We start from the raw sequence: 144,179 nt of genomic DNA, 5'->3' as shown, positions 1-144,179 counted from the left end.
TGATTTCACATTCCAGGATGTTTGGCGATTGGTCAGTGATCACACCATTGTGATTATCTGGGTTGTGAAGATCTTTTTTGTACAGTTCTTCTGTGTATTCTTGCCACCTCTTCTTAATATCTTCTACCTCTGTTAGGGCCATACCATTTCTGTCCTTTATCGAGCCCATCTTTGCATGAAATATTCATTTGGTGTCTCTAATTTTCTTGAAGAGATCTCTAGTCTTTCCCATTCTTTTTTTTTACTCCATTTCTTTGCATTGATTGCTGAGGAAGGCTTTCTTATCTCTTCTTGCTATTCTTTGGAACTCTGCATTCAGATGCTTATATCTTTCCTTTTCTCCTTTGCTTTTGGCTTCTCTTCTTTTCACAGCTATTTGTAAGGCCTCCCCAGACAGCCATTTTGCTTTTTTTGCATTTTTTTTCCATGGGGATGGTCTTGATCCCTGTCTCCTGTACAATATCATGAACCTCCGTCCATAGTTCATCAGGCACTCTATCTATCAGATCTAGTCCCTTAAATCTAATTCTCACTTCCACTGTATAATCATAAGGGATTTGATTTAGGTAATACCTGAATGGTCTAGTTTTCCCTACTTTCTTCAATTTAAGTCTCAATTTGGCAATAAGGAGTTCATGATCTGAGCTACAGTCAGCTCCCAGTCTCGTTTTTGCTGACTGTATAGAGCTTCTCCATCTTTGGCTGCAAAGAATATAATCAATCTGATTTCGGTGTTGACCAGATGGTGATGTACATGTGTAGAGTCTTCTCTTGTGTTGCTGGAAGAGGGTGTTTGTTATGACCAGTGTGTTCTCTTGGCAAAACTCTATTAGTCTTTGCCTTGCTTCATTCCATATTCCTGGTAACAGGCCAAATTTGCCTGTTACCCCAGGTTTCTTGACTTCTTACTTTTGCATTCCAGTCCCCTATAATGAAAAGGACATCTTTTTTGGGTGTTAGTTCTAAAAGGTCTTGTAGGTCTTCATACATCCGTTCAACTTCAGCTTCTTCAGTGTTACTGGTTGGGGCATAGACTTGGATTACTGTGATATAGAATGGTTTGCCTTGGAAACGAACAGAGATCATTCTGTTATTTTTGAGACTGCATCCAAGTACTGCATTTTGGACTCTTTTGTTGACCATGATGGCTACTCCATTTCTTCTAAAGGATTCCTGCCCTCAGTAGTAGATATAATGGTCATCTGAGTTAAATTACCCATTCCAGTCCATTTTAGTTTGCTGATTGCTGGAATGTCAATGTTAACTCTTGCCATGTCTTGTTTGACCACTTCCAATTTGCCTTGATTCATGGACCTGACATTCCAGGTTCCTATGCAATATTGTTCTTTACAGCATCGAACCTCGCTTCTATCACCAGTCACATCCACAACTGGGTATTGTTTTTGCTTTGGCTCCATCCTTTCATTCTTTCTGAAGTTATTTCTCCACTGATCTCCAGTAACATGTTGGGTACCTACTGACCTGGGGAGTTCCTCTTTCAGTATTCTATCATTTTACCTTTTCATACTGTTCATGGGGTTCTCAAGGCAAGAATACTGAAGTGGTTTGCCATTCCCTTCTCCAGTGGACCACATTCTGTCAGACCTCTCCACCATGACCTGACCGTCTTGGGTGGCCCCACAGAGCATGGCTTAGTTTCATTGAGTTAGACCAGGCTGTGGTCCGTGTGATTAGATTGTTTAGTTTTCTTTGATTATGGTTTCAGTTTGTCTGCCCTCTGATGCCCTCTCACAACACTTACCATCTTAGTTGGGTTTCTCTTACCTTGGATGTTGGGTGTGTCTTCATGGCTGCTCCAGCAAAGCGTAGTGGCTGCTCCTTACCTTGGACGAGGGGTATCTCCTCACCATCACCCCTCCTGACCTTGAACGTGGAGTAGCTCCTCTTGGTCCTCCTGCACCCAGGCAGCCATTGCTCCTTGGACGTGAGGTTGCTTTAGGTGGCTCCAATTTTAAATACAAGATATAAAGTTTAACTCACTGCAGGTTTTCAGTAAAGGTAAACAAAAAGGAGAATATAAAATTTAGAGAAAACCTAAGTCTAGAAATACCAGTTTTATTTTACATGCAAGTGCACCCTGAAATGGGCTTCCCTGGTTGTTCAGTGGTAAAGAACCGCCTGCCAATGCAAGAGATAGGGTTCCATCACTGCATGGGGAAGACCCATATAGAAGGGAATGACAACCCAGTCCAGTATTCTAGCTTGGGAAAATCCCATGGACAGAGGAGCCTGGTGGTCCATTGCTGGGGTCCAGCCCCAGCTGGATCCAGGGGTACCCTCAGGATGACAGTGTCAGCGATAAGGAAAGTAAAAGGGGAGAGAAAGAGGCTTGATCTTCCTTGGTTTACACAGAAAGCCAATAAAGCTCCTGTGTTCCAAGGAGTCATCCTGAAAGAAGAACAGAGAGAGAAAGAAAGAAAAGGAAAGAAAGAATAATGACACGGGGAGACCAAGCTTTGGTGAACAAGGCCCATAACTTTATTTTCAAAAGGAACTTTCATACCTTGACTTGTACATAGAGGGAAATGAAAGATGCAAAGTCATGCAGAGTCAGCCCAAACATTACATCTTTTTTGTCTTTATGGAAACCAGGATTTTTTCTGCATACCTTTCCCATAAACAATGTTGTATACATTATCTTCTGGCCTTGGAGGCCTATGGACACTTTATGACCCTTTTTTGATAAAGGCTGCTCAATCAGAAAACTTATTTTCCCTTGAAGTGTTTTTTTTTTTTTTTTGTATTTCTAATCTATGTCAGCCTCAGAAAGTGCTAAGCAGAGTTACATTCTCACAGAGCAAAGGTGCAGTGAGTTACAACAAAGAAAGAACCAATTAGCTCAAAGGTCTGATGTGGTTAATTCCAAGGCTATTACTTGTTTTTCTTACATTCCAACTATGTTAACCAATGCACTCCCAGGTGCACAATGGATAAGGGATATGGGAACTTGGCAGCAAGCATTGGCTCAACACCAGCACTACTCTAATAGTTTTTAACTTTTCGAAAGGCTCTATAGTTTTAGAATGTTTTAGGCTTCCATGTCTCTCACGGTTGGGAGGCTGTGAACAATCACATGCATAGCTGCAAGAGTCTGGATAAACCTGTCAGGCAAGCTAGAAAGCCATCAGAGGGGTTTGAATTGAAACATTCCTATCATGCCCAGGAGACTTATTACCTAAAGCTCTAAGTTGACTCTTTTCAGAGAAAGGTGGTCAGGGATAGCCCCCTGTTAGTCAGAAGAGCTGTGAAAGGCACAAAATACTAAGACAGACAGATTCTGGTTTTAGGGTAAATGCTCGAGCAGATCCAGGGAATCCCTCGAGTCCTGATCCGCCTTTGCCTGTCAGGTCCTCTCCGCATGACCTTTGTCAAGGGTGGGACTTCCCGTGGTGGCTCCCGGCAGTCCATGAGGTAGCAAAGAGCCCCTTGCAACTTAACTGAGAAGGAGCACCTGAAATAACTACATCTTTCCAGTTTGCCTGAATGCTAAAGTGAGAGATGGGTTCTCCTGTAATCCCTGCCCCTCTGCCAGCAAAGCTCGTTAAGAAGTGACCGCAAACCCTTTTACCTGCGAGTCAACCTGACCCGGGTCCCCAGCTCTGTGCAGAGGGAGCGCCAGCCCAAGATCCCAGAAGAGCCCCATCTGGCAGGACCCGGCCTGCAGGACAGAAATGCGGTGGTGGGCAAGCGGCCCTGGGGTGAGCCCAGGCGGAACACTCTAGCCAACAGAGCCTCCTTCCCCGGGCCACAGCCTCAGTCTTCAAAGCCGGCTCCCTCCAGGTTCCTGGAAACTTCAGGAACTACCTGAGGATGCAGCATGAGGCATTGCCGGCCTCAAACCTCTGTTAGCAGGGGCCCAGCCCCACTCACCGCCAGGTCAGATATCCCCTCTGAACCGGGAGGCTGGGCCTGGGGTCTGATTTCATCCCCCGAGGACCAGGAAAGGGGCGGGGCGGGTAAAGGGAGAAGGAAGAGGAGGATGTTAAAATTCAAATTAAAGTAGAGATGGTGAGTGAGGGGCGCTGGTCTGGGGGCATAGTCCCACAGACAAGGACCCTCCTGGGGCACCCTCCCCTCTCGCGCCATCCAGTTCTGGGCGCTCCGCCGCCTCCGCGGTCAGCGGTCTCTGGAGGTGCAGCCACCACTTGGAGCCAGTTTACAAGCGAAAAACACAGGAGACAGGAAAACAAGGAAAAACAAAGTGTCACCGTCACTACTCTTACGTGAGGTGAAGAAAATTATAAGAGCGAGCCGACGGTTGCCTGTAATCCGAGAGACACTTTCTAGAGCCTGTGAGGCAGGACTTCCTGACAGAGGTTACAGACTCCAGGAAGGAAAAGAAGCGCTGTTAATTTGCACCTGTCGTTCCCCCCCAGACTGTTGGTTTGCACAGTTGGTCTTGGCGATGCCGTGCTGGCTGAAAATGGAGGTTCAGGGCTCAAGGCATTTGTTTTCCTTTCCACAGGGTCAGAGGAGGCCAGTTTGATGTCGGAAGGAGCGAGGAAGTGGTGTCAGGAAAGAGGGATAGGGGAACAGGGTTGCCTGTGTTTTCTGAGAGAAAAAATGGCATTTGTTAATTACCATTGTGAGGCACAAGTATTGATTTTAAACTACTGAGCTTCAGGTCTGTGGTCCACGGGGGTGGGGGGGGGGACACAGTTCTTTTGTCACTGTTGGGTCAGTAAAGCTGCTGTTGGGTCACTATAGTAAAGCCCATCTACTGACCTAGAGTTGTGGTGAAGGAAAGTAGTTTATTGCAGAATGCCAAGCAAGCAGTCTAGGCAGCTGGTGCTTAAAAGGTCTGAACTCCCTGATGGTCTTTAGGCAAAAGTTATTAACGTCAGAGTGAAGGAGGCAGGGTGTGGGGTGGATAATCTGCTCCTGGACATAGTTCTGATTGTTTGGTGAGGTAATCAGGAGTCAACATCTTCAGCCTTCTGGTTCCAGCCAGTCTGGGCCAGTCTACTTGCTTGCGAGCAGCGTACAGTTGACTTCTTCCACATGCTGGGTTTTTCAATCTCTGCAAAAGAGCTCAAAGGATATAGCTCAGAATATTATCTGTAGCCTTTGAGATCAGGAAACTCAAGGCCTTTGACTTTTTAGGGGCTATCTTTATATATCGTTTGTGTTGTTTGACTGTTTTCCTTTCTGTGTTCCCTCACCTCTCTGATTAAATTTATTATTTGGAACTTGGTGAAGGCCTTGGAGGTAAAGTTTTTCTACAGACAAGAAGAGGCGGAGGAATCTGGGTGAAGGAGGTCTGTTCTGAGAAGACCAGAAGTGGTCCTATTTGGTTACATATTGATGGGAACTGGGAGAACCTAGAGGTCCCTGATCTTATAAGAAATTCAATTCAGTTCAATTCAGTTGCTCAGTCGGGTCCGACTCTTTGCTACCCCATCAATTGCAGCATACCAGGCCTCCCTGTCTATCACCAGCTCCCGGAGTCTACCCAAACCCATGTCCATCGACTCAGTTATGCCATCCAGCCATCTCATTCTCTGTCGTCCCCTTCTCCTCTTGCCCCCAATCCTTCCCAGCATTAGGTCTTTTCCAATGAGTCAACTCTTTGCATGAGGTGGCCAAAGTATTGGAGTTTCAGCTTCAACATCAGTCCTTCCAATGAACACTCAGGACTGATCTCCTTTAGGATGGACTGGTTGGATCTCCTTGGTGTCCAAGGGACTCTCAAGAGTCCAACACCACAGTTCAAAAGCATCAATTCTTCGGCGCTCAGCTTTCTTCACAGTCCAACTTTCACATCCATACATGACCACTGGAAAAACCATAGCTTTGACTAGACTGACCTTTGTTAGCAAAGTAATGTCTCTGCTAATTTTGGCATAGAGTCAGTTTTATTTCATAGGTATTATGAAAATGGAAAATAATGTCTTATACTTACCACATGTATACAATTCCAGGTGTGCTTCATTCTTTCTTGGACATTTGAATTTTACATAGTGCACCTCTCCTTGGGCTAAAAAATTTCCTTTTGAATATCTTAAAGTGCAGATCTGGTGGCAGTAAGTTCTCTTATCTTTTATTAATCTGAGAATATATTTATTTTGCTTTCATTTGAGATTCATCTTACTAAATACTTAATTGTGGATTGGCAGTGTTTTATTACTGTGTTTCCACAAATTTTAAAGACAGCATCCTTTTGATTTCCATTTTTATCTGATGTTGAGTAGGCTATCATTGTTTTAAAGATATATTTATATCTTTGGCTTTCTTACAGTTAGTCTAAAGTATATGGTTTCCTTTGTGTCTTTCCTGCTTGGGGTTCACCTAGCTTCGTGGATATTTCAGTTGATTCCTCCTCTCCCAATTTTAGCCAGTTTTCTTTGAAAATTTTCTGCTCCATTCTTTCCCTTATTTTTAGGAATCCAACTGAAATATATGCCAGAACTCTAGATTTTGTCCCACAGATCACTGAGGCTTTGTTTGTATTTTCATTCTTTATTATTCTCTTTGAACTGGATATTTTCTTTGAATTTCTTTTCAAGCTTTGAGCTCTATTTCAATCTACTGGTAAGCCTCTCCAGTGATTTTTCCACTTCAATGTTACACTTATCATTTCTCTTATTTCTGTTTGGTTCTTTATTGCATCTTCCGTGTCTCAGTTGAGTTTTGCAGTGTATTTCTTCATTATAACCATCTTTTTAAGCTCTTGAACATTTATGAAAACTTTTACAATACTGAGTCATCTTAAGTCTATTTCAATGGATTGTTTTTATTCTTATAACTTAGGATGTATGATTGACTCATTTGTATGATGAAATACTGTTTGGCATTAAAGAAAGTTTATGTATACTATTACAGAACAGTTTTAAGTACCTTCCCTGTTGATGCCAATACCACCTCCCCCTAAAAAAGACAAAAAAAAAAAAAAAAAAGCAGAGAAAAGGAATTGGAAACTTAGTTACATAGATAATTGATCAGTAAACACTTATCTATGCACTGAAACATTATCCAGAACACAGTAGGATAAAACAGGTCATTGACTCTAAAGAAATCACTGGGAATAAAGAGATGCTTTTCACTATATGTCCTTATGTACTTTTTAAACAGCTTTATTTCAATATAATTCATTCATTTAAAGTGAACAATAAAGTTGCTTTTAATACATCTGAAGTGTTGTACAACCATTACTACAATCAATTTTAGAATATTTTATTACCCTCAAAAGAAATTACCCTCTTTAGCTTTCACTCCAACCTTTCCCCGCTTCCTCCATTCCCCTACCCCTGAAAGTGAAGTTGCTCAGTCATGTCTGACTCTTTGCAACCCCATGGACTGTAGCCTTCCAGGCTCCTCAGTCCATGGGATTTTCCAGGCAAGAATACTAGAGTGGGTTCCTGGTTGCTATTTCCTTCTCCAGGGAATCTTCCTGTCCCAGGGATTGAACCCAGGTCTCCCGCATTGTAGGCAGACATTTTACCATCTGAGCTACCAGGGAAGCCCCCCTACCCCTAGGCAACAACTTTCTGTAGGCAAATCTACTTTCTGTCTCTCTAGATTTGCCAAGTCTGAACTTCTTATAAAAATGAGATCAACACAATATGTGGTCCTTTGTGACTAGCTTTTTTCATTTAATATAATTTCAAGGTCATCCATGTTGCACCATTGTATCAGTACTTCATTTCTTTCTATTATCAAATATTCCACTTATGTCTATATCACATTTACTTATCCATTCATAAATTCATGGACTTGAGTTTTTCTACAACTCACATGTATTATCTTTCAAAAAATAATACTGTTGAAACCCAAATAGTGTGATGGCTTTTGCAATTATAAGTCAATAATCAAAGAGTAAATTGCTAATATATGGAAGTTGGAAAGCTTTTAAATATTAAAAGCTGCATGCTGCAATGAATATTTGGATACATATACCTTTTATCAAATATGTGAGTCTAAGTGTAATGGTTACTTTTATGTGTCAACTTAATTGGCAATAAGATGCCCAGATTAAACATTATTTCTGGGTGTGTTTTGTAAGAGTTTCCTTATGAGGTTAGCACTTGAATTGATGGACTCAGCAAAACAAATTGCCCTCTTCAGTGTGGATGTTCATCATCTAATGAGAGCCTGAACAGAACAAAAGGTAGAGAAAGGAAAAATGTGTCCTTTTTTTTTTTTCCTGCCTCACTACTTAAGATAGGACATCTCATCTTGTCCTGCCCTCAAACTGGGATTTATAACATCATCTTCCCTCATTCTCAAGCCTTTGGACTCAGATTAAATTACATTATCACCTTTTCCTGGATCTTCACTTTGCAGACTGCAAATCATGGGACTTCTCAGTCTCCATGATCATATGATTCATAATAAGTCAATCTCAATCTCTCTCTCTTTCATATACTGAGATATACTGTTGGTTCTTTTTCTCTGAAGAACTCTGACTAATAAAATATTTATGGGATTAGTTTCTGATGTATAGGATAAGTTGAATGAAATGCAATTGTATTGACTTATAATTTAATTCATTTCTTTTATTCATTCATATGTCCACATAATGACAACTATATATATCAGAAGTGAGTTTCAGCACCTATTTCTATTAGCTTAAGACAGTTTTATCATTACTTATTCCTCTAGGGGCAGAAATGAAGACAGCCCAGTAAGTTGCCCTGAGCAGGTAAAACTTTGACCCTTCTTCAAAGTAATATGCTTCAAATATTTACCAGCACTTTTAATGGGCTTGGGTAGAAACTGATTTTAAATCATCTCTAATTTTTAGTTGGACCATGGGCAAGATATTGATTCTTTATTCTTAGCTATTATTGGCATAATAGTACCAACCTTCATGTTTCAAAGAATCTTTATGAAGACTAAAACTGAAAAGTCTGAAAGCCCCATGAGGGCAGCTTCTTCAAATTTGTGTCCAGGGAGTAATCCAGTCTGGCCCATTAGGTGATTAATAAGTAGTGCTGAATTTTGCTTTTTGTTTAGTTGCTAAGTTGAGTTTGATAGATTGTGACACCATGAACTGTAGCCTGCCAGGGTCCTCTGTCCATAGGATTTCCCAGGCAAGAATACTGGAGTAGGTTTCCAGGTTCCTTCTCCAGGGAATCTTCCTGATCCAGGGATCAAGCCCATGTCTCCTGTGTTGGCAGCAGATTCTTTACCACTGAGCCACCTGGGAAGTTTCTGAATATGTCACAATCAAATAGTTATTCAGATGAAGGCTTTTTAATGTAACATTGGAAAGAACACTTCTGTTTTGGACCTTTCTAGCTTGCTAGTTACATTACTTCTGTGTCTTACTTGGTTATTATTTCTGATAAGATTTTAGAAGAGTAAACAATTTCTGCAAAATTTTTGGACACAACACTTTTCCTCCAATGGAAGAGTACATTAAAATGTTTCTTGTTTACAAATTTTGGACTTGTTCTAGGCTATTTGAAAACAGTTAATCTGTTCATCTATATGAAGATAAAAGACTTCTTCATTGTCAGTGTTTACTCCCCTAGCTCTTGAAACAATTTAAGAAATATGGGTTTGCAGAAATCCATAAAGTTTCTGAGGCATCAAAAGAGAAATTTCAGTTCTTGGACAATCAGGACTGAGTTAAGGCAGGGGAGTAAAATTAAATTAGTTCTGGGGTATAAAGCATTAGAAGGAAGCAATGAAACAATAACAAAACCACAAAGTTAAGTTGTTTATGCTAAAGAATATTTCAGGAGAAAAGTGGTGCATGTCCACACCGTTGAGTTCCAAACAACTTCAAGAACTGAGAGAACAAATTTCCTTACTTTATGGTACATTCCAGAGAATTTAACTATACTGTAAACAACCAACTAAACAAAATTTACAGCAACCATATTTTTCAAAAGGACTACTAACAGTGATGACTGATTTTGGGGGTATAGCATGTTTGTGGTGAAAGTTGTCAAGTTGTGCAAATGCACAGATGTAGGTCAGAGAAGACCTTGAGGGAGAAAGTACCCTGGTTTCTGTGTTAACATAAGAAAAATGATAAAGCTCATTGAAGAGTGGAGAGGTGGTGGTTTTTTATTGTTTGGGTTAAGAAAATGTTGGATTGACTATACCAATATAGTTATAGTATGACCTAGACACAATCTGAACTATGTGAAGATGCCCTTCCCATATATATTAATAACGATACTCCTTCCTCAGCAGGGAACAAAGAAAGGTATCAAAGCTGGGTGATACAATACTGTTCCTTTATATTTGGATCTAGAGAATTCTGAAACAGGTTAAATAGGAGTCATAAAAATAAGATTCAAAGACATTGGGTCAAAACTGGTTAATCCTCTAATGTACATGTATCAAAAAGTCAGAAGAAAGGCCAGAAGAAAAATGGGAAGGCTTATCAAAGAATGTTAAAGATAAAAATTTGGTGTAAATCTTGAAAGGGAAAAAAAAGATTTCAAACTACTCTGACAAAACCAGTACTTGGAAGATGAACCATCTTTTCAGAACTAAAAAAAGATAAATTTAAAAATAAATTTCTAATATCCATTTTCCTGTAGAATGCATTCTGTAAGACTGTGCATGGTACCCATTCATAGGTCACATAAGCACTGTTGGCATTGGTTTCTGGAGGAAGAAGCCTGAGAAATTCTGTACTGTCTTATACTTGTGGAGAAAGCAGAAGTAACTTGTTGGGGTAAGAGTCTTGAATTCTCTCATCCATGTTGAAATTCCATGGGAATGAATGTTGTGAAGGAAGAAGAATAAAAATTGTTAAAACTGAAAAATATAACTAGACAATGATGATGCAAAAATGGAGGATAAAAGAATAGATTAAAAATTCTATAGATACCAAATGTGTTTAAATAAAGCAATGATAAAGAATCTGCCTGAAACTGCAACAGATGTGAGTTTGATCCCTGGGCAAGGAAGATCCCCTGGAGAAGGAAATGTCAACCCACTCTAGTATCCTTGCCTGAGAAATTCCATGGTCAGAGGAGCCTGGCTGGCCATAGTCCATGGGGTTGCAAAGAGTCAGACTTGACTGAGGACACACACCTATATGTAGGAAGCAAGTACAAGAGAGAAAAAGCAGACCCTAGGAAAGGCATGTGAAAACATTATTAGTCTTGCTGACCAGATGCCTCAAGACATATGACTGTTGGAATAAGTCCAGAGAAAACAGAAAAACATCTTGAAAGCAGGATGTGTGCCTGGAGGTGGAAAGCCATCATCACACTGTTCCGTGAGCTGGCGTCTCTGAGGCAGATGATTTTTTGTGTCTGGAGCTTTGTTTTTTAGACAGAAACATAAGTCATTAGATAAAAGTAAATCTTTATGTTACATGCCTATCTTTAGCAGCCGTATGGCTCCATATGCTTCTGAGAGCATGTTATCTCTGCCTTGCACGTACTCCCCTGCCTGAAAATGTACAATAAAGCTGACTTGATCAGATTGGGCACCTTCACCTCAGAACGGTGTTGGTCCCCTGATCCTCACTTTCAATTCTTGTGTCGTTCTCAATCTTTTGCCGTGCTTTCAGGAAACCATGCCTTGTTGAGCCGGACTCGACCCCTATATAAACACTTTGCTGTGAAAGCATTTGAATCAGATGAAATAGTATATGTGAATATATTTTGGAAATGTATTGAACATAGTTTAAACTTCTCACAGAATAATCTGGAGCTTAATCCTCTTGAGCTGATGAAGACCAAAGAAAATGTTTACTTTCTCATTTTATTCACCTCTTGATTCTTTCTCTCTTAATTTAACATTATCTCTAAGATAATGTGGACAGTGAATTAAAAAAAACCCAGATAAAAATTTAGACTAAAATTAATGTAACACTTTCCCCAACAACTTACTTGCTACTATACTTATGGCCAAGTATAGTAAAAAGGGTTTTTGTTAGGAGTTTGCCATTAACTTACTTTCTGAACTCAAGCAAGATTTTTTATAGAGTGAGGTTTAGCATGTCTTCAGCCTAAAATTCAGACTCCCACTAGACCAAATTCAATTACATAGATTTTTTTATATTCATATAGGACTATAGATCTGTTCTCTCTTTAAAAAAAAAACAACTCCTCAGTTGAAAGAATCACACTATAGGTATAGACAAATTTATTTTTGAACCAACTTATAAAACAGTGCATTCAAGTTGTATATATCTGATGTTTGCTTTGTTATCTTTCTACAGCACTCATAGTGTGTTCTGAGATTTTGGTAGACAAACTACTTTAGCTAAGAGTAGTTTGCTGGGTGTATACTGGAGTATCTTCTAAGCTCCATATGGGAAATACATTTGAGCCTCACATCAGTCTGGAACCATGGTTCACAAACGTGTCTGTACCTTAGTCTGGAGAAATTTATTAAAATCCAGATTCTATGCACAGAGACCCTGACTTAATTATTCTGATATAGAACCCAGAAATTAAGTACTTCTTCCAGCTGTAGTATTTTGGTGAAATTAACAATTCTATCTTCTTGCTCCTTGTCTTTCCTCTGCTGATTTTAAGGAAGAACTTCATCACTTTTGTTATTGTTTATATGTCTCAGACTTAATGTATAATCTTCTCCTACCTTTTTTTGTTGAAACTGATCTTTTCCTACCTTTTCCCCATCATCAAAAATATATTCATGTTTATTTGTCAAAGCTTTTGAAGCTAAAAATTGTCCAGTTAGAAAAAAAAATGTAATCTATTTTGTTTGCTTTTTGCTATCATGGGAGCTTTAGCCCCTATATCTCTGCATTTATCATTTGGGTAATAAGCTTTGTCAAAAGAAAGGAGGGTTTTGTCAGTGTCTCTTCCAAAAATATTGGAAAAGAGCTGCTCATTTTGACCTCAGTTTGGTCTGTGCCAAGTCATAGTAGAAGTCATCATGTCACAGGGAATTAGCACACTCTGCCATGTCCCAACTTCTCAAAACCACTGGATTGTGCTATGACAAACAATGCATACTGGTTAGAAAAAACATAGCCATTTAGAGACAACTTCAGTGCTCTGAACCCTTTCAGGAGCCTGGCATACCTTGACCCATAGGCTTAATTATCATAACCACGTCTCCTGTGTCTCCTGCATTGACTGGCAGATGCTTTATCACTGCACCACTTGGGAAGCCCACAGTTTCTCATAAGATTGTTTAATAGTTTAGATGAGTTAGGGAGTATGGTCAGGAGGTAGCACTGGGCTTGGAGAGTTTTTATACAGTATTTCTCTGGCAACAATCCAATGGCTAATCTGACCTTAGAGCTCCTGTGGGTAGTTTCTGGGAGAAATATTTACATGTATCATTTTTTAATTGAATTTTATTGAGATAATTGTAGAGTCACATGCAGTGGCTTAAAAATAATAAAGAAATCCCTTAAATACTTTACTTAATTCCCCCACCAGTCACATTTTGTAAACTTAGTATAGTATTACATCAAGGATATTGATATTGATATAATTGAATTTATTTAGGTTTCTCCAGATTTATTCTCCACTGGTGTGTGTGTGTGTGTGTGTGTGTGTGTGTACACATATGTGTTGGAGGGGGAGTGAGTTGTATGTAATTTTATTACCGTTGTTGGTTTGTGTATCTAGCACCTTAGTCATGATATGGAACACTCCAAATCATAAGAATCCATCAGGTTGCCCTTGTATGACCATACCCACCTCCCTCTGCTTTCTCCATACATTTTATCTCCTGTGCTAACTCTGGAAACCAGGACTCTGACCTCCACTTCTGAAATGTTGTCATTTAAAAATTGTTGCATAAATGGAATCATACAGTATGTGACCTTTGGGGACTGACATTTTTTACCCAAGGTGAATGTATCAATGATTTGTTCTTATTGCTGAGCAGTATTGCATATTATGAATGTACTACAGTTGAACTATTCATCAACTGACAGACATCTGGACTATTTTCATTTTGGGGCAGTTATGAATAAAGCTGCTATGACTTATGCATGAAAATAAAATTCTATTTCTTTGGGAGAAATGCCTGAGCTGAAAATTTCTGGGTTCTATGATAGTTGCCTGTTTTGTTTTATAAGAAACTGCCAAATATTCCCAGAGGGTCTATTATATCATTTTACATTCCCACCAGCAGTGCATGAGTGATGTGTTTTCCCTGGATTCTTGCCAATGTTTCTCGTGGTAACTATTTTTATTTTAGCCATTCTGATAGGTAGATAGTGGTTTCAATTTACATTTCCCTAATAGCTAATGAGATCACAATAAACTGGAAAATTCTGAAAGAGATGGGAATACCAGACCACCTGACCTGCCTCTTGAGAAACCTATATGCAGGTCAGGAAGCAAGAGTTAGAACTGGACATGGAACAACCGACTGGTTCCAAATAGGAAAAGGAGTACGTCAAGGCTGTATATTGTCACCCTTTTTATTTAACTTATATGCAGAATACATCATGAGAAATGCTGGGCTGGAAGAAGCACAAGCTGGAATCAAGATTGCCGGGAGATATATCAATAACCTCAGATATGCAGATGACACCACCTTTATGACCAAAAGTGAAGAGGAACTCAAAAGCCTCTTGATGAAAGTGAAAGAGGAGAGTGAAAAAGTTGGCTTAAAGCTCAACATTCAGAAAATGAAGATCATGGCATCTGGTCCCATCACTTCATGGGAAATAGATGGGGAAACAGTGGAAACAGTATCAGACTTTATTTTTGGGGGCTCCAAAATCACTGCAGATGGTGACTGCAGCCATGAAATTAAAAGACGCTTACTCCTTGGAAGGAAAGTTATGACCAACCTAGATAGCATGTTCAAAAGCAGAGACATTACTTTGCCAACAAAGGTCTGTCTAGTCAAGGCTATGGTTTTTCCAGTAGTCATGTATGGATGTGAGAGTTGGACTGTGAAGAAAGCTGAGCACTGAAGAACTGATGCTTTTGAACTGTGGTGTTGGAGAAGACTCTTGAGAGTCCCTTGGACTGCAAGGAGATCCAATCAGTCCACTCTAAAGGATATCGGTCCTGGGTGTTCTTTGGAAGGAATGATGCTGAAGCTGAAACTCCAGTATTTTGGCCACCTCATGCGAAGAGTTGACTCATTGGAAAAGACTCTGATGCTGGGAGAGATTGGGGGCAGGAGGAGAAGGGGACGACAGAGGATGAGATGGCTGGATGGCATCACCGACTTGATGGACATGAGTTTGAGTGAACTCTGGGAGTTGGTGATGGACAGGGAGGCCTGGGGTGCTGCGATTAATGGGGTTGCAAAGAGTCGGACACGACTGAGAGACTGAACTGAACTGAACTGAACTGAAGAAAGACAAAAATCAATCAAAAGAGACAGTTTAATGGAGAAGACGTGAAATACTATTTCAGGAATTTAAAGAGTTTGGTTTTCTGCTCAAAGAGATTAGGTTCTCAAAGGAAAATCAGATCAAGCATAGCAAATAAAACATTTGCTTTTTAAAATTACAATGTTTGAATATTGTAATTTTCTATTTACTGCTTAAAGTGCTTTATCCATGTATGTTATTATTTATTTCTTTCAATAAACCACACCAATCATATAATAAGGACTTCCCTGGTGGCTCAGATGATAAAGGAAGGGCCTGTCTACCATGTGGTAGACCCAGGTTCGATCCCTGGGTTGGAAAGATCCCCTGGGGAAGGAAATGGCGATCCACTCCAGGACTATTGCCTGGAAAATCCCATGGACAGAGGAGCCTGGTAGGCTACAGTCCATGGGGTCACAAAGAGTCGGACACGACTGAGCGGCTGAACTGAACTGAACTGAATAGCTAATGATGTTGAACATCTTTTCATAAAGTTATTTGTTGTTTGCATATCTTCTTCTGTGAACTATCTGTTCATGTCTTTTACCATTTTTTATTTTTTATTTTTTTTTTTTTTTTTACTGTTGAGTTTTGAGAGTTCTTTATGTTTTCTGTGGTTTTGGGTTGGATATGTGGTTTGCAAATATTTTCTTTTAGTGGGTAGCTTATCTTTTCATCCTGTTCATTCCTTCTGCTTGCATTGGGCTTGTTTTGCCTCTCTTTATCTAATTTCTTGAGGTAGAAACTTATATTATTAACCTGAGATCTTTCCTCTTTAATATAAAATTTTAACAGGTGGCTCAGTGGTAAAGAATCCGGCTGCCAATGCAGGAGACTCAGGAGATCCAGGTTTGATCTCTGGGTTGGGAAGATCCCTTAGAGGACGAAATGGCAACCCACTTCAGTATTCTTGCCTGGAAAATTCCAGGGACAGAGGACCCTGGCCGGCTGGAGTCCATGCGGTTGCAAAGAGTCAGTAATGACTGCGTGTGTACTGTAAAATTTCCCTCGGCACTGTTTTAGCTGCATCCTACATATTTTAATACATTGCTTCTTTATTTTCATTTGGTTCCATGTATCCTTTTTATGTCTTATTATTTAGAAGTGTGTTATGTTCTAAATTTTCAGAGGTTTTTCTCTTTTCTGTTTATTTCTAGTTGTTTCCATTATAATCAGAAACACATTCAGTAGATTTCAACTCTTTAATTTGTTGCAATTTATTTATGATCAAAAATATGGTCTATCTTGATGAAAGAATGTGTATTATGTTGTTAATTGCTGGAGTGTTCTTTATATGTCAGTTATTCCCTGTTGGTTGTGTTCTTCAGCTCATCTACATCCTTGCAGATTTTCTGCATAGTAATTCTCTCAGTTGCTGAATGAACTGTGTGAAACTCTGGGTCCTATTTAAATATCTTATGTTTAGTAGACACCATGTTTAGATTTATCTAGCTGATTGTGGTCTACTTTGGACAATAGTTCTAATGTCACTTTCCTGGTAGGCCAGCAGGTGAAGGCCAAGGGAAGAGCTGACAGAATAGCAAAAGCACTGGGACTAAAGACACATGGCTTGCTCCATTTCTCTCATTTTCACTTTGTGTTAATTATATTAAGATGAAGATGTTTAAGTTCATTTAAAATGCATTTTGAAGACCCTCTAACACAATGAATGTATTGCTGTTAAACATATCTATGTCAGATGGTGGGGTAATTTCCTTTCCATTGCCACAATAACCATCCAGAGATAAGGTTCCTTTACATTTTCTTCAAGGGGGTGCCAACAAAATAAGAATACTCTTGGATATAAAAAAAATATGAGAAATTTTATTGCATCTACCACAAAATTAGACTGATTTTCTCAGCCATGACCTGACAATATCTAATATATGATATTTATGTTCCTGTTGAATATTTACCTTATTCTGCAAGGTCTGACCAAAACTAAAATAATTTATTTGGATAAACTGAGATGAATGAGTTTCATGCTAGCAAGAAAATAGTGGAGAAGTATTTTAATGCTACAAAACATGTATCTTTAAAAATAATTGTAAATGAAGAACATTTTATAGGTAATTATTTAAAGGAAGTGACTGTGAAGAAGGCTGAGCACCAAAGAATTGATGCTTTTGAACTGTGGTGTTGGAGAAGATTCTTGAGAGTCCCTTGGACAGCAAGGAGATCCAACCAGTCCATTCTGAAGGAGATCAGCCCTGGGATTTCTTTGGAAGGAATGATGCTAAAGCTGAAACTCCAGTACTTTGGCCACCTCATGCGAAGAGTTGACTCATTGGAAAAGACTCTGATGCTGGGAGGGGTTGGGGGCAAGAGGAGAAGGGGACGACAGAGGATGAGATGGCTGGATGGCATCCCTGACTCAATGGAAATGAGTCTGAGTGAACTCCGGGAGTTGGTGATGGACAGGGAGGCCTGGCGTGCTGCGATTCATGGGGTCGCAAAGAGTCGGACATGACTGAGCGACTGATCTGATCTGATTTTGTAATAATCATTATAAATATATGAATTTTCAGGCTATCTCTTTTGTATTTCTCATACTTTGAATACATCAGATTAGAATATAAACTCCTTACTTCAGAAGCCAGAGATGGTTACATCATGATTTTCAGGTCAAGATATATAATCCTTCTCACCCTCTCAGATTTATTAGGCCTATATTTCAGAGTTCTGGCTAGGACAACATCCATGGCTAGGAGATGCTACTGTACTGTCAGTTCTATATATCCAAAAATATGTTGTTAAAAAATTTAGAATGCTATATACACAGTTTTACAACTGAAATATTTGTTTTATGTATATAGTTTATCAGCTAATTTTAGAGAAAATCTCAGAAATACAAAAATTCTACAAAGGCATCCTTGGTTCCCCTGCACAACACCCTGACCTTGTATGATACAGAGCAGGCACAGTTGGGCAACTCTCTCATAACTGGGAAAGAGTTCCTGAGCCACATGCCATTTCAAATACTGTTTGAAAGTGAGGACATGGATTCTAGACCCAGACCACCTAGATTTGAACTCCAGCTTTGCAATTTATGTAGTAGTAAAATGACCTTGAAGAAATCACTAAATTTTCTTTTGCTTTAGTTTCTTTCACTGTAACAAGGGGATGGTATTAGTATCTGTCCTAGAGATTTGTTGTAAGATTAAATATGTTGATGAATGAAAGGTGTTTGTTGGAGGATCTGGTTTAGAGTAATATGTTAGATATTATTCTTAAGAAGTTTACATCACTGATGATTTATTCTGTAATAGGAAGGTTAATTGCCACATCAATTTTGATCACTAGATTTGTGACCTTGGATATTTCACTTCATTCATCTGCCTTTGTGCTTCTCACTAGTAAGATGAGTAATTCTTGCCCTTGTTATCCCCTGTATTCAAAGGCTCAGGGCACAAGAGCACATAGGAGCAAACATCACATAATGTAGGTGGGAATTCACAGACAGTGTCAATAGGAGTGTGTTCTTGTTTTTGCAGTTTTCTAGGGAGATGTGCTTGGACCATGGATGTTGGGAGAGATATTCTGTACCCTTCTGCTTTCTCTTTTTAATGGAGAGAGCATAACAAGTGATCTTACTCAGGAAGTTAAATAATTGAAGTTGTGGTTTCAGTTTTCAATGATGTTATGAAAAGGCTAGTTCTCTAAAACATACCTGGAAACAAAAAAGAAAGTTACAAAACAACCTAGAGAGAGAGAGAGGTCCACAGTCAAGACAACATATGTTTTTCTGCATAAGAATGAAAGCTAAAATATAAGTAAATAATTTATTTTTACATAAAAAAATTAAGGTATAGTTTATATGTAACATTATTTAGTTCGGGGTGTTGTTGTTTAGTTGCTAAGTCATGTCTGACTCTTTGTGATTCCATGACCTTGTAGCCTGTCAGGCTCCTCTGCCCATGGGATTTCCCAGGCAAGAATACTGGACTGGATTGCCATTTCCTTCTTCAGGGGATCTTCCTGACCCAGTGGTCAAAACCACATCTCCTGCATTGATAGGCAGATTCTATACTGCTGAGCCACAAGGGAAGCCCAATTTTAGGTGTACAACATACCAATTTGATATTTATATATATTGCAAAATGATTATCACCATAAGTCTGGGGAACATCAGTCACCATACATTTACAAATTTTTTTTTCTTGTGGTCAGAATTTCTAAGATCTACTCTCAAAAATTTTAAAATATGCAATATATTAATAATATTATTGACTATAGTCACCACTTGGAAGGAAAAACTTGGAAGGAAAGTTATGACCAACCTAGATAGCATACTCAAAAGCAGAGACATTACTTAGGGAGGCCTGGCGTGCTGCGATTCATGGGGTCGCAAAGAGTCGGACACAACTGAGCGACTGATCTGATCTGATCTGATAGTCACCACACTGTACATTACATTCCCATGACTTATTTATTTTATAACTGAAAGTTTGTAACTCTTGACTCCCTTTACCCATTTCTCCCACCCTTCGATCTCTTCTCTGTATCTATTAGTTTAGTTTTTATTTTCTTTTAGATCCCAAAGAAAAATGAAATCAATATTTGTCTTTCTCAGTCTGACTTATTTCACATAGTATAATCCCCTCAAGAACTATCCATATTGTTGTAAATGGCAAGATTTCATTCTTTTTTTATGGCTCAGTAGTATTCTTTTGCATATATGCATATATATATATTTATATAGCTCACATCTTTTTTGTCTGTTCATCTATTGATGGACACTTAGGTTGTTTCTATATTTGGCTAGGGTAAATAACATTGCAGTGAAAATAAGTGTGCCTGTATCTTTTTAAATTAATGTTTTTCTGTGTTTTTTTTTTTTTTTAATACATGCCCAGAAGTGGAATTGCTAGATCATATGGTAGTTCTATTTTTCAGTTTTTAGGAACTTTCTTACGGTTTTCCATAGTGGTTGCATCAATTTACATTCCGACCAACAGTGCACAGAGTTCCCTTTTCTCCATAGCCTTGCAAGTACCTATCATTTCTTGTGCTTTTTTCATAATAGTTATTTTAGCAGGTGTGAAGTCATTTTAGCAGGTGTGAGGTGATATCTCATTGAGTTTTTGATTTATATTTCCCTGATCATAAGTGATGTTAGGCATCTTTTCATGTGTTTATTGACCATCTTCATGCCTTTGAAAAGATATCTATTCAGATCCTCTGTCAATTTTTTAAATGGATTGCTTGTTTTTACTATTGAGTTGTATGAGTTCTTTATATGTTTTGGATATTAGCCCTTTATTGGATATAATATTTGCAAATATTTTCTCCCATTCATTAGGTTGCATTTTCATTTTTTAAAATTTCCTTTGCCATTCCCTGGTGGCTCAATGGTGAAGAATCTGCCTACAATGAGGGAGCTGTAGGAGACATGGGTTCGATCCCTGAGTCAGGAATATCCCCTGGAGGAGAGCATGGCAACCCATGCTCTCTTTACCAGAGAATCCCTGGGACAGAGGAGACTGGAAGGCTACAGTCCGTAGGGTCGCAATGAGTCGGACACGACTGAAGTGACTTAGCATAGCACAGCACAGAAGCCTTTTAGTTTGATGTAGTCCCTTTGGTTTTGTTGCCTTTGCGTTTTGGTGTCAAATACAAAAATCATCATCTGGACTGATGACAGAGAGCTTACTGCTTATGTTTTCTAATAGGAGTTTTACAGTTTCAGGCTTTATATTCCAGTCCATCTTGAGTTAAATTTTGTGTGTGGTTTCAGATAGTAGTCCACTTTCATTCTATTGCATGTGGCTCTCCAGTTTTCCCAACAACAGTTACTGAAAAGACTGTCCTTTCCTTGTCTTCTTTGTAAATTATCGACCATATCTGTTTAAGTTTATTTCTGGTCTCTCTATTCTGTTCTGTTAATTTATGTATTTTTATGCCAAGATGCTAACTGCTTTAGTAAATGATTTTTTTAATTGTTAAATACAATGTAAATTAAATGAATTTGTCTGTGAATATCCCAAAGTAGTGTTGGGGTATTACAGTGGAAATAGTACAACGAAGAATATAATATACAGATTATAATACACATGATATTATGTTCTTAAACCTAAATATATAACTTTTATTTAAATGTCTAAAAATCTTATCTTAAAATGATCTTTATGGTGAATATGTGTGATTGATACCTCACAACTGAGATGAAGGATATCATTAATGGAGAAGGAAATTTTTTAAAAAAAGTAATTAAAGGACTGTGTCAACTTAACATAATTATGTTTACAAAACTAACAAAGCAATGTTATAAAACCACTAATTTACACAGTTTTATAATATATTTGAAAGTGAAAGTCACCCAGTCATGTCTGACTCTTTGCAAACCCATGGACTATACAGTCCATGGAATTCTCCAGGTCAGAATACTGGAGTGGGTAGCCTTTCTCTCCTCCAGGGGATCTTTCCAACCCAGGGATTGAACCCAGGTCTCCTGCATTGCAGGCAGATTCTTTACCAGCAGAGCCACAAGGGATATATATTTAATTATTTGTAAATTCACCAGAAGAAAATTCACATGTGCAAATTCATGTATAGTATTAAGACTTGCAGTGGAAATTTTAATTAACATGGCCACATTTCAGTGAGGAAATGGAAAGTTTCATAACTTTTCCAACATTCAGTTGGTAATATGTGATGGAGGTAGGATTCAGACCCGTTTTGGTATAGTTAAAAGATAATGATTTACATTCTAGACCAAATAAGAAAGATTTAGCTTGCTTCAATGTATACAGTGATACTATCCTCTGGTCAGGGCTGGCTTCATGGACCTTGAAGCTGGGCTTGGATTAATGTGCTGCTATTGGCATCTTGAAAGTTCAGTGGCATTTGAATAAGTGGCACTTCATTTTTATGCAAATTATATAACAGGTCCTGCTTTCGGGAAATATCTCAACAACACTTTTTTTTTCCCCCCTATTTTGCTGTGATGTTAAGCACATTCCTTAACATCTCTGTTTTCATCTCCTTTCTTAAAAATTCAGATTTTGCTGAAATAAACTAGTGTAACCATTTAGGAAACCTTTTCAGACAGGTCAGTTTCACTCATCATAGATTCTTAACAATTTTTATTGGAGTGTAGTTGCTTTACAATGTTGTGTTAGTTTCTGCTGTACAACAAAGTGAATCGTCTATACATATACACATATCCCCTCTTTTTTGGATTTTCTTCCCATTTAGGTCACCACAGGGCATGAGTTGAGTTCCCTGGGTTCTCATTAGTTATCTGTTTTATACATAACAGTGTATATATGTCAATCCCAATCTTTTAATTTCCCCTCCCTCCTTGAGCACCTTGGTATCCACACATTTGTTCTCTACATCTGTGTCTCTATTTCTGCTTTGCAAATACATTCATCTGTACCATTTTTCTAGACTCCACATATATCTTTTTTAAATTTATTTTAATTGGAGGCTAGTTACTTTACAATTTTGTAGTGGTTTTGCCATACATTGACATGAATCAGCCATGGATGTAAATGTGTTCCCCATCCTGAACCCCCCTCCCACCTCCCTCCCCATCCCATCCCTCTGGGTCATCCCAATGCACAGCCCTGAGCACTCTGACTCATGCATCGAACCTGGACTGGCGATCTGTTTCACATGTGATCATATACGTGTTTCAATGCTATTCTGTCAAATCACTCCCCTGCTCACCTTCTCCCACAGAGTCCAAAAGACTGTTCTATACATCTGTGTCTCTTTTGCTGTCTCGCTTATAGGGTTATCATTACCATCTTTCTAAATTCCATATATATGCATTAGTATACTATATTGGTGTTTTTCTTTCTGGCTTATTTCACTCTGTATAATAAGCTCCAGTATCATCCACCTTATTAGAACTGATTCAGATGTATTCTTTTTAATGGCTGAGTAATACTCCATTGTGTATATGTACCACAGCTTTCTTATTCATTTGTCTGCTGACGGATATCTAGGTTGCTTCCATGTCCTGGCTATTATAAACAGTGCTGTGGTGAACACTCGGGTACACGTGTCTCTTTCCCTTCTGGTTTCCTCAGTGTGTATGCCCAGCAGTGGGATTGCTGGGTCATAATGCAGTTCTATTTCCAGTTTTTTAAGGAATCCCCACACTGTTCTCCATAGTGGCTGTATTAGTTTGCATTCCTACCAACAGTGTAAGAGGATTGCCTTTTCTCCACACCCTCTCCAACATTTATTGCTTGTAGACTTTAGGATAGCAGCTATTCTGACTAGCGTGAGATGGTACCTCATCGTGGTTTTGATCTGCATTTCTCTAATAATGAGTGATGTTGAGCATCTTTTCATGTGTTTGTTAGCCATCTGTATGTCTTCTTTGGAGAAACGCCTGTTTAGTTCTTTGGTCCATTTTTTGATTGGGTCGTTTATTTTTCTGGAATTGAGCTACAGGAATTGCTTGTATATTTTTGAGATTAATTCTTTGTCACTTGCTTCATTTGCTATTATTTTCTCCCATTCTGAAGGCTGTCTTTTCACCTTGCTTATATTTCCTTTGTTGCGCGAAAGCTTTTAAGTTTAATTAGGTCCCATTTGTTTGTTTTTGCTTTTATTTCCATTACTCTGAGAGGTGAGTCACAGAGGATCCTGCTGTGATTTATGTCAGAGAGTGTTTTGCCTATGTTTTCCCCTAGAAGTTTTATCGTTTCTGGTCTTTAATTTTAGATCTTTAATCCATTTTGAGTTTATTTTTGTGTATGGCATTAGCAAGTGTTCTAGTTTCAGTCTTTTACAAGTGGTTGACCAGGTTTCCCAGAACCACTTTTTAAAGAAATTGTCTTTTCTCCATTGTATATTCTTGCCTCCTTTGTCAAAGATAAGGTGTCCATACATGTGTGGATTTATCTCTGGGATTTCTATTGTGTTCCATTGATCTATATTTCTGTCTTTGTGCCAGTACCATATTTTCTTTATGACTGTGTCTTTGTAGTAGAGCCTGAAGTCAGGCAGGTTGATTCCTCCAGTTCCATTCTTCTTTCTCAAGATTGCTTTGGCTATTCGAGGTTTTTTGTATTTCCATACAAATTGTGAAATTATTTGTTCTAGTTCTGTGAAAAATGTCGTTGGTAGCTTGATAGGGATTGCATTGAATCTGTAGATTGCTTTGGGTAGTATACTCATTTTCACTATATTGATTCTTCCGATCTATGAACACGATATATTTCTCCATCTATTTGTGTGTTCTTTGATTTCTTTCATCAGTGTTTTATAGTTTTCTATATATAGGTCTTTTGTTTCTTTAGGTAGATATATTCCTAAGTATTTTATTCTTTTTGTTGCAATGGTGAATGGAATTATTTCCTTAATATCTCTTTCTGTTTTCTCATTGTTAGTGTATAGGAATGCAAGGGATTTCTGTGTGTTGATTTTATATCCTGAAACTTTACTATATTCATTGATTAGCTCTAGTAATTTTCTGGTGGAGTCTTTAGGGTTTTCTATGTAGAGGATCATGTCATCTGCAAACAGTGAGAATTTTACTTCTTCTTTTCCAATCTGGATTCCTTTTATTTCTTTTTCTGCTCTGATTGCTGTGGCCAAAACTTCCAAAACTATATTGAATAGTCATGGTGAAAGTGGGCACCCTTGTCTTTTTCCTGACTTTAGGGAAAATGCTTTCAATTTTTCACCATTGAGGATAATGTTTGCTGTGGGTTTGTCATATATAGCTTTTATTATGTTGAAGTATGTTCCTTCTATTCCTGTTTTCTGGAGGGGTTTTATCATAAATCGATGTTCACTTTTTTCAGTGGCTTTCTCTGCATCTATTGAGATAATCATATGGTTTTTATCTTTCAATTTGTTAATGTGGTGTATTACATTGATTGATTTGCAGATATTGAAGAATCCTTGCATCCCTGGGATAAAGCCCACTTGGTCATGATGTGATTTTTTTTTAATATGTTGTTGGATTCTGTTTGCTAGAATTTTGTTAAGGATTTTTGCATCTATGTTCATCAGCGATATTGGCCTGTACTTTTCTCTTTTTTTGTGGCATCTTTGTCTAGTTTTAGTATTAGGGTGATGGTGACCTCATAGAATGAGTTTGGAAATTTATCTTCCTCTTCAATTTTCTGGAAAAGTTTGAGTAGGATAGTTGTTAGCTCTTCTCTAAATTTTTGGTAGAATTCAGCTGTGAAGCCATCTGGTCCTGGGCTTTTGTTTGCTGGAAGATTTCTGATTACAGTTTCAATTTCCATGTTTGTAATGGGTCTGTTAAGATTTTCTATTTCTTCCTGGTTCAGTTTTGGAAAGTTATACTTTTCTAAGAATTTGTCTATTTCTTCCCAGTTTTCAATTTTATTGGCATATAGTTCCTGATAGTAGTCTCTTATGAACCTTTGTATTTCTGTGTTGTCTGTTGTGATTTCTCCATTTTCATTTCTAATTTTGTTGATTTTATTCTTCTCCCTTTGTTTCTTGGAGAGTCTGGCTAATGGTTTGTCAGTTTTATTTATCTTCTCAAAGAACCAGCTTTTAGCTTTGTTGATTTTTGCTATGGTCTCCTTTGTTCCTTCTGCATTTATTTCTGCCCTAATTGTTAAGATTTCTTTCCTTCTACTAACCCTGGAGTTCTTCATTTCTTCCTTTTCTAGTTGCTTTAGGTGTAGAGTTAGGTTATTTATTTGACTTTTTTCTTGTTTCTTGGGGTAAGCCAGTATTGCTGTGAACCTTCCCTTTAGCACTACTTTTACAGTGTCCCATAGGTTTGGGGTTGTTGTGTTTTCATTTTCATTCATTTCTATGCATATTTTAATTTTTAAAAAATGTCTTCTGTGATTTGTTGGTTATTCAGCAGCATGTTGTTCAACCTCCATATGTTGGAATTTTTAATAGTTTTTCTCCTGTAATTTAGATTTAATCTTACTGCACTGTGGTCAGAAAATATGCTTGGAATGATTTCAATTTTTTTGAATTTACCAAGGCTAGATGTATAGCCCAGGATGTGATCCATCCTGGAGAAGGTTCCATGTGCACTTGAGAAAAAAAGGTGAAATTCATTGTTTTGGGATGAATTGTCCTATAGATATCAATTAGGTCTAACTGGTCCATTGTATTATTTAAATTTTGTGTTTCCTTGTTAATTTTTTGTTTAGTTGATCTATCCATAGGCGTGAGTGGGGTATTAAAGTCTCCCACTATTATTGTGTTATTGTTAATTTCCCTTTCATACTTGTTAGCATTGCCTTATATATTGTGGTGCTGTTATGTTGGGTGCATATATATTTATAATTGTTATATGTTCTTCTTGGATTGATCCTTTGATCATTATGTAGTGTCTTTTTTCACAGCCTTTATTTTAATGCCTATTTTATCTGATATGAGTATTGCTACTCCTGCTTTCTTTTGGTCTCTATTTGTGTGGAATATCTCTTTCAGCTCTTCACTTTCAGTCTGTATGTGTCCCTTGTTTTGAGGTAGGTCTCTTGTAGACTACATATATAGAGGTCTTGTTTTTGTATCCATTCAGCCAGTCTTTGTCTTTTGGTTGGGGCATTCAACCCATTTACATTTAAGGTAATGATTGATCAGTATGATCCCATTGCCATTTACTTTGTTGTTTTGGGTTTAAGTTTATACACTTTCTGTGTTTCCTGTCTAGAGATGATCCTTTAGCATTTGTTGAAGAGCTGGTTTGGTGGTGCTGAATTCTCTCAGCTTTTGCTTGTTTGTAAAGCTTTTGATTTCTCCTTCATATTTGAATGAGATACTTGCTGGGTACAGTAATATGGGTTGTAGGATTTTCTCTTTCATCACTTTAAGTATGTCCTGCCATTCCCTTCTGGACTGAAGAATTTCTATTGAAATATCAGCTGTTATCCTTATGGGAATCCCTTTGTGTGTTATTTTATTTATTTATTTTTTTACCTTGCTGCTTTTAATATTTGTTCTTTATGTTTGATCCTTGTTAATTTGATTAATATGTGTTTTGGGGTGTTTCACCTTGGGTTTATCCTGTTTGGGACTCTCTGGGTTTCTTAGACTTGGGTGACTATTTCCTTCCCCATTTAAGGGAAGTTTTCAACTATTATCTCCTCAAGTATTTTCTCATGGCCTTTCTTTTTGTATTCTTCTTCTGCGACTCCTATGATTCAAATGTTGGGGTGTTTAAAATTGTTACAGAGGTCTCTGAGATTGTCCTCATTTCTTTCAATTCTTTTTTCCTTTCTGCTTCATTTATTTCTACCATTCTATCTTCTACCTCACTTATCCTATCTTCTGCCTCCATTATTCTACTGTTGGTTCCCTCCAGAGTGTTTCTGATCATTTATTGCATTATTCATTATTGATTGACTCTTTTTTATTTCTTCTAGGTCCTTGTTAAACATTTCTTGCATCTTCTCAATCTTTGTGTCCAGGCTATTTATTTCTAACTCCATTTTGTTTTCAAGATTTTGAATCATTATTACTATCATTATTCTGAATTCTTTTTCAGGTAGACTCCCTATCTCCTCCTCTTTTGTTTGGTTTGGTGGGCATTTATCATGTTCCTTTACCTGCTGAGTATTTCTCTGCCTTTTCATCTTGTTTAGATTTCAGTGTTTGGGGTGGCCTTTCTGTATTCTAGCAGTTTGTGGTTCCTCTTTATTGTGGAGGTTCCTTGATGTGGGTAGGGTTGGATGGGTGGCTTGTCAAGTTTTCCTGGTTAGGGAAGCTTGTGTCAGTGTTCTGGTGGGTGGAGCTGGATTTCTTCTCTCTGGAGTGCAATATTAGTGAGTCCACTGGTGAGTTTTGAGTAGTCTATGGGTTTGGTGTGACTTTGGGCAGCCTGTATATTGATGCTCAGGGATATGTTCCTGCGTTGTTGGCGACTTTGCGTTGTATGTCTTGCTCTGGAACTTGTTGGCTCTTGGGTGGTGCTTGGTTTCAGTGTAGGTATGGAGGCTTTTGGATGAGCTCTTATCAATTAATATTCCCTGGAGTCAGGAGTTCTATGGTGTTCTCAGGTTTGGGACTTAAGCCTCCTGCCTCTGGTTTTCAGTCTTATTCTTACAGTAACCTCAAGACTTCTCCATCTATACAGCACCAATGATAAAACATCTATGTTAATGATGAAAAGCTTCTCCACAATGAGGGATACCTGGAAAGGTGCACAGAGTTACACGGAGAGAAGAAGAGGGAGATGAGAGATAGATGTGACCAGGACGAGAAGAGGGGGGAATCATAAGGGGAGAGAGCAAGCTAGCCATTAATCAATTCCCTATGTGCTCTCCACAGTCTGGACCCCTCAGAAAGGTTCACAGAGTTACAGAGAAAAGAAGAGGGAGGAAGGAGACAGAGGTGTCCAGGAGAAGAAAAGGGGGAATCAAATGGAGAGAGATAGATCCAGCCAGTAATCAATTCCCTAAGTGTTCTCCACAGAAATGGTATGGACCTAACAAAAGCAGAAAATATTAAGAAGAGGTGGCAAGAATACACAGAAGAACTGTACAAAAAGTTCTTCACGACCCAGATAATCACAATGATGTGACCACTGACCTAGAGCCAGACATCCTGGAATGTGAAGTCAAGTGGGCCTTAGAAAGCATCACTATGAACAAAGCTAGTGGAGGTGATGGAATTCCAGTGGAGCTATTTCAAATCCTGAAAGATGATGCTGTGAAAGTGCTGCACTCAATACGCCAGCAAATTTGGAAAACTCAGCAGTGGCCATAGGACTGGAAAAGGTCAGTTTTCATTGCAATCCCAAAGAAAGGCAATGCCAAAAAATGCTCAAACTACTGCACAATTGCAGTCATCTCACACGCTAGTAAAGCAACGCTCAAAATTCTCCAAGCCAGGCTTCAGCAATACATGAACTGTGAACTTCCTGATGTTCAAGCTGGTTTTAGAAAAGGCAGAAGAACCAGAGATCAAATTGCCAACATCCGCTGGATCATGGACAAAGCAAGAGAGCTCCATAAAAACATCTATTTCTGCTTTATTGACTATGCCAAAGCCTTTGACTGTGTGGATCACAATAAACTGTGGAAAATTCTGAAAGAGATGGGAATACCAGACCACCTGACCTGCCTCTTGAGAAACTTATATGCAGGTCAGGAAGCAACAGTTAGAACTAGACATGGAACAACAGATTGGTTCCAAATAGGAAAAGGAGTACGTCAAGGCTGTATATTGTCACCCTACTTATTTAACTTATATGCAGAATACATCATGAGAAATGCTGGACTGGAAGAAACACAAGCTGGAGTCAAGATTGCCGGGAGAAATATCAATCACCTCAGATATGCAGATGACACCACCCTTATGGCAGAAAGTGAAGAGGAACTAAAAAGCCTCTTGATGAAACTGAAAGTGGAGAGTGAAAAAGTTGGCTTAAAGCTCAACATTCAGAAGACGAAGATCACAGCATCTGTTCCCATCACTTCATGGGAAATAGACAGGGAAACAGTGGAAACAGTGTCAGACTTTATTCTTTTGGGGCTCCAAAATCACTGCAGATGGTGACTGCAGCCATGAAATTAAAAGACGCTTACTCCTTGGAAGGAAAGTTTTGACCAACCTAGATAGCATATTCAAAAGCAGAGACATTGCTTTGCAAATAAAGGTCCGTCTAGTCAAGGCTATGGTTTTTCCTGTGGTCATGTATGGATGTGGGAGTTGGACTGTGAAGAAGGCTGAGCACTGAAGAATTGATGCTTTTGAACTGTGGTGTTGGAGAAGACTCTTGAGAGTCCCTTGGACTGCAAGGAGATCCAACCAGTCCATTCTAAAGGAGATAAGTGCTGGGATTTCTTTGGAAGGAATGATGCTGAAGCTGAAACTCCAGTACTTTGGCCACCTCATGTGAAGAGTTGATTCATTGGAAAAGACTCTGATGCTGGGAGGGATTGGGGGCAGGAGGAGAAGGGCATGACAGAGGATGAGATGGCTGGATGGCATCACTGACTCGATGGACGTGAGTCTGAGTGAACTCTGGGAGTTGGAGATGGACAGGGAGGCCTGGCGTGCTGCGATTCACGGGGTCGCAAAAAGTCGGACACGACTGAGCAACTGAACTGAATTGAACTGAACTGATGGGACTGGATGCCATGATCTTAGTTTCCGAATGTTGAGTTTTAAGTCAGCCTTTTCACTCTCCTCTTTCATTTTCAACAAGAGGCTCTTTAGTTCTTTTTCATTTTCTGCCATCAGGGTGGTGTCATCTGCATATCAGAGGTTATTGATATTTCTCCCGGCAACCTTGATTCCAGCTTGCACTTCATCCAGCAGGATGTTTCTCATGATGTACTCTGCATATAAATTAAATAAACAGGATCACAAAATACAGCCTTGATGTACTCCTTCCCGATTTGGAACCAGTCTGTTGTTCCAAGTCTGGTTGTAACTTTTGCTTCTTGACCTGCATACAGATTTCTCAGGATGCAGGTAAGGTGGTCTTGTATTCCCATCTCTTGAAAAATTTTCCACAGTTTGTTGTGATCCACACTGTCAAAGGCTTTGGTGTAGTCAATAAAGCAGAAGTAGATGTTTTTCTGGAACTCTCTTGCTTTCTCGATGATCCAACAGATGATGGATTTGATCTCTGGTTCCTCTGCCTTTTCTAAATCCACCTTGAGCATCTGAAAGTTCACGATTCACATACTGTTGAAGCCTGGCTCGGAGAGTTAGGAACATTACTTTGCTAGCATGTGAGATGAGTGCAACTGTGCAGTAGTTTGAACATTCTTTGACATTGCCTTTCTTCAGGATTGGAATGAAAACTGAGCTGTTCTGGTCCAGTACTTAATATAAATCTCTTTAATTGCCCTTATCACCTGGTGGAGTTATATTGGGTTTAAATATATTTGTTTAAATATATGTCTCTCCTACTAATCTCCTTAGTCACTAGAATACAGCTGTGTTCATTGTTTTATCTTTGGACCCCTACAGTTTAGTCAAAATTTTGATGGAATGTTTGATGAAGTAAAATGCCAAATTCCTTTTTTACTCAGAATTTGGCAGTTATATATCTCAACAACTATGCATTTTTTTACATGAGTTATGTGAAAACTTCCCCAAACTAAAACTTAGTGAGTCCCCAAAATGTATGCATAAGTGCTTCATTACCGAAAAGCAACATTTCCAGTTAGTTTCTGCCTCTGGGTTTTATTTTCCCAACATGATTTATCTAATGTTTTAGCTAAAGAGAAAGTGAGCCACTGATTAAACTAATGTCTTAACATAAGATAAAGTGAGCCTTTATTTGCGTAAATCTTCCTTCAATACCATTTGACAAACCCACTGGTAATTTTTTAGCTAACTACAGATGTACTTGTCAGCAGAATCACAAGGTTCTTTTTGCTCTTTGCTTCATTTGCTTTTCTTTTTCCTGGAATATGGCACTTACATTTTAAATAATAGGTTTTTTGGAAAGATACAGTACAATTGAAGACTTACTCTTTGTAGAGGAAGAAAATAAAATATCTTGCATTAAGAAAAAGTTATACCTATTTCAGGAGTGATAGGATCAATGTTTAGATTCACTAATTAATGCCACATGAATGTCAACAAAAATTTAAAGAGGAAGTAAAAGTAGTAGACCAGTTCTTTCAGAATGTAAGAACAAATTCCAGCCTCTTTTTTTTTTTTTTTTTTTAGTTCAGAGTAGTGTTATACTGCAGCCAGCTAACAAGGACCTATTGTGAGCATCTATTTCTGAATCTGTATTCAATGACATCACATTGGTAGACTGAAATCAGCTGTAATAGGAGTATGTTCACCAAGGTAAGCATCAATCACTATAAATCAAGGCCTTTTATTTCCCCTGGAAAACCAATGACAACATTTATCAGCATAGCATTGGGTCACATTAACCCTATTTCCAAAACATAACAAGAATATTGTAAGGGGAGAGAATTACAGACTAAAGTCACTCATGAACACAGATATAAATATCTTAACAGACTATCAATTAGTACTCACCAGCAAAAACAGATGAACTAAACATTATTATCAAGTAGGGTATGGAAATATGATTGATATTTTAGGACTAGCTAAAATTTAGCTAAATAGTTCAAAATAAATCAATTTAATTCACCAGCTTGTCAGAATAAGGAGAAAAACCATGTGACCTTATGACTAGATGCATAAAAATTAATTAAATGTAACTTGGAAAAGCTGTGGCTTTTCCAGTAGTCATGTACAGATGTGAGAGTTGAACCATAAAGAAGGTTGAGTGCCAAAGAATTGATTCTTTTGAACTGTGGTGCTAGACAAGACTCTTGAGAGTCCCTTGGACAGCAAGGAGATCAAATAAGTTAATCCTAAAGGAAATCAACCCTGAATATTCATTGGAAGGAGTGATGCTGAAGCTGAAGCTCCAATATTTTGGTCACCTGATGCATAGAGCTGACTCATTGGAAAACACCCTGATACTGAGAAAGATTGAGGGCAGGAGGAGAAGGAAGCAACAGAGGATGAGATGGTTGGATGGCATCACTGACTCAGTGGACATGAGTTTGAGCAGACTCTGGGAGATAGTGAAGAACAGGAAAGCCTGGCATGCTGCAGTCCGTGGGGTCACAAAGAGTCGGATGCTACTGAGCAACTGAACAACAATAACAAAGTTGGTAAAAATCTCAGCAATTTAGGAATAGAATTAAACTTACTTAGATTAAGAGTATCTATCAAAAACCTAGAGCTAACAACAAACATAAAGGTGAACTATCAAAAGGTTTCCCCTTAAAAAAAGTTGGGAAAAAAGAAATCTCCTGCTAATATGTTTATTCACCCTTATACTAGATATTTTATCAAGTTCAAAGAAAGCAAGAGAGAAAAATCCGTAAAATTGGAAAGTGTAAAGTTGCCCTTATTTTTATTTGCATATGATGATTGTGTGCACAAAAAATTCCAAAAGACTCTATAAAGAAACTATGAGAACTAATAAGTGAATTTAGCAAAGTCGTAGTTTGCAAGTCAGTATAAACAAAATCAGTTTATTCCCATAGACTAGAAATAAAAATTTAAAAATATAATTTAATAGATGCCATGTACTTCAGCATAAAAACATCAAATATCAAGTTAAAAGTAATGAAAAATATGTAACACCTCTACTCTGCTAACTACAAAACTTTGATGATAGAAATTAAAAGCCTACATAAAAGAGAAAGGTACTATGGTCTCAGAGTGGATGTTTAATATTGTGAAAATGTCAGTTTTCAAAGATTGATCTGTGGATTCAATGGAATTCCGAATAAAAACCCCAGCAAGTGTGTTTGTTTGTTTTTATGAGAAACTGGATAAAGAGGAGTAGCCAGAGACTTCTAAGTTTTTTTTTTTTTTTTAGTGGTGTTTGGCTTTTTAAACTATTCACACGCTATTCATTAATAAAACAAGTTAAAAAATTCTCGATGTACCTCTGACTTTCTCGCTAAGTTAGATCAGAAAAGAGCCTGGGATGCAAACTTGAAGAACGTCAGCACTTAAGGGATAAGCACAAGGGAAGATCTAATAGAGACTGAAAATGAGTGGGAAAAACTGAGGAATCAACCCCAGAGAACAGCTTCTGTGGAAACCAGTGAACTAGAAAAGTTCAAGAAGTAATTGTCAGCAACACCAAATGCCCTGCTGCTGCTGCTGCTGCTAAGTCGCTTCAGTCGTGTCCGACTCTGTGCGACCCATAGACGGCAGCCCACCAGGCTCCTCTGTCCCCGGGATTCTCCAGGCAAGAACACTGGAGTGGGTTGCCATTTCCTTCTCCAACCAAATGCCCTAGAGAAGTCAAATAAGATAAGGTTTAAAAGAGTCCCTTGGTGAAATAAGGAGGGTATGGTGGATATGGGAGAAAAATCACAGTGATGTGGGTGGTAAATAGGAAGTAGAGAAGGAAAGTAGAGAATAATCAAACTTAGAACTCACCCAGTGGTCCAGTGGCTAAGAATCTATGCTTCCAGTGCAGGGGGCCTAGGTTCTATCCCTGATCAGGGAACTAGATCCCACATGCTGCAAATTAGAGTTTGCATGCCACAACTAAAGATCCCACATGCTGCAACTAAGGCTTGGCACAATCAAATAAATAAAAAATATATTTTAAAAAGAAGAATCAAGCTTAGATATAAAAGAACAACAATAAAAATGTTAAAGCTAGAGGAAGCTATCTGATTGAGGGAAATGTGAGGAAAAATAAGAGAATCATGAGCATGTTTAAATTCTAATAAGAAAAATATTCATGGGAGTGGTTCCCAAATGTCACTACACATGAGGATCACCTGGAGAGCTTTCAAAAATTACAGGGCCTCTTTGTATGTGGGGGTAAAAGGTATATGGAAAATCTCTGTGCTGTGAACCTAAAACTGTTCTTAAAAATTCTACTAAAAGAAATCCAGTGCACAGGCTCTACCTTAGATGAATGAAATCAGTCTCTGGGGATGGGACAAAGCAGCAATAGTTTTTTTAAAGCTCCCAAGTGATTCTGATGTATAGAAAAATCTAGTACTTCTCACACTCTTGTGACAATTAAATTACCTTCATTTTGTTGAAACACAGATTGATGGGTCCCAACTCCAGAGTTTGTGATTAGGTAGGCCTAGGGTGGGGCTCATGAATTGGTCCTTTTAAAAAATTCTCAGATTATGTTTAATTCTGCTAACTCAAAAGAGCAACACTCCACTGTAGGGAGAGAGGTTGGAGATGAAGAGAAAGGAACTAATTGATTGGGGAAGGTGATTTGGGAGGATGAAGGCATATAGAAACCAATGGTTTGGTTGCCTTTTTTAAAATTAATTTATTTTTTAGTGAAGGATAATTGCTTTACAGAATTTTATTGTTCTCTGTCAAACCTCAGTATGAATCAGCCATAGGTATACATATATCCCCTCCCTTTTGAACCTCCCTCCCATCTCCTTCACCATTCCACCCCTCTAGGTTGATACAGAGCCCCTGAGTTTGTTTTCTGAGCCATACAGCAAATTCCCATTGGTGATCTATTTTACATATAGTAATGTAAGCCTTCCTCAGCGATCAATGCAAAGAAATAGAGAAAAACAACATAATGGGAAAAACTAGAGATCTCTTCAAGAAAATTAGAGATACCAAGGGAACATTTCATGCAAAGATGGGCTCAATAAAGGACAGAAATGGTATAGACCTAACAAAAGCAGAGAATATTAAAAAGAGGTGGCAAGAACACACAGAAGAACTGTACAAAAAAGATCTTCACGACCCAGATAATCATGATGGAGTGATCACTCACCTAGAGCCAGACATCCTGGAATGTGAAGTCAAGTGGGCCTTAGGAAGCATCACTATGAACAAAGCTAGTGGATGTGATGGAATTCCAGCTGAGCTGTTTCAAATCCTAAAAGATGATGCTGTGAAAATACTGCACTCAATATTCCAGCAAATTTGGAAAACTCAGAAGTGGCCACAGGACTGGAAAAAGGTCAGTTTTCATTTCAATCCAAAAGAAACACAATGCCAAAGAATGCTCAAACTACCGCACAATTGCACTCATCTCACGTGCTAGTAAAGTAATGCTCAAAATTCTCCAAACGAGGCTTCAACAGTATGTGAATCATGAACTTCCAGATGTTCAAGCTGGTTTTAGAAAAGGCAGAGGAACCAGAGATCAAATTGCCAACATCTGCTGGATCATCAAAAAGCATATGAGTTCCAGTAAAACATCTATTTCTGCTTTATTGACTATGCCAAAGCCTTTGACTGTGTGGATCACAATAAACTGTGGAAAATACTGAAAGAGATGGGAATACCAAACCACTTGACCTGCCTCTTGAGAAACCTATATGCAGATCAGGAAGCAACAGTTAGAACTGGACATGGAACAACAGACTGGTTCCAAATAGGAAAAGGAGTACGTCAAGGCTGTATATTGTCACCCTGCTTATTTAACTTATATGCAGAATACATCATGAGAAATGCTGGACTGGAAGAAACACAAGCTGGAGTCAAGATTGCCGGGAGAAATATCAATCACCTCAGATATGCAGATGACACCACCCTTATGGCAGAAAGTGAAGAGGAACTAAAAAGCCTCTTGATGAAAGTGAAAGTGGAGAGTGAAAAAGTTGGCTTAAAGCTCAACATTCAGAAAATGAAGATCATGGCATCTGGTCCCATCACTTCATGGGAAAACAATGGGGAAACAGTGGAAACAGTGTCAGACTTTATTTTTGGGGGCTCCAAAATCACTGCAGATGGTGACTGCAGCCATGAAATTAAAAGATGCTTATTCCTTGGAAGGAAAGTTATGATCAACCTAGATAGCATATTCAAAAACAGAGACATTACTTTGCCAACAAAGGTGTGTCTAGTCAAGGCTATGGTTTTTCCTGTGGTCATGTATGCATGTGGGAGTTGGACTGTGAAGAAGGCTGAGCGCCGAAGAATTGATGCTTTTGAACTGTGGTGTTGGAGAAAACTCCTGAGAGTCCCTTGGACTGCAAGGAGATCCAACCAGTCCATTCTGAAGGAGATCAGCCCTGGGATTTCTTGGAGGGAATGATGCTGAAGCTGAAACTCCAGTATTTTGGCCACCTCATGCGAAGAGTTGATTCATTGGAAAAGACTCTGATGCTGGGAGGGATTGGGGTTAGGAGGAGAAGGGGACGACAGAGGATGAGATGGCTGGATGGCATCACTGACTCGATGGACGTGAGTCTGAGTGAACTCTGGGAGTTGGTGATGGACAGGGAGTCCTGGCGTACTGCAATTCATGGGGTCTCGAAGAGTCGGACATGACTGAGCGACTGAACTGAACTGAACTGAATGTAAGTTTCCATGTTACTCTTTCCATACATCTTACCCTTTCGTCCCCTCTTCCCATGTACGTAAATCTATTCTTTTTGTCTGTTTCTCTATTGCTGCCCTGTAAATAGATTCTTCAGTACCATTTTTCTAGATTCCATATATATGTGTTAGAATATGATATTTATCTTTCTCTTTCTGACTTACTGCACTCATTATAATAGGTTCTAGGTTCATCCACCTCATTATAACTTACTCAAAGGCGTTCCTTTTTATGGCTGAGTAATATTCCATTGTATATATGTGCCACAGCTTCTTTATCCATTCATCTGTTGATGGACATCTGGTTGCCTTTTTGACGGGAGGAAAGGCAGGTACCTCTTCATTTGTGATAAGGGGGGGAAAAAAAGAAAGTATGAATGTGAATTCAGATAAGTTGGTAGATTAGTAAGAAGCTAAGGAAGGTCTGCTTTGACGACTTCAAGCATTTTAAGCTAGTATTGATGGCGTGAGATGGTCACATGTATCTGACACATACAAAGTCATGAAGAAATAATCTACAACAATTACTCATGTGGTAGCAAAATTAAATTCCAGACAGCTGCATCTCCAGGCTGCATCAATGTCCCAAGATGTGTGTGCAGTTGTAACCATATTGATTCTAACATTTTTTTTTCTCACATAAAAAACAAGAAAGCAGTGCTATTATACCAATGTTCATAATACCTACACAACAGCAAAGGTAACTCTTTTGCTTAGAAGTAGGAATTACCTTTAGATAGTAATTCAGTAGACATTTGGCTTATAAACTGTGGAATTCAAACTAAAATAAACTAATCTAAACCAAAAATTTCTCTAGTCATCTAGTAGTTTGAGTACTGATAATTGCCCTGCAGACTGCATGTGGGATTGCTTCTGTAAAGTAATTGAGAATTTCATTTGCACCATATCAAATGTATTCACTTGCTGATAAATTGGGGAGCATATGTGGATCTGACATGTTCACATATTAAGTGACAAGTCACCCAAGGTTAATGCTACTTCTTGGAAGTTTCACATTCAGAAAACAAAACACACATACCAACAAGAACACCCCTCAATTTGTGTAGCTAAGTTATCTTCAAGTGGCTCAGATGGTAAAGAATCTGCCTGCAATGCAGGAGACCTGGGTTCGATTGCTGGCTTGGGTAGACCCCCTGGAGGAGGGCATGGCAACCTGCCCTAGTATTCTTACCTGGAGAATCCTCATGGACAGAGGAGCCTGGAGGGGTACAGTCCATGGGGTCACAAAGAGTTGGACACGTCTGAGCAACTAAGGATAGCACACAACACCTGATAAAAGTCAAATACTCTTTAGAGTATTAATTACAAAAACAACAACTTAACCCAAGTCCCTGCTAGCTCACTAGCTCCCTATGAGGTTATTAGCAAGACTCTTCATGTGACTAAGTCATATCAGAGTCTAGAAATACTTAATGTATTTTTAAAATTTAGTCTATCCTTATTATTTTGACATTGCATGCTGCTCGCTGTTTCTTGGGTCCTTGCTTCCATCTCCAATGTCATCTAAAGAAACCTCACCTATACTATGACCTGTTGTAGGAATATCACTTTTCATACCAAGGACACTAGGTCTAAGTGCTGTCAAAGCTTCTAATTTAGAGTGCTAGAAGAGCCTCAAATCATCTATAAAGGTAGGGATAAACTTTGTCTCTAAAACAACTTCACTTGTGTCAAAATGCCTACATGGTCTCTTCTTTATCAGTTTTACTGGCTTCCGACCCCAATGCCCAAATCACAGAGGATAAGACTGGAAAGAGATACATAGCTCATCCTTCATCTTCCTCTCCTGTTTTATTGCATTAAATATATTTGGTAAATTGTGAGCTGGAGACAAGTTTATTTATCCTATATAAATAGTTTAGAACTTTGTTCTGGAATGTGAGCTTTGAAATCTTAGTGTTTTGTGCTTATCTTTGGAGGCCTGACCAAAGCAAAAGCAGAAAATACTCAAATTTAGCAACTTCAAACTCCTTTGTCCTCTAAAAAGTGAGTTTATATCTGTATAAATGGAGACAAACAAACAAGATATTGGTGTGTGAATAAGGTCCAGTTTTCTTCATATATTAATATTCCACTGCGGGTATGAGAATATCTGAACTATCAACATTCAATTGAATATGGCTATGGTAATATTAATATACACAAATCATTCAGTGTGTACCATACACTGTGCTAAAAATGATCAAATTTTAATGTTGCAAACAATGCTTTAAGTAGGTACTGTTACCACAGACACAGTTTAGAGGGGCTGAGTTCCTGGCCCAGTGGTGCCATACCCTGATTTTGTCAGATCGGGATGGAGAGTGAAAAAGTAGATGTAACTTCCAGGGGTTTTAGGCAGATAAGTTTCATAGTAGGAACTGGGAATGAGACAGATAATTTGGAAATTAAATTGCTCCACAAAATTTGGGCATGAAATATTTGTATTATTTTTTCTTGAAATCAGTTTGGTTCCAAGTCTCATTGCCAGTATGGTAAGAGAGAGTGCCTTGTATGTGTGTTGCCTTGTAATTAAAAGGTCATAAAAGACTGCTAAAAAATGTTATACACTATAGAAAATTGGGGAGACGTCCACAGGCCAATGTCCTGTGGAAGGAAGGAGCAAACCCTCACTCCCTCTGACTGCACCAGAGAGTGGGGTTCTTTAAGTGAGTCTCCCAGGCCAGTGAAGTGAAGTGAAACTTGCTCAGTCATGTCTGACTCTTTGTGACCCCATGGAACTATACAGTCCATGGAATTCTCCAGGCCAGAACACTGGAGTGGGTAGCCTTTCCCTTCTCTGGTGGATTTTCCAAACCCAGGGATGGAACCCAGGTTTCGTGCATTGCAGGCAGATTCTTTACCACCAGGGAAGCTCCCAGGCCAAACACCCAGTAAACATTTTTGGGCATACGTGTGGGTCCATTTACCTCTTACTCACTGAAAAGGAGTAGGTGACTCAAGTCGACCCCTCTCTCTGTAGATGAGCCATTTTTGACTCCTTCAAATCTTCCATTTCATCTTTCTAGAATGTTCCAAGTCATACCCATTTCAAGCATGAGCTTGTGCAATCAAAACCTACTACTTCCTTCTGCAGACAGAAATCCTTAACCATAGGCATAGGATTTATTCAGAACCTGAAATGGCAATCTTTGTATGACAAGGGCTGCTCTATCCAAACACTTTAAAAAGAAGAGTAAGAGTAGCCTATGTGTGTCCTCGTTTTATTATATTTCACTGAGTCTTTTTCTCTTTTGTTCCCCTTTAGACAGCTGTCTGTGTAGGTCTCATGTAGAATGACATGTTCTTTGGATCTTATCTTTCATTGAAACCAACCATATCCAGAAATAATCATGGATAATTATCAGTCAGTTACACAGTAGAGAGAACTGAAAAAAAATCATTTATTAAAAACTATTTTGTAGCTGTGAAAAAACAGATATAGAAAACACACTTATGGACATGGTGGGGGGAAGAGAGGATGAGAGGTATGGACTGAGTAACATGGAAATTTAGATTATAATATATAAAACAGATCAGTTCAGTTCAGTTCAGTTCAGCTCAGTTGCTGAGTCATGTCCGACTCTGCGACGCCATGGACTGCAGGGCGCCAGGCCTGGCTATCCATCACCAACTCCTGGAGTTTACGCAGACTCATGTCCATTGAGTTGGTGATGCCATCCAACCATCTCATCCTCTGTCATCCCCTTCTCCTCCCACTCTCAATCTTTCTCAGCATCAGGGTCTTTTCAAATGAGTCAGATCTTTGCATCAGGTGGCCACAGTATCGGAGTTTCAGCTTCAACATCAGGCCTTCCAATGAATATTCAGGGCTCGTTTCCTTTAGGATAGACTGGTTGGATCTCCTTGCAGTCCAAGGGACTCTCAAGAGTCTTCTCCAACACCACAGTTCAAAAGCATCAATTCTTCAGTGCTCAGCTTTCTTTATAGTCCAACTCTCACATCCATACATGTCTACTGGAAAAACCATAGCCTTGACTGGATGGACCTTTGTTGGCCAAGTAACGTCTCTGTTTTTTAATATGCTGTCTAGGTTGGTCATAACTCTTCTTTGAGGAGCAAGCATCTTTTAATTTCATGGCTGCAGTCACCATCTGCAGTGATTTTAGAGCCCCCCAAAATAAAGTCTGTCACTATTTCCATTGTTTCCCCATCTATTTGCCATGAAGTGATGGGACCGGATGCCATGATCTTAGTTTTCTAAATGTTGAGTTTTAAGCCAACTTTTTCACTCTCCTCTTTCACTTTCATCAAGAGGCTCCTTAGTTGTTCTTCGTTTTCTGCCATAAGGGTGGTTTCATCTGCATGTCTGAGGTTATTGCTATTTCTCCTGCAAGTTTTGATTTCAAGCTTGTGCTTCATCCAGCCCAGCATTTCTCATGATGCACTCTGCATATAAGTTAAATAAGCAGGGTGACAATATACAGCCTTGACATACTCCTTTTCCTATTTGGAACCAGTCTGTTGTTCCATGTCCAGTACTAACTGTTCCTTCCTGACCTGCATACAGATTTCTCAAGAGGCAGGTCAGGTAGTCTCGTGTTCCCCTCTCTTACAGAATTTTCCTGAGTTTGTGATCCACGCAGTCAAAGGCTTTGGCATAGTCAATAAAGCAGAAATAGATGTTTTACTGGAACTCATATGCTTTTTGATGATCCAGCAGATGTTGACAATTTGATCTCTGCTTCCTTTGACTTTTCTAAATCCAGCTTGAACATCTGGAAGTTTATGATTCACGTACTGTTGAAGCCTGGTTTGGAGAATTTTGAGCATTACTTTACTAGCACGTGAGATGAGTGCAATTGTGTGGTAGTTTGAGCATTCTTTGGCATTGTGTTTCTTTTGGATTGGAATGAAAACTGACTTTTTCCAGTCCTGTGGCCACTGCTGAGTTTTCCAAATTTGCTGGAATATTGAGTGCAGTATTTTCACAGCATCATCTTTTAGGATTTGAAACAGCTCAGCTGGAATTCCATCACATCCACTAGCTTTGTTCATAGTGATGTTTCCTAAGGCCCACTTGACTTCACATTCCTGGATGTCTGGCTCTAGGTGAATGATCACTCCATCATGATTATCTGGGTCGTGAAGATCTTTTTTGTACAGTTCTTCTGTGTGTTCTTGCCACCTCTTTTTAATATTCTCTGCTTTTGTTAGGTCTATACCATTTCTGTCTTTTATTGAGCCCATCTTTGCATGAAATGTTCCCTTGGTATCTCTAATTTTCTTGAATAGATCCCTAGTCTTTCCTATTCTATTGTTTTCCTCTATTTCTTTGCACTGATCACTGAGGAAGGCTTGCTTATCTCTCCTTGCTATTCTTTAGAACTCTGCATTCAAATGGGTATATCTTTCCTTTCCTCCTTTGTTTTTGCTTCTCTTCTTTTCACAGCTATTTGTAAGGCCTTTTCAGACAGCCCTTTTGCTTTTTTGCATTTCTTTTGCTTGGGGATGGTCTTGATCTCTGTCTCCTGTACAATGTCACAATACTCCATCTGTAGTTCATCAGGCACTCTATCAGATCTCATCCATTAAATCTATTTCTCACTTCCACTCTATAATCATAAGGGATTTGATTTAGGTCATACCTGAATGTTCTAGTGGTTTTCCCCACTTTTTTCAATTTAAGACTGAATTTGGCAATAAGGAGTTCATGATCTGAGCCTCAGTCAGCTCCCAGTCTTGTTTTCGCTGACTGTATAGAGCTTCTCCATCTTTGGCTGCAAAGAATGTAATCAGTCAGATTTCGGTGTTGACCATCTGGTGATGTCCATGTGTAGAGTCTTCTCTTGGGTTATTGGAAGAGGGTATTTTCTGTGACCAGTGCGTTCTCTTGGAAAAACTGTATTAGCCTTTGTCCTGCTTCATTCTGTACTCCAAGGTCAAATTTACTTGTTACTCCAGGTGTTTCTTGACTTCCTACTTTTGCATTCCAGTCCCCTATAATGAAAAGGACATCTTTTTTGGGTGTTAGATCTAAAAGGTCTTATAAGTCTTCATAGAACCATTCAATTTCAGCTTCTTCAGCATTACTGGTTGGGGCATAGACTTGGATTACCATGATATTGAATGGTTTGCCTTGGAAACGAACAGTGATCATTCTGTCATTTTTGAGATTGCATCCAAGTACTGCATTTTGGATTCTTTTGTTGACTATGATGGCTACTCCATTTCTTTGAAGGGATTCTTGCCCACAGTAGTAGATATAATGGTCATCTGAGTTAAATTCACCCATTCCAGTCCATTTCAGTTCGCTGATTCCTAAAATGTTGATGTTCACTCTTGCCATCTCCTGTTTGACCACTTCCAATTTGCCTTGATCCATGGACCTAACATTTCAGGTTCTTACGCAATACTGCTCTTTACAGCATCAGACCTTGCTTCCATCACCAGTCACATCCACAAATGGGTGTTGTTTTTGCTTTGACTCTGTCTCTTCATTTTTTCTGGATTTATTTCTCCACTGATCTCCAGTAGTTTATTGGGCACCTATCAACCTGGGGAGATCATCTTTCAGTGTCCTATTTTTTTTGCCTTTTCATACTGCTCATGGGGTTCTCAAGGCAAGAATTTTGAAGTGGTTTGCCATTCCCTTCTCCAGTGGACCACATTTTGTCAGCACTTTCCGTCATGACATATCCGTCTTGGATGGCCCTACATGGCATGGCTCATAGTTTCATTGAGTTAGACAAGGCTGTGGTCCATGTGATTAGATTGGTTAGTTTTCTGTGATTTTGTTTTCATTCTGTCTGCCCTCTGACAGAGAAGGATAAGAGGCTTATGGATGCTTCCTGTTGGGAGGGACTGACTGAGGGGGGAACTGGGTCTTGTTCTGATGGATGGGGCCATGCTCAGCAAATCTTAAATCCAATTTTATGTTGATGAGTGGAGCTGTGTTTCCTCCTTGTTTTCCACCTGGGGCCAAACTATGGTGGAGGTGATGAAGTTAATGGTGACCTCCTTCAAAAGATCCCACGCATGTACTAGTACACTCAGTGCCCCCAACCCTACAGCAGGCCAGCACCAACCCACACCTCCACTGGAACCTCCTGGACACTCACAGGCAAGTCTGGGTCAGTCTCTTGTGGAATTATTGCTCCTTTCTCCTGGGTCATGTAAAATAGATAGCCAATGGTAATCTGCTGTGTGATTCACGGAACTCAGACAGGGGCTCTGCATCAACCTAGAAGGGTGGGATGGGGAGGGAGATGAGAGGGAGTTTCAAGAGGGAGGGGACATATGTATACCTATGGCTGATTCATGTTGATGAATGGCAGAAAACAACAAAATTCTGTAAAACAATTATCCTTCAATTAAAAAATACCTGTGGCAGATTCATGTTGATATATGGCAAAACCAATACAATATTGTAAAATTAAAACTAAAATAATTTTAAAAATACAAATAAAATAATTTTTAAAAATTAAAAAAAAATTAAATAAATTAGAAAAAATCTGCCTGCATGGTAGGAGCTGCAGGAGGCCCAGGTTCAACCTCTGGGTCTGGAAGATACCTTGGAGGAGAGCAACCCACTCCAGTATTCTTGCATGGAGAATCCCATGGATAGAGGAGACTAATGGTTTACAGTCTGTGGGTTCACAAAGAGTCGGACATGACTCAAGTGAATGAGCATGCACATAACTCACTGAGCAATTGACCTTATACCTAAGAATTATTCTAGGTCTCAAGGAGCCCCTTTTTTAGAGTTTTCTCTTATTATACAAAAAAAAAAAAAAAATGTTTAATAGGCTTGAATCCCATTATCATTTCACCAACTTTCAGGTAGATTTGTCCATATTATCATGGTGGAAATATGACTGTAAATGCCTAATTTGAAGATTGGTAAAGAGGTCAAGATTGCTAGTACAGAACCATCATTGAAGGACATGGGCATGTGGTACACCAGTTGACTAAAGTCATCTTGAAAGTGGTTGGGCCTGTTCTTCAGTCCAGTGATGGCTACTGGACTGAGTTTTGGGCTAATAGTTTGGCACATGGACAGCAGCACTGACTCGTTCCTGCAAAGAGATTCCTGTAAGAGTTTCTCTTTTGTGTGCCATGGGCCTCATCAATGTATTTACAGATGATATGCATGTTCACCTGAAAAGTTTTCATCAAAAACCTTTTTCTCATACATGCACAAACATCAGATAAATTTGCATTATTCTTAGAGAATCTAATTTTTCTCTTGTCTGCTTCCACTATCCTGACTCTCAGAGGTACTTGCCTCTTTCACTTACTACTGAAACAGAGCAGGACCTTATAGTCCTTCCTCCCTCTGCCCCCAATGTCCTCAGCCTGCCTTTTGTCTGTAGAAGAACTTTAGTCAAGGGTAAATTTAATCTAAGAAGTGAGAAAATCCAGAAACAAAGGAAAAGCAATCAAACAGGATAAAATAATTATAGTTTAGTCATTAAGCAAAGTCAAGGACCTTTAGTTCCTCTACAAAGACTGTAAATAATATTCTGAGCCATATGCTTTGAGCTGTTTTGTAGAAACTAAAAACCCCACTTGACAGAAGATGTTAACTGCAGGAGGACCAGACTGTCCTTGGCATAGGTGGCGCAATTCCAAGACCTGGCCTTGGAGAAACTGGAAAAAAATGACCCTGGTCTGAATATTAACTGTACTTAAAACAATCAGGATGATGCTGGTCAGAGAATCACATGACCAATTTCAAGATGACTGTCAGAGATGACTGCTGTTTCTGTCTGGAGTCCCTTCCTTTTTCCTATACACCCCAGAAACTCCCCATTTAAAAACTCTTGTCCTCAGTTGTCAGTGGAGAGTGGGCCTTTGGACATGTGGACCCTCTCCAACAGTTGCTGGTATCCAAAGTAAAGCAAACTTCCTTTCAACCAACCTTGCCTCTGGACTGTTGGCTTTCAAGTGTTGAGCAGCCAGATCTGACTGTCCGTTAACACCACCTGGGGAAAATTAGCCTGTGCACCCAAAGAAATTTATTTGAGTTTGAATCTTAGAAACATGCATCAGTTTACCCATTGACTTCTTCAAGACGTACCCCTAAAACACAGGAGTAGGAGAAAAAAACCTAAACTAACTTCTGATAAAGGGACACCAGAAATCATATTCACCTCAATGAACATAACTGATGCAGAAGCTGAAGCTCCAATACTTTGGCCACCTGATGTGAAGAGTTGACTCATTAGGAGAGATCCTGATGCTGGGAAAGATTGAAGGCAGGAGGAGAAGGGGATGACAGAGAACAAGATGGTTGGAATGGGATCACTGATTCAATGGACCTGAGTTTGAGCAAGCTCTGGGAGATGGTGAAGGACAGGGAATCCTGGCATGCTGCAGCCCATGGGGTCACAAAGAGTTGGGCATGACTGAGCGACTGAACAACAACAACACAATGAGCTTGTATCTTTTCCAGTTAGTGTCAAGTCTGGTTCGACAAGCAGGGTTTCCGAAAGTGCGATACAATGGGAGAATGAGAAATAAGACACATGAGTTCAGTGAAAGGCGAGGATCAGGGGACCAACACCGCTCCAAGGTGAAGGTGCCAAAACTGAATCCATGCCAGCTTTATTATACTCTCAGCCATGAAGGAAAGAATGTGCAGGGAGTTAAGCTATAACTCATGTGGCCTTCAGGGCCAAAGAACAAAGTGATCATTAGCTGTTAAGTAACCAAGAAACAGTAATCAATAACAAATTAGTAACTAAGACTAATATTCTTACGTATAGATTTTCCTTCAGATATGTAAAACATGGGACTCTGAAACGCCAGTTGGGAAACAGTCTGGGATCGGCCACACCCAGGATCATATCTTGTTTTCAAGATTATGAACTGTTCCCTCTGGACTTATTCCATGAGTCTCATGTCTTGAAGCATCCAGTTTATCAATAAATTCCTTCTGTGGCCCTTGCTGGGGCCTGATTTTCTATTCTTCCTGTCTCCTACAAGTTAGTGTTTCTGTTTTCTTCAATAAATATCCAGAAGTGGGAAAAGAAAAAGAAAAAAAAAAAACTATTTTTTAGGTAACACTGACTTAGTCGGTTTGGGCTGCTATAACAGAATGCCATAGACTGAGTGGCTTATAAACAACAGAAATTTATTTCTCACAGTTCTGAAATCTGGAGAGTCCAAGATCAAGATGCTGGCAGATTAAGTGTCTGATGAGGATCCCCTTCCTGAACTATACTCTTTTGCTATAACTTCACATGGTGAAAGGGCAGGGGAGCTCCCTGAGGGGGCCTCTTTTATATGGGCCTCAATCCCATTCATTGCAGGCTCCATTCTCATGAACTAATCACCTTCTAGATGTCCCACTTTCAAATATTATCACATTGGAGATTAAATTTCAAAATATCAGTTGTAAGGGACAGAAATAGTCAATCTATGGCACACTCAAATCAAGAAAAATCACCCATTAAATAATGTGGTGGATTGTGGAAAAAACGTTTTTAACAGTGCCTCAAATCAAGGAATGGGATCTCTTTAAAAGTCCACGGAATGTGAATTTAGACATGATACTTGAGTTGGCCAATGGGTCATTTGCAAACTTGATGTAAACAGAGGCTTGAAAAGTGCTTATGCATAAGGTTGTATCCTCTGGTTGCTTTTAGAACCCAGCTACATATAAAGAAACTAGACTAGCTGTTAGTAAATTCAGAGATAGAAGCCCGTCCTGAAAAGAAGACTGAATGTAGCTTTTTCTAATAGAGTGGGCTAAATCTGATATGGAGAAGGCAATGGCACCCCACTCCAGTACTCTTGCCTGGAAAATCCCATGGACGGAGGAGCCTGGTGGGCTGCAGTCCATGGGGTCGCTAAGAGTCGGACACGACTAAGCGACTTCACTTTCACTTTTCACTTTCATGCATTGGAGGAGGAAATGGCAACCCACTCCAGTGTTCTTGCCTGGAGAATCCCAGGGACAGGGGAGCCTGGTGGGCTGCTGTCTGTGGGGTTGCACAGAGTCGGACACGACTGAAGCGACTTAGCAGCAAATCTGATATATGGAAAACCACAGAGTTTTAAAGAGAGTTATATTGACAGAGACTTAAAAGAGACGGAGACAGTTTAAAATTAAAAGACTTCTATCTCCAACTTTCTGTAAGTAGGAAAAGGGCTACAAAACTATTCAGTTAAAAACAGCCATTTCATTTAGAAAAGGAAAATGTCTCAGAAGGCAGAGCCAAAGGTCATAGCTATCCCCGAGGTCATAGCTACGGGGAACAGTGGACTAGAGAGCCACTGCCAGAGGGCAGAACATTCTCTGTTCCTAGAGTAAGAGGAGCTGGCAGCATATGTCCATCTGAGTTCTAAAATCGCTATTGATCAGTTCCATTTGTTTACTGTAGTTATTTTCACCTTGGCTCATAGTCCATGGAGTTGGACATGACTGAACACAGCACATAACACAGTACTATTGTTTGGTGTGTCTTTTTAGTTTTGAAGTCTCTGAATCAAGAGGAACTGCATCCAGGTATCCTTGCTTGCATTCACAAATGATGCAAATCACATGATATTGGACTTGAACCTGATGCTGTAAGTGAAAGAGAATTTTGGAAGTTCTGGGAAGGTTGAGGATACTTTGCATGTATGGAGAATGAAATAATTATAACTGGAGGGAGGATGGGGTAGAAGGGGAGAATAAAAAATGGTAGAAGGGGAGAATAAAAAAGCCACAGTATTTTTCAGCATTTCCCATAAAGAAGTAGAGTCTATTTTTCCACTTCTTGAATCTGGACTTGGCTATTTGACTTGCTTTGGCTAAGGGACATTAGTAGGTATAATAGAAACAGAGGTTTGGGATGAGTGTGAACATTTGAGCTTGCTTTCCTGCTGCTTTTCTAATATAGTCATCATGTGTAAGTTTTGGCTAGCCTTCTAGATGATGAAAGCTATGTGGCCTGATGCCCCTATTAACTTAGGCAACAGCCAGACATATGAATGAGACCATCTGGGATGAGACAGTCCCCAGCCAATCTATTAAGTGACTGCACATGCATGAATGATCCAGGTCTTGATAAGAAGAATTATACAGCAGAATCCTCAGCTAAATACAATGATCTTTTTTTTTTTTTCATTGAAGTATATTTTTGTTGTTGAGTCCCTAAGTCATGTCTGAATAGTTGATTCATAATGTTGTGTTACCATCAGGTACAGAACAGATTGATTCAGTTATATGTATATAAATCCCTGTGCTATAGAGTAAATCCTTGTTGGTTGTCTATTTTATATAAAATTGTATATGTGTATATGGTAATCCCAAACTCCTAACTTATCCCTATGTCCGTCCCTTTCCCCTTTGGTAACCATAAGTTTGTCTTCTGTATCTATGGGTCTATTTCTATTTTGTAAATAACTTCATTTGTATCATTTTCTATTTAGATTACACTTGTAAGTGATAGCATATGCTATTTGTCATTCCTCTATCTAGCTTACTTAGTATGTTTCTCTATGTTCGTGTATATTGCTGCAAATGGCATTATTCCATTCTTTTTATGGCTGAATAGTATTCTATTGTATATATGTAACACATCTTGTTTATCCATTCATCTGTAATTGGACATTTAGGTTGTTTCCATGTCTTGGTTATTGTAAACAGTGCTGCTTTAACATCGGGGTGCATGGATCTTTATGAATTCAGAGTATTCTCTAAATATGTGCCCAGGAGTAGCTTTGCAGGATCATATGGCAATGCTATTTTTAGTTTTTTAAGGAGCCTCCATGCTGTTTGCTATGCTACACTAATTTATATTCCCACTAACAATGTAAGAGTGTTCCCTTTTCTCCACACCCTCTCTATTTGTCATTTGATGATGGCTATTCTGACTCGTGTGAGATGATACATCATTGTAATTTTGACTTGCATTTCTCTATTAATTAATGATACTAAGCCTTTTTTCATTTGTCTATTGGCCATCTGTGTGTCTCCTTTGGAGAAATGTCCCTTAAGTCTTCTGCCCATTTTTTGACTGGGTTGTTTGCTATTTTCGTTATTGAGTTGTATGAGCTATTTGTATATTTTGGAAATTAAGTCCTTGTTGATTGTATCATTTGCAAATATTTCTTCCAGCCTGTAGGTTGTCTTTTGTTTTGTTAATGGGTTTCCTTTACTGTACAAAAGCTTATAAGTTTGATTAGGTTCCATTTGTTTATAGTTTCTAAATTTTTGGTGTGGTTCATTATGTAGAAAATTAAATGCTGTGTGTCCTATTATGTAGAAAAAAATCATACAAATAATTTTAGTGAAATAAAACTTTATTATATATTCTAAGTAAAAGTTGTTTAATTTTTCTGAGGACTGGCAAAACTTAATGCCAGTAATGTCTGGCATGATTTTTCAGGCTGACTCTTATGACCAGAGTTCAAAATACATGTAGTCCTAGGATGAAAATGAAACACAAATATGATTAAGCTGGTTTAATAGCAGTAACAGGCAACTTCTAAGGGATTAAGTATGATTATTTGACTACCCTTAATACACCAAAATAATAAATTTGAATATAATATGAATTTGTTTCCCTTAGAGAACAGCAACTAATTTCACCTTACTTTATTTTCTTCTGTATTTTTTCATTCATGTATACTCAATACAGAAAAATATAGAAATACCAAAGAGAAAAATTTATAATTTCAATTCTCCAAGATCTACCATTAATATTTTGGTTTAAATTCCTTCCAGGAACATAATTAGTGTTATAATATGCTTATATCCTACTTTTTTCATTAAATAATATACACTGAATATGCATGTCATTGAGCATTTGAGTTATTAACATTCTACTTCATAGATAGTTTATAATGTAATTAATAAATCTCATACCTTACATTTTAGATTTTAACATTTTTTTATTTATTAGAGTGAGTTTTGCAACATAGAGTATACATTTCTGTTTACAAGTGTACACAGAATTGTCTGTTTTTTAGTCATTAAGTTGTGTCCAGCTATTTTGTGACCCATGGATTATAGCCTGCTAGGCTTCTCTGTCCATGGAATTTCTGCAAGAATAATGGAGTGGGTTGCTATTTTCTTCTCCAGGGGATATTCCTAACCCAGAGATTGAAACTCATGCAGCTTCTGCACTGTAGGTGGATTCTTTACCATTCATTGTACCACCGGGGAGCTCTATGTAATTGTCTGCATCTCTTAATTTTTTGGAAGAAAGCAATACGAAAAAGAAAGCAATATTAAAAAATATCAACATTATAATTTTTAATGGATATTTTCAGTTTGTCCCCCAAAAGTTGTATGTATAGCTCTTGAGTTTCTTATTCTTGTAACCTGATTCGGAGAATAAATTAAAAGAGATATTTCATTGTTGTTTATTCCTTTACTTCATATGTTTTTGAAAATGTTTTCATATAATTACTTGTTATCTATATTCCCTTATTAATTGCTGTATTAATTAGTTTTTAATATTCTATATCCATTTCATTTGAGATTTGATTTTTTTCTCACTCAAGTAAAATTTTTATTAATATAATGATATTATTTCTTGGTCATATATGAATCATATATTTTAGCTACTTTATTATTTGCTGTTTAAGTTTTAATAGTTTAATATTATGATTTGTCTTGAGGTACAGAAGTTTAAGATCTGGAGTGGAAATGGCAACCTACTCCAGTATTCTTACCTGGAAAATTCCATGGACAAGGAGCCTGGTGGGGTACAGTCTATGGGGTTACAAAGAGCTGGACATGACTGAGCAATTGAGCACACATGCACAGAAGTTAAGATATTCTAATTTAGCAGTCTTTTACTCTGTGACTTAACTGCTTTGAAAGTTCTTTTCTATCTAGAAATCACATTTATCTTTGATCAGTAATTCAATACTTCTTTCCTTATGCTTCCTTGGGTTTGCTCTGTTCTTTTACTAACCTTTTATATAGATACTAGGTTCATTAATTTTTCACTTTTTTCTCTTCTTCAAAAGTATTTATAGCTATATTATTCTTTTTAACATTTTTAGTTGCATTCTAAAAATTTTAAAATGTAATATTATTCAATTTAATGTATTTTAAAATTTTTATTGTGTTACTTTTTATCCCTGACTTATTTACATGTTTTCCCGTACAAAATATTTTAAAATGTGTATCTTCATCAACATCTAATTTACTGTTACTTGCTTAGACACTAAGGTCCAAATTATACCCATTCTCTGAAACATGTTGAGACTTCCTTCTTGACCTACTATGAGAAAAATTTTTATAAAAAATTGTTTGTTGAAAATATATTATCTACTTGCTTGATACAGAGTTCTACATACATTCTTTAAATCAAGCTTCTTAATTTTTTTGTTCAAATTTAAGTAACTTTACTAAGGTTCTGTCTTCTACAATGAGTAAAAATTAAAAGCTGTATGAATTTTCCACTATGATGATGAGTTTCTCACTAACTATATAACATGTTTCTCTATATTTTGAGGTTTATATTAGGTACACAGAACCCTAGAATTGTTATATCTTCTGAGTAAAACTTTTATCATTATGTAGTTACCCTCTGTCTGCCCCTAATAGTGTTTTTTGTCCTAACATCTATTTTTTTTTCCCTGATAGTGACCTTGCTCTATTAGCTTACTTATGGTTAGCATTTTTCTGTTAATTTATCCCATGTTTTCTCTCTTTCAATTTTTTTGTCTTTATTTTAGATCTGTCTCCTATATAGAGCCTCTGAATATTTTAAAACTCAAATCGAACCATATCTATTCTTCTACTTGCAATATTTGGCCATTTACATTTATTGTAGGTATTATAAGATATTGTGTGGTGGTGGTGGTTTAGTTGCTAAGTTGTGTCCAACTCTTGTGACCCCATGGACTGTATGTAGCCTGCCAGACTCCCCTGTCTGTGGGATTCTCCAGGCAAGAATACTGGAGTGCATTGCCATTTCCTTCTCCAGGGGATCTTCCCAACCCAAGAATTGAACCTAGGTCTCCCGCCATTGCAGACAGATTCTTTACCAACTGAGCTACAAGAGAAGCCCAAGAAATTGTATAGAATATATTTAATTGACATATTGATATACCTGAATAGGTAGCTCTTTTCTACCATTTTAATTTCCTGTTTCTATTTGTCCTACTTTGTCTATGCTTTTTTCTTCTTGCTCTTTCCCCTAAAAAGATTCTTTCACTCATTTGTTTACTTGCTTGTATTTTATTTCTATTTTTCCTCTCTACTAGTTTGCAGTTTACAAAGTCCTTTCATTTTTTCAGTGGTTGTCTATGAAATTAACATGCATACTTAACTCACTTCCTGAACAACAAAAAGACCTTATGACATTGTAATTCTAGTAATTTTCTCACAGCTTATTTACTTTTGTTGCCTATTATTTTAGTGTTGCTTTTTTTGATCTCACAAATTAGACATTTGCTACTATTGTTTTTTATGAAACACAATTGACATAAAATACTGTATTAGTTTCAGATATACAACATAATGATTTGATATTTGTATACACTGCAAAATGATCACTGCAGTAAGTTCAGTTACGATCCACCACCGTATAAAGTTGCAACATTTTTTCTTGTAAACAGCACTTTTAAAATGTATTATATTAGCATTTTTCAAATATGCAATACAATATTATTAGAGTCATCATGCTATATATCATATCCACTTATTTATTTTATAAGTAGAAAGTTTTTACATCTTGATTCTTTCCCCCTATTTTGCCTGTTCTCCAATCTCTTCTATTAGTTTAATGTGGTTCAGTTTTGTTTGTTTTGTCTTAAATTCCACATACAAGTGAAATCATGTGATATTTGTCTTTTTTGTTCTGACTTATTTCAGTGTTTTTTATGGCTAAATAGTAGTCTATCATAAGTGTACCACATCTTCTTTGTCCATTCATCTATTGATGGATTAATACATTTTACATTATATTTACATTTTATTTTCCATAACTTGGCTACTTTAAATAATGCTGCAATGAATATGAGGGTGCAAATATCTTTTCAAGGTAAAGTTTTTATTTTGTTAGGGTAAATACCCAAAAGTAGAATTTCTGAATCCTATGGAAGTTATATTTTTAGTTTTTTGAGGTACCTGCATACTGTTTTCCATAGTAGTTGTACCACTTTACATTCTCACCAATAGTGTACACAGATTCCTTCTTATCCAAGTGCTTGCCAACACTTGTTATTTCTTGTCTTTTAGATAAGAGTGATTCAAACAGATGTGAGGTGACATCTCATTAAAGTTTTAATTTACATTTCCCTGATGATTAGTGATGTTGAGCATCTTTTCATGTGTCTCTTGGCTATGTGCATGTCTTCTTTGGGAAAATGTCTATTCAGATTCTCTGTCCATTTAAAACTTATATTGTTAGTGTATTCTTTACTACTGAGTTGTGAGTTCTAATTATATTTTGGATATTAACTTTTATTGGATATAAATTTTCAGACATCTTCTCTCAGTCAGTAAGTTGCCTTTTCATTTTGATGATGCTGTCCTTGCTGTTCAGAAGCTTTTTAGTCTGATGTAGTTTCATGTGTTGTTTTTTTTAATTTATTTTTAATTGGATGATAAGTGCTTTACAGTGTTGTGCTGGTGTCTGCTGTACAACAACATGAATCATCTATCAGATCAGATCAGTCGCTCAGTCGTGTCCAATTCTTTGTGACCCCATGAATCGCAGCACGCCAGGCCTCCTTGTCCATCACCAACTCCCGGAGTTCACTCAGACTCACATCCATCGAGTCAGTGATGCCATCCAGCCATCTCATCCTCCGTCGTCCCCTTCTCCTCCTGCCCCCAATCCCTCCCAGCATCAGAGTCTTTTCCAATGAGTCAATTCTTCGCATGAGGTAGCCAAAGCACTGGAGTTTCAGCTTTAGCATCATTCCTTCCAAAGAAATCCCAGGGCCTATCTCCTTCAGAATGGACTGGTTGGATCTCCTTGCAGTCACTCTCAAGAGTCTTCTCCAATACCACAGTTCAAAAGCATCAATTCTTCGGCACTCAGCCTTCTTCACAGTCCAACTCTCACATCCATACATGACCACAGGAAAAACCATAGCCTTAACTAAACGAATCTTTGTTGGCAAAGTAATGTCTCTGCTTTTGAATATGCTCTCTAGATTGGTCATAACTTTCCTTCCAAGGAGTAAGTGTCTTTTAATTTCATGGCTGCAGTCACCATCTGCAGTGATTTTGGAGCCCCCCAAAATAAAGTCTGACACTGTTTCCACTGTTTCCCCATCTATTTCCCATGAAGTGATGGGACCGGATGCCATGATCTTCGTTGTCTGAATGTTGAGCTTTAAGCCAACTTTTTCACTCTCCACTTTCACTTTCATCAAGATGCTTTTGAGTTCCTCTTCACTTTCTGCCATAAGGGTGTTGTCATCTGTATATCTGAGGTTATTGATATTTCTCCCGGCAATCAATCCCCTGCCTTTTGAGCTTCCCTCAAATATATACTATATATATATATATATATATATATATATATATTAACAGTACTTGTTTTTCTCTTTCTGACTTACTTCACTCCATTGGACAGGCTTTAGGTTCATCTACTTCACTTCAACTGACTCAAATTCATTTCTTTTTGTGGCTGAGTAATATTCCATTATATGTGTGTGTGTGTGTGTGTGTGTACAACTTCTTTATCCATGCATCTATCAATGGACATCAGGTTGCTTCTTTGTCATAGCTATTGTAAATAGTGGTGCTATGAACATTGGGGTACATATGTCTTTTTGAATTATGGTTTTCTCAGGCTATATACCCAGTAGTGGGACTGCTGGGTCAATACTACTTATTATTAGAGAAATGCAAGTCAAAACTACCATGAGGTATCATCTCACACCAGTCAAAATGGCCATCATAAAAAAATCTACAAATAATAAATGCTGGAGAGGATGTGGAGAAAAGGGAAAACTCTTGCACTGTTGGTAGAAATGTGAATTGATAAAGCCACTATGCAAAACAGTATGGAGATTCCTTAAAAAACAAGAAATAAAGCCACATGTTTATTTTGTTTTTGTTGCCCTTGCCTTGGGAGTCAGATCCAAAAATTCCTGATTTAGAACAATATCAAGGAGTTCATCACCTGTGTTTTCTTGTAGGATTTTTATGGTCTCTGGTCTTATATTTAATTCTTTAAAACATTTTAAGTTGATTTTGGTGAATGGTATAAGATAGTAATCTAATTTTATTTTTTTGCATGTAACTGTTCAGTTTTATTAACATTCATTGAAGAGCCAATACTTTCCCCACTGTATATTCTTGGCTACTTTGTCATAAATCAATCATATATGCATCCATTATTTCTGAGGTTACTAAGCTTTTTCATTACCTATGTATCTTTTTTTATACAAATACCATACTAGTTTGATTACTATGACTTTTTAATATCATTTGAAATCAGGGACCATGATGCCCACAGTGTTATACTTCATTCTCAAGATTTCTTTGACTTTCAGTATCTTTTGTGGTTCCATATATATTTTAGGATTATTTGTTCTATTTACTTTAGGAAATATTGACCAGTGAAAGCAAAAGAGGAGACTGAAAAATTTGGCTTAAAACTCAATATTCAGAAAACTAAGATCATGGCATCTGGTCCCATCACTTCATGGCAAATAGATGGGGAAACAATGTAAACAGTGACAGACTATTTTTGGGGGGCTCCAAAATCACTGCAGATGGTGACTGCAGCCAGTAAATTAAAAGACATTTGCTCCTTGGAAGAAAAGCTATGACCAACCTAGACAGCATATTAAAAAGCAGAGATATTACTTTGCCAACAGAAGTCCATATAGTGAAAGCTATGGGTTTTCCAGTAGTCATGTATGGATGTGAGAGTTGGACTAAAGAAAGCTGAGCACCAAAGAATTGATACTTTCAAACTGTGGTGTTGGAGAAGACTCTTGAGAGTTCCTTGGACTGCAAGGAGATCAAACCAGTCCATCCTAAGGGAGATCATTCCTGGGTGTTCATTGGAAGGACTGATGTTGAGGCTGAAACTCCAATACTTTGGCCACCTGATGCAGAGAGCTGACTCATTTGAAGAGACCCTGATGCTGGGAAAGATTGAAGGCAGGAGGAGAAGGGGTTGACAGAGGATGAGATGGTTGGATGGCATCACCGACTTGATGCACATTAATTTAAGCAAACTCCAGGAGCTGGTGATGTTCAGGAAAGCCTGCCTGGTGTTATGCAGTCCATGGGGTTGCAAAGAGTTGGACACGACTGAGTGACTGAACTGAACTAATTCTTCCAACCCATGAACATGTAATATCTTTCCATTTATTTTTCTTCTTCAGTTGTTCATCAGTGTCTTATAGTTTTCAGTGTACAGGTCTTTCACTTTTTGGTAAATTTATTCCTAGTTATTTTATTCTTTTTGATTTCTTTGTAAATGAGATTTTTTTCTTAAGTTTTCTTTCTGATAGTTCATTTCTAGTGTGTAAAAACACAACAGGTTTTTGTATATTGATTTTGTACCTGCAACATTACTGAATTTATTAGTTCTAATGTTTTTTTTCTGCAGAGTATAAAAATATACTGTGTTCATTCAGTCTTCTGAGTTTAGTGACCATTTCTATGGACCATTATTTTGAGCTCTTCATTAGGTAATTTATTTATCTCCATTTCATTAAATTTTGTTTTCTGATATTTTATCTTCTTCTTTCATTTGGAGTGTATTTCTCTGTTTCTTCATTTTGCTTGACTCTGTGTTATGTTAGGCAAAGCAGCTACCTTTCCCAGTCCTGAAGGAATGGTCTTGTATAGGAGATGAACCTTATCATTTAAAAAGTTGGCTTAAAGCTCAACATTCAGACAACGAAGATCATGGCATCCGGTCCCATCACTTCATGGGAAATAGATGGGGAAACAGTGGAAACAGTGTCAGACTTTATTTTTCTGGGCTCCAAAATCACGGCAGATGGTGACTGCAGCCATGAAATTAAAAGATGCTTACTCCTTGGAAGGAAAGTTATGACCAACCTAGAGAGCATATTCAAAAGCAGAGACATTACTTTGCCAACAAAGGTTTGTGTAGTCAAGGCTATGGTTTTTCCTGTGGTCATGTATGGATGTGAGAGTTGGACTGTGAAGAAGGCTGAGCACCGAAAAATTGATGCTTTTGAACTGTGGTGTTGGAGAAGACTCTTGAGAGTCCCTTGGACTGCAAGGAGATCCAACCAGTCCATTCTGAAGGAGATCAGCCCTGGGATTTCTTTGGAAGGAATGATGCTAAAGCTGAAACTCCAATACTTTGGCCACCTCATGTGAAGAGTTGACTCATTGGAAAAGACGCTGATGCTGGGAGGGATTGGGGGCAGGAGGAGAAGGGGACGACAGAGGATGAGATGGCTGGATGGCATCACTGACTCGATGGATGTGAGTCTGAGTGAACTCCGGGAGTTGGTGATGGACAAGGAGGCCTGGTGTGCTGCGATTCATGGGGTCGCAAAGAGTCGGACGCAACTGAGTGACTGATCTGATCCGATCTGATCTGCTCTTAGTTATCTCTCAAACTTTTGTGATTATCTAAGCACTCAAATTTATTGTTGATAGGTCCCAGTGGTTGAAATCAAGACTTTTCAGTGTTCAAAGGAGGAATCTGTCAAGACCTAGTTACAGGCTCACTAGATGGCATATCCTCAAGCAGCAGTTTTTAAAAGTATGTAAATATATTGAGTTCTTTGGGAGTATAGTCATAAACCCTGCTGGACTCCAAACCAAGTAATTTGGATGTATCCCTTGGTGACATTTGAAGATACTGGGACTCTAGATGAATGTATAACCTCCTTCCTAGTAAGTACCTTGAGCTGAAGCAGTACTGAAGGAGAGTACAAAAATAGAACCCCCCAGCCTATGTTCCCTGAGAACAACTTCATAGCCTCTAGATAAATGGTAAACCTGAAACCTGCCCCTCAAGCTGAGGCTCCAGCCCAAGTAAAGAAGCCTTTTTCATAGGAAGACTAGGGCTATATTTTAGCCTCCTATCTATATCATAGTCTGGCACATGGTACCCTGCGAAGAACTATCTCTCAGATTGTTTCAGTCACTTACAGCCCAGAAGCCCAAGCACCCCTGGCCACCAGAGTCAGGTGATCAAGGGATATCCCCCTGTGTTGACTGTATATATCTGTTGGCTTCAGCAGGACTGTAGGTGAGCTTGGAGCCAAGGCATGCCTGCTGGCTTTAACAAGGCTGCTGGCAGAGTATGACCACCAACACTAGCATGGTAGCAAAACTGGTACCTACTAGTGCTGGCCCTTACAATGTAGCATGAGAAGATAAAAGCATAAAATGCTAGCAACTTTGTCTGGAAAGTCCCAACAAGCCCTCTTCCCTCTGGAACATGCTTTAAGATTAGCTAGTGAACCCCCTTCACTAGCTAATATCATTTAGATGTTTTTCAAACTGCAGCTTATGTGCTGTCTTGGGGTGAGTCTGCATGTAAGCCCTTTAAGAGAGGAATCTCTGTTCCCTGCAGCACTTTGAATGTCCTGAACCTTGGCCCTATTGGTTTCCAAAGCCAGATGTTTGGGGGCTCATTTCTCCAGTGCAGGTCCAAGACTTGGAGTGCCTGAAGTAGGGCACCAACCCTTTGCTTCTAGGGATAAGCTCTGTATTTGTGAGAGCCCTCCCAATTGTGTGTCTCCACACCAGATGTGCCTTTTTTGGTGAGAACACACCTCTGCTTTTCCACCCTATATTGATCTTTTTAATCCCTCATCATTGAAGAGCTGTTTAGCTAGTTTTCAGCCTTTTTTTAAGAAGGAAATACTCCATGTACATGTGTGTGTGCTCAGTTGCTTCAGTCATGTATGATTGCTTCATCTGCTGCATTGTAGGCAAATTCTTTACCTCTGAGCCTCTGGGGAAGCCACAATTATTCCATATGTAGGAGTTAATTTGATGTGTCCATGGGAGGAGGTGAATTCAGGTGTTTCTTACACTGCCGTCTGGAACCTCTTCTGCTATTTATTTGTAAAAACACATTTACATTCACAAATAGAGTTAGCATTTTATTTGCTCGTGAGTATTATTGAACCTCAGATGATTATTCTCAGATTATGTCCCTTCTTCCTGAATTATCTCCTTTAGAAATGATCTATGTGTGTAAAAAATGTGCTTTAAAAAAAAAAAAACTTATTTATTTTGCTCTTCTCCTTGAGATATTCTTGAAGAAAATTGAAATTGAGAGTTAAAATTGTTTTTTAAATCAGTACTTTGAAGATATTATTCTATTCTCTCTGGCTTCCACTCTTTCTATTAAGAAGGCAATTGTCAGTCTATTGTTTATAGTAGATTTTTCTTTTCTTTCTGGTTACTTATTTTTCTTTACTGTTTTGCTATCTCACTGTGATTTATATAGGTGTTAATTTTTAATTATATTACTTAAGATATGTTGTCCTTTTTGCCTCACTGAATTTGTTTCTTCTGGAAATTTTTTTTAGCAGTTATTATTCCCTATCCTATCTTGAGACTCTTGACTTTCATATTTCCTTGTCTCTGTAGGTTATTATGAATAATTTCCTCAACTATATATCCCAGTTCACTAATTTTTTCCTCAGCTACATTTGATCTGCTATCTAATCTGTTTATTTTTTCCTTTCTCCAAATTACTTAATGCTGTATGACACACCCCTGCATACTTCTGCCATTTCCTGTTATTTCATAATATTTGGAGAATGAAGATAGTTGCTATTTTCATTTTCTCCTAAGACCCAATGAAATCAAGAATGACAAATTCTTTTAAAATGTTTCTACATATCTATGGTCTCCAAATGAGCAATGATTACCTTTTTCAATGAACTGTTTAAAAAAGTTCTTATTATAAAATTTTAAATTCTTGGTGTATGTATGTGGTCAGTCGCTCAGTTGTGTCTGATTCTTTGCAACCCCATGGACCGTAGACTATCAGACTCCTCAGTCCATGGGATTTCCCAGGCAAGAATATTGGGGTGGGTTGCCATTTCCTCCTCCAGAGGATCTTGCTGACCCAGGGACTGAACTCGAGTCTCCTGAGTCTCCTGCATTGGCAAATGGATTCTTACCACTGAAAAAATAACAGTAAATTACACTGAATGAAACATTACATTCTTATTTTCAGTGACTTATTCTTATTTTTCATTAGGGCAAAGGAATTCAACTCTAATGATCACATTTCCAGGGCATTCTAGCTTTTTTTTCCTTTGCAGCGTGAACATTCAATCCATGATGTAATTTGGGGACATAGGACTAGACCAAAAGCACAGATTGCAATTGATCTAGGTGATTTGAGGAGAAATAATAGCAAAAGTATAGTGATAATCTCAGAAAATTAATGTGCAGTTAAAATAGAATGAAAATAGACTCACAATGAGGAAACTTGCTCCAAGCATCAATGCTTTTATTCTAACATCAAGATCAAGTGGAAACTGGATCCCAAATTTATTGGTATTGGTAAAAAGTTCCCTCATAAATCCAATCCACTGATTTGAAATCTTACCAATAATCATTTCCTCATCCAGAGACAATAACTAAAATAAAAAAAAATATTTTTAATCTTATATTAAAACCCCTGAAATAAAAACAACAGGCATTCCTACATCAATTTTAGTAATTACATATGACCCATATGACTTATAATATAATAATGATGTACCCTGAAATAAAAAGAATATTCAATAGGATCAGAAGATAGCCTCTAAAAACATGTATAGACAATATCTACCTAAAGGAAAATTTTCAAATTGATTGGATACAAGTGATTTTATGTATACATGTGTATACATACATATATTATGTTTTATATATAATGCATATTATATAAAATTATATTAATATGTATAATTTGCTTAAACTTGATTGGAGAATCCATTGAATTGCAAAATGAAAACCACTAGCTTTTCAGCTCTTCTACACACCTAACTCTTTCCTAAGAGATCCTAATTTTCTGAATCCCTCTGCAATTTCCTCATGCCCTTTTTTCCTTTACTCATTTAGACTCCCTAGAGTACAACGTCTCGTACCAACTAATGTTATTTCTCAACAAACATAGGCAAAACACTCTCTGACATACATCACAGCAGGATCATCTATGACCCACCTCCCAGAATATTGGAAATAAAAGCAAAAATAAACAAATGGGACCTAATTAACCTTAAAAGCTTCTGCACATCAAAGGAAACTATTAGCAAGGTGAAAAGGCAGCCTTCAGAATGGGAGAAAATAATAGCAAATGAAGCAACTGACAAACAACTAATCTCAAAAATATACAAGCAACTCCTACAGCTCAACTCCAGAAAAATAAATGACCCAATCAAAAAATGGGCCAAAGAACTAAACAGACATTTCTCCAAAGAAGACAGACATACAGATGGCTAACAAACACATGAAAAGATGCTCAACATCACTCATTATCAGAGAAATGCAAATCAAAACCACTATGAGGTACCATTTCACACCAGTCTGAATGGCTGCGATCCAGAAGTCTACAAGCAATAAATGCTGGAGAGGGTGAGGAGAAAAGGGAACCCTCTTACACTGTTGGTGGGCATGCAAACTAGTACAGCCACTATGGAGAACAGTGTGGAGATTCCTTAAAAAACTGGAAATAGAACTGCCTTATGATCCAGCAATCCCACTGCTGGGCATACACACTGAGGAAACCAGAAGGGAAAGAGACACGTGTACCCCAATGTTCATCACAGCACTGTTTATAATAGCCAGGACATGGAAGCAACCTAGATGTCCATCAGCAGATGAATGGATAAGAAAGCAGTGGTACATATACACGATGGAGTATTACTCAGCCATTAAAAAGAATACATTTGAATCAGTTCTAATGAGGTGGATGAAACTGGAGCCTATATACAGAGTGAAGTAAGCCAGAAAGAAAAACACCAATACAGTATACTAATGCATATATATGGAATTTAGAAAGATGATAACAATAACCCTGTGTATGAGACAGCAAAAGAGACACTGATGTATAGAACAGTCTTATGGACTCTGTTGGAGAGGGAGAGGGTGGGAAGATTTGGGAGAATGGCATTGAAACATGTATAATATCATGTATGAAATGAGTTTCCAGTCCAGGTTCGATGCACGATACTGGATGCTTGGGACTGGTGCACTGGTACGACCCAGAGGGATGGTATGGGGAGGGAGGAGGGAGGAGGGTTCAGGATGGGGAACACATGTATATCTGTGGCGGATTCATTTTGATATTTGGCAAAACTAATACAATTTTGTAAAGTTTAAAATAAAATAAAATTTAAAATCACACACACACACACACACACACACACACAAAGAGATACTCATGTAAATATAAAACAATACATCTGTGATAAATTCCACTGCTTATTTTGTAATGAATGCCAGAAGGGAAAGGAAGTGTGATATGATGGAGTATAATAGGGAGATAATAGGCAGACTGAAAGAACTGGAGGGATGGTTTTAGAAAAAACCTCTTAGGCAAAGCATCATTTGAGCTGAGATTTGGAGGATTGGTAGGAACTAGTGACAGAGGAATAGGGAAAGTGAGAGCCTCCTAGAGAGAGTCAGCTATATGTTAAAAGGCTCTGATTTAGGAAGGAACATGGCTGGAGCGAAATGAGTGAAGGAGATAGTGGTAGAAAATGAGTAAGAAAAGAGAGGCATGGAGGACTAGGTCTGCCTAGCCTTGTAAGCTAAGGAAATTGGGGAATAGAAATATGGAAGAGTTTTACATGATTATGTCAAACATCCAGTTTTTCCAGAACTCTGAACACATCTTTCCCTATTACCCTCAGCAAAATAGTTTATCGTTTCCATTGAGGAGAAAATAGGAGCAACTGGACAGGAACTTACTAAACTTGCAGACACCAGCCTAGAAAGTTATTCTATCTGTACCAACACTCCCTGCTTCCTTTCTAGTGTGATGAATGGGCCATTTCTATGCCTGTTCAAGACCAGTTCCCTACATTCCCTTCCATACCAAGTAAGAGAAAAAGTTCATCAAGTATTCAGTTTATGTTGTTTCTCCACATTTTTCCTTCATTTTGGCTTCTTTCCTTTAAAATCAAAGCGTACTAAGGAAACACCTTTCGTAAATATACCTCCCTGACCACTCTGTGCCCTGACCCAGTCAGGAACAGGTTTATGGTAATAGTGTTTATGGAGACAGGTCATATAGATGCAGAGTTAGTTTCTGTCTTATCTAAAGTTTTGGTATTTGTTTATAATAGACTTTTGCATTAATTTTGATGTTAAAATATATTCAAATATCATTTATCTTAATTACCAGGTTTTTTGATACCACTTGTAATTTTTCACCTGAGATAAACACCTTATTTGCCACACCCTAGTCCTGCTCTATAACCAGCTGCTCCTTTACATGTCTCCTCTTTTTCATAACCAAAAGAATTAAAAGATTTGCCCACATTTGTGCACAAGATGACTTTCTCACAGAATCATTACCTCCCTTTCTTGTTCCTTACTCTTGGAGGTTACCTACAAGTGCCAACTATAAAATGGTTTTGTTTCAAATTTAGAAGGAATAGGAAGTATATTAAATACCTTAGAGAAAATTCTTAAGACAGTAGAATAAAGTAGAATTTACTGTACCATAATGTGAGATAAAACACTGGTATTATTAAAAAATGAGGCAAGGTAGCTTTACCTCCCAGAGTTTTAAGCACAGAACACCCTGTTCCACTGGTTTTCAACTTGAAATAGAAAAATAAGAGTCCTGTATGCTCATTTTATTAAATTTTCAAATAAAGCATTATTATTATAATTAATTTTTAAGTATGCCTTCTTTAATCAGTGCATGCAAGTGCCAATCAGAATTAGCATCACTAAAGTGAATTGACATAATTCTAGAGGAGGAAAAAACTCAGGTAGTATTTTAACTAAGCTGTGTCCAAATTTCTGATTATACATTTCAGATATTAAAACAAGCAAAAATATCCTTGATAAAAGGCTGACAAGCAGTACTTTTTTCAAATAGAATATCTTATCATACCAAGACAATATTCTCTGTTGCTTAGGAATCTACAGATTTAAACAACCGTAGTGGGTTAGTTTTATTAACTATATTTAGTAGTTTACTTCCTAAATTATTATCTGAATGTTGGCCATTTTCTGAGAAGTAAATCAGTAAGCACATAAAACATTAACAAAATTGTATCATAGCAATTTCAGAATTTTATAAAAATTAGCTTTAATATATTATTTATAATTAATGCTGGATTGTGTCATGATCTATTGAAATAAAGTTAATTTTCTCTTTCAATATTTTCAAAGCTTCTTGTTTGATAGTTAAACACTTAAAATATAGATTAAAAGATGCCTTATAAGCTTCACAAACTGTAGGGCTTAATTAAGCAAAGAAATTATGAATTAGAAATTCAATTTAAAAATTAGGCAAATAGGTATAGTAATAATTATAACATGCTTTAATTTTGTTTTAAGCACATTAATTAACTATCTGCATTAGAAAAGTATCAAATTATTAACTAATTTAAGCATAATATCCTAAAACATAATAAATTACTCACATTAAAATTTAGATCTTTGAGACAGCTAGAAACCACACATGGCCCTCTGATTTTCATTAAATTCTCCTTATTTTCATTTGTTATTTTAAACATTGGCAAAAATGGGTGATAGTATTGATAAACATATCCAATTATTTCTCCAGGAGGAGCCTCAACTTTTAGCTACAAAATATTAAAAAACATATAGTATTAATCAAATTAGATATATTTGATTTGTAAATAAGACTGTATTTACTTATATGCCACCTTTTACTTAAGTTTTTGTATATGTGAAGAGAACTCTTGAGTTTTAGGCATGCCCTATATTTGGGGACTGATGCAGAAGTGAAAGGGCTTTCTAGGTGGTGGTATGGTAAAATACCCGACTGCCAATGCAGGAGATGCAAGAGATGTAGGTTCAATCCCTGGGTTAGGAAGATCCCCTGGAGGAGGGCACGGCAATCCACTCCAGTATTCTTGCCTGGAGAATCCCATGGACAGAGGAGTCTCATGAGCTAGGGTCCATAGGGTTGCAAGGAGTTGGACACGACTGAAGCATCTTAGCCCACATGCATGGAAGTGAAAAAGAGGAATTTGGATGTTAAAATCCCTGAATTGAGATCTGATGCTGCTGCTCACTAACCACATGAAATATGGACAGATCACTCACCTCTCTGAAATTAATTCTCCACTTGCAAAAGAGGGATGATAATAATAGTTGGTGCTTATGAGGATCACTTTTTAAATTTTTATGCCTATTAGATATGCCTTAAAAGTGCAAATCACACCAAAACTGTTTATTATCCAATATGCCAAGAACTTTTGTACTTTTATGACAATACATATGTGACTTCATTGAAGTTCTTTATGTTCATTGTGATTTAAAATTCAGTTCATTAAATCAACAGAAACTAGTTGAATAAATTATGGCATATCATCCATAAAATGGCTTATTATGCAAACATTTATGAGATTGAGGAAGTTCTATACATACTGATATAAACTTCAAGTTAAAAAAATTGTAGAAAAATATCTACCGTGTTACAAACACACCTCAAACAGACACACACACATATATGTGAGTATATATATAGAGAGATATAGATATATAAGCATAAGTACATTTCATGCAAAGATGGGCTCTATAAAGGACAGAAATGGTATGGACCTAACAGAAGCAGAAGATGTTAAGAAGAGGTGGCAAGAATACACAGAAGAACTGTACAAAAAAGAGCTTCACAGCGAAGATAATCATGATGGTGTGATCAATCACCTAGAGCCAGACATCCTGGAATGTGGGCCTTAGAAAGCATAACTACAAACAAAACTAGTGGAGGTGATGGAATTCCAGTTGAGCTATTTCAAATCCTGAAAGATGATGCTTTGAAAGTGCTGCACTCAATATGCCAGCAAATTTGGAAAACTCAGCAGTGGCCACAGGACTGGAAAAGGTCAGTTTTCATTACAATCTCAAAGAAAGGCAATGCCAAAGAATGCTCAAAGATTCTTTCTACCACACAATTGCACTCATCTCACATGCTAGTAAAGAAATGCCCAAAATTCTCCAAGCCAGGCTTCAACAATATGTGAACTGTGAACTTCCAGATGTTCAAGCTGGTTTTAGAAAAGGAACCAGAGGAACCAGAGATCAAATTGCCAACATCTGCTGGATCATGGAAAAAGCAAGAGAGTTCCAGAAACACATCTGTTTCTGCTTTATTGACTATGCCAAAGCCTTTGACTGTGTGGATCACAATAAACTGTGGAAAATTCAGAAAGAGGTGGGAATACCAGACCACCTGACCTGCCTCTTGAGAAACCTATATGCAGATCAAGAAGCAACAGAACTGGACATGGAACAACAGACTGGTACCAAATAGGAAAAGGAGTACATCAAGGCTGTATATTGTCACCCTGCTTATTTGACTTATATGCAGAATACATCATGAGAAATGCTGGGCTGGAAGAAGCACAAGCTGGAATCAAGATCACTGGGAGAAATATCAATCACCTCAGATATGCAGATGACACCACCCTTATGGCAGAAAGTGAAGAGGAACTAAAACGCCTCTTGATGAAAGTGAAAGCGGAGAGTGAAAAAGTTGGCTTAAAGCTCAACAATCAGATAGCTAAGATCATGGCATCTGGTCCCATTACTTCATGGGAAATAGATGGGGAAACAGTGGAAATAGTGTCAGACTTCATTTTTTGGGGCTCCAAAATCACTGCAGTTGGTGACTGAAGAAGCCATGACATTAAAAGACGCTTACTCCTTCAAAGGAAAGTTATGACCAACCTACATAGTATATTCAAAAGCAGAGACATTACTTTGCCAACAAAGGTCTGTCTAGTCAAGGCTATGGTTTTTCCAGTGGTCATGTATGAGGATATGAGAGCTGGACTATGAAGAAAGCTGATCGCTGAAGAACTGATGCATTTGAACTGTGGTGTTGGAGAAGACTCTTGAGAGTCCCTTGGACTGCAAAGAGATCCAACCAGTTCATCCTAAAGGAGACAGTCCTTGGTGTTCATTGGAAGGACTGATGCTGAAGCTGAAACTGCAATACTTTGGCCACCTGATGCAAAGAGTTGACTCATTGGAAAAGACCATGATGTTGGGAGGGATTGGGGCAGGAGGAGAAGGGGACGACAGAGGATGAGATGGCTTGATGGCATCACTGACTCGATGTACATGAGTTTGAGGGAACTCTGGCAGTTGGTGATGGACAGGCAGGCCTGGCAAGCTGTGATTCATGGGGTCGCAAAGAGTCAGACAGACTGAGCGACTGAAATGAACTGAATTGATGCATCTATTATACAAATATTCTTAGAATAATTCTTTAACTCATAATAGCACTGCTTCTGAAGAAGAATAAAGCAGACATGGTAACAGAGTTTGATAGACATTATTTTTTCTGAATATACTTCTGCTAACTTTATTTCTTTCTTTCTCTCACCTTCTCTCTTTCTTCTTTCCTCTTTAACTTCCTCCTTTTTATATATACATATGTATTTATTATTTTTTCAAAAAATAACTGAAGACCTTAAGTGAAGATGGTTGTAGTGGTGATATAGTGTATGAATCTTCTCAAAACCCTCATAGAAAGGACACAGTAAGTATGATTCCTAAACCAAACAAAACCTCCGTGAAATTCTTTATCAAAGTAGATGGAAAAATTATAGCCTCACATCTCAAAATACAAGTAGATATAGTATAACATATATCTACGGGAGAAGGCAATGGCACCCGACTCCAGTACTGTTGCCCGGAAAATCCTATGAATGGAGGAGCCCGGTAGGCTGCAGTCCATGGGGTCGCTAAGAGTCGGACATGACTGAGTGACTTCACTTTCACTTTCATGCATTGGAGAAGGAAATGGCAACCCACTCCAGTGTTGTTGCCTGGAGAATCCCATGGGCGGAGAAGCCTGGTAGACTGCAGTCCATGGGGTCGCACAGAGTCGGACACGACTGAAGCGACTTAGCAGCAGCATAGTAAAACAAGTGACAGCAGCAAGATAACTTCTGAGATCCAAAGAATCCAGATACCACTAACCAGTATTCATCACAAAGGGAAACAGATCCCCCTCAGAAGATAAGTAGCCTGCAATTAAAATAAATTAAAAAAAAAAAAAGAAAGAAAATAGTATAAACAGAGGGAGAAGCACTTTACAAACATATCTGGATAACTGTTGTCGTGGGAGGTGTTTCATTTGGCAAGAATCAATAAGAAAAAAAAAAAAAAATCTCAAAGGACCAGTCTGAGAAACATAACTGAAAACGGGATGCGAGAGCACAGCCCCTACTACCTCCACTGGCAGTACAAGAAGACGAAGGGAGGACTCACTGGGGTGATGTCCAGGCATAAGAACTTTTTACAATGTCATCCATCCAAGATTCCCTTTCATAACAGAGAGTAGAATAAAAACTGCATGAGACAGGAAGATCTAGGTTAAAGAAAGAGAAGTTCAGGTAAAGGTGGAAGCAGTGTAAAGAGAAGGTAAATCTCAAAAAGAACCAAGAAACCATATTCCTAACATTACACAATCAAACAGAAGGGAAATTCCTAGAATTCTACCCTCCTATTAGAATCTCTTTAAATGATTCTGAAGATAAATCTGGACATGACTCAACATCTGGAAAAAGGGAATGGCACTGGTTGAGAGTTCCTTGATTTTTTTGTGGCTTCTTATTTGAGGTCTGGCCCCAGTAAGTGCTGTACGAGGTTGTGAATACTTTTTAATAAAAGTACCTATTTTAAGAAGGTAGGAGAAACTGTGGAAGAAATAATAAAAGATTAGAGGAAAAGAATCAAACAGGAAATGGACCAAAAAAGAGAAAACAAAACCAAAAGTAAAGTTCCTTAAGCTAAACATGAAAAAAGAAAGAAAACACAAATTACTGCTGTTTGAAATGAAAAGGAGCTATTAATACATCATCTGCAAACTTGAAAGTAAAGAACATATTAACAACTTTATGCCAATTAAAATTCAACAGCTTATATAGAAAAATCCTTTGAAAGAAACAAATTACAAAAATGGACTTAAGAAGAAAAAGAAAACCTGATTATCTCTCTATATATTAAACAAGTTTTGAATATAAGTCTAAAATCCTTCACACACCCACTATTACAGACTGAGATAGCTTTACTAAAGGCACCACCCTTATGGCAGAAAGTGGAGAAGAACTAAAGAGCCTCTTGATGAAGTTGAAAGAGAAGAGTGAAAAAGTTGGCTTAAAGCTCAACATTCAGAAAACTAAGATCATGGCATCCAGTCCCATCACTTCATGGCAAATAGATGGGGAAACAGTGGAAGCAGTGGCTGACTTTATTTTTCTGGGCTCCAAAATCACTGCAGATGGTGACTGCAGCAATGAAATTAAAAGACATTTACTCTTTGGAAGGAAAGTTATGACCAACCTAAACAGCATATTAAAAAACAGAGACATTACTTTGCCAACAAAGGTCCGTCTAGTCAAGGCTATGATTTTTCCAGTGGTCATGTATGGATGTGAGAGTTGGACTGTGAAGAAAGCTGAGCACTGAAGAATTGATGTTTTTGAACTGTGGTATTGGAGAAGACTCTTGAGAGTCCCTTGGACTGCAAGGAGATGCAACCAGTCCATTCTGAAGGAGATCAGTCCTATGTGTAAAGGAGATCATTGGAAGGACTGATACTGAAGCTGAAACTCCAATACTTTGGCTACCTGATGCGAAGAGCTGACCCATTGGAAAAGACCCTGATGCTGGGAAAGATTGAGGGCAGGAGGAGAAGGGGACAACAGAGGATGAGATGGTTGGATGGCATCACCGACTCAATGGACGTGAGTCTCAGTGAACTCTGGGAGTTGGTGATGGACAGGGGGGCCTGGTGTGCTGCGGTTCATGGGGTTGCAAAGAGTCAGACATGACTGAGCAACTGAACTGAACTGAAAGAATATAATAAAATATTTAAATAAGATAATAATACAAATCCTACACAAGCTTTTTCAGAAAAGAATAAGGAATAGTTCCAACTTTCTTTATGAAACCCACATTATCCTGATTCAGAAGCCACACAAAAACTTAAAGGAATAATACAGACATATATATCATATACATAAACACAAACTATTAGCAAAGTGAATCCAGAAATATATAAAAAGAATAACAAATGTGTACAAGTGGAATTTACCTCAAGAATGTCAAGTTGATTTAACATTTAAAAAGATCATTTGATGCAGTTTACATAGTCACAGATTAAAACAGAAAAGTCATATAATCAAATGAGTAGATATGGAAAAATATTTGACAAAATACAAAATTTATTTATGATATAAACTCATAAAACTAGGAATAAATGGGAGCTTCTTCAACCTAAGAAAGTATATGAAACAAAGTTTTTTATATGTAAAAAAACTACAGAAGAATGTCATTCTTAATGATAAAGATAAGATCTTAAAAATCAGTACAAAAGGCAAGACTATTCATTCTTACATATGTTCAATATTAGTATTCTTATCTAGAAAGTTGACAATAATTAAATGTGACACTTATACATATACACATATAAGTAAAAAGCATACAGATAAGAAAAGCAGAAGTAAAACTTTATTTTCTTATTATCTAGTTGGAGAAAACCTTAAGGAATATATAAATTCCTGATAGAATTCATAAGTGATTTTTGGCTGTCAAAGGGTAAGGGATCAATAATCAAGGCTCAATTGTTTTTCTATATGTGAGCAACACAGATGAAATATTTAATTTGAATATATTCTTAATTGTATCTTCCTTGTAGCTCAAAGCTCCCTGGTGGTTCAGCGGTTAAAGCGTCTGCCTGGAATGTGGGCGACCCAGGTTCGATCCCTGGGTCGGGAAGATCCCCTGGAGAAGGAAATGGCAACCCACTCCAGTACTCTTGCCTGGAGAATCCCATGGATGGAGGAGCCTGGTAGGCTACAGTCCATGGGGTCGCAAAGAGTCGGACACGACTGAGCGACTTCACTTCACTTCCTTGTAGCTCAGCTTGTAAAGAATCTGCCTGCAGTGTGGGATACCTGGGTTCGATCCCTGGGTTGGGAAGATCTCCTGGAGAAGGGAAAGGCTACCCACTCCAGTATTCTGTCCTGGAGAATTCCATTGGCTTTATTGTCCATGGGCTTGCAAAGAGTTGGACACGACTGAGTGACTTTCACTTTCACTTAATTGTATCTAAAAACATGAAATACTTTCATTTAGTCCTAATAGGATATTTATAAGACTATGCACTGAAAATAACTACCAGGAGTTATTAAAGAAGATCTAAATCTAAGGAGAAATACACCATAGTCATGAAGCAAAGATATTGTATTAGTAAAAAAATCACTTACTGAACTTCCCTGTTGGCATAGTGGATAAGAATCTGCCTGCTAGCACTGTTTATAATAGCCAGGACATGGAAGCAACCTAGATGCCCATCAGCAGATGAATGGATAAGAAAGCTGTGGTACATATACACAATGGAGTATTACTCAGCCATTAAAAAGAATTCATTTGAATCAGTTCTAATGAGGTGGATGAAACTGGAGCCTATTATACAGAGTGAAGTAAGCCAGAAAGAAAAACACCAATACAGTATACTAACACATATATATGGAATTTAGAAAGATGGTAACAATAACCCTGTGTACGAGACAACAAAAGAGACACTGATGTATAGATCAGTCTTATGGACTCTGTGGGAGAGGGAGAGGGTGGGTAGATTTGGGATAATGGCATTGAAACATGTATAATATCATGTATGAAACGAGTCGCCAGTCCAGGTTTGATGCACGATACTGGATGCTTGGGGCTGGTGCACTGGTACGACCCAGAGGGAGGGTATGGGGAGGGAGGAGGGAGGAGCGTTCAGGATGGGGAACACAGGTATACCGGTGGCGGATTCGTTTCGATATTTGGCAAAACTAATACAATATTGTAAAGTTTAAGAAAAAAAAAAAAAAGAATCTGCCTGCCAATGTAGGGGAGACTGGTTCAGTCTCTTGTCCAGGAAGATTCCACATGCTGTGGAGCAACTAAGCCCATGTGCCACAACTACGGAGCCTGCATGCTGCAATTACTGAAACCCATGAGTCTAGAGCCTGTGCGATGCAGCAAGAGAAGCCACTGCAACGAGATGCCCATGCACCACAACTAAAGAGTAGCCCTTGCTCTACACAACTAGAAAGCCCACACACAGCAACTAAGATCCAGCACAACCAAAAATTAAAATAAATAAATAAAAGAAGTCATGCTCAGTGGCTCAGTTTTGTCCAACTCTTTGTGACCCCATGGACTGTACCCCTCCAGGCTCTTCTGTCCATGGAATGTTCCAGGCAAGAATACTGGAGTGGGTTGCACTGACCCAGGGATTGAACCCGTGCCTCCTGTACCTCCTTCATTCTTTACCATTGAGCTCACCTGGGAGCTAAATAAACCACTATTTCCCAAAATTAACAAATAGATTCAATGCCCTCCAAATCACTATCTTGGCATGAAGTTTCAAGTAATATAAAATATTCTTTTGAAACTTATATGAAAATGCAAAGTACTTATAAAGAATCAAATAATTTAAAAAAAAGCAAACCAAAATTAGAATGCTCATACTGGCTAGTATTAAGACTTTAAAGCTAGGTACTCAGTACAATGTAGTATTGGCATAAGGGTACATATCTATATATACCTATATGTATAAATGAAAGTGAAGTCGCTCAGTCTTGTCTGACTCTTTGCAAACCCATGGACTGTAGCCTACCAGGCTTCTCTGTCCATGGGATTTTCCAGGCAAGAGTACTGGAGTGGGTTGCCATTTCCATCTCCAGGGGATCTTCCCAACCCAGGGATTGAACCTGGGTCTTCCATGTTGTAGGCAGATGCTTTACCATCTGAGCCACCAATAAACCCTGGGAGATAGTGAAGGACAAGGAAGCCTGGCATGCTGCAGTCCATGGGGTCACAAAGAATTGAACACAACTTAGTAACTAAACAACAACAACAACAACAAATCAGTGGAACAGTGGAAGAGAGCAGATCCCAGAAATAGGTACACGTATATATCAACAATTTATTTTCAAAGATATAAAAGACAATTCTATGGTAAGGGTAGTCTTTTTTCAAAACATGGTGTTCAAACAACTGGACATTAAATTACAAAAAAAATCTCAACTCTTCCCTCACAGGTACAAAAAATTAACTTCAAATGGAACTAGACCTAAATATATAATTTCTGGAAGAAATATAAGGAAGTCTTTGCTATTTTGTGATAGGCAAATTTTTTTAGGCAAGTTCTTAAAGGCATGGACCATAAAAGAATATACATGATAAATTGGATTTTATGAAAATTGAAACCCTCCTTTTTTCCAAGGGTTAAAAAATGAAAAGCCAAGCCATAATCCTGGGCACAATATTGGCAATACACATATCTGAGAAAAGGCTTGTATTCAGACTATCTAAAGAATGCTTATAACTCAGTAAGATGAATTAGCTTGTTTTAGGAAGGGCAAAAGATTTAAACACTATATAAAGATATTCAGTAGCTAATAAATACACACAGGGAAATGCAATATTGAGAATAGTATAGAGGTTCCTTAGCAAACTAAAAACAGCTACCCTATGACCTTGCAGTTCCACTCCTGGGCATACATCTGGAGATAAACATTATTCAAAAGGATACATACACCCCAGTGTTCATTGTAGCACTCTTTACAATAGCCAAGACATGGAAGCAACCTAAATGCCCATAGACAGAGGAATGGATAAAGAAGATGTGGTACATATATACAATGGAATATTTCTCAGGCATTAAAAAGAATGAAATAATGCCATTTGCAGCAACATGGATGGTCGTAGAGAGTGTCATATTGAGTGAAGTCGGACAGAGAAAGAGAAAAATCTTATGACACTCTTTATATGTGGAATCTAAAAAGAAATGATAAAAATGAACTTACAAAACAGAGACTCACAGACTTAGAAAACAACTTATGGTTGCCAGGGGGAAGGGATAGTTAGTATTTTGGGAAGATCATGTACACACTGCTGCTGCTGCTGCTCCTAAGTTGCTTCAGTTGTGTCCAACTCTGTGCAACCCCACAGACAGCAGCCCACCATGCTCCTCTGTCCCTGGGGTTTTCAAGGCAAGAATACTGGAGTGGGTTGCCATTTCCTCCTCCAATGCATACATGCATGCTAAATCGCTTCAGTCATGTCCAACTCTGTGCAACCCTATGGACAGCAGCTCACCAGGCTCTTCTGTCCAGGAAATTCTCTAGGCAAGAATACTGGAGTGGCTTGCCATTTCCTTCTCCACATGTACACATTCAGTTCGGTTCACTTCAGTCGCTCAGTCATGTCTGACTGTTTGCGACCCCATGAATCGCAGCACGCCAGGCCTCCCTGTCCGTCACCAACTCCCGGAGTTCACTCAGACTCACATCCATTGAGTCAGTGATGCTATCCAGCAATCTCATCGTCTGTTGTCCCCTACTCCTCCTGCCCCCAGTCCCTCCCAGCATCAGAGTCTTCTCCAATGAATCAACTCTTCGCATGACGTGGCCAAAGTACTGGAGTTTCAGCTTTAGCATCATTCCTTCTAAAGAAATCCCAGGGCTGATCTCCTTCAGAATGGACTGGTTGGATCTCCTTGCAGTCCAAGGGACTCTCAAGAGTCTTCTCCAACACCACAGTTCAAAAGCATCAATTCTTTGGTGCTCAGCCTTCTTCACAGTCCAACTCTCACATCCATACATGACCACAGGAAAAACCATAGCCTCGACTAGATGGACCTTTGTTGGCAAAGTAATGTCTCTGCTTTTGAATATGCTATCTAGGTTGGTCATAACTTTCCTTCCAAGGAGTAAGCGTCTTTTAATTTCATGGCTGCAATCACCATCTGCAGTGATTTTGGAGCCCCAAAAAATAAAGTCTGACACTGTTTCCACTGTTTCCCCATCTATTTCCCATGAAGTGATGGGACAAGATGCCATGATCTTCATTTTCTGAAAGTTGAGCTTTAAGCCAACTTTTTCACTCTCTGCTTTCACTTTCATCAAGAGGCTTTTTAGTTCCTCTTCACTTTCTGCCATAAGGGTGGTGTCATCTGCATATCTGAGGTTATTGATATTTCTCCTGGCAATCTTGATTCCAGCTTGTGCTTCTTCCAGCCCAGCATTTCTCATGATGTACTCTGCATAGAAGTTCAATAAGCAGGGTGACAATATACAGACTTGACGTACTCCTTTTCCTATTTGGAACCAGTCTGTTGTTCCATGTCCAGTTCTAACTCTTGCTTCCTGACCTGCATATAGGTTTCTCAAGAGGCAGGTCAGGTGGTCTGGTATTCCTATCTCTTTCAGAATTTTCCACAGTTTATTGTGATCCACACAGTCAAAGGCTTTTGCATAGTCAATAAAGCAGAAATAGATGTTTTTCACACTGCTATATTTTAAATGGGTAACCAAAAAGGGCCTATTGCATAGCACATGAAATTCTGCTCAATGTTATATGCTAGCCTTGATGGAAGAGAGGTTTAGGGGAGAATAGATACATGTATATAAATGGCTGAGTCCCTTCACTGTTTACCTTAAACTATCATAACATTGTTAACCGGCTATGCTCCAATACAAAATAAGATGCTTAAAGTTCGGAAAAAAGTCACAATGATATTTTACAATAGAAAACTTCTAAAAATCTAAATTTCTTTTAACTTTCATTGCCAGAAAAATATTTACAGTGTTACACATGGGTCTTATTCTGAAAGTATGAGATATTATATAATTTTATCTCTAACATATTTCATCCCAGACTATTCTTAATTTTAACATACTGCCCAGTGTTGAGGCTTTTTTGAAGGAACTCAAATACATTTGTATCACATTGTAGAAATAATATTTACTGACCTTTTGTAGGCAGCAGTTACTCCAGCAACAGCTCCATCTTAGAGCTTTATGCAGAGTAATGACATCACATCCTACATTATCATAAATTGTCATTGTAAAAGGCCTTGAAGGTCCACAGAGGTGTCTGATGAAACAATTACTTTTCTCTTCTGCAAAGTAAAGTCGTTGTCCTTGATTATTCATGACATCATATGTTTTATTAGTTTCAAAAGGACTGAATACTAAAGAATGAAATAAAATGATGATTATGAATAATACTGATATGATTTGTATAAACTGCATACCAAATTATGCTCAAATACAAATAAGTTGCATAATGTTGAGTAAGAAACCCCTTGGCTTTAAGCAATGTTCTTCACTACTTTCTTAGTTTCCCCATATAGAAAAATAAAAGAGATGGTAGCTGTTCTCTGGTTCCTTTTATGCTAAAATTCCATGCACAGCATTTCATTTTTGAAGTTCAGAGAAATTAACCTGTAACTATAGGTTTTTGATCTGATCTGATAGGTTTTGAGTTACTTAAAAAAAAATTGCTCCTCTCCAGTTTTCCTTCCTATAGGTCATGAAAATGACTTTATTAGTCTTCAATCTGGCTAATAGAAACCAAGCAAAAATATTTCACTTAAATTACGGGAGACAGTGAGCACTCTCATATATTGTCCACATAAGATAATGAATTCACCTTTTTTTTTTTGCAAGAAAATGGAAATATTATCTTCGTCCTAATAATCTTACTCCTATGATCACACAAAAATTTCTAAAATTTTAAAAATTGCTCTCTGTACCAAATATTCACTACTACACAACTTAGAAAAAATAAGATGGAAGCAAAGTCAATATTTAACAACAAAAGGTAATATGTATTATCCCTTCTTGAGAATTATTGGGTAACTATTTGAAATGCTGGGTTACACTATGGTAACTGCAAAACAACAATCTTTAATAGATATACACTCAGAAAAGGAAAAGAAACTCCAAACACAATACTAAAGATAGTCATCAAAGCACAAGAGAACAAAAGAGAAAATGAAGAAAAAGATCTACAAATCCAAGACAATTGAAAGAATGTCATTAGGAACATATTCATCAATGATTACCTTAAGTGTAAGTGGACTGAATGTTCTAACAAAAAAACCTAGACTGGCTGAATGGATACAAAACCAGGAGGACTCATATATTTTCTACCTAAAAATGACTCCTTTCAGATGTAGAGACACATACAGATTGAAAGTGAGGGGATGGAAAAAAGTAGTCCACAGAAATAGAAATCAAACGAATACTGAAATAGCAATCAATACTTATATCAGACAAAATAGACTTTAAACACTGTTAGAAGAGACAAAGAAGGATGATACATAATAATCAAGGGATCAATTCAAGAAGAAAATATTGTAAATATGTATGCACCCAACATAGAAGTACCTCAATATATAAGGCAAATATTAACAGACATAAAAGGAGAAATGAACAGTTACAACATAATAATTTGGGGAACTTTAGCATCCCACTTACATCAATGAACAGATCATCCAGATAGAAAAATCAGTAAAAAAACAGAGGCCTTAAATGACACACTAGACCAGACAGATTTAACTGAGCATTCCAGCATTCTGCTGCCAAAGCAGCAAATACACATTCTTTTCAAGTGCACATGGAGCATTATCCGGGGTAAATCACAAGATGGGCCACAAAGCAAGGCTTCATAAATTCAAGAAAATTGAAATCATATGAAGCATCTTCTCCTTCCACAACAATATGAGGCTAGAAATCAACTACAAGGGAAAAAGAAAAAAAAAAAAAAGGGCAAAAAAGACAAACCCATGGAGGCTAAATGATATGCTACTAAACATTCAATGGATTATTGAAGAAATCAAAGAGGAAATTTAAAAAATACCTAGCGATAAATGAAAACACAACAATCCAAATCTATGGGCTGCAACAAAAGTATTTCTGAAAGACCAGTTTATAACTTTAAAATCTTACCTAAGGAAATAAGAAAAATCTCAAATAAACAACCTAACATTATGCCTAAAGCAACTAGAGAAAGAATAACAAACAAAACCCAAAGTTAGTTTAAGGAAAGGAATCATAAATATAAAAGCAGAAATAGAAGAGACTGAAGGGCAACAGAAAAAAAATCACTGAAACTAAAAGCTGGTTCTTAAAAAAGATAAAATTGGTACACCTTTAACCAGACTCATCGAAAAAAAAAGGCCCAAATCAGTAAAATCAGAAATGAATAAGAAGTTACAGCCTAAACCACTGAAATACAAAGGATTAAAAAAGACTAGTATAAGTAACTATATGCCAATAAAACGGATACTCTAGGAGAAATGGACAAATTCTGAGAAAGATACAATCTCAGACTGAACCAAGAAGGAATAGAAAATATTGAATCAGTAATTTAAAAACTCCCAACAAACAAAATTCAAGACCAGATGGATTCACAGGTGAATTCTACCAAACATTTAGAGAAGATTTAACTAATTCTGAAATTAATCCAAAAAAACTGCGGAGAAACGAACACTTTTGAAACCACTCTAAAAGGCCACAATCACCCTGATACCAAAGATATCGCACACACACACAAAATTACAGGTATCACTGATGAATATAGATGTAAAATCATCAATAATATACTAGCAAACTGATTGCAACAATACATTAAGAGGATCATACACCATAAACATGTGGGTTTTACCCCAAGTTTGCAATGATTTTTCAATATCTGCTGCTCGTTAAGTGTGATACACCACATTAATAAATTAAAAAATAAAACTCACATGATCATCTCAATAGAGGCAGAAAATGCTTTTAATAAAATTCAATATCCATTTATTATAAAAATTCTTCAGAAAGTGGGCATAGAGGGAATATGAAAGTGAAAGTGTTAGTTGCTAAGTCATGTCCAACTCTTTGTGACCCTATGGACTGTAGCCTGCTAGGATCCTCTGTTCATGGAATTCCCAGGAAAAGAATACTGGAGTGGGTAGCTATTCCCTTCTCCAGAGATCTTCCTGATCCAGAGATATAACCTGGTATTGAGAGGGTAATAGGCAGGAAGTCCAGGGGTCTCCAAACGGAGGAAATAGCCTGCAAGTGTCAGACATTTTTATCTCTCTTAAGCGGCAGGAGGAAACAAACTGGCAATATTTTTTCCTTCTCTATACAAATTTAAAAGGAGGTTTCTTTTAAAATACTGTATTGTCATAATGACACCTGATCTCACCTGAAATTAACTATTCTCAAACCTAGAGATAACCAATGCATTTCTCCTATGGAAATGTTTATCTTCAGTACAGTTCATTTCAGTCGCTCAGTCGTGTCCGACTCTGCGACCCCATGAATCGCAGCACGCCAGGCCTCCCTGTCCATCACCAAATCCCGGAGTTCACGCAGACTCACGTCCATCGAGTCAGTGATGCCATCCAGCCATCTCATCCTCTGTCGTCCCCTACTCCTCCTGCCCCCAATCCCTCCCAGCATCAGTCTTTCCATGAGTCAACTCTTCGTATGAGGTGGCCAAAGTACTGGAGTTTCCACTTTAGCGTCAGTCCTTCCAAAGAAATCCCAGGGCTGATCTCCTTCAGAATGGACTGGTTGGATCTCCTTGCAGTCCAAGGGACTCTCAAGAGTCTTCTCCAACACCACAGTTCAAAAGCATCAATTCTTCGGCGCTCAGCCTTCTTCACAGTCCAACTCTCACATCCATACATGACCACAGGAAAAACCATAGCCTTGACTAGATGAACCTTTGTTGGCAAAGTAATGTTTCTGCTTTTGAATATGCTATCTAAGTTGGTCATAACTTTCCTTCCAAGGAGTAAGCGTCTTTTAATTTCATGGCTGCAGTCACCATCTGCAGTGATTTTGGAGCCCCCCAAAATAAAGTCTGACACTGTTTCCACTGTTTCCCTATCTATTTCCCATGATGTGATGGGACCAGATGCCATGGTCTTCGTTTTCTGAATGTTGAGCTTTAAGCCAACTTTTTAACTCTCCACTTTCACTTTCATCAAGAGGCTTTTGAGTTCCTCTTCACTTTCTGCCATAAGGGTGGTGTCATCTGCATATCTGAGGTTATTGATATTTCTCCCGGCAATCTTGATTCCAGCTTGTGTTTCTTCCAGTCCAGCATTTCTCATGATGTACTCTGCATATAAGTTAAATAAGCAGAGTGACAATATACAGCCTTGACATACTCCTTTTCCTATTTGGAACCAGTCTGTTGTACCATGTCCAGTTCTAACTGTTGCTTCCTGACCTGCATACAGATTTCTCAAGAGGCAGGTCAGGTGGTCTGGTATTCCTATCTCTTTCAGAATTTTCCACAGTTTATTGTGATCCACACAGTCAAAGGCTTTGGCATAGTCAATAAAGCAGAAATAGATGTTTTTTCTGGAACTCTTGCTTTTTCCATGATCCAGCGGATGTTGGCAATTTGATCTCTGGTTCCTCTGCCTTTTCTAAAACCAGCTTGAATATCTGGAATTTCATGGTTCACGTATTGCTGAAGCCTGGCTTGGAGAATTTTGAGCATTACTTTAATAGCATGTGAGATGAGTGCAATTGTGTGGTAGTTTGAGCATTCTTTGGCATTGCCTTTCTTTGAGATTGGAATGAAAACTGACCTTTTCCAGTCCTGTGGCCACTGCTGAGTTTTCCAAATTTGCTGGCATATTGAGTGCAGCACTTTCAAAGCATCATCTTTCAGGATTTGAAATAGCTCAACTGGAATTCCATCACCTCCACTAGTTTTGTTTGTAGTTATGCTTTCTAAGGCCCACATTCCAGGATGTCTGGCTCTAGGTGAGTGATCACACCATCGTGATTATCTTCACTGTGAAGCTCTTTTTTGTACAGTTCTTCTGTGTATTCTTGCCACCTCTTCTTAACATCTTCTGCTTCTGTTAGGTCCATACCATTTCTGTCCTTTATAGAGCCCATCTTTGCATGAAATGTTCCCTTGGTATCTCTAATTTTCTTGAAGAGATATCTAGTCTTTCCCATTCTGTTGTTTTCCTCTATTTCTTTGCATTGATTGCTGAGGAAGGCTTTCTTATCTCTTCTTGCTATTCTTTGGAACTCTGCATTCAGACGCTTATGTCTTTCCTTTTCTCCTTTGCTTTTCACTTCTCTTCTTTTCACAGCTATTTTAAGGCCTCCCCAGACAGCCATTTTGCTTTCTTGCATTTCTTTTCCATGGAGATGGTCTTGATCCCTGTCTCCTGTACAATGTCATGAACCTCATTCCATAGTTCATCAGGCACTCTATCTATCAGATCTAGGCCTTTAAATCTATTTCTCACTTCCACTGTATAATATAAGGGATTTGATTTAGGTCATAGCTGAATGGTCTAGTGGTTTTCCCTACTTTATTCAATTTAAGTCTGAAATTGGCAATAAGGAGTTCATGATCTGAGCCACAGTCAGCTCCTGGTCCTGTTTTTGTGACTGTATAGAGCTTCTCCATCTTTGGCTGCAAAGAATATAATCAGTCTGATTTCGGTCTTGACCATCTGGTGATGTCCATGTGTAGAGTCTTCTCTTGTGTTCTTGGAAGGGGGTGTTTGCTATGACCAGTGCATTTTCTTGGCAAAACTATTAGCCTTTGCCCTGCTTCATTCCATATTCCAAGGCCAAGTTTGCCTGTTACTCCAGGTGTTTCTTGACTTCCTACTTTTGCATTCCAGTCCACTATAATTAAAGGACATCTTTTTTGGGTGTTAGTTCTAAAAGGTCTTGTAGGTCTTCATAGAACCATTCAACTTCAGCTTCTTCAGCATTACTGGTTGGGGCATAGCCTTGGATTACTGTGATATTGAATGATTTGCCTTGGAAACGAACAGAGATCATTCTGTCATTTTTGAGATTGCATCCAAGTACTGCATTTCGGACTCTTTTGTTGATCATGACGGCTACTCCATTTCTTCTGAGGGATTCCTGCCCTCAGTAGCAGATACAATGGTCATCTGAGTTACATTCACCCATTCCAGTCCATTTCAGTTCACTGATTCCTAGAATGTCGACATTCACTCCTGCCATGTCTTGTTTGACCACTTCCAATTTGCCTTGATTCATGGACCTGACATTCCAGGTTCCTATGCAATATTGCTCTTTACAGCATCGGACCTTGCATCTATCACCAGTCACATCCACAGCTGGGTATTGTTTTTGCTTTGTCTCCATCCTTTCATTCTTTCTGGAGTTATTTCTCCACTGATCTCCAGTAGCATATTGGGCACCTACTGACCTGGGGAGTTCCTCTTTCAGTATCCTATCATTTTTCCTTTTCATACTGTTCATGGGGTTCTCAAGGCAAGAATACTGAAGTGGTTTGCCATTCCCTGCTCCAGTGGACCACATTCTGTCAAATCTCTCCACCATGACCCGTCCGTCTTGGGTTGCCCCATGGGCATGGCTTAGTTTAATTGAGTTAGACAATGCTATGGTCCTAGTGTGATTAGATTGACTAGTTTTCTGTGAGTATAGTTTCAGTGTGTCTACCCTCTGATGCCCTCTTGGAACACCTACCATCTTACTTAGGTTTCTCTTACCTTGGGCTCGGGGTATCTCTTCATGGCTGCTCCAGCAAAGCGCAGCCGCTGCTCCTTACCTTGGACGAGGGGTATCTCCTCACTGCCACCCTTTCTGACCTTCAATGAGGGATACCTCTGCTAAAGCAGAGACATTACTTTGCCCACAAAGGTCCATCTAGTCAAGGCTATGGTTTTTCCAGTGGTCATGTATGGATGTGAGAGTTGCACTGTGAAGAAAGCTGAGCACAGAAGAATTGGTGCTTTTGAACTGTGGTTTTGGAGAAGACTCTTGACAGTCCCTTGGACTGCAAGGATATCCAGCCAGTCCATTCTGAAGATCAGCTCTGGGATTTCTTTGGAAGGAATGATGCTAAAGCTGAAACTCCAATACTTTGGCCACCTCATGTGAAGAGTTGACTCATTGGAAAAGACTCTGATGCTGGGAGGGGTTGGGAGCAGGAGGAGAAGGGGGCGACAGAGGATGAGATGGCTGGATGGCATCACTGACTCGATGGACGTGAGTCTGAGTGAACTCTGGCAGTTGGTGATGGACAGAGAGGCCTGGCGTGCTGCGATTCATGGGGTCGCAAAGAGTTGGACATGACTGAGTGACTGAACTGAACTGAACTGATGCTAATATACTATGCATTTACCCCAAACTCTGTCTTCAAGTTGGTTCCGCCTCTTGGCTCAGAACCTACTTGACAAACCAGAATGTTATACTCAGATATTGTCCCCCTCATCTATGTAAACAAAGCTATTTGTATGGTGATCTGTCCTTCTTCAAGATTCAAGTTAATCATTTTATGGCCCAGGATAAATCATTTGGTGCCAAGATTATCCCAAAATGCATCTTATATGTGAGGAGCCTGGTGCCATTCTGTGTTTTAAGACATTCTTTTCTTTCATTAACAGACTGCTAGTGACTATATAACATCCAGCTAAAGACTATCAGGGGAGTACTCTTTCTGCCCGCTTCTGATGCCTATGTCAGAAGCTTTCTCTATTTCCTTTATACTTTAATAAAACTTTATTACTTTTAATAAAACTTTTTTTAAATAAAACTTTTATTACACAAAAGCTCTGAGCGATCAAGCCTCATCTCTGGCCCCAGATAGAATTCTTCTCCAGGGACCAAGAATCCTGTCGTCTTTTTTCATTCAACAACAACCTTTCAGTATCTGGGATAAATGCCATATATGACAAATCCACAGCTACCACAGTAATCAGTGGTAAAGAGGTGAAAACATTTCCTCTAAGATTAGGAACAAGACAAGAATGCACTCTCATAACTTTTATTCAACATATTTATGAGGTCCTAGCTATGACAATCACAGAAGAATAAGAAATAAAAGGAATCCAAACTGGAAAAGAAGAAGTAAAACTATCACTATTTGCTGAAAACATGATGAGAAAACATAGGGAAAATTCTAAGAAAGCTACCAGAAAATTATTAGAGCTCACAATGAATTTGTTGAAGTTGCAGAATACAAAATTTATTTACAGACATCTTTTGCATTTCTGTACACTAACAACAAAAGATCAGACAGAGAATTTAAGGAAATTATCCCATTTATTGTAGCATCAGAAAGCATAAAATACCTAGGCATATACATACCTAAGGAGACAAAAAACCTGTAGTCTGAAAACTAGGATGCTGATGAAGGGAATGAAGATGACACAAACAGATGGAAATATATACAGTGGTTTTGTATTGGAAGAATCAATATTGTTAAAATGACTATACTACAAATTCAGTGCAATCCCTATCAAATATCAATGGCATTTTTTTCCCCACAAAACTAGAACAAAAATAAAATCTCAAAATTTGTATGAAAACAAAAATTACCTCTAATAACTAAAACAATTTTGAGAAAGAAGAATGGAGTTGGAGGAATCAAACTCCCTGATTTCAAACTATACTGCAAAGCTATTGTATTCAAAGCAGTGTAGCACAAAAACAGACATATACATCAATGCAACAGGATGGAAAGCCCAGAAATAAACTGACAGTCAGTTAATCTATAACAAAGAAGGTAAGAATATACAGCGGAAAAAAAGACAGTATTTTCAATAAATGACATTGATAAAACTGAACAGCTATATGTAAAGGAATGAAATTAAAATATTCTCTAACACTATATACAAAAATAAACTCAAAATAGATTAAAGACCTAAATGTAAGATTGGATACTATAAAACTCCTACAGGAAAACATAGGCCGAACCCTCTTTGACATAAATTGTAGCAAGAATTTTTTGGATCTGCCTTCTTCACAGCTAAGGAAACCATAAGCAAAATGCAAAGACAACCTAAGGACTGGGAGAAAATATTTGCAAAGGATGCTACTGACAAGAGATTAAATTTCCAAAATATATGAATGGCTTATACAGCTAAATGTCAAAAAGAACACAATTCAATTAAAAAAGGGGGTGAAGATCCTAATAATCATTTCTCTGAAAGAGACATACAGATAGCTAATAGGCATATGAAAAGATGTTCAATATCACTAATTATTAGAGAAATGCAAACAGAACTACAATGAGGTGTCATCTCACACCTGTCAGAATGGCAAGCATTCAAACATCTATAAATGATAAATCCTGGAAAAGGTGTGGAAAAGAGAAACCCTCTTACACTCTTGGTCAGGGTGTAAATTGGTAGAGCCACTATGGAGAACAGTATGTTGGTTCCTTACAAAGCTAAAAATAGAGTTACTATATGATCTTGCAGTCCCACTCCTTGGCATATATCTGTAGAGAACTCAGCATCACTAATTATTAGAGAGATGTAAATCAAAACCACAATGAAGTATCACCTCATACTAGTCAGAGTAGCCATCATTAGAAAGTCTACAATGACAAATGGAGAGGGTGTGGAAAAAAGGGAACCTTCCTAAATTGTTGGTGGAAATGTAAATTGGTAGAGCCACTTTAAGAGCACCTTAAAAAACTAAAACTAGCACCATATCATCCTGCAATGCCACTCCTGGACATATATTTGGAGAAAACTCTATTTGAAAAGACGTATGAACCTTGGTGTTCATAGCAGCACTATTTACAATAGCCACAACATGGAAGCAAACCTAAATGTATATCAATAGATGACTGAATGAAGGTCATGTGGTGTATATATACAACAGAGATCCTACTCAGCCACAAAATGCCATTTGCAGTAACATGGATAGACATAATCATATTAAGTGAAGTTATTCAGATAAACACAAATAATATATGATATCACTTGATAGGATATCTGAATACATGAAATCTAAAAAATGATACAAATGAACTTACTTTCAAAACAAAACTGGATTCAAAGACATAGAAAATGAAATTATGGTTACCTAAATCGAAAGCAGGGCAGGGATGTGGGAAGAGATAAACTAGGAGTTTGGAATTAACACATTTATACTACTATACATAAAACAGGAAAACAAGATCTTCCTGTACAGCACGGGGAACTATATTCAATATCTTTTATTTCATGGACAATGAGTAAAAATGATTTCAAAAAGCCTCATGAAAGGAATATTTTTTAAAAGGCTTCGGAACAGCTTTATCAGTAGTTTTGCATAGATGGTTATCTTCTGCTTTTCTTAATTTTAAATGTTCTTTAATGAATAGTGTATAATGAATATATGTTGCTCTAATATACATTTAACATTTTGTTTTAATATTGACCTTTGAAACTGTTAGTTACAGTATTTCCCCACTAATCGTTAAAAAGTGAACATATTTCATAAAAAATGAACATAATTATGTCTTCATATTGTACCAACATATTTGGAATGTATTCCTTTTGATTTAATATTCACAGATAGACTATGACTCAAAATTTATGAAAAAAAACTTCTGACTTCCTTTTAAATTTCATTTCCTTTTATGATTAGAAATTACATATGTATGACACAAATTTTAAAATGCAAAGAACATAACATTTAAAATAATTCTTCCTTCTAGGCTTATTCTATTCCTTCTCCTTTCTCCAATTTCATATGCATTCTCCTAGAGAAATCTTAAACATATGCAAAGACTAAATGTATTTTATACACACGCACACACTCACAAATTACACTATGCACTACTGTGTAACTGCTTTTTATAGTCAGCAATGTATCTTGGTACTAAGTTGAGATAAAGGTTAACAATTGAATTCTAAAGGACGGTTTAATTTCTCAGACTAAGGAGTGGATTGGACTCCCCATTACTTTACTTGCATCCTGTTTCTATTCAGAACTCCTGAAGAATTTGAAATCATTGCTTCTCTCAAATACCTATCTTAAGGAATTCAGGATGGGTGGATGTTTTCAGGAAACTGGACCTGCTTTTTGTAAGACTAATGCAGACTAGAATTTTCAGTTATAATCTGGAGTCAATATCTTTCTGCCTCCCTTCCCATGAGAAGACTATGATCATATTCACGTTTGTATCATCCCAAGATCTCCTATACAATCTCCGTATATCTCAAGGTTTAGTTTCCCTCAGACAAAAGAAGCACTTTAATTTATAGGTAGCGGTAGATCTACAGCAAAACAAATTACATATTTAAGAATTACTATATCAGTGCATTTGGTACATACCTTCCAGAAGATCAAAACGTTGACACACGAATAAGTGATTTATCTATTACAGTAGAAAATAAACATATGTGGACTGGAGTAATCAAACTAAATTTAAAGAACATAACAACACTTATATACATTCCTACTTACATTTAGGATATTTAAAGTAATTGATTTATTATCAACAGTTCTAATTTTTTTCTGTCAAATATCATACCTTTATATGAGTCTAAGTGTGGTTTTAATATTTTTTTTACCATAGAAAAAGGGAATGACAAAATATTATCAGATAATCTATAAAGTGTATTCTCTTTGCTCTATTGTTACTGTCTCAACATTATTGTTCACAAAAAAATTTAAATAATTTTATTAAATATATTTTTGAAATTCAGAGAGAAATATCTGTATTGTAATTTAAAGTAAAAAGTTTATTGTAGTTTTTGCCCATATTGAAAAATGACATTAGATTTATATTAGTGTTTGCAACAAATTTACAATTAAGCACTGAAAATGTAAGTAATCTTTTAAAGAAAGAACATGCATACTGTTTCACTTTTAAAAAGTTAAAAAATAAGATGTAGACAGTAATTAGTAATGTGAAATGCCAAAGTTTATTATTCAGAGACAGCACTACAGGAAATTAAATCAGAATTGATGTCACAAAGATAGTAATTCTGTATCATTAAATTTGGTGGAGAATAGATATTTTTCTAATATTAGTGCTCATATTTTACATTCGTAAACCAGGTTTCTACTATCTAAGCATTAGATGAACTGAACAGTCCTTAAATCATTTTTACTTACATTCCCAAAATCCAGGTTCCTGTTTTAAAAAGTAGGTATTTATGTGTAAATAAGTTTACCAGATGATAAATTTATAAAAAAAAAAAACAATGTTTTACCATAGTTGGGCCTTAAGAGACACTGTCTGAACTATTAGGGTCTGCTTATAAGCAGATTCTTTTGAGTAACTATATAATCAGCATGCAGTTCTTGGTTCTATATACGCAGATTCAGCGAATCTCTGACCATGCCCTGTTTATGATCCACAGTTGGTTGTATCTGTGGACACCAAACCACATATTCAGAGGGTGGGCTCTGGGACTTGAGAATCCTGTGGTTTTGGTATCTGCCAGGCTGGTCCTGAAACCAATCCCCCATGGATGCTGAGGGTTGTGCTCAGTCCCTCAGTCATGTCCGACTCTTTGCAACCCCATGAACTGTAGCCTGACAGGACCCTCTGTCAATGGGATTTTCCAGGCAGGAATACTGGAGTGGGTTGCCATTTCTTTCTCCAAAGAAATGACTGTATTTAAATTATGTTTACTGCCTCAATCAGAAACTAAAATAAAATGTAAAATTTTTGAAGTTACAAGTGTAGTATTTTAATCTATAGTAAAAATATTTTCCAGTAACAAATAATATTTTGAAACTATCTAACTTCATATTATTTTCCATCAACTAAATTAAGAAACACACTATTGTACCTGAGTCAAATATTCCAATCCAGGTGGACAGTTGGCTGTTGACCCTGGTGTTTGCATCCAATGTGTCCTGGGTTGTATATTACAAAAAGCCATAATCTAGTTTATATGAATACTCCAGACTGTGACAGATTGGAAAGATTTCTCCTTTTGTCTTCAAAATCTAACATTACAGAAATATTAACATGGTTAGAGGCAGGAATCAACCTCAATTCAGGTTTAGTTTTTCTTCATTTAATGGTAAGCATTAAATTAAATGGTGAACATCATCCATATTTTATTTTTAAAGTGTTCTCAATTGAAATATTTATGGTTTTATTTACAGAATCTCTCAAGGAAAAAAAAAAAAGGAACCTCAAAACTACAAGAAGTCCCCAGTTAATGCAAGAGTAATAAACTGAGTGTAAATTGTTACACATTCCTATGTGGCCTTGATCTATTTCAGTCAGTTCGGTTCAGTAGCTCAGTTGTGTCCGACTTTTTGTGACCCCATGAATCACAGCATGCCAGGCCTCCCTGTCCATCACCAACTCCCGGAGTTCACTCAGACTCACGTCCATCGAGTCAGTGATGCCATCCAGCCATCTCATCCTCTGTCGTCCCCTTCTCCTATCTCTCCCAGCATCAGTCTTTTCCAATGAGTCAACTCTTTGCATGAGGTTATTTAAATAGAATTAAATTTTAGGCTCAGAATCATTTGACAGTGGCTGGATAAACATTTCCCCTCCACTGTTGAGGGATATGTTATGATGGACACGAAGACCTGCATAATTTTATCCTGCATAAAGACCAGATAAACTATTTAAAAATGAGGTTTGGGGTTCTATCTCTAGTGCCATGATTCTAACAAACAGAACAAATATATATGGAATCAAAATTTTCTAACTGGCACTTATTAAATTCTCATTATTCTCTGTATTTTCTTCAGCCTGCATGAGGATTAAATTTATGAAATAAATTTACAAACCCATGCTTCCAGCTCAAAGTTTAAAAAGATGATTCTAATACTGACAATAAACACATTAAAAGTATTGAAGAATTTGCTTACTTTGTTTTGGGGCAAATATATGTTTTACTCTCAGGTATTGATACATTTTAAAAAAACAAACAAGACATCACAACATTAATGTAAGACATGACTATCAGTTGTAGTGAGAGAAAGAGGTATTTTGGAAAAATATTTATTACTGGAAACAAAAGTGAGTTTTAAATAATAGGTTGCAGTCTAAAGAATCAGGCTATGAAATGAGAGTTGACGTAAAGAGAAGTAAAGAAAGGATCCTAGGAAAAGAGGAAAATGCAAACTGAAGAGCTATGTTCTTTCTTTTTTTCTTTCTTCTTCTTTCTTTTTTCTTTTTTTTAGTTTAATTGGGTCACGTAATAGCTATATGTTTAAATTTGGAGATGTCTATAGGATATTTTCCAGAGTGGCTAGTCCATTTTACATTCCTGTTAGCAAAATATGAGCATTCTCATTTCTCTGCATTCTTGTCAGCACTTTTATTGTCTATCTTTTTGATTATAGCCTTTATAATGGGTGTGAAGTTGTATCTCATTGTGGTCTTGATTTACATTATCCTAACTAATGTTTGGAAGAAATGATACTAAAGCTGAAACTCCAGTACTTTGGCCACCTCATGTGAAGAGTTGACTCATTGGAAAAGACTCTGATGCTGGGAGGGATTGGGGGCAGGAGGAGAAGGGGACCACAGAGGATGAGATGGCTGGATGGCAACACCGACTCGATGGACGTGAGTTTGAGTAAACTCCAGGAGTTGGTGATGAACAAGGAGGCCTGCTGCCATTCATGGGGTCGCAAAGAGTCAGATACGACTGAGCGACTGAACTGAACTGAACCTGAACAAATGTTCATAAGCAACTTTTCATGTGTTATTGGCCACTTGTATATCTTCTTTGGAGAACTCTCTCTTTAAATTCTTATGCATTTTTTGCTTATGTTATTGAATACTTGTATTTTTATTGTTGAACTGTGCCAGTTTTTAAATCCCATTATAAAACATAAGATTTGCAAATATTTTCTCCCATTTTGTAGGTTGTCTTTAACTTTCTTGATGATGTCCACTAAGCACAAATGTTTATATTTTGGTGTAGTACAAAATTTTTGTTGTCATTTGCTTGTACAATAGCTGTCATATTTAAGAGATCACTTTTTAGTCCAAAATCAGAATGATTTATTCCTCTGGTTTTTCTAATAGTGTTTTAGCTCTTACATTTGGATCTTTCATCCCTTTAGAGTTAAATTTGGTGTATACTGTGAGGTAGAAGTCCAACTTTTCTTGTACATAGGAATATCTAGTGGTTCCAGCACTATTTGTGGAAGATATTTTTCCCTATTGTTTTGGCATCCTTGTTGAAAATCAGTTGGCCATCAACATGAGGGTGTTTTTCTGGACTCATTCTGTCCCACTGATACATATGCCCACCTTAAGTCAGCTACAGTGTCTTAATTCCTTTAGTTTGTAGTAAGTTTAGAAATGTAGAAGAATGAGTCCTTCAACTTTGTTCCTTCTCCAGATTGCTTTGAGTATTATGGATCCCTTGAGTTTCCACATACATTTTAGGGTAATTTTGTCAGTATCTACAAAAAAGCTACCTGTGATTCTGAGATTCATAGAATCTGTTGATTGTATTAGGAAGTATTGTCATTCTAACAATATCAATACTTCCTATCAATAAACATTAGATGTGTTTCCATTCATTTAGTTCTTTTTCAGTTCTTTCAATAATATTTTCTGATTTTCAGAACTTTGTACATCTTTAAAAAACTATTCCTAAGTATCTTATTTTTGATGCTATTGTAAATAAAATTATTTTCTTATTTTTAGTACAGTTCACTGCAGTTTTATACAACTAAAATTGATTTGATTCAATTATGTTAAGTAATGCAGCTTTACTGAACTTACTTAATTCTAATTTTGCTTTAGTGGAGCCCTTTGGATTTTCTGTCAATACCGTCTACAAATAGAAAAAGTTTTACTTCTTTCTTTCCAATTTACATGTTTTTTATTTCATTTTCTTGCTTACTTGATCAGACTAGAACCTCTAGCATGGTGCTGAGTAGAAGTAGAAGGAATATCTGTGTTTTGTTACTGAATTTATAGGGAAAACAGGCTTTATTTAATATGATGTTATCTGTGGGTTTTGCTTTTCTTTGTTTTGTTTTTGGCAGATGTTATTTACCAGGTTGAGGAATTTTCCTTGTATTCCTAGTTCTTTTATTTTTTTTTTTAGCTCACAAATGGGTGTTTGACTTTTTTTCAAGTGCTTTTGTGTGTCTGTTGAGATGATTATCTCCTTTTGTATTTTATTCTATTTATATGGTGTGTTATATTAACTGATTTCAGTTTCAAATCAACCTTGCATTTCTGAAATAAAGCTTGCTTATCCTTGTTATGTAATTCTTTTTCTATCTTGCTGGATTTGGTTTGCTCATACTTTCTTGGGAATTTTTGTGTTAAATTAATAAAAAAAAACTTTTTGATGTATAGCTTTCTTTTCCTATAATATCTTTGTCTGATTTTACCATCAAAGTAATACTGTTCTCAATAATAATTTGAAAAGAGTATCTCTTGTTGTATGTTTTGAGGAGTTTGTGGAAAACTTGTATTAATTCTTCTTTAAATGTTTGGTAGAATTCACCAAGTAAGTCATCTGGGCCTGGACTTTCTTTGTGTATACCCTCAACACTTTACTTGGAAATCTCCTCAGCTAAATATCCAATTTCATTGGTTACAAATTCTTCTTTTCACGTAACTCCAGGACACAATTCAGCTAGGCATTCTGTCACTCTATAATGAGAACACCCATTCCTCAGGTTTCCAATAACATATTTTGTCATTTATTCCTGTCTCCTCACCAGCAGTGTTTAAATGTACGTATTTCTACCTACAGTCTGGTTATGATAGTATAGGTATTCTCTAAAGTATGTTGTCCTCACTTCCTCCTGAGCCCTCAACATCAGCATCTTAATAACTACATTTCTATTAGCTGTCTGCTAAAGTACCCAGGCTATGAACAGTGGGGTGAATGCATCTTTTATAATTGGAGTTTTTGTCTTTTCTGGATCTATGCCCAGAAGTGAGATTTCTGGATCATACGGTAACTCTATTTTTAGTCTTTAAGGAACCACCATACTGTTTTCCCCAATGGCTGAACCAATTTACATTCCCACCAATAGTGTGGGAGGGTTCACTTTTCTTCACCTTCTCTTCCAGTGTTTATAGCATTATTTTCTTTATCCATGAATCCTCCAGTGAACACTCAGGTTGTTTCCATATCTTGGATATTGTTAATAATACTGCAGTGAAAATGATGCAATAAAATGTTTTGCAAGATGAGTCATAAAACAAGTCTTAGCAAGTTTAAGATTTTAATCATACCATGGATCTTTTCCAAACACAATGGTATGTAGAAATTGATATCAGGAAAAGAACTGAAAAATTCACAAATATATGAAGGTTAAACATGCTCCTGAACAATCAATGGGTCAAAGAAATAATAGGAAAAATAAAAATATATTAAAATATATTAAAATGGAAATAACAGCATAGACAAACTTATGGGAAGCTACATAAAAGTAATAAAAGAAAAGTAGTAAAAAGTATCCATACTGGAAATGATGAAGCAAAACTATCTGTTTATAGATGACATAATCTTACACATAGAAAAGCCTACAAACTACTCCAAATAGTATAAATAGTAAGTGGATTTAGTAAAGTTGCAGGATACAAAGGTGATATACAGAAATCAGTTACATTTATATACACTAACAGCAAACTCTCTGAAAGAGATATTAAAAAAGCAATCCCATTTATACTAATAAAATATTTAGGAATAAATTTTACCAAGGAAATGAAAAGCATGAACCCTTAGAACTATAGGAGTGATGAAACAAGTTGAAGAAGGCACAAATAAATGGAAAAGTAATCCATGTCCACAAAGTGGAAGAATCAGTAGTGTTAAAATGTCCACACCACTCAAAGCAATCTACAGATTCAATACAATCTTAATAAAAATTCTTATGGCATTTCTCAGAAAAGTGGAAAGAACAATCCTAAAATTTTCATGGAACTACAAAAGACACTGAATAGCCAAATCAGTCTTGAGAAGGAACAACAAAGTTGGAGGCATCATGCTTCCTGATTTTAAACTATATTAAAAGCCATAATAATTAAAAAAACATGGTATTGGCATATAAGCAGGGAAGAGTGCCAATATTACTCAATGTAAAATGACAGCCTCATCAATAAATGATTTTGGGAAAGCTATATATACACCTGCAAAAGAATAAAACTGAGTGCTTATACACAACTCACAAAAATTACTCAAAATGAATCAAAGATTTAAATGTAAGGCCTGAAATTATAAAACTTTTAGAAGAAAAAAAAATAGGGGGATAGATTCTTGATACCTTAGAGACATGTACCACAGACTTATCTAACTCAATGGAACTAAGCCATGCCACGTAGGGCCACCCAAGACAAATGGGTCATGGTGGAGGGTTCTGACAAAATGTGGTCCACTGGAGAAGGGAATGGCAAACCACTTCAGTATTTTTGCCTTGAAAACCCCATAAGCAATATGAAAAGGCAAAAAAAATAGGACACAGAAATGAACTCCGCTGGTCAGTAGGTGCCCAATATGCTACAGGAGATCAGTGGAGAAACAACTCCAGAAAGAATGAAAGTATGGAGCCAAAGCAAAAATAACACCCAATTGTGAATGTGGCTGGGATACAAGCAAGGTCCGATGCTGTAAAGAGCAATATTGCATAGGAACCTGGAATGTTATGTCCATGAATCAAGGCAAATTGCAAGTGGTCAAGCAGGAGATGGCAAAAGTGAATGTAGACATTCTAGGAATCAGCGAGCTCAAATGGACTGGAATGGGTGAATTTAACTCAGATGACCATTACATCTACTACTGTGAATCCCTTTGAAGAAATGGAGTAGCCATCATAGTCAACAAAAGAATCTGAAATGCAGTACTTGGATGCAATCTCAAAAATGACAGAATGATCTCTGTTTGGGTCCAAGGCAAATCATTCAATATCACGGTAATCCAAGTCTAGGCCCCAACCAGTAATGCTGAAGAGCTGAAGCTGAACAGTTTTATGAAGACCTACAAGACCTTTTAGAACTAACACCCAAAAAAGATGTCCTTTTCATCATAGGGGACTGGAATGCAAAAGTAGGAAGTTAAGAAACATCTGGAGTAACAGGCAAATTTGGTATTGGAGTACAGAATGAAGCAGGGCAAAGGCTAAAAGAATTTTGCCAAGAGAACACACTGGTCATAGCAAACACCCCCTTCCAATAACACAAGAGAAGACACTACACATGGACATCACTAGATGGCCAACACTGAAATCACATTTATTATATTCTTTGCAGCCAAAGATGGAGAAGCTCTATACAGTCAGCAAAAACAATACCAGGAGCTGACTGTGGCTCAGGTCATGAAGTCCTTATTGCTAAATTCAGACTTAAATTGAAGAAAGTGGGGAAAACCACTAAAACATTCAGGTATGACCTAAATCAAATCCCTTATGATATTACAGTGGAAGTGAGAAATAGACTTAATGGACATGATCTCATAGAATGCCTGATGAATTATGAACAGAGGTTTATGACATTGAACAGGAGACAGGGAGCAACACATTGCCAAGCAAAAGAATGGCAGAAAAGCAAAATGGCTGTCTGAGAAGGCCTTACAAATAGCTGTGAAAAGAAGAGAAGTGAAAAGCAAAGAAGAAAATGAGCAATATATCCATTTGAATGCAGAGTTCCAAAGAATACCGAGGAGAGATAAGCAAGCCATCCTCAGCGATCAATGCAAAGAAATGGAGGAAAACAACAGAATGGGAAAGACTAGAGATCTCTTCAATAAAATTAGAGATTCCAAGGGAACATTTCATGCAAAAATGGGCTCAATGAAGGACAGAAATGGTATGGACCTAAGAAAGCAGAAGATATTAAGAAAAGGTGGCAAGAATACACAGAAGAACTGTACAAAAAAGATCTTCACCTCCCAGATAATCATGATGGTGTGATTACTCACCTAGAGCAAGACATCCTGGAATGTGAAGTCAAGTGGGCCTTAGAAAGCATAACTACAAACAAAGCTAATGGAGTTGATGGAATTCCAGGTGAAATCTTTCAAATCCTAAAAGATGATGCTGTGAAAGTGCTGCACTCAATATTCCAGCAAATTTGGAAAACTCAGCAGTGACCACAGGACTGGAAAATGTCAGTTTTCATTCCAATCCCAAAGAAAGGCAATGCCAAAAAATGCTCAAACTACTGCACAATTGCACTCGTCTCATATGCTAGCAAAGTAATGTTCAAAATTCTACAAGCCAGGCTTCAACAATACAATAATTATGAACTTCCAGATGTAGAAGCTGGTTTTAGAAAAGGCAGAGGAACCAGAGATCAAATTGCCAACATCCGCTGGATCATTGAAAAAGCAAGAGAGTTCCATAAAAACATCTATTACTGCTTAATTGACTATGCTAAAGCCTTTGACTGTGTGGATTACAATAAACTGTGGAAAATTCTGAAAGAGATGGGAGTACCAGACCAACTGACCTGCCTCTTGAGAAACCTATATGCATGTCAGGAAGCAACAGTTAGAATTGGACATGGAACAACAGACTGGTTCCAAATAGGAAAAGGAGTACATCAAGGCTGTATATTGTCACCCTGCTTATTTCACTTATATGCAGAGTACAGCATTAGAAATGCCTAGCTGGATGAAGCACAAGTTGGATTCAAGATTGCTGGGTGAAATATCAATAATCTCAGATATGCAGATGACACCACCCTTATGGCAGAAAGTGAATAAGAACTAAAAAGCCTCTTGATGAAAGTCAAAGAGGAGAGTGAAAAAGTTGGCTTAAAGCTCAACATTCAGAAAACTAAGGTCATGGCATCCAGTCCCATCAGTTCATGGCAAATAGATGGGGAAACAGTGGAACAGTGTCAGATTTTATTTTTGGGGGCTCCAAAATCACTGCATATGGTGATTGCATCCATGAAATTAAAAGACACTTACTCCTTGGAAGGAAAGTTATGACTAACCTAGATAGCATATTAAAAAGCGGAGACATTATTTTGCCAACAAAGGTCCATCTAATCAAGGCTATAGTTTTTCCAGTAGTCATGTATGGATGTGAGAGTTGGTCTCCAAAGAAAGCTGAGCACCAAAGAACTGATTTTTTTGAATTGTGGTACTGGAGAAGTCTCTTGAGAGTCCCTTGAACTGCAAGGAGACCCAACCAGTCAATCTTAAAGGAGATCAGTCCTGAGTTTTCATCGGAAGGATTGATGTTGAAGGTGAAACTCCAATACTTTGGCCACCTGATGTGAAGAGCTGACTCATTGGAAAAGACCCTGATGCTGGGAAGGATTGAGGGCAGGCAGAGAAGGGGCCAATAGAGGATGAGATGGTTGGATGGCCTGACTGACTCAATGGACACGAGTTTGGGTAAAGTCCAGAAGTTGTTGATGGACAGAGAGGCCTCACGCGCTGCAGTCCAGTGGGTCACAAAGAATCAGGTATGACTGAGTGACTAAATTGAGTGAAGTGAAGTATAGAGATACCAAGATATCTAGGCAGTGATATTTTGGGTAAGTTATAAAAGAAAAGGCAACAAAGACTAAGATAAACAAGTGGGACTAAATTAAAGAGATTCTTCATAAGAAAGAAAATGATAATGGAAATGACATCTAACAAATTAGCAGAAAATATTTATAAACCATGTATCTGATAATGAACTAATGTGCAAAAATATATACAGAACTCATACAATTGAACAGAGAAAAGCAAATAATCCAATTTTAAAATGAACAAAGAACTTGAATAGACATTTTACCAAAAGATACATACAAATGGCCAATAGGTATATGACAAGGTGCTCATTATCTCTAATCATCAGGGAAATGCACATTAAACCCAAAGTGAGATAGCACCTCACATCTGTTAAGATGGCTTTTATTAAGAAGGTAAGAGATAACAAATTGTGGCGAGGATATGGAGAAAAGGGAAAACTTACACTGTTGGTGGTAATGTAACTTAGTACAGCCTTATGAAAAACTGGAGCCTCCTCCAAAAATTAAAAAAAAATTGAACTACCGTATTCAATGGTAGTTCTAATCCTGGGTATATATTTGAAGGAATTGAAATCAGTATCTCAAAGAGATCTACATACCCACATTCACTGCAGCATTATTCACAATAGCCAACATATTTGAACAGCAAAAGTATCCATCAATGAATAAATGAATAGAAAAGATGTGAGGTATCTATATAGATATTTTTATCCTGCTGTTGCTGCTGCTTAGTCGCTTCAGTCGTGTCTGACTCTGTGCGACCCCATAGACGGCAGCCCACCAGGATCCCCCGTCCCTGGGATTCTCCAGGCAATAACACTGGAGTGGGTTGCCATTTCCTTCTCCAATGCAGGAAAGTGAAAAGTGAAAGTGAAGACGCTGAATCATATCCAACTCTTAGTGACCCCATGGACTGCAGCCTACCAGGCTCCTCCGTCCATGGGATTTTCCAGGCAAGAGTACTTGAGTGGGGTGCCATTGCCTTCTCCTAGGGAATGGAATATTATTCATCCGTGAGAAAGAAGGAAAGTCTGCCATTTGTAACAACATGGATGTGTCTTTAAAAAGAAAAATTTTTTTTTTCCATTGGAGGTTAATTGCTTTACAATATTGTGTTGGTTTCTGCCATACATCAGCATGAATCAGCCATAGGCATACTATGTCCCCTCACTCTTGAACCTCCCTCCCACCTCCCATCCCATCCCACCCCTCTGGGTAGTCACAGAGCACTGAGTTTGAGCTCCATGCATCATACGGCAAATTCCCATTGGCTATCTATTTTACATATGGTAATGTATATGCATCCACTGTATCCACAAGTCTGTTCTCTATGTCTGTCTATGTTTCCATTGCTGCCCTGCACATAGATTCTTCACTACCATCTTCTGTATATATGTGTTAATATATGATATTTGTTTTTCTCTTTCTAATTTTGTATAATTGGCTCCATGTTCATCTGCCTCATTAGAACTGACTCAAGTGCACTTCTTTTTATGGCTGAGTAATATTCCATTGTATATATGTACCATGACTTCTTTATCCATTCATCTATTGATGTATTTCTAGGTTGCTTCCATGGCCTAGATATTGCACACAGTGCTGCTGTGAACACTGGGGTACGTGTTTCTGTTTTCAGTTATGGTTTGCTCAGGGTATATAGCCAGTAGTGGGATTGTTGGGTCATATGGTAGTTTTATTCCTAGTTTTTTAAGGAATCTCCATATTGTTCTCCATAGTGGCTGTATCAATTTACTTTTCCACCAGCAATGCAGAAGGGTTCTATTTTCTCCACACCGTCTCCAGCATTTATTGTTTGTAGATTTTCTTATTGATGGCCATTCTGATTGGTGTGAGATTATACCTCATTGTAGTTTTGATTTTCATTTCTCTAATAATGAGCAACGTTGAGCTTATTTTCTTGTGTCTATTAGCCATCTCTATGTCTTCTTTGGAGAAATATCTATTTAGGTATTCTGTCCACTTTTTGATTAGGTTATGTGTTTTTCTGGTATTGAGCTGCACGAGCTCTGCATATATTTTGGAGACTAATCTTTTTCCAGTTATTTCATTTGCTATTATTTTCTCTCATTCTGAGGGTTGTCTTTTCACCTTGTTTATGGTTTCCTTTCTACACAAAAGCTTTTAAATTTAATTAGGTCCCATTTGTTTATTTTTGCTTTTATTTTCATTATTTTAGGAGGTGGGTCTTAGAGGATCTTGCTGTGATTTATGTCAGGGAGTGTACTGCCTGTTTTCCTCTAAGAACTTTAGAGTTTCTGGCCTTATATTTAAGTCTTTAAAAACATGGGTGTTTCTTGAGGCCATTATGTTAAGAAAGATAATTCAGACAGAGATAGAAGAGAACTATATAGTGTCACTTATATGTGAAATCTAAAAAAAAAATCAAACATGAAAAGCCAGAGAGTAGAATGGTGGTTACCTACCAAGGGCTTAGGGGTTGGGGAATTGGGGAGATGTTATTTATGTATACAAACTTGCAACTAGTAGATAAATAAGTTCTGGAGACTAATGCACAATATATAGTGATTATAGTAAACACTATATAAATGTTCAAAATTGCTGAGAGTAAATTAATTATTTTCAAAACAAAAAAGAAATTATAACTATGATATAATAGAGGTACTAACTAATGCTACTATAGTAATCATATTGCAACATATACATATCAAACCAATACATTATACATTTCAAACATACAAAACATCATGTTAATTATATCTCAATAAACAATTTTTAAAAATGAAAGAAAATTAAGTGTAGGTATCTCTTTGATAGGGCTTCCCTGATGACTCAGTGGGTAAAGAATCTGCCTGCAATGCAAGATACACAGGAGAAGCGAGTTCAATCCCTGGATCATAAAGATGCCTGGAGAAGGAAATAGCAGCCCACTCTGGTATTCTTGCCTGGGAAACCCCATGGACAGAGGAGACTGGAGGGCTACAGTCCAAAGGGTCCCAATTAGACAGACACGACTAAGCCTGTAGGCACGGCCATATCTCTTTGATATAATGATTTCATTTCCTTCAAATATATACCTGGAAGTTCAGCTCTGTTTTTTGTTTGGTTCTTTTTGTGATTTTTCTCTGATAAACTCCTTTTGTTCACATACTGTTTTGCTAATATCATTAGTCTTTCAGTTTTTTGTGTATTTCACCCAGCTTCTTTAAAGGAACTGTCTTGAATCTTTATTGGGCAAATCATAGACCTCCATTTTGGAGGATTTGGTTACTACAAAATTATTGCATTCTTTTGGTGATTTCATGTTTCCTTGATTTTCGTGTTCCTCGAAGTTTTACATTGCTCTTTGTACCTGAAGCATCAGTCAACTCCTTCAGTCTTTACTGATCTTTTTCTGGAGAGAAATATTTTTTGACAGTCCTATTAGAGATTCTGAGGCTTGCTCAGACCTTTTTACAAATATGCCTTCTCCGTGGGGGGAGGGGGATTAATTCTTAAGATTTTATGCCTTCTCTTTATCCTGCAAAGCCAACCAGGTACCAACAGTCTCTTGTTTGCTTTCCTTAGGATGCTGCTGAATGCCAGAGTTTGTGTGATTTCTTTTCTCAAATCTTGCATTGTCAGGCTTCCTTTCTCTTCCTACTCACTAGCCATCTGCAAATGCGGGCAGGCACAGTATCTGGACACAGGGTAGGGATGTGAATAGGTGAGGCACATGAAGTATTGGGGGTACCTGTGGGCCAGATGAGTGGGATCTTTATGTGAGGTATCCTCAGGGGCTAGCAGGTGGGCTTTCTGATAGAATCTATGCTGAAGTTAGTAGGATCCATGTCCTTGTGTTGTCATCCAAGAGCCCTAGTACAGGTCACCTAGCTGTGCCCTAATTGTTCTACACAACTCAGTATTCTGAATAGGTTGCTCTCTCAGCTTCCTGCACATCTGGGGAATCTAGGTACCCACTCTGATGACAGAGTTTGCTTGCTGTGAAAAATCATAGCCAAGAATGGCTCCCTTGGTACTGAGCTTTGCCACCTTGGGAACAGGTGATGTGGATAAAGTAAATATCTTACCCTCTTCAATGTGCCCAATCTCTGATATCTCTGGCTCCAATAGTGTGTTAGTTAATTAAGGAGTTAATCTCTGCTTAACTGCTTGACACAAGGTATTCTCATTCATGAGTGACTATCAAAATCAGGCAAAATGATAGGATACTGAAAGAGGAACTCCCCACATTGGTAGGTGACCAATATGCTAGTGGAGATCAGTGGAGAAATAACTTCAGAAAGAAAGAAGGGAAGGAACCAAAGCAAAAACAATACCCAGTTCTGGATGTGACTGGTGATAGAAGCAAGGTCCAATGATGTAAAGAGCAATATTGCATAGGAACCTGTAATATTAGGTCCATGAATCAAGGCAAATTGGAAGTGGTCAACAGGAGATGACAAGAGTGATGTCGGCATTCTAGGAGTCAGAGAACTAAAATGGACTGGAATGGGTGAATTTAACTCAGATGACCATTATATCTACTACTGTGGGCAGGAATCCCTTAGAAGAAATGCAGTAACCATCATGGTCAACAAAAGAGTCCAAAATGCAGTACTTGGATGCAATCTCAAAAATGACAGAATGATCACTGTTCATTTCCAAGGCAAACCATTCAATATCACAGTAATCCAAGTCTATGCCCTGACCAGTAACTCTGAAGAAGCTGAAGTTAAACGGTTCTGTGAAGACCTCCAAGACATTTTAGAACTAACAGGCAAAATAGATGTCCTTTTCATTATAGGGGACTGGAATGCAAAAGTAGGAAGTCAAGAAACACCTGGAGTAACAGGCAAATTTGGCCTTGGAATACGGAATGAAGCAGGGCAAAAGCTAATAGAGTTTTGCCAAAAGAACGCACTGGTCATAGCAAACACCCTCTTGCAACAACACAAGAGAAGACTCTACGCATGGACATCACCAGATGGTCAACACCGAAATCAGATTGATTATATTCTTTGCGGCCAAAGATGGAGAAGCTCTATACAGTCAGCAAACCAAGATTAGGAGCTGACTGTGGCTCAGATCATGAACTCCTTATTGCCAAATTCAGACTTAAATTGAAGAAAGTGGGGAAAACCACTAGACCATTCAGGTATGACCTAAATCAAATCCCTTATGATTATACAGTGGAAGTGAGAAGTAGATTTAAGGGACAAGATCTGATAGAGTGCCTGATGAACTATATGAATGGAGGTTCATGACATTGTAGAGGAGACAGGGATCAAGACCATCCCCATGGAACAGAAATGCAAAAAAGCAAAATGGCTGTCTGGGAAGGCCTTACAAATAGCTGTGAAAAAAGCTGTGCAAAAAGCAAAGGAGAAAAGGAAAGATATAAGCATCTGAATGCAGAGTTCCACAGAATAACAAGGAGAGATAAGAAAGCCTTCCTTAACGATCAGTGCAAAGAAATAGAGAAAAACAACAGAATGGGAAAGACTAGAGATCTCTTCAAGAAAATTAGAGATAGCAAGGGAACATTTCATGCAAAGATGGGCTCGATAAAGGACAGAAATGGTATGGACCTAACAGAAGCAGAGATATTAAGAAGAGGTGGCAAGAATACACAGAAGAACTGTACAAAAAAGATCTTCATGACCCAGATAATCACGATGGTGTGATCACTCACCTAGAGTGAGACATCCTGGAATGTGAAGTCAAGTGGGCCTTAGAAAGCATTACTGCGAACAAAGCTAGTGGAGGTGATGGAATTCCAGTTGAACTCTTTCGAATCCTGAAAGATGATGCTGTGAAAGTGCTCCACTCAATATGCCAGTAAATTTGTAAAACTTAGCAGTGGCCACAGGACTGGAAAAGGTCAGTTTTCATTCCAATCCCAAAGAAAGAATGCTCAAACTACCCCACAATTGCACTCATCTCACATGCTAGTAAAGTAATGCTCAAAATTCTCCAAGCCAGGCTTCAGCAATATGTGAACTGTGAACTTCCTGATGTTCAAGCTGGTTTTAGAAAAGGCAGAGGAACAAGAGATCAAATTGCCAACATCCGCTGAATCATGGAAAAAAGCAAGGGAGTTCCAGAAAAACATCTATTTCTGCTTTATTGACTATGCCAAAGCCGTTGACTGTGCGGATCACAATAAACTGTGGAAAACTCTGAAAGAGATGGGAATACCAGACCACCTGACCTGCCTCTTGAGAAATCTATATGCAGGTCAGGAAGCAACAGTTAGAACTGGACATGGAACAACAGACTGGTTCCAAATAGGAAAAGGAGTATGTCAAGGCTGTATATTGTCACCCTGCTTATTTAACTTATATGCAGAGTACATCATGAGAAATGCTGGGCTGGAGGAAGAACAAGCTGGAATCAAGTTTGCCAGGTGAAATATCAATAACCTCAGATATGCAGATGACACCACCCTTATGGCAGAAAGTGAAGAGGAACTCAAAAGCCTCTTGATGAAAGTGAAAGTGGAGAGTGAAAAAGTTGGCTTAAAGCTCAACATTCAGAAAACAAAGATCATGGCATCTGGTCCCATCACTTCATGGGAAATAGATGGGGAAACAGTGGAAACAGTGTCAGACTTTATTTTTTGGGGCTCCAAAATCACTGCAGATGGTGATTGCAGCCATGAAATTAAAAGATGCTTACTCCTTGGAAGGAAAGTTATGATCAACCTAGATAGCATATTCAAAAGCAGAGACATTACTTTGCCAACAAAGGTCCGTCTAGTCAAGGCTATGGTTTTTCCAGTGGTCATGTGTGGATGTGAAAATTGGACTGTGAAGAAAGCTGAGCGCAGAAGAATTGATGCTTTTGAACTGTGGTGTTGGAGAAAACTCTTGAGAGTCCCTTGGACTGCAAGGATATCCAACCAGTCCATTCTAAAGGAGATCAGTCCTGGGTTTTCATTGGAAGGACTGATGCTAAAACTGAAACTCCAATATTTGGCCACCTCATGCAAAGAGTTGACTCATTGGAAAAGACTCTGATGCTGATTGGGAGCAGGAGGAGAAGGGGATGACAGAGGATGAGATGGCTGGATAGCATCATCGACTCGATGGACATGAGTTTGGGTAAACTCCAGGAGTTGGTAATGGACAGGGAGGCCTGGTGTGCTGCGATTCATGGGGTTGCAAAGGGTCGGACACGACTGAGTGACTGAACTGAACTAATGAAAATCAGTCTTCTTTGTGTGGAATATGGTAGAAAACTGATTTTGCCACTTCAATAATGCCATTCTAGTCTCATCCCAGTTTTACAAATCAAAATATGAGACTCAAAGATGCTTTGTTGGCACCAATAATTATAAATAGGGAGAAATAGGGAAGCTAGATCTAACATCTTCTTCTGAAGAAGAGGAACAGCAGGAGTAATTGAAATAGTTCCTTAAATAGGGGCAGAGGGTATGGATGGAGTAAATGAATATGGGCAGGAAGAAGAGGCTCAAGCAGGGGCAGATATATTTTATACAGATGGCTGATTAGAATTCAGAAATCATATTAGATTGGAGATTGGTTACTCATGAGCATTGTATTTGTTTTCCTGTTCTCCAGATATAAATCTCAGCTTTCAACTTTTGATATTGAACTCCTGAGTGGGAATCTCAGAGACTTGTCCAAAACCCAGAAAACTGGGTGTCATCTCCAGAAAGGAAGCAAGATTTTCACTTATATCAGAACATCATCAATGAAACATCGGCCAAGTTAGAGACTCGTTTGCCTGAAGACTAGTTTCCTAAGGTGAGTTATCGTCTTTAACAGATAGATCATGAATAGGACCATAGACATAAAGATAGGATAGACATCAGTTATGATGCCAACAGTTAAAACACATTAGTCTCTAGACATTCCATGCAAAATAGCTACCTGAGAGGGGAGTTTGAGGAGGCCTGGTCCTTCATCTGGCTCACACCCACAGTTTGCCAGAGCTGCTGTGAGGAAGATTCTGAGATGGGACATCCAAACAGCCATAACAATAAACATTCCATTCAGAACTTTGAAGTTACTTAGTTCTGTGAATACTCACATGTGTAGTAGGACGTAAAGCTGTGATTCTCCTGCAGTCCTGGAGTGGCAGCATAGGGACAAAGGGGGATGCCCAGTGCCACCCACACTTTATTTGAATAACTGACCAAGCTGGGGCCACTTCCTCATGGGCTTATTGGTAGCTAAAGACCCTAAAGCTCTATATTGAACAACAATCATTGAATTTTTAAAATTACATTACAATCGGTAAAATGGTGTCAGAGTATGTATGTAGTCTTCTGTTGTATTGATTCCCCTTTTTTGCTCCTTGTGCAGGGGGATGTTCTTGAAAAGCTCCCCTTCAAATGTATATGCAAGGGAGAAAGACAAATTGGAGTGTGAATTAGGACATCGCATTTGGTGTCAGGCTTTGGGTAAGGGAAGAGGTAACGAGGTTGGTATATCAAAAAAAGGGGTGAAAGGTATTCAAAATGGAAAAGAGAAAGTGCCTTTGCTGTATGAGGACCGGAGGCAGAGTGATAGGGATACTGCGATAAGCTTCTCTTGGGCATGAGCCTTTTGGCTAATCTTAACAATGGTCAGCACAACACAACGTTTGTGAACTACCATGAGCCAAGGGATGGGGCTTGTTAGATGGATGTGAGCATGAACTGCCATCTGTCCCCTATCCATGATGTCAATTCCCCTGAAAATAGGGGCAGAGTTTAGCACTTCACACTCTGTTCAGGAGAGACAGAGAAGTCCCACTGACCACTACTTTGGGAAAAGACCATGATAAAGGCTGTCACTTAGTAAAAAATGCCGTTAGTCCAAAAGGAACTGTGCTGCTTGGATGCCTAACTTCTGCCTGGGGGAAATGAGAAAGCCTAAAGGGTACAGGCCAATAGCAACACATGACCCCGCAGCCAGATTAAAACATTGAAAATCTTTCCTTTTTCTAGACCCAGAAAGATCAAACGAGCATTGCAGGATTGTACCCTCTTGGTTTCAGTAACCTGCATCACAGGTTTCAGAGAACTGACATGAATGAGTAATTAAAGGAAATACAGAGATATTATGTCTCACTGAAAATCCAGTATATTTCAAGTTTTGAAACATTCAGTTCAGTTCAGTTCAGTCACTCAGTCATGTCTGACTCTTTGCAAACCCATGAATCGCAGCACGCCAGGCCTCCCTGTCCATCACCAACTCCCAGAGTTCACCCAGACTCATGTCCATCCAGTCGGTGATGCCATCCAGCCATCTCATCCTCTGTCGTCCCCTTCTCCTCCGGCTCCCAATCCCTCCCAGCATCAGTCTTTTCCAATGAGTCAACTCTTCACATGAGGTGGCCAAAGTATGGTGATTATAGTTGACAATACTGTGTCATGTATTTTGAAAGTTGCTACGAGAGGAAATCTTAAAATTCTCATCACAAGGGAAAAAAAATTAAATATGAGGGGATGGATGTTAACTAAATTTGCTGTGGTGATCATTTTGCAATATGAACATAAATCATCATGTTGCACATCTAAACTAATACAATGTTATATATAAATTATATTTCAATAAAACTTGGAAATATTACTTCACTGTGTGCTATGCTAAACTACATATCACAACTCCTGATGCTCTATCTTACTGAATCTTATCAATTTACTTTGTTCTCTTATTGACAATGATCACTTTGATTACATGATCATAGTGGGGCCTGCTAGGCTGTGCTGGAAAAGTTAATATTTTCCCCTTAAAAATTGAAAAGATTTCATGAGAGAGTAATTCAAAACTATATCTGTTTCCTCATTAAAGTTTTCATTTTTACATTTATTATATCTATAAGGACACATGGTATCCTAATTTATTAAATGGTAATAATCTAATAAAATATTTTGATGCTCAAATTGTCCTTAATTTTGCTGGTTGGAGCCCTTTCAAAATTATTCATTTGATATTCCATCTTCATTCCTTGAGCACTTCCTTGGTATTCCATAATTTGCTTGAGGCTTATCTTTTAGTTTTCCCTGCTTCAGTTCTAGGATCAAAGAGCTCATTTCTCATTGATCAGCTGAGAAATTGATCTCATTTCAGCTCATTTCTCAAAGAGCCCAGTTTGGGTAGAGAATGATACTTATAAGCAAAGAGCTAGGACTTGGTGGGCAGCATGATGACCTGAGATGTGATGCTTTTCTTTTGTTCTTTTCAGGGTGAGAAGGATAGCCAGTTCTGAATGAGTCGATGTCCTGAATGAGTCAGTGACTCTAAGTCACATCATTCTGAGGGACAGAACCTCTGCAGTGGTAAGGTCTCTATTCAAAGGCAGGCTTGGGAAATGGGGGCACACAGTACCTTTCTAAGATTTTTCTTTGTCTCATATCCTTTGATCTTTTAAATATTTGTGATTAAACAGTGCTGAATTGATTGAACCTTATTGATGAAGTAAAAAAATTAACTAGACTGTGGGAAGGTCATGAATTTTAAGCCACAGAAACCATTCTCCTAAGGTCTGACAATGTCTGCCCTCCTGCAGACATATAATAATTGTTTTGTTAATAAATAATCATAAATAGGTATTTCCATGAATTTTTCTGATATATGATAAATTCATTCGACTGGAAGAGTAGTCAGTCCTGGTAGCAAATAAGGTTTCTTACTTATAAAAATTATTCTTAGGGGCTCTGTATCAATCTAGAGGGGTGGGATGGGGTGGGAGATGGGAGGGAGGTTCAAAAGGGAAGGGATATATGTATACCTATGGCTGATTCATGTTGAGGTTTGACAGAAAACAACAAGATTTTGTAAAGCAATTATCCAATAAAAAATTAATTTAAAAAATTATTATTTTGGTTCTATCTAATTTTTTCCTTCTGGAATTCTGGTTGTAAGTTGGTATGTACTGTAATGAGCTTAGTTGGTCAGTTGTGTCCAATTCTTCATGACACCATGGACTGTATGTAGCCCTCCAGGCTCTTCTGTCCATGGGGATTCTCCAGGCAAGAATACTGGAGTGGGATGCCATGCTGTCCTCCAGGGGATCTTTCCAACTCGGGGATTAAACCCAAGTCTCTTGCATTGCAAGTGGATTCTTTATTACCTGAGCCACCAGGGAAGCCCAAGAATAGTGAGTAGCCTATCCTTTCTCCATGGCATCTTCCCAACCCAGGAATCGAACTGGGGTCTCCTACATTGCAGGCAGATTCTCTGTTAGCTGAGCTACCCGGGAAGCCCAAAGTTGATATATCTGTTCCTCAAAAATCACCTTTTCTGTCTACACTTTGTTAGACTTGCTGGAGAAGTTCTAAAATCCGTCTTTTTATTGTGGTATCTTTCTTCCATCATACTTTTGCTACATCAGAATGTTCTCATTTTCCTATTGCCTGTTCCAATATGCAGCATTCCCTCAAAAATCAGAGATTACAAATCAGATATTTATTGTAATTCATAGTATTTTTCTGATTTAAATGTCTAATCTTTCATATTTGGTCATTTTTCTCTTTGTAAATATTTAATTAGAAGGTATTTGTCTAGTATTTGAACTTAAATGAGTCCTGTAGATGGTGTGTGGATTTCTGCTTAAATCTCACTTACACAGTTGAAGACAGAGGAATCTTTCAGATTAACTGCAGTTTTACTTTACATAACCAGAGATCCTGGGTCCTATGTAAAGTAAAGGAAGGAAGAATATGGGAGGAAGGGGAGGGAGAAAATGAAAGCAAGATATAGCTATACAGAGATAACATCTGTACCTCTGACGTCTTTTGGGGTTGACTGTGGTACCTGACAGCTCGGAAAGCCCTCCTTCTCTAACTAGCATAACTAATACCACTAGGATCCAGCTGTACCTCATGGTACCTGGTACACTGTCTGTACTAAATAAAAACTGAATGTGAGTGCCTCAGTTACACTTCATCATAGGAATCTGGCATTTGGTGAATTATTTAGGCTAATGAAAGGTGGTCTGGACATGACTTTTCCTGCAGCTCCTCTGCCATCCCAATGTTCTCAACATTAGAACCTAGTGGTGTTCAGTTCTGCTGTGGATGAAAGGAAGTCTCTCCCCTAAGCTCTTATTTATTTTTTTAATTAATTACTTAATTTTAATTGGAGGCTAATTACAAATGTCTCACATATAGGGTCATCATTACCATCTTTGTAAATTCCATATATATACATTAATATAGTGTATTGGTGTTTCTCTTTCTGACTCACTTCATTCTGTATAATAGGCTCCAGTTTCATCCACCTCATTAGAACTGACTCAAATGTGTTCTTTTTGATAGCTAAGTAATATTCCATTGTGTATATATACCAAAACTTTCTTATCCATTCATCTGCTGATTGACACCTAGGTTGCTTCCATGTCCTAGCTATTGTAAATGGTGCTGCAAAGAACATTGGAGCACACGTGTGTCTTTAAATTCTGGTTTCCTCAGTGTGTATGCCCAGCAGTGGGATTGCTGGGTCATATGGCAGTCCTATTTCCTATTTCTTAAAGGAATCTCTACAGTGTTCTCCCGGAGAAGGCAATGGCACCCCACTCCAGTACTCTTGCCTGGAAAATCCCATGGATGGAGGAGCCTGGTAGGCTGCAGTCCATGGGGTCACTAGGAGTCGGACACGATGAGCAACTTCACTTTCACTTTTCACTTTCTTGCATTGGAGAAGGAAATGGCAACCACTCCAGTGTTCTTGCCTGGAGAATCCCAGGGACAGGGGAGCCTGGTGGGCTGCGGTCTCTGGGGTCACACAGAGTCGGACACGACTGAAGTGACTTAGCAGCAGCAGCAGCAGCAGCACAGTGTTCTCCATAGTGGCTGTACTAGTGTACATTCCCATCAACAGTGTAAGAGGGTTGCCTTTTCTCTACACCCTCTCCAGCATCTGTTGTTTGCAGACTTTTTGATAGCAGCCATTCTGACTGGCATGAGATGGTACCTCATTGTAGTTTTGATTTGCATTTCTCTGATAATGAGTGATGTTCAGCATCTTTTCATGTGTGTGTTACCCATATGTATGTCTTCTTCAGAGAAATGTCTGTTTAGTTCTTTGGCCCATTTTTTTGATTGGGTTGTTTATTTTTTTGGTATTGAGCTGCATGAGCTGCTTGTATATTTTTGAGACTAATTCTTTGTCAGTTGCTTTGTTTGCTAGTATCTTCTCCCATCCTGAAGGCTTTCTTTTCACCTTGCTTATATTTTCCTCCAATGTGCAAAAGCTTTTAAGTTTAATTAGGTCCCATTTGTTTATTTTTGCTTTTATTTCCATTACTTTGGGAGGTGGATCATAGACGATCTTGCTGTGATTTATGTCAGAGAGCATTCTGCCTGTGTTTTCCTCTAGGAGTTATATAGTTTCTGGTCTTTAATTTCAGATCTTTAATCCATTTTGAGTTTATTTTTGTGTATGGTGTTAGAAAGTGTTCTATTTTCATTCTTTTACAGGTGGTTGACCAGTTTTCCCAGCACCACTTGTTAAAGAGATTGTCTTTTCTCCATGGTATATTTTTGCCTCCGTTGTCAAAGATAAGGTGTCCATAGGTGCATGGATTTACCTTTGGGGTTTCAATTTTGTTCCATAGATCTATATTTCTGTCTGAGTGCCAGTACCATACTGTCTTGATGACTGTAGCTTTGTAGTATAGTCTGAAGTCAGGCAGGTTGATTCCTCCAGTTCCATTCTTCTTTCTCAAGATTGCTTTGGCTATTTGAGGTTTTTTGTGTTTCCATACAAATTGTGAAATTTTTTGTTCTAGTTCTCTGAAAAATACCCTTGGTAGCTTGATAGGGATTGAATTGAATCTATAGATTGCTTTGGGCAGTAAATTCATTTTCACTATATTGATTCTTCTGATCCATGAACACGGTATATATTTCTCCATCTATTTGCGTCCTCTTTGATTTCTTTCATCAGTGTTTTATAGCTTTCTATATATAGATCTTTTGTTTCTTTAGGTAAATTTATTCCTAAGTATTTTATTCTTTTCATTGCAATGGTGAATGAGATTTTTTTTCCTTATTTTCCCTTTCTGTTTTCTCATTGATACTGTATAGGAATGCAAGGGATTTCTGTGCATTAATTTTTTTATCCTGCAACTTTACTATATTCATTAGCTCTAGTAATTTTCTGGTGGTGTCTTTAGGGCTTTCTATGTAGAGGATCATGTCATTTGTAAACAGTAAGAGTTTTACTTCTTTTCCTATCTGGATTCCTTTTATTTCTTTTTCTTCTCTGATTGCTGTGGCTATAACTTCCAAAACTATGTTGAATAGTAGTGGTAAGAGTGGGCACCCTTGCCTTGTTCCTGACTTTAGGGGAAATGTTTTCAATTTTTCAATATTGAGGATAATGTTTGCTGTGGGTTTATCATATATGGATTTTATTATGCTGAAGTATGTTCCTTCTATGCGTGCTTTCTGGAGAGTTTTTATCATAAATGGATGTTGAATTTTGTCAAAGGCTTTCTCTGAATCTATTGAGATAATCATATGGTTTTTATCTTTCAATTTGTTAATGTGGCATATCACATTGATTGCTTTGTGGATATTGAAGAATGCTTGTATCCCTGGAATAAAGCCCACTTGGGCATGATGTATGATCTTTTTAATATGTGGTTGGATTCTGTTTGCTAGAATTTTGTTGAGGATTTTTGCATATATGTTCATCAGTGGTATTGGCCTGTAGTTTTCTTTTTTGTGTGGCATTTTTTGTCTGATTTTGGTATTAGGGTACCGATGGCTTCATAGAATGACTTTGAGAGTTTATCTTCCTCTGCAATTTTCTGGAAGAGTTTGAGTAGGTGTTAGCTCTTCTCTAAATTTTTGGTAGAATTCACCTGTGAAGCCATCCGGTCCTGGGTTTTTGTTTGTTGAAAGAGTTTTGATTACAGTTTCAATTTCTGTGCTTGTAATGGGTCTGTTAAGATTTTCTATTTCTTCCTGGTTCAATTTTGGAAAGTTATACTTTTCTAAGAATTCGTCCATTTCTTCCAAGTTGTCCATTTTATTGGCATATAGTTGTTGATAGTAGTCTCTTGTAATCCTTTGTATTTCTGTGCTGTCTGTTGTGATTTCTCCATTTTCCTTTCTGATTTTGTATTTGATTGTTCTCCCTTTTTTTCTTGATGAGTCTGGCTAATGGTTTATCTATTTTATTTATCTTCTCAAAGAACCAGCTTTTAGTTTTGTGGATTTTTGCTATAGTCTCCTTTGCTTCTTTTTCATTTATTTCTGCACTATTTTTTTTCTTTCCTTATACTAACTTTGGGGTTCTTCATTTCTCCTTTTTCTAGTTGCTGTAGGTGTAAGGTTATTTATTTGATATTTTTCTCATTTCTTGAGGTAAGCTTGTATTGCTATGAACCTTCCTCTTAGCACTGCTTTTACCAAATCCTGTAGGTTTTGTGTTGTCATGTTTTCACTTTTATTTGTTTCTATGCATATTTTGATTTCTTTTTTGATTTTTTTCTGTGATCTGTTGGTTATTCAGAAGCATATGGTTTAGCCTTCATGTGTTTGTATTTTTAATAGTTTTTTTTCCTGTTGTTGACATCTAATATTACTGCATTGTGATCAGAAAAGATGCTTGAAATGATTTCGATTTTTTTGAATTTACCAAGGCTAGATTTATAGCCTATGGTGTGATCTCTCCTGGAGTATGATCTGTGTGCACTTGAGAAAAAGGTGAAATTCATTGTTTTGGGGTGAAATGTCCTATAGATATCAATTAGGTCTAACTGGTCCATTGTATCATTTAAAGCTTGTGTTTCCTTGCTAATTTTCTGTTTGGTTGATCTATCCACAGGTGTGAGTGGGGTATTAAAGTCTCCCACTATTACTGTTTTACTGTTGATTTCTCCTTTTGTACTTGTTATCATTTGCCTTACGTATTGAGGTGCTCCTGTGTTGGGTTCATATATAATTGTTATATCTTCTTGGATTGATCCTTTGATGATTGTGTAGTGTCCTTCTTTGTCTCTCTTCACAGTTTTTATTTTAAAGTCTATTTTATATTATATGAGTCTGATATGAGTATTGCTCTTCCTGCTTTCTTTTGGTCTCCATTTGCATGAAATATGTTTTTCCAGCCCTTTACTTTCAGTCTGTATGTGTCCCTTGTTTTGAGGTGGGTCTCTTGTAGACAGCATATATAGGGGTCTTACTTTTGTATCCATTCAGCCAGTCTCTGTCTTTTGGTTGGGGTTTTCAACCCACTCATATTTAAGGCAATTATTGATAAATATGATCCTATTGCCATTTATTTTTTGTTTTGCATTTGATTTTATAAACCTCTTCTGTGTTTTCTGTCTAGAGATGATCCTTTAGCATTTGTTGAAGAGCTGGTTTGGTGGTGCTGAATTCTCTCTGCTTATGCTTCTCTGTAAAGCTTTTGATTTCTCCTTCATATCTGAATGAGATCCTTGCTGGGTATAGTAATCCTGGTTGTAGGTTTTCTCTTTCATCACTTTATGTATGTTCTGCCATTCCCTTATGGCTTGAAGAGTTCCAATTGAAAGGTCAGCTGCCTTTCTGGGTGCCAGGTGTCCTGCACCAGCGTTCAGAAGTTGTTTTGTGGAAGTTGCTCAGCATTCAAATGATCTTTTGATGAATTTGTGGGAGACAAAGTGGTCTCCCCATCCTGTTCCTCTGCCATCTTGGGACCCAACCTCCTAAGCTCTTACTTATTAAACACACTTCCTTTGCATGAAGTAAATTGTGGTTTGGACATTTCACACAATTCAATTTTCTCTACAAGACAGAGTATAAAAATTCCTCTAACTTTCTGATAGATAGAAATCCTATTTCCTAGTACTAGTATTGGCTTTACTAATGATGTCATATGCTTTGGCTCCTTTTAAGGAGTTTGAAAGATAATGAGAGGTACAGGGTTCAGAATACCACCTGAATTATTTGTTCACTGATTCTTTAGAAAATCAAATGTATAAGAAAACATGTTAACAATTCTAAAATTTCACTTATTTGATTATTGGTACACTTCATATTAGATTTCTATTGAAGTTTTTACCCTGCAAAAGAGTTGCTGATGTTGTTTAGTAACTAAGTCATGTCCAACTCTTTCGCTAACCCATGGACTGTAGCCTGCCAGTCTATGTCCATGGGATTTCCCAGGCAAGAATACTGGAGTAGGTTGCCACTTTCTTCTCCAGAAGATCTTCCCAATCCAGGGATTGAACTTGCCTCTCCTGCATTGGCGGGAGGTTCTTTACCACTGAGCCACCAGGGAAGCCCTGCAAAGGAGTAGGTATGTTATATTTAATACATAGAATAATATCAAGGTTTCTGTGTTTTGTAAATGATAGGATATAGGAGCTATTTCATGTGTAAATGGTTACTTCAAAAATTATAACGATATCCCAGTTTTAGAGTGAGTTTTTAAAATGTGTCCTTTTTGGTACAGAATCATGTTTTTCTTTGTTCGCTGAAAACTGTCAAAAATGGCAATTTATTGCCTTGTCGATATGAAGATTTTATTTACATTAGCAGATTAGTTTATCAAAAATTTCATATAGTGTGGATCCCTGAATATAAAACAAACACATTTACTTTCCTTGGTTTTTATATTATTATTTGAACATAATTGTAAATGAAACTGAAATTATGTTAATATTAGTTCTCAAATATACAGTGTTTGCAAAATAACATCACTTATTACGTGAGAAATAATTAGATTTAATAAAATATAATTTACAGTATAATTAATTTAATAAGTCTTTCATTAATTTTGCTATAAAAATGTAAAATCAGAATATAATTCAGTTTCGTGTCTAAAGGTAAACAGTCCTATGCATTTCTCCCAAATACACAGTGAACATTCAAAGAAAATATATAAAATATTTATAAGCATGTGAACAGAAAATGGACCATAGTTTCAAACTGAAATCACATTCTGGGACTACAGATATCAAGAGTATTTCACATGTGGTATAATGACTTTCAAGAGGAAAAAATGAGTTTTTCTTTTATACAGTCCCAGTCAATATAGACATCAAATATTTTGAGACTTTCATTACTCTGCTATCATATTCCTCCTGCCAAAAGTTGAATGCAGCAATTGTTTTCATAAAACATGAAATCCTAGATAAAAACAAAAATACAGAAATGAATTTCAACAGCATAAAAGAGATAATTCTGATGCAGAGGGATGCTAAGGGATCTGATGAAACACATTTATATATCTGTTAAACAAGAAAAAAAAAAAAAACTATGAAAATTAAAAAGCCGTAGCAAGTCAATAGCTATATGAGCTCCACCTGCAGCATTTAATTTTAATAGCAATGAAATCCCATAATTCTATGCATTTTTTGATTACTGCAAGAATTGAATTCATCTTCTGGTAATTTCTCCTTCATGGATCACAACCTTGTCATGGCAAAGAGGCTTGGGTACTCAGTGAAGCTATGAGTCATGTCATGCAGGGCCACCCAAGATGGACAGGTCATAGTAGATATGTCAGATATGTCAGATAAATTCTGACAAAACATAATCCACTGGAGAAGGAAATAGCAACCCACTCCAGTATTCTTGAAGGGAGAACCTTATGGACAGAACGACAAGGCAAAAAGATATGAAAATGAGCCCTCCAGGTCAGAAGGTGTCCAATATAGTACTGGGGAAGCTGAAGGCAATAACTAATATCTCCAGGAAGAATGGAGTGGCTCAACCAAAGCAGAATTGACACTCAGTGGTGGATGTGTCTGGTGGTGAAAGTTAAGACTGATGCTGTAAAGAACAGTATTGCATAGGAACCTGGACTGTTAGGTCTGTGAATCAAGGTAAATTGGACATGGTCAAGCAGGAGATAGCAAGAGTAGCATTGACATCTTAGGAGTCAGTGAGTAAAATGGACAGGAATGGGTGAATTTAATTCAGATGATCATTATATCTACTATTATGGGCAAGAATCACTTAGAAGAAATGGAATACCTCTTGGGATCAAGTTCAGTTCAGTCACTCAGTCATGTCCGACTCTTTGCGACCCCATGAATCGCAGCACGCCAGGCCTCCCTGTCCATCACCAACTCCCAGAGTTCATTCAAATTCACGTCCATCGAGTCAGTGATGCCATCCAGCCATCTCATCCTCTGTCATCCCCTTCTCCTCCTGCCCCCAATCCCTCCCAGCATCAGAGTCTTTTCCAATGAGTCAACTCTTTGCATGAGGTGGCCAAAGTACTGGATTTTCAGCTTAAGCATCATTCCTTCCAAAGAAATCCCAGGGCTGATCTCCTTCAGAATGGACTGGTTGGATCTCCTTGCAGTCCAAGGGACTCTCAAGAGTCTTCTCCAATACCACAGTTCAAAGGCATCAAATCTTTGGCGCTCAGCCTTCTTCACAGTCCAACTCTCACATCCATACATGACCACTGGAAAAACCATAACCTTGACTAGACGAACCTTTGTTGGCAAAGTAATGTCTCTGCTTTTGAATATGCTATCTAGGTTGATCATAACTTTCCTTCCAAGAAGTAAGCATCTTTTAATTTCATGGCTACAGTCACCATCTGCAGTGATTTTGGAGCCCAGAAAAATAAAGTCTGACATTGTTTCCCCATCTATTTCCCATGAAGTGATGAGACCGGATGCCATGATCTTTGCTTTCTGAATGTTGAGCTTTAAGCCAACTTTTTCACTCACCTCTTTCACTTTTATCAAGAGGCTTCTTAGTTCCTCTTCACTTTCTGCCATAAGGGTGGTGTCATCTGTATATCTGAGGTTATTGATATTTCTCCTGGCAAAATTGATTCCAGCTTGTGTTTCTTCCAGTCCAGCGTTTCTCATGATGTACTCTACATATAAGTTAAATAAGCAGGGTGACAATGTACAGCCTTGACATACTCCTTTTCCTATTTGGAACCAGTCTGTTGTTCCATGTTCAGTTCTAACTGTTGCTTCCTGACCTGCATACAAATTTCTCAAGAGGCAGGTCAGATGGTCTGGTATTCCCATCTCTTGAAGAATTTTCCACAGTTTATTGTGATCCACACAGTCAAAGGCTTTGGCATAGTCAATAAAGCAGAAATAGATGTTTTTCTGGAACTCTCTTGCTTTTTCCATGATCCTGCGGATGTTGGCAATTTGATCTCTGTGGTCAAGTGCAGAGTTCAAAATGCAGTACTCGGGTGCAGCCTCAAAAATAACAGAATGATCTCAGTTCATTTTCAAGGTAAATCATTCAACAGCACAGTAATCTAAGTCTATATCCCAACCACTGATGCTGGAGCTGAAGCTGACAAGTTCTGTGAATATCTATAGCATCTTCTAGAACTACCATTAAAAAAAAAAATGTCCTTTTCATCATAGGGGATTACAATGCAAAAGTAGGAAGTCAAGAAATACCCTGAATGACAGGCAAGTTTGGCCTTGGAGTACAAAATGAAGCAAGGAAAAGGCTAACAGTGTTTTCATAAGAGAAAATCCTGGTCATAGTAAGCACCCTTTTCCAAAAACCAAAGAGAAGACTCTACACATGGACATCAGCAGATGGTCAATACCAAAATAAGACTATGTTATTTGCAGCCAAATATGGAGCAACACAACACAGTCAGTAAAAACAAGACCTGGAGCTGACTTTGGCTTAGATCATAAGCTCCTTCTTGCAATATTCAGGCTTATATTGAAGAAAGTAGGGAAAAACACTTGGCCATTTGGGTGTGATCTGAATCAAGGCTCTTATGATTATACAGTGGAAATGACAAATATACTCAAGGCATTAGGTCTGATAGAGTGCCTGAAGAACTATGGAGGAAGGTTTGTAACATTGTAGAGGAAGTGGTAATCAAAACCATCCCAAAGAAAAAGAAATCTAAGAAGGCAAAGTGGTTATCTAAGGAGGCTTTACAAATAGAAGAAAGAAGAGAAGTGAAAGGCAAGGGAAAAAGGGAAATATATACCCAACTGAATGCAGAGTTCCAAGAACAGTAAGGAGAGATAAGTAGGTCTTTTTCAATGAACAGTGCAAAGAAATAGAGGAAAACAACAGAATGGAAGGACTAGAGATCTCTTACCGGAGAGATCAAGAGAACATTTCATGCAAGGATAGCCGTGATAAAGGACCGAAACAGTAAGACCTAACAGAGGCAGAAGAGATTAAGATAAGGGGGAAAGTATATACAGAAGAACCATACAAGAAAGGTCTTAATGACATGGATAACCATGATGGTGTGATCACTCATCTAGAGTCAGACATCCTGGAGTGTGAAGTCTAGTGGGCCTTAGGAAGGATTACTGCAAGAAAAGCTAGTGGAGGTGATAGAACTCCAGCTGAGTGATTTAAAATCATAAATGATGATACTGTTAAAGTGCTGTACTCAATATGTTAGCAAATGTGGAAAACTCAGCAGTGGCCACAGGACTGGAAAAGGTCAGTTTTCATTACAATCCCAAGGAAAGGCAATGCCCAGAAACGTTCAAACTACCGCACAATTGTGTTCATTTCACATGCTAGCAAGGTTATGTTCAAAATCTTTCAAGCTGGGCTTCAGCAGTACGTGAACCGAGAACTTCCAGATGCACAAGCTGGGTTTCAAAGAGGAGAACCAGAGATCAAATTGCCAACATTCACTGGATCTTAGAGAAAGAAAGGGAGTTCCACAAAAACATATACTCTTGCTTTATTGACTATGCTAAAGCCTTTGATTACTTGGATCAAAAAAACTGTGTAAGATTCTTAATGAGATGGGAGTACCAAACCACCTTACCTGTCTCCTGAGAAAACTGTATATGAGTCAAGAAGCAACAGTCAGAACCAGACATCGGACAATGAACTAGTTCAAAATTGAGAAAGGAGTATTACAATGCTGTAGGAGTATGACAATAAGTATTGTCACCATACTTATTTAACTTCTATGCAGAGTACATCATGGGAAATGCTAGGCTGGATGAATCACAAAGTGGAATCAAGATTTATGCAAAGAATATCAGCAACCTCAGATATGCAGATGACACTATTCTAGTAGCAGAAAGCGAAGAGGAGCTAAAGAGCCTCTTAATGAGAGTGAAAGAGGAGGGTGAAAAAGTTGGCTTAAAACTTAACATTCAAAAAACTAAGATCATGGCATCCAGCCCCATCATTTCATGGTGAATAGATAGGGAAAAAGTGGAAGCAGTGACATTTTATTTTCTTGGGCTCCAAAATCACTACAGACAGTTACTGCAGCCGTGAAATTAAAAGGCGCTGCTGCTTAGAGGGAAAGCTGTGGCAAATATAGACAGCATATTAAAAATCAGAGACATCCATTTGCTGACAAAGGGCTATATTGTCAAAACTATGGTTTATCCAGTAGTCATGTATGGATGTGACAGTTGGACCATAAGGAAGCTGAGTGCCAAAGAATTGATGTTTTTGACCTGTGGTGCTGGAGAACACTCTTGAGAGTCCCTTGGACAGCAAAGAGATCAAACCAGTCAATCCTAAAGGAAATCAACCCTGAATATTTATTGGAAGGGCTGATTCTGAAGCTGGAGCTTCAGTACTTTGGCCACCTATACGAAGAGCCAACACATTGGAAAAGACCGTGATGTTGGGAAAGTTTGAAGACAAAAGAAGAAGTGGGCAACAGAGGATGAGATGGCTAGATAGCATCACTGACTTAATGGACATGAACTTGAGCAAACTCCAGGAGATAGTGAAGGATAGGGAAGCCTGGTGTGCTGCAGACCATGACGGTTGCAAACAGTTGGACATGACTTAGCGACTGAACAACAATAATACATAGGTATTATTATCATCATCAGAGATTAAAAAAACTTTAGTTTTATATCATCATCATATAGCCAGTCAGTATTCAAATTCCCTGGATGCCCTGTTAATGTGTTTTTACATTGATTTGTTCAAATCAATATCTAGACATGCTCCACAAACTGGGTGAGGTTGATGTCTCTATATTTTTTTCATTTTATTTTTCTTTTTATCTTCCTTGACAATTATTTGTTGAAGGAAAGGATCCTGTTTGCTATATATCCTCTTACCTTTTTGGTTTTACCTGATTGGATTTCCAATGACTGTTTAAGATAGTTACCTAATGATTTCAAATCTTGTTTGGAAACTGGAATGACCTGGGAGCCTAATCAGCTTAAAGACTTGTTTCCATCTCCACAGATTTTGGTTTACTAGATGTGGGCAGTCTTGACATAGGGAGTGTGAAAGCTACCCAGGCATTTCTACTGTACAGGAAGGGATTACAGAAAAATCATTGCTCTGTCTCAGACGTCTTTGACCAGATATGAATTTATTTGAGGAGTTTTACAAGCCTCTGATGCTAAGCTTCTGACTTAATTTAACTGGGGTATGATATGGTATTTGGGGTTTCTGAACTCTCCCTACATGATTTAATGTGAAGATAAGGTCTGGTTCATTGCTTTACCCCATGTATTTCCTCTCAATTTGCAATTTGATCTGATGGCTTGATTGGATGTATACTCATTGCAGATTACGCCTTATATTACATGACTTAATAGTGAATCAAAAGGAAACCTATCTATTTCTCTGAGTTTTATCCTATGTAAACTCATATTTAAAGTATCCTCACATAACTAATTTTGAATTTTTAATACAAGCCCCCGGAGAAGGCAATGGCACCCCACTCCAGTACTCTTGCCTGGAAAATCCATGGACAAAGGCGCCTGGTAAGCTGCAGTCTATGGGGTCGCGAAGAGTCGGACACGACTGAGTGACTTCACTTTCACTTTTCTATTTCATGCATTGGAGAAGGAAATGGCAACCCACTCCAGTATTCTTGCCTGGAGAATCCCAAGGACGGCGGAGCCTGGTGGGCTGCCGTCTATGGGGTCGCACAAAGTCGGACACGACTGAAGCGACTTAGCATAGCATAGCATAGCAATACAAGCCCCAAAGACTAGGGCCTCTTCTTAACATATAAGGCCTTTCTGTTGACCTGTGAAACTAAGTAGAGGTTCCAGAGAGAACCATCGCCTATAAATTCACAGTATCAGCTGAAAATGGAATTTAAGAGCTAGGATTAAATAAATACTGTTGGGGGTAAAAAAAAAGCTATAAATTTAAGCTCATTCTAAAATGTACAATTTACTGAATAATTTAAGCCTGATACTAGAGAAATCATCTGCAGCCAAAATTAGTGAGAACAGACTTACAAGGAGAAAACACATGCCAAGTATCACAGCTTTCATTTTCACATCAATGTCCGCAGGAAACTGGATGCCAAAGCTACTGTAGTGTGTAAATATTTCTCTCATAATCTTAGTAAACTGCTTGGAAATCTTGCCAACCACATTTTTTCAATCAAGAGATTTAATCTAAATTGAAAAAGGAGACAGTCTTAAAAGTTCTAGAAAACCTTAATCTGCTTTCAAAGTTGGATAAAAATGAAACAGATATACTCTTAAAATCACATGCCAAATGGAACTGTGCATATTATGATCCATTAGATGCATACAGATATTTGCATCTGTCTATAGATACATGCTCAAAATTCTCCAAGCCAGGCTTCAGCAATACGTCAACTGTGAACTTCCAGATGTTCAAGCTGGTTTTAGAAAAAGCAGAGGAACCAGAGATTAAATTCCCAACATCTACTGGATTATCAAAAAAGCAAGAGAGTTCCAGAAAAACATCTATTTCTGCTTTATTGACTATGCCAAAGCCTTTGACTGTGTGGATCACAATAAACTGTGGAAAATTCTGAAAGAGATGGGAATACCAGACCACCTGACCTGCCTCTTGAAAAATCTATATGCAGGTCAGGAGCTAACAGTTAGAACTGGACATGGAACAACAGACTGGTTCCAAATAGGAAAAGGAGTACGTCAAGGCTGTGTATTGTCACCCTGCTTATTTACCTTATATGCAGAGTACATCATGAGAAATGCTGGACTGGAAGAAACACAAGCTGGAATCAAGATTGCCAGGAGAAATATCAATAACCTCAGCTATGCAGATGACACCACCCTTATGGCAGAAAGTGAAGAGGAACTAAAGAGCCTCTTGATAAAAGTGAAAGAGGAGAGTGAAAACGTTGACTTAAAGCTCAACATTCAGAAAACGAAGACCATGGCATCTGGTCCCATCACTTCATGGGAAATAGACGGGGAAACAGTGGAAACAGTGTCAGACTTTATTTTGGGGGGCTCCAAAATCACTGCAGATGGTGACTGCAGCCATGAAATTAAAAGACACCTACTCCTTGGAAGGAAAGTTATGATCAACCTAGATAGCATATTCAAAAGCAGAGACATTACTTTGCCAACAAATGTTCGTCTAGTCAAGGCTATGGTATTTCCAGTGGTCATGTATGGATGTGAGAGTTGGACTGTGAAGAAAGCTGAGCACCAAAGAATTGATGCCTTTGAACTGTGATATTGGAGAAGACTCTTGAGAGTCCCTTGGACTGCAAGGAGATCCAACCAGTCCATTCTAAAGGAGATCAGCCCCGGGTGTTCTTTGGAAGGAATGATGCTAAAGCTGAAACTCCAGTACTTTGGCCACCTCATGCGAAGAATTGACTCATTGGAAAAGACTCTGATGCTGGGAGGGATTGGGGGCAGGAGGAGAAGGGGATGACAGAGGATGAGAAGGCTGGATGGCATCACTGATTCGATTGACATGAGTCTGGGTGAACTCCGGGAGTTGGTGATGGACAGGGAGGCCTGGTGTGCTGTGATTCATGGGGTTGCAAAGAGTTGGACAGGACTGAGTGACTGAACTGAACTGACTGACAGATACATGTCTCTGTTTTTAATATGCTATCTAGGTTGGTCATAACTTTCCTTCCAAGGAGTAAGTGTCTTTTAATTTTATGGCTGCAATCACCATCTGCAGTGATTTTGGAGCCCCCAAAAATAGTCTGACACTGTTTCCACTGTTTCCCCATCTATTTCCCCTGAAGTGATGGGACCAGATGCCATGATCTTCATTTTATGAACATTGAGCTTTTAGCCAACTTTTTCACTCTCCTCTTTCACTTTCATCAAGAGGCTCTTTAGTTCCTCTTAACTTTCTGCCATAAGGATGGTGTCATCTGCATATCTGAGGTTATTGATATTTCCCCTAGCAATCTTGATTCCAGCTTGTGCTTCTTCCAGCCCAGCATTTCTCATGATGTACTCTACATATACGTTAAATAAGCAGGGTGACAATATACAGCCTTGACATAACTCCTTTTCCTATTTGGAACCAGTCGGTTGTTCCATGTCCAGTTCTAACTGTTGCCTCCTGACCTGCATATAGGTTTTTCAAGAGGCAGGTCAGGTGGTCTGGTATTCCCATCTCTTTCAGAATTTTCCACAGTTTATTGTGATCCACACAGTCAAAGGCTTTGGCATAGTCAGTAAAGCAGAAAAAGCAGAGACATTACTTTGCCAACAAAGGTCCGTCTAGTCAAGACTATGGTTTTTCCAGTGGTCATGTATGGATGTGAGAGTTGGACTGTGAAGAAAGCTGAGCGCTGAAGAATTGATGCTTTTGAACTGTGGCGTTGGAGAAGATTCTTGAGAGTCTCTTGAACTGCAAGGAGATCCAACCAGTCCATTCTAAAGGAGATCGGCCCTGGGTGTTCTTTGGAAGGAATGATGCTGAAGCTGAAACTCCAGTACTTTGGCCACCTCATGCGAAGAGTTGACTCATTGGAAAAGACCCTGATGCTGGGAGGGATTGGGGGCAGTAGGAGAAGGGGACAACAGAGGACGAGATGGCTGGATGGCATCACCGACTCAGTGGACAGGAGTATGAGTGAACTCCGGAAGTTGGTGATGGACATGGAGGCCTGGCATGCTGCGATTCATGGGGTTGCAAAGATTCGGACACGACTGAGAGACTGAACTGAACTGAACTGATAGATACATGAAAAATGAGTTCTCTGCTTTAGAGGACTTACATAAAAGTAGTTTTGCTGAAAACTTAACATTAAGACAGACTTAATAAATGAGTTAAACTGATCAAAATAAATGTTAAGTGAACATGATATAAATACGAAATATTTTTTTGATAAATTTCTAGAAGCCATTGGGGGAGGGGGGTAGTAAATGGAATGCCCATCTGAATTCTAATTTAAGACAAGCACAGAGGCTTGACATAGGGTGAGTGTTTAAATATGATAGAAGGCCTCATTGTCATCCACTGTCAGTAGGAAAATGTAAAATGCCAAAAGCCCAGAAAAGAGAACTGGCAGTTTTGAGTGAAGGTAGGTAACCAATAATAACTTGATGGGATGCTCCAGCTCAAAACCTGGGGTAAGACTGGACAACAGAATGGTGCTTAACAATAAAAGAGGAATGATGTATAGAACAAAGAGCTCCAAAGTAAAATTTTTCTTATTTGTTTTTTAATTTATTTTTAATTGCAGGATAATTGCTTTACAATGTTGGGTTAGTTCCAGATTTAGATTTTTGTCCCTTGTGTGGAAATTTGGATGCAGCTGAACAGATTTTATGGTTTTCTAAGAGAATCATTAAGATTAAGTTATAAAACACTGAACCTTTATATTATGCATTTGTATCTGAATAATATAAAAGCTATAAGGCTAGACTACCTGTTGAAAAACTGCCATGATAGAATTTATTCATGTAGTAAAAAATATACAAATATATTATGGTTTACAGGACCATAGAAAGCATAACTCTATAGTATGTCTTTCTGCATTTTTGTTAAAATTCTCTTTGCATACATGAGCTTTTCAAAGGAACTTAAAGAGTCAGAGCTCCTGAAAAGGGTCTAGAACACTGGAAGTCTGTGTTTCATACTAAAGGAAAGATTAAATGCTTTGGCAATCAGATTTAATACCAAGGCTAACGTCCTTTTTTGGGCTTACCTGATGGCTCAGTGGTAAAGAATTTAATCCCCAGCCAATGCAGGGTCAGGAAGATCCCCTCGTGGAGAAAATGGCAACCCACTCCAGTATCGTTGCCTGAAAGATCCCATGGATAGAGGAGCCTGGCAGGCCACAGTCCATGGGGCCTCAAAGAGTCGGACATGACTGAAAACACACAGTGTTCTGTTTTGAATGATAATATTCAGTGTCTCCATACAAACCCACCATGTTTAAATGTTAGATATTTTGCTTATGTTTATTTGACTGTAAGGCTCTGCCGCTCTTTTTGCCATTTAACATAATCAACACTGACATCTAATCAGAGCAATAACTACCTTTGTGACCAAAGTTAACTATATGAGCACATTATCATCCTCTTGAGATGTCAGTATACAAATATTGAATATATTTGTAACATCTTACAAAATTATATTATCCTTATATTAGAAAAGCAAATCCTATAAATATATCACATCTCTTATCTTATATTCAATATTTCCACAAAAGTTGCACACAAAATATGGGCCTATAATTCTTAGAATGTCCTTTTTATTTTCATTTTGAATTGTAAACTTTGGCAGACATGGGTGCCAGGTCTGTGTAATATAACCTATTGGTATACCAGGAGGAGCATAGATTTCTATCTACAAAAACAAGAGAGTAAGGTAATATGTAATTATCATCATCATTGTAACAATGTCTGATAATCGCTTTCATTTATTGAGTAGTTGTTTTCAATTAATAATATTATTTTCTCCCACCTTCACTGAGGTACAGTTGACACAAAAAATTAGTAATATGTTTAAAGTGTATGATGCGATGATCTGTTATACAAACACATTGTAGAAAGATTACCACAATTAAGTTAAATGAAACAATCATCACCTCACATGGGTGAATTTTTTTTTTTTTTTGGTAAGAACACATGAGATCTATTTCCTCAAATTTCAAGTATACAGTAGAGTATTATTAACTGTAGTCCTCAGGCTGCATATTAGATCCTCAGAACTTATTCATTTTATCACTGCAAGTTTGTAGTGTTTGACTTAATATACCCCGATTCTCCCACCCACCAGTCCCTGGCAATTACCATTATGCTCTTTGTATCTATGAGTTAGACTTTTTTTTTTTTTCAGATTAGACATATACATAAAACCATACAGCATTTGTCTTTTTAATCTGACTTATCAATTAGCACAATACTTTCAGGTGTATGTATATTATCACAAATGGCAAGATTTTCTTCTCTTTTTTGGCTGAATAATATTTTATATTTGTATATATATGTATGCACGTGTGTGTGTGTATATATATATATACACATCTCACATTTTCTTTATCCATTCACCAGTCAGTAGACACTAAGGATGTTTCCATATCATGGCTACTAAATAAGGGTTCAATAAACACATAAGTACAGAAATCTCTTTGAGAACCTGCCGGGGTCCAGCCCTGGCTGATCCAGGGTATTCGAAGGCGAGATGGCATCGGTGACTATTTATTTATTTATTCACCAAAGATATAAAGGGTAATAGAATGAGGATAGCTCAGTAGGAAAATTTAGTGGAGAAAAGAAGCTGAGTAGCTTGGTTTATATGGAAAATCAATATAACCTGTGACACCAGGTTAGCTCTGACCACGGAGGCCGCAGGCACCCTCTCGAATAGTGGAAGGTGCCCCACCTTAGACACCTTCTTGAGTGGGTCTTAGAAGCCCAGGCAAATAAATGGTCGCAGAGGATATCCGCGCTCCAGATGGAGACTCAGCTGGAAATTGAGGGGAAGAATGACATGGGGAGACCAAGCTTTGGTGAGCAAGGCCTGTAGCTTTATTTTCAACAGGGGTTTTTATACCCTAAGTTACACATAGAGGATAATAGGGGATGCAAAGTCAGCAGTCTTTGATCCTTATCAAAAACCAGGGTTTCTTTCCTGCAAATTTATCCTATACAAATGGTTTAGGTGATTTACATCATCTTCTGGCCAGAAGGCCTATTAACATTTTATGACTCTTGACAAAGACTTATCAACAAAGACTTATTTTCTCTAAGAGTAATTATTTTAAGGTTTGGCACCATCTTCCGAAGATAAAATTGCATTCCTATAGGGCGGATGTGTAATGGGTTTACAACAAAGGAAAGAATTTATTACCTTAAGGGTCTAAAGTTACTAACACCAAGGCCACTACTTATTTCTTCTACGTACCAACTATATTAATTAATACACATTCAAGGATACAATACAGGGGATGTGAAAACTTGGCAACAAGCATTGGCTCATCAATGAAATCTTTTACTAGTTTTATTCTGACAGTTTCTAACTCTCTGAGAGGCTCTAAGCTATTTGAATATCTTAAGCTTCCCGTGCCTCTCGAGGCTGGGAGACTGTAAACAATCGTATGCATACCTGTAGGTGTCCGGGTAAACTTGTCAGGCGAGTCAGAGAGCCATCTGAAGGGTTTGGATTTAAACATTCCTAATTGCCCAGGAACTTTATTAATTGGAGCTGTAAGTTAACTCTTTGACAGAGAGAGTGAGATGGTGGTGGGGGACAGCCCCCAGTAAAGTCAGAAGTGAGAGCACAAAGCAATAAAGTAGGCAGACTCTGGTTTTTTGGGGGTAGATGCTTGAGAATATCCAGGGGGACTCCTGAGGCTCGATCCCACCTTTGCGTATGCCGAGCCTCCTTCCTCATGACCTTTGTCACGAGTGGAATGTCTCACCAGCTCCCGGCAAGAACCTGATAGTATTTCCTAAGGATATATACTCAAATGTTGGATTGCTGGCTCATGTGGTAGTTCTATTTTTAATAATCTGAGGAGACTAGATACTCATCTCCATGATGGCTATTTACATTCCCACCAATGTACAAAATTTCCCTTTTTTCTATTGATACATCCTTGCCAACATGTCTTTGTGATAACAGACATTCTAACAGGTGTGATGTAGTATATCATTGTGGGTTTGATTTGCATTTTTCTGACCAATAGTGATTTTGAGCAGCTTTTTGTATATCTTTTGGCAATTTGTATGTTTTCTTTGAAAAAGACATTTCTTTAATGTCTATTTAAATCCTTTGCTCATTTTCTGAGTGCAAAATGCTGTCCTATGCACCACTTAATTCACACTACATTCTTGGCAGGTTGGTACTATTATTCCTATTTATAGAGGAAGTAACTGAGGGAAAGAGAGGTAAATTAATTAGTTTAAGTTTCCCCAGCTGCAAAGTGGAAGGGATAAGACACAAACTGCACACACAGTCTCCACTTTGAAGTATTGCTCTACTGGCCTCCTATATTTCAAAATGTTCTTTTTTTCATACTTATGAAAAATATCTAGATTATTAAAACTCTTAAACTCCTTTATAAACAGTAGTTTAGCATACAAATGGAGCTCTGATCCCTGGGACAATGTTGCAATATGAGTGGCAATAGTGCTAGGACACAAAGAAAAACAGGGCCTGGGATCTTGGCTCTGAACCCTAGGTGAGTGACCTTGACCTTGAGTATCCCAGCATGTTCATCTGTAAATAAGGACTTCTTAGACCTATTTTTTAAGACCAAAAGTATAATGTATGCTAATGTGCCCTACAAATTGTAGAAAATATTCCATCAAACTCTCAATTTTGCCTTAGCTAATTTTATGAGTATTGTTATATCTAAAGTAAGTGACATGGGAAACAAAATTCAGTATAAATAAGTTCAGTTATCCTTTCAAAAGAAGTGCAGTATTAGACATCAAATGTCTATGTGCTTGTAGCTCTGTCTGCCCTGTTCTCACAGCTACCCATATGGATGCCTGAGTGACCCAGGCAGTGCTGGTCTCAGGCCAGTGGAAATACAGGCAAAGGTCAACTTCCCATAAACACTCCGTGCCCTGGTGCCCCCCGCCCCGCCCCGGGATTCATGTTCTCTGTCAGAGGGCTGTCAAGTTCTATGAAAGAGACACCTGGCCTTTACAGGCCTGAAGGTGCTCACGACACTCAGATATAATACTTTTTTTTTTTTCAAATAGAGAACTGAAAACCACAGGATTTGAGATTTCTTAGGGGGAGCCTTCCTTAGGTTAGCTCCCTATAAGTTGGCTAAAATTATGAGATGAACACCTCTGTTCTTTTCCTCACTTTTCTGTCCACTTGCCTCTGGGATGGCATTCAAAGATATTCTCTATGGAACCCTCCTTTAGGTTTGGGCAGGCCCTTGTGGTGATTTCAGGTGAGGGACTTGACCCAGGTGCTCTACATTTTCAGCTCTCCCTGAAGATCAAGAAGTCTGGTCTCTGAGATCTCTGATCCCACCCCAGAGGGCATACTGCTCAGGAATGTACAGCTAACTGCTTACTCTTTTCCACCTGCCTCCTTCCTACAAGTTACTCTCAAGTATAAACCAACAGCTGGTATACTGCTTTTCCTTTAAATCTCATATGATTATGTAGTTCGATGACAGGGTGAAAATTCTTGCTGACCTACTTTACAAAATACTCAGGTAATTGCTTACTGACCTCCTGCAAGCAGCAGGGGAAACAACAGCTGGAACATCGTAGTGGTCTCTTCAGAGTTATCACTTCTTGGCCCTTAAGATCATGAATCCTCATGGTAAAGGGTCTATAAGATCCATAGCAAATCGAGTACACAAAGCAGTATCCTCTGTTGCAAAGTACATTCTCTGTCCATGGCTGTTCTTGATTTCACATCTGTTATTGGTTTCATAACTTATTATGACTAAAATCATAGAAAAGGAAGCCATAATCACTATTTTAAAAATATTTTTAATCTAAATATTTTAGACTTACATATTTTTAGACATTATATTTCTTGGATAAATATAAAAAGGAAAAGTGTTTAGAGATGATCTAGACAGAGAAAAAAAGGCAAAGAAAAAAAGGAGGAAACTGGAGTAAGGTACTGAGAAATTAAGAGTATTTATGTGAGACATGGAAGAGAAAACAGCTCATATCTTCCTAATTCCATAGACCACGTCAGAAAGGGAGACTTTGCTGTGAGGGATGGTCCAGTGCTGCCGATGGTCACAGTCGTGCTAAGTATATGCAGAAAATGTCTACTTGTTCATGTATTCAACTACAGAGGGGGATATAGGATGGTTGTTACATTTATGTGCCTTACAATATTATATTAAGTAAATGGGCTTAAGATTTTGTTTTATAAACCAGTCATCACTTCTCTTTCTGCGCTGTGTGAGGAATGTGTGAGAGGGCTTTCTCTCAATGAGCACATGTGAAAAAGGAGAGAGTAAAAATGAAAGGGGAGGTAGAACTGCACCCTGGGTTCATGGTACCCTGTCTAGATCCTCAGTAGTTGTTCAGAAGGGAGAGGTGGGATCAGAAAAGGGGAAAAGGTGTTTGGCGACCAGGGCTCTAAATCACAGGACATCTAGACCACTGGCATCCTAAGTGCACTGTGTACCTTAGTGGGGGCTAATGTCTTTATGGGGGGAAACAGAAACATGCTAAATGCTAACACCCATGTGGTATATTACCAGAGGACTTCCTATACGAACCACACATTGGAAACCTCTCCTTGCTTAAAGCCAGGAAGAAGCAATGAATAGTCCCATTTGTCCACAGCCCTCATTAACATGGATCATAGGATGTCAGAAGCCACGAAAATAAAGAGCAATTAAAAGAGACGCATGGAGACAAAAAGCATGGATTTAGCCAAATGTCATTCACAAGTTCTATCACCTTGACCTCCTTTAAATGTCTTTTACTCAGGCTCTGGATTTTGCTTTAGAAAACTATCCTTGACCTCACCGTCTCCCAGTCAAATATCTAATGAGAAAAAGCTGATCTGATTCATGAAATAGAATCTTTTTTTTTTTAGTTTGGTTTTGCAGCATATGGGATCTTGGTTCCCTGACCAGGGATCAAACCCACACCTGTGCACTGGAAGCTTGGAGTCTAGATCACTGGTCACCAGGGAAGTTCTGAGATAGACTCTATTATCTAGCTGTTTCACTAAGGACCTTAATCTTGAAAGTCTTCAGTTTGTTCATCTCTAAAATGCGATTAATGTGTTTATACAATCTCTGTTTCCTTCTAATTACTGAAAAATTAAAGTAAATATAAAAATTCTATAGTTATATCTTTATGGTATATTAAATTTTGAACTGGAAACAGCTACAAATAAGTGTTTCATAGTCTCAAATGCTAAAAATAAACAGTAATCTTCATCCCTTTATACTACTCATAATGTGAATATATGATATAGACTTACTATTTGAGAAAAAAAAATTAAGAACATCTATTTTAAAAACTGAAAATTAACAACTAGTAAACTTGTTACTTTGTATTTTATGCCAAAAATGTTTTTGAAAATCTACATAAAGATTTTAATTTAAAAATGCTGAAAAATGTATCATATCTTGTCTTTTGGGTTTTATAATCTCAATGAAATATACCTTAGAATAAAATGTTTAAATAATTCAGACAGGGTGGGGTGGAAGAGAGGCTTAAGAGGGAGGGGATATATGTATACTTATGGCTGATTCACATTGTTATATGGCAAAAACCAACACAACATTGTAAAGCAATTATCCTCCAATTAAAAATAAATTAAAAAAATTTAGAGTGAAAACTGTAAACATCAAAGAGCTCCTTTACAGAGAAAACTTAGTTTCAAAAAACTAACCAAGGGCTTCCCTGATGGCTCAGTGGTAAAGAATCTGCCTGCCAGTGCAGGAGACAGGTTCAGGAAGATCCCACATGCCATGAAGCAACTAACCCAGTGTGCCACAGCTGTTGAGACTGTGCTCCAGAGCCTGGGAGCTGCAAACACTGAGCCCACGTGCCTCAACTACTGAAGCCTGTGTGCCCTAGAGTCCAAGCTCCGCAATATGAGAAGGCAGCACAATGAGAAGCCTGCTCACTGCAACTAGAGAGTAGCCCTCACTCGCCACAACTGGAGAAAAGCCCGTGCAGCAATGAACACCCAGCACAGCCAAAAAATAAATAAATAAATTAAACTATTAAAAAACTAAACAAATTCAATTTTATACATATCTAATAATGTGTATTATAAATAATTTTAAGAATATATTTTGTTTCTATTGAGATATAATTGACATAGAACATTGTATTCATTTTAGGTGTACATTATGATTTGCTATCTGTATATATGAGAAGTGAATACCACAGTAATACTACACATACATTCAAAATTTTTTTCTTGTGCAGGAAATTCTAAGATCTATTATCTTAGCAACTTTCAAATATACTATATGTGTGTGTGTTAAGTCACTTCAGTATTAAGTCACTTCAGTCATCTCCAACTCTTTGCAACCATGTGGACTGTAGCCCACAAGGTTCCTCTGTCCACGGGATTCTCTAGGCAAGAATATTGGAATAGGTTGCCATTTCCTCTCCCAGGGGATCTTCCCAACCCAGGGATTGAACCTGAATCCTTTATGTCTACTGCATTGGCAGGCAGGTTCTTTACCACTAGTGCTACCTGGGAAGCAATAGTACTGTTAATTATGGGCTTTCAGGTGGCACAGTGGTAAAGAATCCACCTGCCAATGAAGATGCAAGAGACCTGGGTTGAATCACTGGCTCAGAAAGATCCCCTGGAGAAGGAAATGGCAACCCACTCCAGTATTCTTGCCTGGAAAATTCCATGGATAGCAAAGCCTGATGGGCTACAGTTCACTGGGCTGCAGAGAATCAGACACGACTGAGTGACTATGCGTAAAGCACATGCTGTATATTACATTCCTAGGATTTCTTTGTCTTATAACTGAGTTTATACCTTTTCACCACCTTTACCCATTTCTCCATCATGCTACCCCCAAACCTATAGCAACCACCAGTCTATTATCTAAGTTTAGTTTCTTTCAGATTCCACATATAAGTGAGATCATACACTATTTGCCTTCTATGTCTAACTTATTTCACTTAGCATAATGTCCTCAAGATGCACTCATGTTGTTGCAAATAATAGGATTTCTTTTTTATGGCTAAATAAAACTCCAGAGTTTATTTTCCATGTTTTCTTTATTCATTCATCTGTCAATTGATCCAAGTTGTTTCACTGTCTTGACTACTATAAATATGCTGCAATGAACATGTAAGTGCATATACTTTTTTTTGAGATAGTAATTTTTGTTTCTTACTGATAAATACCCAGATATGGAATTGCAGGATCATATAGCAGTTTAATTTTTTAATTGTCGTGTAATTGACATATAATATTATATTTGTTTCTTTTCTTAATTTTTTTGAGGAATTTCCATACTATTTTTCCATGATGGCTGCACCAGTGTACATTCCCACCAACAGGGCGTAAGGGTTCTCTTTTCTCCATAGCCTACTAACTGTTTGTTTTCTCTTAATAGTCATTTTAAAGCATGAGGTGATTTCACTGTAGCTTTGATTTGTATTTTTCTGATCATTAGTGATGTTGAGGACTTTTCATGTACCTCTTTTTGAAAACATCTATTGAGATCCTCTGTCCATTTTTTAAATCATTTTTTCTACTGAGTTTTATAAATTCTTTACATATTTTAGATATTAATCCTTTATCAAATATATGACTGACACATATTTTCTCCCATTCACAAGTTGCTCTTTCATTTCATTGATGATTTCTTTTGCTGTTTAGAGCTATTTAGTTTAATATAACCCTACTTGTTTTAATTGCCTGTGATTTGTGATTTATAAAAAAATTATTACCTGGAACAATGTCAAGGAACTTACCTTCTCTAGTTTCTTCTAGGAGTTCTGTAGTTTCAGGTCTTACATTCAAATCTTGATTCCATTTTGAGTTCTTTTTTGTTGTAGTTTTAAGATTGTGGTCTAGATTTATTGTTTTGCAAATGGAAATGAAAATTTTTCACACTGTTTTTTCCTCATTGTCTATTATTGGCTCCTTTGACACAATCTAATTGACTGTATATGTGTGGGTTTATTCCTGGGCCATTATTTTCCACTGGTCTGTGTGTTTGTTTTATGCCAGTGTGGTACTGTTTTGATCACTACACCTTTGTAATACAGTTTTAAATTAGGAAGCATGTTCTTCCTAATACAGCTTTGTTCTTTCTCAAGATTGCTTTGGCTTTTGGGGGTTTGTTGTTCCAAGAAAAATTGAGGATTGTTTTTCCTCTTTTAGTGAAAAATTCCATTGATGTTTTGACAGGGATTGAATTGACTCTATAGATTGCTTTATGTAGTGTGGACATTTAAGCAATATGTGTTATTCCAGCCAAAAAGGACAGAATACATTTCCATTTATTTGTTCTTTTTCAGCATCTTTTGTCAATGTCACATAACTTTCAGAGTATAGATTTCTCTCCTTGTTCATTAAATATGCTCCAGATATTTTCTTTTAGATATAATTATAGATGAAATTGTTTTATTAATTTCTGATTTTTGTATATTGATTTTGTATCCTAAATCTTTACTGTATATTTTTATTCTATCAGTTTACTTCTAGGGTCTTTAAGGTTTTATATTTAATATATATTTGAAAATAGAAAGTTTACCTCTTCCTTTCTGATTTGGATGTCTTTTATTTCTTTATGTTTTCTAGTTGCTCTGGATTGGACCTCAGTTCTGTATCAAATAAAAGTGGCAAGTGTGAGTATCCTTGCTTTGCTCTTTAACTTAGATGAAAAGCTTTCAGTTTTTCATCATTGAATATGATGTTAGCTATAGGATTATGACATATGGCCTTTTATCTTGAGGTATGTTCCCTCTATACTCTGTTGAGAGTTTGGTATTGTAAGTGAATGTTGAATTTTGTCAAATGCTTTTTTCCATCTAATATGATGATTGCATAATTTTACCTTTCATTTTGTTAATGTAATGTATCACATGACTTGAGTTGCAAATATCGAACTATCTTTGCATCACTGGGAAAATCTCACTTATGATGAATAATTCTTTAAAAATAAATAAATATATTATTGAAATCAGTTAATATTTTGTTCAGAATTATCAGTCTATGTTAATAAGGGATATTAGCCTGTAATTTTCTTTTCTAATAGCATCCTTTTAAGGTTTGGTATCAGAGTAATGCTGTTCTCTTAAATGAGCTTGAAAGTGTTCCTTCCTCTTATCATTTTGGGAAGAGTTTCAGATGTTGGCTTTTCTAAAATATTTTGTAGAATTTATCAGTGAAGCCATCTGTTCCTGGACTATTGTTTGTTGTGAGGTTTTTGATCACTAATTCAGATTCCTTACTTGTGATTGGTCTGCTCAGATTTTTCTATGTGTTCATGATTAAGTCTTGGAAGGTTGTATGTTTGTAGGAAATTATCTATTTCTTTTAGGTTTTCTAATTTGTTGGTGTTTAAATGTCCACAGCACTATCTCATGATCCTTTGTATTTCTGCAAGATCAGAGTAAATCTCCATTTCTTTTTATTTATTTGAATCTTCTCTTTTTACCTTGATGAGTCTTGCTAAAACTTTGTCCACTTTGTTTACCTTTCCAAAAAACCCTTCTCTTAGTTTCACTGATTTTTTTTTTTTTTTTTTTTACTGTTTTTGGTCTCTATCTTGGCTCTGATCTTTGTTATTTTCTTCCTTATAATAATTTTAGGCTAAGTTTGTTATTTTTTCCAGTTTCTTGAAGTACAAAGTTAGCTTATTTGAAATCTCTCTTGTTTTTTTTTTTAATGTTACATTTTTAAAATTTTTGGTAAAAAGTTCCCTCTTAGAATTGCTTTTAGTGTATCACCTAAGTTTCAGTTGTTATATTTCCATTTTCATTTGTCCCAAGATAGTTTTTGATTGCTCTTTTGGCTTCTTTATTGCATATTTGGCTGTTCAGTATTATGTTGTTTAGTTTCCATGTATTTTCCAGTTTTCTTCCTGTAATCATTTCTAGTTTCATACAAAGCTGTTTGATACAATTTTGATCTTCTTAAATTTATCAAGACTTGTTTCATGAAGTAACATATAATCAATCTATCCTGAAGAATGTTGCCTATATGCTTGAAAAGAATGTGTATTCTGCTGCTTTGGAATGGGATTTTATGTAGATGTCTGTTCATCTCTTCATAAATGTTGTTTATGTGCAATTGTCTCTTACTGACTTTCTCTTTTGATGAACGATCCACTACTGAATGTGGGTGGTAAAGACTTCTACTGTTACTGTATTGCTGACTACTTCTCTCTATAGGCCTCCTAATATTTGTTTTATATATTTAGGTGCTCTTATGTTGGGTGCACAAATATTACAAATGTTATATCCTCTTGTTGGAGTCACCCTTTTATCATATAAGGACATTCTTTGTTTCTTGTTACAGATTTTGTCTTAAAGTCTATTTTGTCAAATCTGGGTATAGCTATCCCAGCTTTATTTGATTTCCATTTGTTTGAGATATCTTTCTATCATCACACATTCAATGAATCTTGTTTTTTTAATCCAGTCAGCACTATATGTTATTGATTAGAGAATTTTAAATAATTATTTATATATATGGACTTGTACTGCCATTTTATTAATGGCTGCATGATGTTTTGTAATCCTATGTCTCTTTCTCTTCTCCCTGTTTCTATCTTTGTGGTTTGATGATTTTTTGTAGTGATATGCTTGGATTTTTTTTTTTTTTAATTTTATGTATATGCTAAAGGTTCCTCTAGTTAAGGCTATGGTTTTTCCTGTGGTCATGTATGGATGTGAGAGTTGGACTGGGAAGAAGGCTGAGCACCGAGGAATTGATGCTTTTGAACTGTGGTGTTGGAGAAGACTCTTGAGAGTCCCTTGGACTGCAAGGAGATCCAACCAGTCCATTCTGAAGGAGATCAGCCCTGGGATTTCTTTGGAAGGAATGATGCTTAAGCTGAAACTCCAGTACTTTGGCCACCTCATGCGAAGAGTTGACTCATGGGAAAAGACTCTGATGCTGGGAGGGATTGGGGGCAAGAGGAGAAGGGGACGACAGAGGATGAGATGGCTGGATGGCATCACTGACTCGATGGACGTGAGTCTGGGTGAACTCCAGGAGTTGGTGATGGACAGGGAGGCCTGGCGTGCTGCGATTCATGGGGTCGAGAAGAGTCGGACATGACTGAGGGACTGATCTGATCTGATCTGATAGGTTTTTTGCTTTGGAATTACCATGAGACTTACATAGAATATCTTATGTTTTTGACAGTCTGTTTAAAGTTTAAAACAACTTAAGTTTGAACACATTCTATAGGCCCAGTTTTTTATTCTCCATAGTACTATTTGACATCATGATTTACATCTTTTTATCTTATGTATCCATTAACAAATTACTGTATAGTTTTCCTACTTTTATCTTTTATCCTTCACATTAGATTTACCAGTGATTAATCCATCATCATTATAACTTTAAATAATTCTGAATTTAACTATATCTTCTTAAAGATGTCTCTTCAACATTTCTTGCAAGCAGGTCTAGTGGTGATGGATTTCTTCAACTTTTGTTTGCCTGGAAAACTATGTTTGTTTAAATTAAGAAGGTCAACTTTGTCAGGTAAAATATTCTTGGTTGTCAGTAGCTTTCTTCCTTTGTCAGAATTTTGACAGTCTTGGTTTGTCATAACTTTCCTTCCAAGGAGTAAGCATTTTTTAATTTCCTGGCTGTAGTCACCATCACAGTGATTTTGGAGCCCAAGAAAATTAAATCTGTCACTGTTTCATTTTTTCCCTTCTATTTGCCATGAAGTGATGGGACTGGGTGCCATGATTTTAATTTTTTTTTGAATGTTGAATTTTAAGCCAGCTTTTTCACTCTCCTCTCCTCCCCTAGAATTTCTTAAGTTTCTCTAAAATATCTTTTTATTTTTTGAAAGAAAAACAGGTGGTATTGGATATTTGTCTACATCTTCTCTATAGTACAGATACTAAACTACACACTGAATTCTGAAAGATAAACAACACAAAGCAAATTGAATAGTTTCCAGAGCTTAATAAAAACATTTTTAACAACAAAATTAACATTATAGAGTGGAACATAAACAAAGCAAATGACTTACTTTAGTTGTCCATGATCTAAAGAGATCTGAAAAAGAAGACCTTGTGTTAATACATTGTCTACAAATTTGAAAGTCAAATGTGACTGTTGAAACAAAACACTGTACCAATATAGTCATACACTTGGAATTTGTGCCTTTATTCATCTAGTCTAGCCATATCTGGCCATTTAAGCCCTTTGGGCTTGATCCCTTCCTTACTGCTGTGTTTTTGGGTAGAACTTTAGAAGTGGTTGGTCAGCCCAGGATGGTGGACAATTTCTAAAATCCTGAGTGTCCAATGAGGCAGAAAGCTAGGAAGTAAAGCTATAAGCCTAAGAGCCCTCATGATAACAAAGTTAAAAATCAGAGGCTTCACAATGTACACAGCCTGAGGGGGAGCATGTGATCCAGCATCCAGCCTCAGGGCTTGCCTCCAGGAATGAGAAGAAGAAAAGTTATCTATCAGGTCAACAACAATCAGGTCACACAACTGCAAATACCTCCGGAAATTCCAGGTCCTGAAGACCTGCCCAGCTTGAACAGCAAATTTGAGAAGACTTTGACTCCATGTTATATATCAATACATACTTTTCCAAAAATATATGTCCAGGGTTTATACAAGCTGTAACAGTGTGATAATCCAACTGAAACATGGAAACAAACAACAAACTTCCCTTCTCTAGTGCCTTTATCACACTCTAGTTTTTCCTTTTTTTTCCCGGTACAATCCAGTCACTATTTTTGCTATCTCTCCACTTTAAATCCCAACTCCTATATGCCTGTATGTTAATTGTAAATTACATGAACTGTAAATTACAAAAACTCTGTTATCTGACTGGTTTATTTTGAACTAGCCTGAATATGATTCAGTCCTTCCCCTTCCCAAACCTTCTCCAGTCTTTCCTGCCCTTTACTAAAACTTCCTACTGTATCATTGTAAATGTTAAATAAAAAACAAATAATTTCTCCAATAAGTATCTGATATCCAACTTATATAAAGAAATCATGTAACCCAATACTAAAGAAAAACAATCTGATTAAATAATGAGCAGATAACCTGGAAAATATTTCTCCAAAGAGGACATGCAAATGGCCGATAGACACATGAAAAGGTGCTCAATATCATTAAACATCAAGAAAATGCAAATCGAACTTACAAAATATCTCACCTTTTTATAATGGCTATTATAAATCGACAAGACGAGATAACAAGCCATAGTGAGGGTGTAAAGAAAGGGAATCTTCATACACTGTTAGTGGAAATGTAAATTAGTGTAGTCACTGTTGAAAACAGTATGGAGGTTCCTCAAAAAAAAAAAAAAAAAAAATAGAACTACCAACAGTTCAGTTCAGTTCAGTCGCTCACGTGTCCGACTCTTTGCGACCCCATGAACCCCAGCATGCCAGGCCTCCCTGTCCATCACCAACTCCCGGAGTTTAACCCAAACTCATGTCCATCAACTTGATGATGTCATCCAGCCATCTCATCCTCTGTTGTCCCCTTCTCCTCCTGCCCCCAATCCCTCCCAGCATCAGTCTTTTCCAGTGAGTCAACTCTTTGCATGAGGTGGCCAAAGTATTGGAGTTTCAGCTGTAGCATCAGTCCTTCCAATGCACACCCAGGACTGATCTCCTTTAGGATGGACTGGTTGAACCTCCTTGTAGTTCAAGGGACTCTCAAGAGTCTTCTCCAACACCACAGTTCAAAAGCATCAATTCTTCAGTGCTCAGCTTTCTTTACAGTCCAACTTTCACATCCATACATGACCACTGGAAAAACCATAGCCTTGACTAGATGGACCTTTGTTGGCAAAGTAATGTCTCTGCTTTTCAATATGCTATCTAGGTTGGTCATAACTTTCCTTCCAAGGAGTAAGCGTCTTTTAATTTCATGGCTACTATCACCATCTGCAGTGATTTTGGAGCCCCCCCAAAATAAAGTCTGACATTGTTTCCACTGTTTCCCCATCTATTACCCATGAAGTGATGGGACCAGATGCCGTGATCTTAGTTTTCTGAATGTTAGTATTTAGCAATTCCAGTTCAGGATGCTTACCTAAAGTTAACAAAAACATGAATTAATAAAGATATATGCACTACTATATTCACCACAGCATTATTTACAATAACGAAGATATGGAAGTAACCTAAATGTTCATCAATAGATGAAGATAGTTGAGCTATTTCAAATCCTGAAAGATGATGCTGTGAAAGTGCTGCACTCAATATGCCAGCAAATTTGGAAAACTCAGCAGTGACCACAGGACTGGAAAAGGTCAGTTTTCATTCCAGTCCCAAATAAAGGCAATGCCAAAGAATGCTCAAACTACTGCACAATTGCACTCATCTCACACGCTAGTAAATTAATGCTCAAAATTCTGCAAGCCAGGCTTCAGCAATATGTGAACCGTGAACTTCCTGATGTTCAAGCTGGTTTTAGAAAAGGCAGAGGAACCTGAGACCAAATTGCCCCATCTGCTGGCTCATGGAAAAAGCAAGAGAATTCCAGAAAAACATCTATTTCTGCTTTATTGACTATGCCAAAGCCTTTGACTGTATGGATCACAATAAACTGTGGAAAATTCTGGAAGAGATGGGAATACCAGACCACCTGACCTGCCTCTTGAGAAACCTGTATGCAGGTCAGGAAGCAACAGTTAGAACTGGACATGGAACAACAGACTGGTTCCAAATAGGAAAAGGAGTACGTCAAGGCTGTATATTGTCACCCTGCTTATTTAACTTATATGCAGAGTACATCATGAGAAATGCTGGGCTGGATGAAGCACAACTGGAATCAAGATTGCCGGGAGAAATATCAATCACCTCAGATATGCAGATGACACCACCCTTATGGCAGAAAGTGAAGGGGAACTAAAAAGCCTCTTGATGAAAGTGAAAGAGGAGAGTGAAAAAGTTGGCTTAAAGCTCAACATTCATAAAACGAAGATCATGGCATCTGGTCCCATCACTTCATGGGAAATAGATGGGGAAACAGTGGAAACAGTGTCAGACTTTATCTTTTTGGGCTCCAAAATCACTGCAGATGGTAACTGCAGCCATAAAATTAGAAGATGCTTACTCCTTGGAAGCAAAGTTATTACCAACCTAGACAGCATACTGAAAAGCAGAGACATTACTTTGCCAACAAAGGTCCATCTAGTCAAGGCTATGGTTTTTCCTGAGGTCATGTATGGATATGAGAGTTGGACTGTGAAGAAAGCTGAGTGCCGAAGAATTGATGCTTTTGAACTGTGGTGTTGGAGAAGACTCTTGAGAGTCACTTGGACTGCAAGGAGATCCAACCAGTCCATTCTGAAGGAGATCAGCCCTGGGATTTCTTTGGAAGGAATGATGCTAAAGCTGAAACTCCAGTACTTTGGCCACCTCATGTGAAGAGTTGACTCACTGGAAAAGACTGATGCTGGGAGGGATTGGGGGCAGGAGGAGAAGGGAATGACAGAGGATGAGATGGCTGGATTGCATCATTGACTCAATGGACATGAGTTTGGGTGAACTCCGGGAGATGGTGATGGACAGGGAGGCCTGGCGTGCTGCAATTCATGGGGTCGCAAAGAGTTGGACATGACTGAGTGACTGAACTGAACTGAACTGTGATATATATACACCCTACCACCATCATCATCTAAAATGATGCCTCAGTCTCTTTCTTGTAGAACCATCATTTTTAAGTAGAGCACTTAGAGTAATTATAATATGGTACTTAAGCTTGTAATACACACACACACACACTCACACATGAAGAATATTACTTAGCCATAAAAACGAAATTTTGCCATTTGCGACAACACAACATGGATCCACCTAAAGGTTTTTATGCTAAATAAAATAAGTCAGAGAAAGACAAATACCCTGTGATCTAACTTATATGTTTATATGTTGAATCTTTAAAAAAAGTAAGTGAACAAATAAACAAAATAGAAAAAGACTTTTAGATACAGAGAACAAGCTTCTGGTTGGCAGAGGGTAAGCAGCATGAGGCTGGTGAATTGGATAAAGGGAATTGAGAAGTATAAACTTCCAGGTATAAAATAAAGAAATAGATGAGGTATACAACATAAAGAATATAGCCAATAATACAGCAATAATTTTGTATAGTTAGTTACTAGATTTCATATACTGACCATTTTGTAATGTATTTGACTGTCAACTTCACTATGCTGTACACTAGAAACAAACATAATATTATTTGTCAAGTATATTTCAATTAAAAGGCAGTCAATGAATCCCTAATATCCTTAATTAAAATCTGGTGTTCCCAAGATGATCCTCCTCTTCATTTAAAAATCAAAAGTATGCAATGCTCCATACCAAGCAGTAGAGCAAAAATGGAGAAATGGACAATTAAACAAAATTAAGTACCATATTATAATTACTCTAAGTGCTCTAATTTAAAATGATGGTTATATAAGAGAGATTGAGGCACCATTTTAGATGATGATGGTGGTAGGGTTTTCAAGAAAGTCTAATTTGAAAGCTGAAGGAAGTCTAAATTCAACCAGGCCAAGGAGGTATTGGCAGGGAGTGGGGGTGGGGGATGGTATGAGATGAGGTGAGGCATTAGAGGCAGGCGGAACCATATAGGTGGCAGTCCTGAGGCCAGAGAGAGGGAGCTTGGCTCATTCAAGGGAATGAAGATCTGTGGATCACAGAGCAAAGAAGAGATCACTAGACAAGAGGATGGAGAATTGGACAGGGAAGTTCTTATAGGTTTCTTGCCTCTAAGTTCTCTAAGAACAAGATACTTAATTGGTGCCTATTGAGTCAACAGTGTATACAGTATTATTTCACTCTTTCAGAAAAAAGAGCTTCTTTACCAATGTGAAGGCTGCTAATCTATGACTCAGCAGTTTTATGTGCCACTTCTATCCAGTTGGAAAAGTCCACTCATTTCCTGTTTATTTTTCATTTCCTTGTGTTTGTTCAGTAGTCAAAGCCCTATAATTGTCATGCTTTCCAGGATGGTATTAAGAGAAAGTTCTATTGTCAAGAAAGTTCCAGGAAGAACAAAGGGACCCTGAATCTCCTGACACTTCCCACTTAGCAAGTGACACATGCTTAGTGTCACATGCGTCTCAAATTGCTAAACTAGGAGAAATACTGCCTTCTTGTTCCTGAAACTGAGAAGTGGCCATGCCAGGACTTGCTGGAATAGCTGTTTAAGGAAACCAGATGGGAACCAGACAGTGAGCCTGGAGAAGCAGGGACTTCGTCAGATATTAAAAGTTACAAATCTAACTTTTATTGAACCCATTCTGCAGTACCAGACCCTAACAAAGTTACACTAAAACACATCATACTCTTAACTCTTGTTAACTTGACCATTATCCAAATTCAGAGATGCTAGAGGAAGGGATGTATAGTGAAGAACTGCCTGGGAGTCCAC

At 37.8% G+C, this 144,179-nt stretch overlaps 1 protein-coding gene and 1 pseudogene across 1 annotated transcript; both read right to left on the bottom strand.

Moving 5' to 3' along the window:
- Positions 1–50,284: 50,284 nt before the first annotated feature.
- LOC123466004 (phospholipid scramblase 1-like) lies at positions 50,285–106,022 on the bottom strand. Its single transcript, XM_045166330.1, has 8 exons — positions 105,941–106,022; positions 89,455–89,614; positions 87,986–88,028; positions 76,865–77,085; positions 65,495–65,656; positions 61,325–61,486; positions 61,022–61,023; positions 50,285–50,381 (listed from the first exon to the last, which is right to left on the bottom strand). The coding sequence occupies exons 2-8, from the start codon at positions 89,545–89,547 to the stop codon at positions 50,285–50,287; spliced, it is 780 nt and encodes a 259-aa protein (XP_045022265.1). The 5' UTR covers positions 89,548–89,614; positions 105,941–106,022.
- A 10,048-nt stretch (positions 106,023–116,070) lies between these two features.
- LOC123465658 lies at positions 116,071–130,576 on the bottom strand (annotated as a pseudogene).
- Positions 130,577–144,179: the final 13,603 nt, after the last annotated feature.

Source organism: Bubalus bubalis, chromosome 1, assembly GCF_019923935.1.
Source record: "Bubalus bubalis isolate 160015118507 breed Murrah chromosome 1, NDDB_SH_1, whole genome shotgun sequence".
In the NCBI taxonomy this organism is placed as follows: domain Eukaryota; kingdom Metazoa; phylum Chordata; class Mammalia; order Artiodactyla; family Bovidae; genus Bubalus; species Bubalus bubalis.
The sequence above is the reverse complement of the archived record's forward strand: the minus strand, read 5'-3'. Positions and strand labels throughout refer to the sequence as shown.

Coding starts and splice junctions, on each gene's coding strand:
- LOC123466004 (XM_045166330.1), bottom strand. CDS start 89,547: ATGGCTTTTTGTAATATACAACCCAGGACACATTGGATGCAAACACCA. Junction 77,086..87,985: donor ACGTTTTGATCTTCTGGAAG/GTATGTACCAAA, acceptor TTCATTCTTTAG/TATTCAGTCCTTTTGAAACT. Junction 61,487..65,494: donor TCAAAGATCTAAATTTTAAT/GTGAGTAATTTA, acceptor TTTTTATTTTAG/TTATTGTCTCTGGATGAGGA.